This window comes from Hibiscus syriacus, unplaced genomic scaffold, assembly GCF_006381635.1.
Source record: "Hibiscus syriacus cultivar Baekdansim isolate YM2019G1 unplaced genomic scaffold, ASM638163v2 tig00112226_pilon, whole genome shotgun sequence".
Lineage (NCBI taxonomy): Eukaryota > Viridiplantae > Streptophyta > Magnoliopsida > Malvales > Malvaceae > Hibiscus > Hibiscus syriacus.
Window position 1 is genome coordinate 354,811 of NW_024063274.1, and position 114,367 is coordinate 469,177.

The 114,367-nt window shown below is 33.2% G+C and overlaps 4 protein-coding genes and 3 pseudogenes across 5 annotated transcripts; 2 read left to right on the forward strand and 5 right to left on the reverse strand.

The window, feature by feature from the left end:
• Positions 1-7,965: 7,965 nt before the first annotated feature.
• On the reverse strand, positions 7,966-13,045 carry LOC120176119 (annotated as a pseudogene).
• Positions 13,046-16,536: 3,491 nt separating this feature from the next.
• On the reverse strand, positions 16,537-20,561 carry LOC120176122 (cold-responsive protein kinase 1-like). 2 transcript variants are annotated; one of them, XM_039182621.1, is made up of 7 exons: positions 20,412-20,561; positions 19,148-19,296; positions 18,945-19,057; positions 18,628-18,838; positions 18,084-18,321; positions 17,237-17,387; positions 16,537-17,061 (listed from the first exon to the last, which is right to left on the reverse strand). In XM_039182621.1, exons 2-7 carry the CDS (start codon positions 19,218-19,220, stop codon positions 16,630-16,632), a joined length of 1,218 nt encoding a protein of 405 aa, XP_039038552.1. In that variant the 5' UTR covers positions 19,221-19,296; positions 20,412-20,561; the 3' UTR covers positions 16,537-16,629. The 2 variants fall into 2 exon arrangements, with proteins under 2 accessions (XP_039038552.1, XP_039038553.1); XM_039182622.1 differs by having other exon boundaries at positions 19,148-19,293; positions 20,407-20,561.
• A 2,101-nt stretch (positions 20,562-22,662) lies between these two features.
• Positions 22,663-47,656, reverse strand: LOC120176125 (annotated as a pseudogene).
• Positions 47,657-48,142: 486 nt separating this feature from the next.
• LOC120176124 (NAC domain-containing protein 21/22-like) lies at positions 48,143-52,706 on the reverse strand. Its single transcript, XM_039182623.1, has 3 exons — positions 52,382-52,706; positions 49,626-49,900; positions 48,143-48,668 (listed from the first exon to the last, which is right to left on the reverse strand). The coding sequence occupies exons 1-3, from the start codon at positions 52,548-52,550 to the stop codon at positions 48,150-48,152; spliced, it is 963 nt and encodes a 320-aa protein (XP_039038554.1). The 5' UTR covers positions 52,551-52,706; the 3' UTR covers positions 48,143-48,149.
• Positions 52,707-60,457: 7,751 nt separating this feature from the next.
• LOC120176056 lies at positions 60,458-61,870 on the forward strand. The gene has a single exon (XM_039182568.1). It carries the CDS (start codon positions 60,638-60,640, stop codon positions 61,856-61,858), a length of 1,221 nt encoding a protein of 406 aa, XP_039038499.1. The 5' UTR covers positions 60,458-60,637; the 3' UTR covers positions 61,859-61,870.
• Positions 61,871-67,945: 6,075 nt separating this feature from the next.
• On the reverse strand, positions 67,946-69,073 carry LOC120176084 (annotated as a pseudogene).
• A 15,523-nt stretch (positions 69,074-84,596) lies between these two features.
• On the forward strand, positions 84,597-104,665 carry LOC120176051 (EG45-like domain containing protein). The gene is made up of 3 exons (XM_039182562.1): positions 84,597-84,783; positions 84,983-85,262; positions 104,487-104,665. The coding sequence occupies exons 1-3, from the start codon at positions 84,666-84,668 to the stop codon at positions 104,491-104,493; spliced, it is 405 nt and encodes a 134-aa protein (XP_039038493.1). The 5' UTR covers positions 84,597-84,665; the 3' UTR covers positions 104,494-104,665.
• Positions 104,666-114,367: the final 9,702 nt, after the last annotated feature.

The following is a 114,367-nucleotide window of genomic DNA, read 5'->3' on the forward strand; positions in this document are numbered from 1 at the left end:
CCATTCCCACCTGAAGATTTTGCACCTTCTTTCTTTTACTCAAAAAGTAGCTCAGCTTTATCAAATTCCTATTTTGGTGCCTAGCGTTTTCAAAATCTTAGCAATGTTAAGATAGATGCGTCGAATAAACAATTTATATTGTTTTTCTTGATTAATCTAGGGTGCTTACGAATGGTAGCGTATGTTCTAAAGACTTTCGATTGTTTGACAATGAACGCTCAAATATCCTACACTCTCTAGCGCTGAAACTTGTGACCTAGGGTTATAAACGAGCCGAGTCGAGCTCGAGTATTACTGAGCTCGACTCGAAAACTCACGAGCCTAAAACTTTTAAACTCGACTCAAACTCGAAATCATGAATTGAAGCTCATAAATGCTCGATAAAGCTCAAGATGAGGAAAAAATTAACTTGATTGGAGCTCAAAACTCAAACTTGAATCTGGACCTTAAATACATGAAAACCTTATACTTTATTTATAAAAAAAAATCAAAAACAAATGTTAATACTATTAATAATTTATTTTTTTTAAAAAAATAATATATTATGTTTTTGAGTTGCTCGCGAGTTTTTTGAGTCAAGTATCAACTCATTTCGGCTCGTTAAGAACTTGAGTCCTGCTCGAGCTCAAGTCAAGTCCATTCAAGTCAAATATTATCGAGCTTTGACCTAGTCGATCTCGAGAAACTCACGATCTGTTTCATCTCATTTACAACCCTATTGTGACTTCTAATAATAACAACAATTCCTTTAACCATTGAGGTAGCTTGATTTGTGCTTATAATCAGAAAAAAGACGCAAAATTTATGTTAACGACGCAACTTAGAGGGAGTGAATTTGAATTATAAAATTTCAGAGGACAAAAACAAATTTTAATACAAAATACATAAAAAAAATTAAAATACATAATAATTTTAAATTCCCAAAGGAGTGATTGTTCCCACCCATCCTATTCGGTCGATTCCTGCCTATAATGTTAATTAATGGGTGTCATTGTGAGGTTATAATATTGTACATAAAGGGTTTGTATTTAACATGTATAATTAGATTGTGAATTTATTTTTTTCATGTTACAAAATTTTATTATAAATTTCATTTTAGATAAAATTTTATATAGGGAATATCGATGTTTAACCTGCATAAACAACTCTCTTATATTTTTATTGAAGTTAATTGTTCAATAGTTTTCCCAGTGATAACTGATTCCATGTTGGTCCTCGAGTTTTGAAATATTTTAATTGAATCCTCAAACTATTAATATTATTTTAATTAGACCATTTTATCAATTTAGACATTAAATATTGATTAGATTTGACACGAAACATATCTGAAGTCTGTTAATCAAATTTTAAGCACTATTCCCATATTGCATGAATAAATTGGATCTTTATGTCTTAAAGAAATAACCCATCTACTTTTAACATATCAAATTTAAATTGGGTAAAGGACATAAATGCCCCCGACTATAAGATATTATTTTATTAAGTCCTTCATACAAAATGGTCCTCTGACTATAGAGTGTTGCTTTGTTGAGTCATTTGATTATTAAAAGTTACAAAATGGCCACCCGATTATTCATATGTTCCAAACTCGTCCTTTTCCACTAAAAAAATGATGATATTCTGAGTTAAATGTTAATCTACTAACTGTGATTTGATAAAACATAATCCCAGAATCTCAAATGACTATCATATCTCAGTCATTATGTTAACATCTAGCTTAGACAATTGTCATTTTTAATGGAAAATGATGAATTTAGAATATAATGAATAGTGGGGTGACCAATTTGTAACTTTTAATAGTCAAAAGACTTAACAAAGCAACATTTTATAATCGAATGATCATTTTCTGACTTTTAATAATTAAGGAACTTAATAAAATAATATTTTATAATCAAAAGACCATTTGTGTACTTTACCCATCCAATCGCTCATTTAGCATGCATATTTATATTTAAAATACACTATATGTATTTTTAAATATATTTTATTTCAAACCCTAATCGATATAAAACACTCGATCAAATAATTAAATTGATAAACATAATTAAAATGATACTTATACTTAAAAATTTCAATTAAAATATTTGAATATTTATAACATTTAATATATATACAAGGATGGACTGAGTGAACGAGTGGGGTCTGAAATTTTAAAATTATTATATATTTTATATTTTTTCTATTTATTTTCTATTGAGAATATATTTTCGTCCCCTTAAAATTTTATAAGTTCAAACTCGCACCTTAAAATTTTAAAAGTTTCAAGTTCGTCCTCCTAACAAAAACCCTACCTCCGTTCTTATATATATATATATATATATATGATGGTTTGATTTATTAACTATAATCATATGAATTTAAGCGACTGTAGGTGAGAAGCAAAAGACAACCCTAAACCAACCTTAATGGCTTGCAATACAATGTATCTAAAACTATAGTATTTCTTAATTATTAAATCAGCTCTGTTGAGTGTCACATGCAATGCAATGAACTTCTCATCGTTAACTCACATTTCATTGTCTACCCCCCAATAACAAATTCACATCCTATTAATTATATATAAATGATTATTGGGAAGAATTATTGTGCAAATACTAGGGGTGTGCAAATTCGGGTACCCGATTTCTGGGTACCCGAAACTTCCGGGTCGACGATTTCTCGGTCAGTGTCTCGACCCGGATGTTACGGGTACCCGGTAATCGGGTATCCGATACCCGGTTTTTAATTTTTTATTTTTAAATTATTAATTTAAAAAAATATATACACAAATTTAAATGTTCGAAACTTCGAATTACATACTCTAATATCCGAACATAAAATTTAAAAGTTCAAAATACAAAATATAATAATCCATAATATAAATAATTCATTATATTTTATATAATTATATATATATATATAAAAACTAACCGGGTACTCGGGTAACCGGAAAAACTAGATTTTGTGACCCGGTCCCGACCTGGCCCGGTAATTTTTTTAGATAATTACCCGGTTTTTTTAGATCCGGGTCGGCGGGTCGGGTCAACCGGGTCGGGTAATTTTGCACACCCCTAGCAAATACACAGAATCACCGACATCGTTTCTATATAATAATCAACAACTTTCGAAATTTCAACTATTTTTTTCCCTCCATTTCAAGGTTTCGCCTGATTAATCTGGACAGACCCGAGTCACACACCTGATTTTGGTGGGTGAGTCTATCAATGGAGATTTTTTGCATACACAATGACTCAAACCTGAGATCTTACTTCAGCGATATCAAACTGTTTACAACTTAAACTAAATTCATTTGGTCTAAATTCAACTATTAAATATGGGATAATTTTTTTAGTTCGTCAGAACTTGTACGAATTGCTTGATATCAAAAGTTTAGAATATTAAATAAAAAAATAGTTGTTAAATATTCAAGTTTAACTCTTATCTATTAAAAAAAAGTCTAACTCTTATCCAATATAAATTATCTATGAATTGTTATTATAATTAACATTGATCACTTTGTACATTGACAAGCATTTTATTTATATGGTTTTGTCTGGCCACTAAGGAATGTTTATCAACGATTTCTGTTTAATGAAATGATGATTTTAATTTAAAATGAAATGTTAATGATTAAAGTTTATAAAAGTTATAGGGTAAACTATGTCAGTAGTTCAATTTGTTTTCGGTCTGGCCAACTTTGATCATTAGTTTTTTAATTAAGTGCGTTTGGTCCCTTACGTTTAGGGATGACAAACGGGCAGGTCGGGTACGGATACCCCCTCCCCCATCCCCATACCCACCTAATATTTTTCAATCCACCACCCGCCCACCACCCATGATGGGTACAAATTTTTAAATCCACACCCACCCACGTGGGTACATTCTCAAATCCATCCCACACCCAGTACCCACTAGTGACGTACACGTCTAGACCCGCCTGAAAGCAAACATAAGTTATATATAAGCAACAAACATAAAAAAAAATATGTCCATTAAGAAACATAATAAAATAATCTAAGGATTATTTGAGTTAAGTGTTAATATAGATCTTAAAGTACATAAAACACCATAATAAAAGACATAATTAAAGTTTAGAAACATAAATGACAAACACATAATGTTTTTGTTCTTTGGCACAACATTATAAAATTTCAAGCAATACTTGAGACATCTGATACTCCAGTATTACAATCATCATTCTCTATTTCCTCCAATTGAGAGCGCTCTAATTTAAATTCACTACTACATACATATATAATAGAAAGTGGGCGGGCGGACAGATATTTAGCTGGGCGGGCGGATGTAGGGCGGGCAGATGGGGGGTGGGCGGATACGTGGCGGGTAATATCTCAAACCCATTACCCGTCCACTACCCACGACGGGTATCATTTTTTAAATCCACACCCGCTAAAATTATACCCATCTCCGCCCCAATTGGAGAGGGTGTGGTACAGAATCCACGAAACTGTACCCGTTTACCATCCCTACTTACGTTATCGATCTGTCTGATTTAAGCCCTTCGGCCGTTAAATTTCGTTAACCCTATACGAAAATTTAAGTTGACAATTAAAATATAAAAAAATAAAAAAAATCACGTGTTGCAAGTAAAAAAAAATTCTTCTGGGAAATAAATTTTGGGGTTTTGTTTTGGTGTAGGTGAGAGAATTGGAAAGCGATCCTTTGTTTAACTCTGGCGGTGGGTCGGCCCTTACAGATTAATGCAGCATAAGGAATCATTGATCTTGCAAATATCCAGCCACGAGTGGTAATAACTTAAAGCTAAAGGCAATTCAACAAGGCACTTATAAAAACAACATTTTATAAATTCCACATGTTTTCATGGCTCTTTCGGGCAAAGATAGTGTTCAACCTTGATGCGGTCATATATCTATGGATAATGCCAAGTATATTAAGCAACTGTTGCTTATATCCGCTTTGTGTGCACATCAAACATTGCATTCAAGCTGACCTGAACATTACCGATAATGCACGCCAACATTAGGTCGTTGCAGAGCTCCTTGAAGACATGAAAAGGAAACTTAGTGAGAAAAACTATAGCATTCTTCACAACCTTCAAACCACTCATTGCTTCAATGTACTAAGCAAGCCTTATTTTGTTGACCTACTTAACCTATGAGATAATAATTAACACTAAACGAGTGGTTTAGCCAATGATATGTTTTGTTTCCAAAGCTGACGCGTGCTAACTAAGAAAGTACCATCTTCCATTCCTGATGCAATTCAGCATTAGTTGCATGATCTCTCAAGCTTATTAAAAGGTTAATATCACTGATCCAAGCTTCGGTTCCAAGCCATTTTGAGATAAGAGCACATAAACTAGGATTGCTGACAACAATCCAGCGACGCTGAGATATCAAATGTTAACTGATCAAAATCACTACACAGCTATTTTAGTTATCAGGGCTAGATGCAATACAGCATCAAATCAACAATTCTAGAATTTATTTGTGGGTAGGCAAGCAACTTAACCTATCAATAACCTAAATGCAAAAAAAGACTGAACTTATTTTAAACCTGGGTCACTCCATTTGTCTTGTAGTGAAACTTGTGCGGCCACAGCTCATAAAAGTCCTGCAAAGATTTAACAGACAACAACTAAGATCAACTAATTAAAGATGTTCTTCGAAGTTGAGTTCTATTTCAAACTTACTATAGTTGTGCGGCCACAGCATTTATAAACCTACTATAGTTGAAAACCAGTACAAATTTAACTTTTTAAAACTTATCAAATTTAATTCTTCCAATAGAATAATATAACCACGTAAAATCATATTATAATGTTTAATAAATAAATATCTTTTAACTTGCAGTAAAATAATATCTTTTTTTATCAATAGGGTTTTGTTCAAGTGGTAAGTAGCTTGGTATTGCTTAAGTAAAGTCTCAAGTTTGAATCTTAGTGTATGCAGAAAATCTATGCTGGGAGACTCACCTACCAAAGCCATGTGTGTGACGTAGGTTGGTCTAGATTAGTTAAGGCGAAGCCTTGGAACCGGGAGGGTAAAAAAATCTCTTTTTACCCCATCCCCAAATCTTAAACGTCAAACACTAAAATTTCAAACCTTAAAACCATTATCTTGAACCTTAAACCCTAATTTTATTATAAGTTAAAAAAATATTTATTTATGAGTTATAACTTTTAATTAAATCTAATTTATTTATTTATTTATTTAAATCTAATGGTTATAAATTAATGTAAAACTTATTAGTTTTACATAGTATAAGTAGGAATGAAAAAACGACCTAAGCCCGATGGGGAAACCCGAAACCCGACTAAGTTCGGGTCAGTTCGAGTTTGAATAATATCAGGTCGGGTATCGGGGTAAAATTCGAAGATTTTTTTGGGTTCAGGTTGGGGGCAAGGTATCCCCGCCCCGATTATATATATATATATATATAATATTTTATATTAATTATATATAATACAAACAAAATATTTAATCTAGGTTTTGAGGTTATATAAGATTCGGTTATATATAATATGTGTGCGCAAAGTTGGTTGTTGAATGAGATTCGAGGTAAATCAGTAACACTATATTCTATATTAACTTATATGTCATTTCTTTTTGAATAATATTTGTGTTAAAGGATAATTTATGTTATTTTGTTTATAAAAACTTGTTCGGAAGAGACCGAGGCATATTGTCGCTCTGTTGAATATGATTATGACGTGGATGAGGTAAATAATGTTTATAAAAACATTATTATTTTGGTAACATGCTTTTATAATTATTAAAGTAAAATTTGATTGATTTATTGATAAATTTCTCAATGTAGGGAGTTACCAAAGAAAGTGACAAAAGTGGCACGACGATTTTGTATGATTTTATTTGACTTAATATTACGTATGCATCTTCATTGTATGATTTGAATATCGGAACAAGTTTGTATTTAATCATGTATGTGTTTTATTTTGGAGTTTAGACAATTATTTGGAATTGAGTTTAAATTTGTGACTGTAGTTTGAATTGTAAACCGTGTAGACTAATTTTCCAGTTTTTTGTGATCGTTTTTTCTATTTTTTATGAAAACTACAGCTGCTCGATTTTTCTCGGGATCGGGTTCGGGTATAACATTTCGGGTCGGGTTCGGGGACGGGGCAAAAAAAATCCCCGACGGGGAACGGGGCGAGGATGGGGATTCATTTTGGGGACGGGGACAGGGGGAGCAAAACTCGCCCTGAACCCGCCCCATTGTCATTCCTAAGTATAAGTAGATATTCAGTGGCGGATCTAGAAATTTTTTTTAGGGTGAACACATATATATGTATAATATACAATTTTTGTATATGGATAAATACAATACAAATTCAGGGTGGGCATGATAAAAATTCAAGGTGGATACAATCAATAAAATGAATAATTTAACGGAATTTTTTTAAATTCATATAAGAATATTTATGTTTTAGAAAATTTTAGGGTGGCCATTTACCCACTTTAGAGGCCATGTACATCTGTAAGTGTGGATATTAACCTTTTAATTATTTGTAATATTTTTAAATTTAAAAATATTTAGATGTATAATAATCTATGATTTAAAATATTATTTTTTTATTTTTTTTATATTTTTTTATTAAACTAAGATGATTATAAAGTAGTATCTATTTTAAATAATTTTAATTATTTGACGATGAACATTCAATCATTCTATTGCAATCACTTGTGTTTGATCCCGTGATCTGTGGGAACAACAATGATTCTTTTAATTACTGAGGTAAATTGGTTATGTTAGTTTTCGATTATATTAACTTTGAGCTTCGGCTGTTAACTAATATAACAAGTTGAGATGCAACTGAGAATATAAAAAAAATGTTCTTTTAACATCACTCTATTGCAATCACTTGTGTTTGATCCCGTGATCTGTGTGAATTCTATATAGGTTTTAGCATCATACCAACATAGTCGTAGATTAATATACATTGAATATAAATAAACACGAATAATTAAAGAAAATACATGAAAAGAAAAATTCAGATAAATAACATAGCTAGTAGTGATAGTCGTAGACGAATGTTTCATGCATTGTGATAAATATACAAGTAGATCGATTTTGATGATTTTCGCAAGCAAAAGCTTCAATCTTTGGCTAGAAATGACCAACCCCAGTTTTCCCCCCTGGATTTCATCTCGAAATTTGCTGATCAACCCATGTTTTCTTTTTTGCTTCCACCTTCAAACACCATAATCGTCCATTGCTGGTGGAAGGATGGTAAATGTTCTCTTTGGTCGGAAAGCGAAGGGAAATTCTTCGTAAAATACCTTTTTGGATTTTCAGGTCGAAGTTCTTCGCCATTGCTTTTTACTTTTATTCTGAGGCAATTTAAACGGACTCCAGCTCTTTCTGCGTTTAGAGGTTTCGCAGAAGAGGCCGGATGCCAAGGCCTGCTGAAGCCATAACTCGAATTCTTCTTCGTCTTCGTCGATCATTTCAGCATCCAAGCCCCAAGGATATCGGCTTGACTTTGATCTTTGGGTCTTCTCTAAACCAACCATGTTTACGTGGAAGCTAGGCCGATGCGTGTTCGGTCTACACGCCATTCCCTGCAACCACCATTCAGTAAGTTCTAAAACTGTTAGGTACATGAAAGGAGGCCGAGCATTCTCTTTTCAAATGATTGGATTTGAATCATTTAACTAGCAAGCCAGCTGCTCATACATACACACACAAACTGACGCAATCATGCACATGCATGTAACATGATGAACAACTGACCTGACAGATAGCCCATTCCGAAACGTCGAAGATCTTGCTCTCGGCGCAGACAAAAGCACGTGGTATTTCCACCTATAGAACAGGAAGAAAACATAGTAAACAGCCAAGTTTGGTGAAAGACAGACCGAAATTCCGCCATTCTGAGAAGCGCGATGTTTACTTGAATGGCAAAAATACTGTTCTCTGGGGTCTTCCTCTTATTAAGTAGCCGTTTTAACTAAAACTTCAATGAAAATTAATGGTAAAAATTATCAACAGTGACGCAGAAACATCCACAACTTGATGGTCATACCAAACTCAGTTGAAACGAACAATGTAGTAAATCAAAAGAATCGAACATTTTGCACCGACAAAAATGGACACTTACCTTCTGAGGCCTATCAAATACCAAGGAACCTTTATACTCAACCCATCCATCTCCATCCTTGGCTTGATGATATTGACAACAATCCTGTAGCCAAAACTAATCTCAGAAATTTTTGAAATTCATGCATTTAAGGCTAATGATATATATATTCCGGACGTGTTTGTGTACGTGCTTGTCTTTTTGTGCTTCCATGCAAGCCTATTTTTGTGTGCAAGAGCACATTAAAATACCATATTAATGATGCAATATATATATATATATATACATATATGCAATACCTTTAGCATTATTAATATGGTATTATAATAGTGATTACAGTTTCGATTAAAATTTTCATTCTCAAGAGGCTTATGTCTGAAAGCTTCATGGTTAAAACTTATTCTGTTCCAAGTATAAGAAGTTCACACATTTCAAAAGATCGGATCTGACAAATAAAGAATAGGGAAGTCTGACCTGACACCACCTAGCCTTGGCCTTGTTCCTATTCGTGCACACCCATATATGTGAATTACCACACTTGGTGCATTGTATACGCCTCGATTCTTCAGAGCGATGATCTGAAGTAGATTGCTGAAGGGAGAGATTGTTGAAAGATATTAGTTTACATGACGACCAGCATTCATTAAACTTTAAGGAATCACGTCGATTTGCCTAAAAATCCAGAGCTTTGTACAAATATAGAATGTAAGAAACAGCAAGAGAGCAGAACACAGAAAAAAGTTTACACGGCGACCAGCATTTGTTAAACTGATAAGGAATCACATCGATTTGCCTAAAAATCCAGAGCTTTGTACAAATATAGAATGTAAGAAACAGCAAGAGAGCAGAACACAGAAAAACTAATGCAAAAAAAAACGAAAATGAGCGATAGAAATCAGAACCACCTGATGTGAAGAGCTATGGGACTTTTGACAGACACTCCTCGCTTTGGATTCTTCCTTCCTCAATTGCTCATCATAGTCCCTCTTCTTCATGGAATCAGAAAGAACCTACAAATCCACACCAAGTCCAGCTGTGTAAAGAAGCAATAACTTCTCTAGTCGTTGACAGTGTTCAACTTTCATTTGAGATAATCGGAAGTCAAAATGAAAAATCATGCAAAGACTATTATAACAACAACGATGAGAACATAGTTATTCACCTCATAAGCACACTGAAGTTTCTTAAATGATTCACTTGCTAAAGGACTTCCCATGTTTTTGTCGGGATGTACAAGCATGGCCTGTCAAAATAGAATTCCCAGAAAAGAAATCGAGAAAATTAGTATATACTTAAAAATGGAAAACAGAAGAAGGATAAATGATGCTTCCTTTTGAGAAGGAAAATAGAAGTATTTCCTCCCTAGACAACTTGCTACCCTAAAATGGTTCTCGCCTAATCTTAATAACGGATTGCAGAAATAAATTATAAGAAGCAAATGTTTTTACTGAAATAATTGCAGGTGCCCGAGTTAGATATTTAGACAAATCAAACATGTAAGGCTTCTTGCAGGATAGCATCTACCTTTTTTCGGTATTCCTTCTTGAGGATTCCAGCGTCAACTTTTATGTGACGAGGGAACCCCAATGCTTCATAATGATTCATGCTATTCAATATTCTTTTCATTTCATCAGTCGAACTCGTTTCTTCCTTGACAACCCTTTTTGCAGTGAACTCCTTTTGGTTTATAACTGATGTAGTAGCAGATTTGCTCGATGACTTGCATGATGCACCTTCTTAGGTTCATCGGTGGGAATAGAGTATTCACACTGTCCAGGAAAATCATCTTCCATAACCGATTTGGGCTCCTTTTGTTCTTCAAAATGTGTATTTTCACTCACATTATCAAAACATTGGAGCAAATAATTCACCACGTCGTTCGACAAAAAAGCAAGGTTTATTGATAGAAAAACACCATGCCACCCAACTCGAACTTTGACACAATAAACAGAGTATGTGGTCGCTATTAAAACTATTAATCGCGCATGACTTAAGGAGAACAAATAACCTGCGCAGAAATATATCAGCTTCAAAGATCACAAAACAACAGAGGCAGCAAATGAAAGACAAATACAATTAAGCCCATCAAACAAGTTATATGCTTTCCTTATGTCTTCCGAAGATTCCTCTAGTTTATTTTTCTCGATACAAAAAGACACTTATGTAGGTTCATACATGTATAAGCTCGAAGAAACAAAAACTGTAATCCATTTTTATAAGGATATGAAAATGAAATAAGAAAAAAGTATGAATAATATACTGACAGGAAAAATTCATCCAATAGGGTAAGAAACAGGTCATACCTCCAACTATAAAAAGTGTTCCGGTTATCCAAAAGTTAGCATACATCCATAATACCAATATGCCGAACAGTCCTACGATAAAGAGGCCAGGCGTGTAACCTAAGTACTGAACAGCAGCTCCGGCAGCTCCCTGAAACAAATGAGACCAGATTCTAAGCATCACCCTTAAATTTCTAATTGTAAATTATATGTCGATAAGATTGATGCCTCAAAGTAAACTAAGTTGGAATGAAAAAGTGCAAATCCATCATAACTCTCGCAACAACCTAAACATCACTAAGTTTAGCTGAACTTCATAGAAAATATCCACCATTAACAACCTTCTAGCAACCTTTGCCCCTCAATTTCATGTCCGGTTATCACTAGAAAGAAAACGCTATCGCCTATCAGACAGAATAACATAACTTTCTAGGGTGGAGAAAAGAATTTTTAACTTCTAAATGTTCGACGAAAACTTCAATCGCACTCTACACATTAAGTATGCAGACAGTTTTATGCATCAGGATAATGTCCAAGGATCTAGAAATCAAGAGAATTATTACAAAAATGCGAGACGTATCTTGCAAGAACTTCAGGGTATGATTTCCAATCAACAGTTCAGCAATCAGAACAACCATAAGATTCTAAAATCGAAATTTATAAGCTAAATCCAAGCATCTTTGCTGATAATCTAACCTCTAAAACATCAATTCAAACATCGAAAAACAAAACTGTCGAAACTAGCCCAATTCTTTGACCTTAATCAAAGACATTCCAAAGATAAATCAAGGTTGACAAACATAAAATCAACAATCAACTTGAAAAATGTCCAAAGATAATAAAGATGCAATAAAAGCACAAGATTTGAAAAGAATGAAACCGATACATTACCATACTGAGAAGCACGTAAAGCAAGCAAGACATGGAAGTCACGCTGAGGAAACAGCTCCACATTATGACAAGTAACGAAGCAGGACCCAATTGGATACAGGAATGAAACCCTCTCACCAAACAATTTTTCCAATAGATCAAAACCAACCTCGAAAACTTGCAGAGACCAACACATCCACTACAAACCATAGGCCAATGCCTCTCCATTAACAACCCCACTTTATCCCTACACCAAGCAGCAGCTGTTTTCGCCTTTGAATAAACATGTTTCTGAGATTCCAACCATTTCAATCCCTGCTCAAAAAGCCCTATATCCTCCATCGCATAAATTTTAAATCTCTGGATCCACCCTCGAGAAAGATCAAATTTTTACTATGAAAATGGAGAGAGGAAAAATATCCATTTCAGGGATTGAAGTTTAGCGGAACTAAAACATACCCATTTCCCCATTTCATTAGCTTAAATTTAAGAAAATAAAAAGAAATACCCATCAAAGGGATTGCAGTTGAGAGAGTAAATTCGATCACGATGGGTTCATCCAACCCCACAAAATTTTAGCTTCACATGTAAGCTAGGAGGAAAAAAATTTAAAAAGAAAAAGGACAAAAGAATGAAGCAAATCACGCCCCCTTTTTCTAACTCTGAAAATCTGGGACTAAATACAAAGACTAAACAAAGAAGACACAGTAAATCAAATGATAAGGTCAGTTTAGTTGGTGGCCTGGTGGGGGTAAATAAAAGCTTAATTATTTTTTAAAAAAAATTGAGGTTTTTTTTTTGGTTATGGTAAGACAAAACCTAATAATATAAATCTATTTTCTTATATTAATTTGTTTTTTCAGTGAGTGCTCAGGAGAGGAAAAAAAAGGGGGGGTATGCTCTGAGTTGAAAAGAAAAGTTGGAAAGCAGCTGCAAGTAAAAAGACAGAGAGCTGAAAAAGAGCGAGCTAACTCTGTCTCTGAGTCAGCTAAACTTCAACTCGGACGAGTAGGAAAGGAAGGATCATTCATTAAACATTGGACATTTTCGTTAGTTCATAATTAGACATTAGACAAAGACCAGAGAGGTTGAGGACCCACTTTTGTTTTTACATTATGAATTACCAACATTAGACGTATCATGTTTTTGTTCCCTTCATAATATTTTTGGTAAATTATATATTTAATATTTAAACTATAAGTTTTAATATATTTTAATACTTAAATTTTTAATTCTTTCAAAAATATATATATATTATTTAGTTAAAAACTTAAAACGTTTAGTATCTATTAAAATAGAACAAAACTTACAGTTCAGGTACTAAACATATAATTTACCTTATTTGTTTGTTTGAAAAATTATTTTTTATTAATGAGAATGAGATGAGATGAGATGCTTATATAATTGGGATAAAATCATTTTCAGTTGATAATCTTTTAAATTTAGTTCTTTATTTTTTTTTCATGTTGATCTTTTTTACTCATTTTTAAGATATGGTACACTAAGCGTATGTTATATGATATAATTTTAAAATATCACATTATTGAAAAGATAAATAGATGGATTAAAAATAAGTTTATGGATTAAACTAAAAATAAATATTAAGTTTAAGTATTAAAGTTGATTTATCCTTTTTATGTGTGTGTATATATAGGAATAATAACAAAATTATCTTAACGTTTGCACAAATGATCATTTTGTGCTTTATCTTCTTTTTTTTTAGCATCTTATCCTCAAATGTTTCATTTTGGAGTAAAATATCTGCTGATTAGATGAAAATTGTTAACTGACTAACTGTCTATGTTTCATATGGACGTGGCAAGTCTATGTGTGATGTCACTTCAACAAAAAATATTTTTATAATTATAATTAATTACATATACACTTATAAAATATATTTTAAAATAGTTTAAAAATAGTTGTGAAAACATGGCATTACACGTGGACTTACCACTTCAATAGGAAGCGTTGATCATTAGTAAACTAACGATTTTCATCCGTCAAAGAGATATTTTACTCCAAATAAAACGTTTAAGGCTAAAATACTCTAAAAAAAATAGGAGATAAAGCGACTCCTCGTACAAACATTGAGGGTAATTTTGTTATTATGCTTATATATATTATAAATTATTTTCTTTTTTTATTATTGAGAATGAGATGTCATGGAATGAACTAGTTTTCTTTTATGTTTAGTAGCATGTTGTTGTAGGAAATAAATTTCTGAATTTATTATTATTTCCATTGTAGTTGTACATTAATCATTTGATATTTATTATTTGTTGTAGGAGATAAAGTCGAACATTTTCCCATCGCTTTTCTCCTCTGTTTTAAAAATTAACAATTTCTTCTGAATATACGCGCATGATTAGTGTACGTAAAGAACCTCCTTCCGGTATTATTATTCATCCAAATTATGCATAAGATAGCTCACATTCTATAAAAACACGTGGGGATTGTGTTGGATTAAAATCTATAGTTACGGACACATATTTATAATGTATGTTGTTATCATAAAAAATGAAATAAATTAAGTGACCAGTTATGTTATAAGTTCATATGGTATGAAAAGTGCATGAAAATAAAAGTGTAGATACTATTAAAGTTGTATTTATAATTTGATGAGGGGCAGAGTCATAAGTGCAGACAATAATTGATTCTTAAATCAGCTATATAAAGGGATTATGGTCCCCAAGAAATAGACAATCTCGTATTTACTCTTATCACCGTCAGAGAGTTGATACTTAAGGGAACTCTATCTTCTTGGAAGATCACAACCAAAGAAAGAGTCGAGGATTTGAACATATCAATTAATTCAGGTACACTTCCACATTTAGTATTTTTATTCTTGATGATTTAGCATGATTAGATCATGGTTGTTTTTCATTTTTATTATGATTTAGTCCTAACAGATTGCAGTTGGTGTCTCCATTGCCATCTTCGATTGTTGATCAAACAAAGAGAATAAGAGAAGGGAAATTTGATTTTTAGGGTGTTCAAACAATTTTGGGTGAGAAATTTTTTTATTAAGCTGAAATGAGTTAAAACGATTATTTTATTAAGCTAAAAAAATAATATTAACATGTCACGTTAGATATGACTAACAGGAGGTAACGTCAGAGACCTGACTAAAACCGAACTAAAAATAGGTGATTGTATTGTAAGTTTTCAAAGTTGGGTGACCAAAATGCAAGTCTAATAATATTTTTGGCCCTCAAAATTTTTACAAAAATCATTTTGTCTTTAATTTTTTTTCTCATCTCTTTTAATATTGAAATTTTTAATCAAATTGAACCAATTGATGGAAAAATTTTAATCTAATGTTAACTGTGTCGATTTGTATAAACTTTATAAATTTCAAATTTTTAAATATATTTATTTATCTGTTTTTTTTTTACATTTTTAAATGTTTTAAATATTGTTCCTTTATGTTTGGATCAACATGATCAAAAAAAAGTTTAAGGGCAAAAAGAATGAAATAAAAGTTTAAGAGGTAAAATGATTAAACTGATAAAATTAAGGAGCCAAAAGGGTTATTTTACCTTTTCAATTCATAATACAAGAAATGTAAGATGATTGCAGCCAACCAAAAAGTTCGTTGCAATTTATGGTATAAGGATAGAGTTTCATTTAATAATTTTTTTTCTTTAATGTAGTTTTGGCTGTCATAAGAATTTAATGCTTTTTCAATGTTCTAAATATCAATCAGTGTCACAGTAAATAGGATTTAATAAATAATCGGTTAATTTAAATTAATTTTTAATTTAATTTTTTTTAATTTATTCGATATCAAATAAATTGGAGAAAAATTTATCAACTTAAACCCAGTTCAAAGATCTGAAAGATAAACCCGGTTTGGTTCGAATTTAGGGTAAAAGAGAAGGATAACCGAGCATTGATAGCTCTGCAAAAAAATTGGATAAATTATGTATTTAATACTTAAACTATCAATTTTAATCTATTTTAGTACCTAAACTTTTATATTTTTTTTCAAAATCATACCTAAAATTTAATTTTTTTTTGTTTCATATTAATACACGCAGTTAAAAACTTTAGTTTTTGTTTGATTTTAGTACTCCGTTTAAAATTTAACGTTAAGTTTTGAAAACATTGAAAGTTTAGATACTAAAACAGATCAAAACTGATAGTTTATGTATTAAATGCGTTAAGGTTTTAACGGCGGGTACTAAAATGAAATGAAAATTAAATGTTATGTATGATTTTGAAAAAATTAAAAGTTTAAATATTAAAACAAATCAAAATTGATAGTTTAAGTACAAAATGCATCATTTACGCGTAAAATTTTGTTTAATCAACCCAACGGTAACATTTACAAAAGCTTGGTTTCGGCTATTTCCACCAAATACAAGAAAGGACACACTGTTGTACAATTTACAAAATGGCAAAGCTTGAAAAAAAAACTCAAAAATAGAATAAAACTGAATAAATTTTGAGATTTGGCCGCTCGATGTTTAAGCACTCCCGGTCGGTATTGAAGGTCACAGTTGCAGAAGCTGAGGTTCCTGGTGACATGGTTGAATTGTCGTTGTCTGAGCCAGAGAAGGCACTATAAGATGTGTTCTTCGGTTCCGGTTTCACTTTATCAGAACTTCGAACTTTGAGGTCCATAAAATCAGAAATTAAGCCCGGTTTTGTTATCTTCCTTTTGTTGACGTCTTTCTCGCCGGTTAGCATCTTGACGACCGATGACATAGACGGCCGTAGTTTAGGAGCATCTTGGGTGCAAAGAAGACCAATCTTGAGGTACCTACAAGCCTCCTCCACGTCGAAATCACCATTCAGCAAATCGTCTATCAATGCAACCAGCTCATTTCGCTCGTAAAGTTCCCATGTCTGGAACAAGAGATCAGCGTGTCACAAGGAGACACAACATTAACATATATCTCACTGGATGATCTCCAAGCAAAACCGAAAGGAACTCTCATCACTCATGGATCAAGCTCCACCATTGATACAATTGCAAATAAACTAAACTTAAAACTATAACAGAAAAGACTCGAACCCATACCCTTTCTAGGAGATATTGTTCTCCTACAGGTAACTGCGTTTTTGTGTTACATCTCCCGGTGACGATTTCTATGAGGAGAACGCCAAAACCGTAGATATCTGCTCTTCGCGTCAGCTGCCCCCTTATTGCATACTCCGGTGCCAGATAACCTCTGAAACCAAGAATGAATGCATCAATGACATTTAATACTCGATGAAAGCATAAAAGTTTGGTCGATGAGCAAATACGAACTAAATTTAAGCCCAATGCCGCATGCTTAATTTGGTAAATTTTAAGCAATGCCTTGAAATAGAACCTAATTTAAAGAGATAACCAACTTCAATTCGAGATTCAAAAGTGAAAACATAGTAGACACTAGTTCTTCGCGGTGGCCTCACTTTCTCCTTTCTCCATCTGCTTTCTTGCAGATTTCAAAAACCTTTAAAGTGAAGAAAAATGATGTTTGTAGAGGTTTATTAAAAAGGAGAAAATATGATACGTGAATTACTATATACAGAGAAAGGAATTGTCTCCAGGATTATTAAAGCTCAACTCCAATCAGAATGTTTCAATCCGACTCATCGTTTATATTTGGACATGGGTTGTGTGCATATGAATATGACCCTCCAACGACCTTCCAAATACATATAAATTCTTAGGATTTTTTTTAATAGAACCATGTTGGAGCACTTATCCAACACTTGCATCCGAATCTGAGTAACAAGTAAATTTTTTGCTACTATAGTTTTTAACACGAAAACTTTGTAACTTGGACGGTAATATGGTATTAACTGCTAATTCAAAACTAAAAAAATAAATTTGAAGTATGGTTAAACTTGAAGGAATAAAAGGAATACTGGAGCCTTACAGTGTTCCAGCCACACGAGTGCTAACATGTGTCATGTTTGCTGGGATAAGTTTCGCCAATCCGAAATCTGATATTTTGGGTGTTAGGTCTCTGTCGAGAAGAATATTGCTTGCTTTGATATCTCTATGAACAATGTACGGTTTTAGTTCCTCATGAAGAAAAGCAAGCCCGCGTGCAATCCCGATACATATTTTGGTCCGTGTTTTCCAATTAAACTGGACATTACTGTGACCACTACCTGTAAAAGAAAAGGGTTAAACTGTTCTTAGTTTCCATGTGATTAAAACTCTATTAGGCAAGCACTGCATGAATCGTTAAAAAGAAGATTCATTTTATACAACACGGCGTATTCTATTATTGACATGATAATTATGCAGTTCATTTAATGGAAGGCAGCGTAAAATATATAGCAAAACACCTCTCTCTCTTTTATAAATATATATATGTATGTATGTATGTATGTATGTATGTATGTATTATGATATAAAGAATAGCCTCAACAATAAATTGAACTTAAAAGTGTAGAACAATATTGAAAAATTACCAAGAAGAGTTTGGGAAAGGCTGTTATTCTCGAGGTAATTATAAACCAAGATTCTTTGATTATCTTCCACACAACAGCCATAGAGCTTGACTAAATTTTCATGCCCTATTTCAGAGATCACCTTAATCTCTGTTACGAATTCTTTCAGTCCCTGTCTTGATTCAACCGAAAGAACTTTTATTGCAGCAAGATTTCCGTTTTTGAGCTGCCCCTGAAAATCAATAATGATAATTAAGGAGGTTCCTTTCACAGAATGATGACAAGAAATAAAAGGGGAAAGCTAGCAATGCTCATATATTTAAACAACATATATATACCTTATAGACAGAACCAAAACCTCCTTCACCAATCTTATTGACTGGGCTAAAATCTTCAGTGGCATTTCTTAATTCTTTGTATGTGTAAAATTTTACATTGTGAACGTCAAACTCTGTTCGGAACAGATTAGGAGGTTTCATTCGTTAAATTACATGCGGAGGCATAAAAAGATATTCTAATTATTAGAAGGGTTCTGACTTACCTTCATCAACCTCAAAAGAATGGTTTTTTGATGAATCATTATGTCCACGAAATAAGAAAGAAAAGCAAGTCATAACTTAATGATGCACCAGAGACAAGCTTTCCTATATATTTGATCAATGCTTTGAATCAGAGCGCTTTCTGGACCTGTCAAGAAGAACCAATGAGAAAAACTTTAATTCCATACCGTAAAACCGTGGAATCAAATAACAAAATCACAAAGGTAGGCAAGGAGCAGTCATCCGTTAACTGTCTGAGCTAAAATTAGAACTCATAAACCAAATTTCGTGGTGTATGTCGGAAACTGATGCAGACAACTTGAACACAGAAAAAAGCAATATCAAGCAGCCAATGGTTTCAGAAATATCTTCCAAATAACAAAAGGATGCATTATCTATGAATTTAATGTCACAACTTTAGATTTCTTTACAATGATTATATTTTAATCACTTCATCACTAGTAAGTTTTGCAGTAGAAGTTTTCAGCAGGCAGCAATTAGCGTTGTCGTCTATAGTGCAGAATGTAGGGTAGCTTTGCTGCACTAAACAAGCCATTGGTAACAAAATACAAATATTGTACCTTTTGATACATCGATTAGTTAAAGTTCCTAGTTGGAGAAATCATACACTAGACACTATATATCATCATATGTATAAACAAGTTCATTAACAAGAAATGAATCCATTAGCCCATGACGGACTTGACAATTCACATATCAAATTCCCAAGAAAAAAATGTTGAATTCTGAAAATTCAGCTAAAATTATGAGGTCATCACTCATCAGCTCATGGAATCAATGCAACTTTGAAAGCTTTGCTTCTAACAGATACTACTAAAAGCGATGACTCAAATCCCTAGTAAGCAATTACCCGCTCTGTAAACCTACAAAGAGACTGAAAGTAAAAAAAAAAAAAAAGATGCCACCTGAATTCTGATTCAACCTCAATTCGGTCTTAAATGCATAACTTAAGTTTGTTTCACCACCAAACATAAAAGATGAAGGAAATTATAGCAGAAAATTTCATAAAATAGTTAAAAAAAGTACCCACCAATTATAACTAAGTTCAAGCAAAATACCAACATGCTTCAAGCAAGAAACAAAACCCAGACCAGCAAATCAGCTAAGAATGAAGATAAACAAGTAAAAAGAAAAACCCAGAGAGGAAAACAATTGATCATCAATAAGGGGGGGGGGGAACCCAGAAACAAAACTGAATGATAATCAGAAAATGAATAGATATTGGGGAAGTTTACTTGACCTGCAAAGGCTAGACAGATGCAGAAGGAATTGTCGTAGAGAACAATTAAGAAGAGAGGGAGAGAGCTCAAAGTCCATGGAAGAAGGTGAGAGTATTATGCTTCTTTATTTATGTGTTGGTGTAGGTTGTTGCCCAAAACTGACTCGTCAAATTATGAGTTTCTTTTGGTTAATTCATTTCTGTTTTCATTAATGGAACGAGTTTCAACGAGTACCTTTTTCCTTCAAATTTCCAGGTATGAAACCGAGAAGAAACATCATCGTCCTACGCGTATCAATCAACTGATTCAACTCATAGCATTCCAAGCTATTTGGTCAATTATTTCCTTCGTCTTCCTTTCCAATCCTAACAAAAATTTGTACTCGTTTTTCATTTCGTTCGCATGGGTAATTGACGATTTTATAGAAATTCTAATTGTTTTACCATCAATTGTTGACTTTTTTAGGGAAAATAATAGCGATCTAGTAACAAATAAACAAGATCATCTTTTAAGATTAATTAACAGTCAATGACAAATCATTATTATTCCATTTGGTTCATTGATAGTATTCTTTTAAAATAATTATAACCGAATATATGTGTTATCTAATATAATTTATGACCAAACTTTAAAATTTTATACCAACATCATTAGTTTAAATAATAAGTAGTTTGATATCGTTTAAACAATATCTCAGGTTTAAGTACTCGTGTATGTAGAAAATTTCCGCTGTGAAACTCACTCACCAAAATTAGGTGTATGACCCGAATCGATCCAGATTAGTCAAAACGAAACCTTAGAACCGAAAGATAACAAAAAAAAAAGTTTATATTTGTTTTTTTAAATGTGTGAAAAAAAGGAATGGTCAAAACATTTTCAATTTGTAAAATAACTCCAATTTGAGTTTTTTATACTCCAAGGGCATGGAATCATTATCTTTAATTTTATATTTTTAAAGAAATTTTTTCTAATTTCAGTTTCACTTTCGATATTATTATTTATTGGTTTGTTTTCAGGTTTTTTGTTTGTATATTTTAAGGGATGCTTAACTTTTAACCCTTGAATTTGGTAAAAGAATTTGATTTAATCATCAAATTCGATATTTCTTCTGTTTAATCGTTAATTTTTAGTCTTTTTTATGATTTAACACATTGAGATTGTGACACATAGTACAATCTAAATTGTTACGTCATTCAACCAAAATCCAAGTTCATGGGCTAATACGAGGCAAAAAAATTAATGGACCAAATTGAAAAAAACTATCAAATTCAGATACTAAAAGTGATTTTATCCCTTTCCTGATTAACAAAAGAATAACAAATAAGTTAATTTGCGTGAAGTCAAATAAATTTTTTATTGACATAATTAAAACAAAACATGTCATGTAGTTGCCACTATAAAATTCCACCTTTAACTAATCTCCAACGGCTCTATTCACACACCGTTGTCTTATCTTCACAAAAAACTGTAGAGCTAACTGCACCTAGTACTTAAATTATCAATTTGAGTATCTAAACTTTTAATTTTTTTAAAAACATACCTAATATTTAATTTTTATTTCATTTTAATTCTCGCCGTTAAAAACTTAACGCATTTAATACATAAACTATCAATTTTAGTCCATTTTAAACTTTCATTTTTTTCTTCAAAAACTTAATATTAAGTTTTTAACGGATCCTAAAATGAAATAAAAACTAAACATTAGATATGATTTTAAAAAAAATTAAAAATTTAGATACTAAAACATATCAAAATTGATAATTTAAGTACTAAACATGTAGTTTGCACAAAACTTTATTCAACTATTTAAGGCGTACCGTTGCCTTTATAAAGTAAAGGGCTAATATCACGTTTAGTCCTTGAGTTTAATGATAATGCAGTATGATATCTATACAAAGAAAGCTTATAATTTAATACTTGTACTATAGTTGTGTTATAATATGTTTCGTTATCATATAGTAAATCAACGCATGTGCACATGGCATACTACATTTGAGATAATTGATCGCTGAACTTAATAATCACAACTAATGAAGTTATATAAAAACGATGTCACGGGGAAAACCGGATTAGCGATATGGGCGGTCACCCTAGCCGGAATTCTCTCCGGTGGAGCACATCTGGCTTACAACACAAGTGCTTAAGCACGGTAGATCTCGATCTCGATTTGCAATACTACTCGTATTCTGTCCCTAAGAAGTAATTATGCACTAATCAAAATAACTTCTTCAACAAGAAGTTAACTTTTGCGTGTTTATGATGTTTTGGCTTTGGCTAGCTAAAATTACTGAGATAATATTGATTAGGTTGAAACATTAGGTAAAACAACATGTTAAAACTCAATCAAAATGTTACTGTCCATCAACAAATCATGGTTAATGTTCCTTTGCAAATTCGAAAACAGAATACGTACATACCTCCTTCTGAAGACATGAAAACTCTCCGCCTCGGATCTGATACGCAAAGGCAAAATGCGAAACTGAAATTCGGGTACCTCTACATACGATTTCCGCTGCTGTAGAATATTTAACCTTGTGGTAGAAACTAATTAGTACGATCCCATCATATCTCTTCATACATTTCTTCATCTTGAGGAGGCAGTGACAAGCTCTTGACATGAGTTGAGCTAAAATGTTCGGTTACATCGACAATCTTGGATCGAACTATCTGCAGTATGCGAATAAAATCTATGGTTACTTGGCTAACAACTGGGAGAGTTGTTTTTCTAACTCGGTAGTGGATCATGAATGTCGACCAAAAGATCAACACTACAAGATCAATGGATAACCAAATCGATCTCCATTCCATAATATGGACAGAATCAAAGTGACGAACATGAGTATGTATCTGACATGCATATGTATAGAATTTTCATATTTGGGTATGCATTGGAAGAGGGGTTATTATACTCTAGTCCACTAGGTTTCAATTAATAGCATGACAGAAAATTGGAGGGATGAAGTACCGAACCTTCTCAATTTCATCACAAAGAATGGAGTTGTCTCTCAAGTACTGTAATGCTTTATCTCGGCCTTGTCCCAACCTTTACAAAAATATAGAAAACAGGAACGAATTTATTGCAAACTTACAAACACCAGTTCAAATTATTTAACACGATTAACACATAAGAAAGCTCGAAAGCAAACCTATGGTCCCCATAGCTGTACCAATAGCCCTTCTTTGCTACCACATCCATCATGTCGGCACAATCCAAAATGCATCCCTGTAGGCTCTTTCAATGTCAAGACAGAGAGAAAAGTCTGTAAATCCGGATGATAGTAAATATCACATTGCATTACTAACCAATTTGCTTACTCCCTCTCCAAATATGATTTCAAATTCTGCTTGCTTGTATGGTCTCGAGACCTGCAATAGCAGTCAATTTCGGGACTCTAAGTTCACCGGATATATTAACAATTTCTAATGGTTTTTTTAGCAGGCATAATAAACTTTAATGTAAAGCCTAACAAGAATCAAGTGAAGTACAGCTTTTCTCTATCTTTAAAGTCGCTGATATGATTCTTGTTTACCTTACTCTTCTGCACTCTTACACGAACACGAAGCCCAATATCCTCATCGCCTTTAACCTAATATGAATTATGTGGTAGTAATTATTACATATTGGGTGATGAAAAGGAAAATGAAGATACTATTTTTTTTATCCATTTTATTATTATTATTATTATTATTATTAGTATTATTATTATTAGCATTATTATTATTATTATTATTATTATTATTATTATTAGTATTTATTATTATTATTAATATTATATATTATTATTATTATTATTATTATTTAATAAATAATTACAACTGGACCGGCCCAGTTACAAGCCAACTAGAACCGGTCCAGCCAACCAGAAACCCTAAACAATTAGTAAGGTTTCAGCTAGGGTTTCTAAACCCTAGCCACACCCAGCCGCCTCTGATGCTTCCAGATCCCAGCCGCCGCCTCACTGCCAAGTGGTCCAATGGCCCACTGCCGACGCCTCCGCCGCTGTCACGTCCCGAATGAAGGCTCCAGAAGATCAACGCCGACCGTCCACGCCAAGGCTACGGGGTGAGTCACCACTGGTAGTCCGGTGACTCACCAAAGCCCTCTCTTCGGACCGGTCCGATGACCGCACCGGTGGTGGCTATAAAAGCCACCACCCACCTGCAAAAAAAAAAGGAGAGACAGAACGAGACACAGAAAAAAAAAAAAAGAGACAGAGAGACCGCAGGAGAGACAGAAACCAAAAAAAAAAAAAAAAAAAAAAAAAAAAAAAGAGAAAGGAAAAATAAGCTATACCAACGATCCCAGTCTACAACCACAGCAGTAAACCAAAGGAAAAGAGAAGAAGAAGACTTACCCTTGAAGCCTTTGTAGCCCTCGGAAGCCAAACGTTGCCAAACCGCCGTTTAAGAAGGTAGAACCCTTCGGTTTTGTTTAGATTTACTCCGATTAGGAGTCTTTTAGAGAAAACAAAGACCGGAATCGGTCTTAGGGCATTTAGATCTACAATTTGGGGGTGTTTTTGGTGAATTCCGACCACCGTTACGGTGGCCGGCGGCGGTGGCCGGCGGCGGAATACGGTGGCCTATGGCTGCCGGTTTCCCTCCGGTGAGGGAAACCTAGAGAGAAGGCAGAGAGTTTGAAACTCTCTCGGTTTAGAGAGAGAGAAGGAAATGAGGAATGAAATGGTTGGCCCTTCGGGCCAGCCGATATTGGACATTTATAGTCCTTCCCGAACGACGTCGTTTCGGGAAGGACTATGCGCGTAATTACAAAATAGTTAAATCCCTTCCGCAGTCCTTAGTACTTGTAAACTTTACATTTTAGTCACTAAATTGAATTTTTAATTTTTTTTAGTTCAGTCTTCGAATTTTAAATTTATTCATTTTAGTCCTTTTTATTAAAATAATATATTTAGGATAAATAACAGATTTAATCCTTTAATTTTAATAAATAAAGTTTTCATCCCTAGTTCATATTTTTAATTAATTTTATTTTAAAATTTGATTTTTAAATAAATTCATTTTAGTCACTAAGTTATTAAAATTAGAAAATAAAATATTTAATCCCTATAATTTCAATTAATTAGGAATTAGATTTAATTTTATTCATAATTTAATTATTTTATATGTTTTCATTTATTGTTTAAAATATATTATTTTAGTGATATTTTTATTTTATTATACTGTTAAATATTTTTTATTTTTGATATCGAAGAAAAGGACAGTCTTAATACAACTGGATGTCCTATTCTGATATTTTATAATTAAAAATTAAATAATATTATTTAAAAACTAATATTTATCAATATCAAAGAAAAGAGCTGTCTTAAGGCACCTAGAAGTTCTTTTCGGATATTTTTAAATAAATAAATATTTTTTTTACAATTTTAAAATTATAAGATTATAAATTAAATATTTTTGAATTTTTAAATTTTTAATAGAGACAATTTATAATTAAAAAGTACCAATTTTGGGCGTTGTAGGGGTGCTAATCCTTCCCTAAACGTAACCGACCACGAATCCCTTTTTATTATTAAAAAGAACGAATTTTTGGTTATAAAACGCAGATCAGTTCATCTTTTAAATATGGTTTTCTTAAAAACTATTTTAAAAGAAAATTTTTAGGTATTCGACCTACCTGATTCAAAAGGTCGATGGCGACTCACCAATTATTTTCAAAATTATTTATTAACATCAATTTCCCTTCCAAATTATAATATTTCATGCCCGGACGAAAACCGGTTACGACAGCTTGGCGACTCTGCTGGGGACTGGTCAAACTTTTAAAAATTAATTATAAATTGTCTCTATTAGCTAAAAATTAAAAATTTATATATTTAATTTTTAATTCTTTCTTTTCAAATTTTTTATTTATTTATTATTTTTATAATATTTATATGTTTTATTTGCAAGTACTTTATTTCAGTATTTATTTTTCTGTCAAAGGTTTGAACATTTCTCCTCACACACAACACTTGCATTGCATAACATAAAGCTCTATAATTGAGTTGTCCCTTTTAAGTGGAAGTGAAAGCGACGTCTTCGTGAGAATTTATTCTCCGTGTCAGACCTAGCAAGTAACTTTCGGGGTTCATATGCTCTATGTCTTCGTGAGAATTTATTCTCCGTGTCAGGCATAGAGAAATGTATCCCCTCGAATTGAACTCAATCCACTTTAGTCTGTAATGGACTAGGATTGAGGGTTAGCAACCCAAGGGGGCACTAACAAGGACAATTCGGGTACCTTTACTCCTAGATCTGAAACCCTGCATATAAAAAAACTTTAGAAACTCTTCCAATCCGAAGTCATGCCGAAATTTTGTCCAAAATAGGTGTACACACAGGAGAAATGAATTCTGTCCTTCCTGTTAATCTATTTATTGTTTAAATTACATGTTTATTAAATTATTTAAATTTAGAAAAGCATGTTTAAATTAAATAAATGTTATTATTGAATTTTTTATGTAAACTAATTTATTTTCTTTTTTGTGTTCTTTATTTTTCTGTTTGCATAGCATCATACAGGATAAAAGACATTGATCCTTGTGTTAATAGTCTCATTGGAAAACCTTCATCCATGGATAAAAAGGGTTCAAATCAAGTAATTCTAAACTCAGAAGTAAGACAGTGGGCTGAAGATTTACAAAGACAAGAAGGAGACAGTCTGCAGGATGATTATGTATCTGACTTGGCCAGTTATGCTTCAGTTTCACTAAAAAGAAATGATCTGCAAGATTTGCGAGGTATTTGGGAAAGTTGGGATTCAAACAAAAAATTGCAGTTTTATCAGACTTATGGAGACATCCCATATTTGCTCTATGTTGAAGTTGATGATGAATTACTCAGAGCCCTAGTTCAATTCTGGAATCCAGGGTACAATTGCTTCACTTTCAATAAGGAGGACTTGGTCCCTACTATTGAAGAATATACAACTTTGTTACATCTTGAAGGTGCTTTGGAGAGTCGAATATATTCAAAGTCAATTAAAACTCAGCCCTTTCGAGTTAAATTAGCAAAGATTGCTGGGGTACGAGAAGAATGGGTAGCATCCCGTACAAAACAAAAAGGCGAAAGCGAAGGCATTGCTTGGACCAACATCAGGGAGCTTATTCAGAGTCATCCAGACGCTAAAGTACGATTCGATCTATTTGCTCTGGGTATATATGGTATGGTCATCTTCCCAAAAGTATTGGGATATATTGAAGCTGCAGTAATAGACTTGTTTGAACAACTACCAAAGAAGATTAATCCTGTTTCTGCCATCCTAGCAGAGACCTTCAGATCATTAAATGCTTGCAGAAGGTTAGGAGGTGGACGATTCTCAGGGTGTACTCAGTTGTTATATGTTTGGATCCGTAGTCATTTCTGGAGAACGGAAAAGGTTTCATACCGACGCTTCAATACGGATTATTCACCATTAAAGGAATTTCTGGAGCAAGAATGGCCGAAAGAAATTAAGAAAGATATGTGGATTAATGCCTTTCGAAATCTGCAAAGCAATGATGTTGTTTGGCGCGCCCCGTGGCAAATACAAAGGGAGTTCTGTTACAGATGTGGTGATTACAACTGGATAATGCTGCTCGGATTATGGGGAGGAATTGGATATGCTCCACTTCTGGTTATAAGACAATATGAAGGTCGTCAATTTGTACCTGTCACTGTTGGATTACAGTCATCTGAGTTCGCATTCCACAGCAAAAATTATAAAAGAAGCATCATGGAAGCCGTTACAGCTTGGAAAACAACTTTTTGTATTCGAGCTAAAGCAGCAAAGGAAATGCTAACTCCTGATTATGAAGAATGGAGATCCGTCAGAAAAAACGAAAATATTCCTCTACCAGATCAAAATGAGGATATTTCTATGAAAGATCGCATTAAGGTGGTTCCATCTGAGATTGAAATCTTGAGAGCTGAGTTTGAAGCAGAAAGAGATGGCTGGTCGAAAGAGTTAGAGCAAATGAGACAAGATAAAGCTATGTTGGGGGTTGACATTGACTTTCATTCTTCACAATGTGCAATGTTGAGAAAAGATAAAGAAAAAGGTGAAGATGAGTACAGAGCCTTACAGAAAGATTACCAGGAGTTATATAAATCTCGAAAAGCATCAGGACCCGGCCAATCGACGGTACAGATGACCAGAGAATTGAACATTGAGAAAAGACGAGTTGAAGATCTGAAAGGAAAGAATAGCCGTCTACTTAAAAGCCTGGAAAAAGGAAAGCAAAAAATGGAAGATTTCGAGGTCGACAGAAGAGAGCGAATTATAAAACACAAGGCTGAACACCGCGAGATCATGAATGAAATGCAAAGAGAAAGAGATCGAGCCAAAGATTTAGAAGAGGTGAAGAATGACATCTCTGTTAAATTTGAAGGCGAGAAAAATAGCATGTTCAAGGGATTTGAATCTGAAATGAACCAGTTGATTGCTGAACTTGAAGTCAGAGGCCAAAAGATGGAAGAATCCAATGTTGAAAAAGAAAAATGGGAGCTAGAAAGAAAAAATTTCAACACCAGACTTGAGGTAGAGCAGGAGGTGGCTAGCAATTGGATGCAAAGATGCAGAAATAAAGATATTCAAATCCAGAAGCTTAATCAAAGAACGCAAGAAGCACGAACAAAACTTGAAGAGGATCTGGATCAGTCTAGAAATAAAAACTCAGAGTTTAATGCTTACATTTTACAACTTGAAGAATCATTATTTCAAGAAAAGGTTCGTCTAGGGCCTAATGATCTCAAGGAAAGTAATGAGGAAAATGCTTCACTGCGAAGACGCATTAGAGATCTTGAAAAAATTTTGCACAGTTGCCAAGTCAGAATCACTGAGTTAGAGCAAACTCTTGAAGGAACAACTGAACAATGGCAAAAGTCAACAGAGTTCTATGTCGAAAGAAGTGAAGAAAGAAGCAATATGGTGTTCGAGGCCATGGTACAAATGAGCGAGGTTGCCAGATATGTTGGGGAACTAGCTGTTGAAGCCGAAATAATTGAGCATCAAGTTGATCCAGTTTCTAAGTTTGGAAAGAAGGTGTCATGGTTAATGAAAGAAATTATAGAGCTTAATAGGAAAGCTATGCCTTATCTGTAGTTATGAAATATTATAAAGAAACTTTTGTATGCCGATGGAAGTTGTTCTATGACAGTTAACTTTTTGGGATCAATGTTTTTTTCATACATGCATTTTGCATACATTCATCATTCATTTCATAATTTTCGCTATGAATTATCATTTTATTTATTAAGTTAAAATTCATTAATTAAAATTTGAAAAAAATAATATTAAAAGATTTTTCAATCGCAGTTACTCTGGCCAAAAGAGAAATACTACATCACTACGGTACTAGGCAAGCTACTAAGAGAATTATGGAGGATAAAATACAGCGTATTGAGGAACAGCATCATAAAGAACAAGAAGAAATGAGAATGAAGCTGGAAAAAATTGAAGCCAGTATTGCAAATTCACAGGACAGTATGATGAAGAAGATAGAGGACATGTTCAAAAGGCAGGCTATCAGTGGAAAAATGCATGAAAATCCTGTATCTTTTGACCAAGAACCCATATATCCTCTAGGTTTCCCACCAGAATCAATTTATCACTCTGGTACTACCCCTATACAAATCAATGCTCGTACATCTGCATTACAAGAAGTCAAATTACATGAAGATCAACAAGTGGATCCTGCATCTTCAAGCAAAAATCCACTTATATCAGATGTGAAAATAGGGGATCTTAATACTGATCAGTTGATCCCAGATTTAAATGAGCTGAATGAGAAACAAAAAATAAATGAAGAGCTGACCAGACAGATCAAGAGCTTAGAAGAACGAATGAAATCCGTGGAAATAACTGAATCATTCTATGGGTTTGATGCTAGTGAGTTGAGTTTAGTTCCAGACCTAATCCTCCCTATCAAGTTCAAAGCTCCCGAATTTGATAAATACAACGGTACTACATGCCCTTCATCCCACATCACTATGTTTTGTCGAAGAATGGCAGGATATGTGAAGGACGAAAAATTGTTAATTCATTGCTTCCAGGATAGTTTGACAGGACCGGCTTTGAAATGGTATACTCAATTGACCAAAGCCAACATTAGATCTTGGAAAGATTTGGCTAAAGCATTTCTAGAGCAGTACCGCCATGTGACAGACATGGTCCCTGATAGATGGACTCTTCAAAACTTGGAGAAAAAGAATAATGAAACATTCAGACAGTATGCCCAGAGATGGCGTGACACTGCAGCCCAAGTTCAACCACCTTTGTCAGAAAAAGAGGCCACAGTGATGTTTGTACATACATTGAAGGCTCCTTATTTAAACCATCTAATGGGGAATGCAACCAGAAATTTTGCAGATTTGGTCATTTCTGGAGAATTAATTGAAAATGTCTTGAAAAGTGGCAAGATTGAATCGAATGATGGGTCTAGTTCTAAAAGACCTACATACCGGAAAAAGGAGAATGAGGTCAACAATGCCAATTCTTACAGCAAGGATTCATCGAAAAGTGTTACAATAACCCAGCCAAGGGTTAAGAAAGAGGAAACAAACACTAGTCGAGCAGAGTCCAGAGGATCTCGAAAAGAAAATGAAAGGTTTTCTTTTACACCTTTACCAGTATCATATGCAGAGATCTATGATTCGCTGTTAAAAGCAGATGTTATACGGCCCTACCCTTTGGTTCCCATGCAACCACCATTCCCTCCTTGGTATGATACAAAGGCACAATGTGTTTACCATGAAGGAATTACAGGACATTCTATTGAAAACTGTCTAGCATTCAAAAGGGTGGTTCAAAATTTGATCAACACTGGGAAGTTGGAATTTAATACACCATCCGCATCAAGTCATCCATTGCCAAATCATGGAGATAAAAACGTGAATGCAATTCAGGAAGAAAACAGAAAGAAAGCAAAGACTGACATTTCTGAAATTAAATCTCCGTTCGTTTGGATATTCCAACAACTTTCTTTAGCCGGTATAATTCCACAACAATTCATGCCAAAGCAGATTGAAGGCAAGAATTATTGTGAATATCATCAGGAGCAAGGGCATAAAATTCAACTATGTCCTGAGTTCAGAAATTTGGTGCAAAAATTGATGAACAACAGAGAAATAGAATTCTTTGAAGAAGAACCAAGGAAAAAAGAAAATGATGTTTGCTCATCAGAGGATTCTAAACCAAATCAAAGAACAAATGATCCTGTGATCATTAATGTGAAATCATCCACGGTGATTCCGGCACCAATAAGGCCAAAAGTAGTTATTACCACTCCTCTACCATTTCCATACAAAGATACCCGCAGGGTACCTTGGAATTATACTACCAATGTTTCAATGGTAGGAGGATCTGTTTCTCTAGAAAAAACAGAAGAGAAAAAACAGAGTTTGGGTACCACATCGAAGTCTGAAGCAGTGGGCGAGGTCGGTTTCTTTACAAGAAGGGGGAGATGTTACTCTTCCGAAACATCCAATGCTTCAGAACAAGTGAAAGCAAAAGGAAAAGCCATGGCAGTATCTCAGAAGGTATTTGAGGATGAATCCCTTCCAGCATTCAATGAACCTGTGACAGAAAAGCAAGCTCAAGAATTTTTGAAGTTCTTGAAACATAGTGAGTATAGTGTGGTTGAACAACTACACAAACAACAGGCGAGAATTTCTATTCTTGATCTTTTGATGAATTCAGAAGCGCATAGGAATGCTTTGATGAAAATCCTCAATCAGACATTTATCCCCGAAGATATATCCCTCAATAAACTTGACAGAATTGTGGGACATATAGCCGCCGACAATTACATAACCTTCACAGATGATGAAATACCGGAAGGCGGAATGGGGTCAGTAAAAGCTTTGAACATCACGACACATTGTCATGGTCATGTGTTGCCAGGAGTATTGATTGACAACGGATCTGCTCTCAACTTAATGCCCCTAGTTACACTTCAAAGAATGCCTTTGGATCAATCACACATGAAGAGTTATCAGAATGTGGTACGAGCATTTGATGGTACTAAAAAAGAAGTACTTGGGAAAATGGAAATACCGTTGTTAATTGGCCCAGTTGTGTACAATATTGACTTTGTGGTAATGGACATCCACCCCACATATAATTGTCTATTAGGGAGGCCATGGATTCATTCAGCAGGAGCCGTTCCTTCTTCATTACATCAGAAATTGAAATTTGTTGTTGATGGACAACTAATATGCGTCAATGCTGAAGAAGAAATCATTGCGTCAGTAACAAGCGATGTTCCATATATCGACACCAATGATGAGGCTCTTGAATGCTCTTTTCGAGCTCTTGAATTTGTTAATACAACCTTTGTTGCAGAAGGAAGGAAAATTCCATATCCCAGATTGTCTGATTGCACCAAGATGACAGTACAACAAACTTTAGGCATCGGAGCTAAAGCTGGGAGAGGTCTAGGAAAGAATCTTCAAGGGATTTCAGTTCCTGTCAGTATAAAGATGAAAAAAGACCGTTTTGGGCTAGGGTTTAAGCCCAACCTTCAGCAAAGGAACAAAGAGATGAAAAGAAGATGTGAAGACAGAAAGGCGAAATTGAAAGGAGGAGAAATCCTGTGGAAACACATGTCTTTCCCACAGTTGAGGACAACATTCAGATCAGGGGGAACAATTAATGTGGAACAGCAGCTTGTTGAAGCCTTTAAAGAAGAAAAGTTGACGAACGATCAAAACATAGTTGAAGAAGCTATGAATGGATTATTTATCAACATGATCACGAAGGACAACAAAAATGGCAAATACTTGGATATGATTCGACCATGTCTTCCTGGAGAAACACTCACCAATTGGACCACTGAAGATCTTCCTATAGTTTTTAATATTAATGCAGAGTAATATTCAGAACTAATTTTTATGTTTAGCTCAAAAATATGAAAACTTTTTGTTATCTTGTAAAAGAAATTATGTTAAATATAAAGAACTTTCTTTAAAATTTTTAGATGGAAATCATTCTTTACATTTTCTTACATTTTTACATTTATTTATTTTCATAAATTTACTATATTCTTTCGGAAATGTTCCGACTTAAATTTGCAGGTGTCACCGTGTTAATAGCATGTTTATTCCTAGATTTAATCCAGTGATAAATTTAGAGCAGCCTATATGTCTGGAAGAAATCAATGGTTGTGAAGATGAACTAGAATGTGATGTTCCTACTGAATTATTAAGATTGGTAGAAAAAGAAGACAAACAAATTCTACCCCACAAAGAAGAGGTTGAGACTGTGAATTTGGGAACAGATGAAGAAAGAAAAGAGGTGAAAATTGGTACCACTCTGACAGTCCAGATAAAACAAGAATTGATAAATCTCCTTCAAGAGTTCAAAGATATCTTTGCCTGGTCTTATCAAGATATGCCTGGTTTGAGCACAGATATAGTGATACACAAGCTTCCAATCAATCCAGAATATAAACCGATTCAACAAAAGCTCAGAAGAATGAGGCCAGAAATGTTGTTGCAAATCAAAGAAGAAGTGATGAAACAAATCAATGCAGGTTTCCTACAGGCAGCTAAATACCCAGAATGGGTAGCCAACATTGTTCCCGTACCAAAGAAAAATGGAAAAGTTCGAATGTGTGTGGATTACAGAGATCTCAACAAAGCTAGTCCGAAAGATAGCTTTCCATTACCCCACATAGACACATTGGTGGACAATACTGCAGGGCATGCATGGTTTTCATTTATGGATGGCTTTTCAGGATATAATCAGATAAAAATGAATCCTGAAGACATGGAAAAGACGACATTTATAACCATGTGGGGCACATTCTGTTATAAAGTGATGCCATTTGGATTGAAAAATGCAGGGGCAACGTATCAAAGAGCCATGGTAACTTTGTTTCATGACATGATGCACAAAGAGATTGAAGTATATGTAGATGACATGATTGCTAAATCCAGAACGGAAGAAGAACATATTCAAAATTTGAGGAAGCTTTTCCAGAGATTGAGGAAGTATCAATTAAAGCTTAACCCCGCAAAATGCACTTTTGGGTAACTTCCGGAAAACTTTTGGGATTTGTGGTCAGCAAAAAAGGAATCGAGATTGATCCAGATAAAGTCAAAGCAATTCAAGATCTTCCACCACCCAATACAAAAAAAGAAGTTCGAGGCTTTTTGGGGAGATTAAATTATATATCTCGGTTCATTTCTCAATTGACTGACAAATGTGATCCAGTGTTCAAATTACTTAGAAAGAACAATCCTGAAGTCTGGAATGAAGAATGTCAGGAAACTTTGGATATTATTAAGAAATATTTATCCAATGCCCCCATTTTAGTATCACCGATGCCTGATAGACCATTAATTCTCTATTTGACGGTCTTCGAAAACTCGATGGGATGTGTACTAGGACAGCATGATGAATCAGGAAGGAAAGAAAAAGCTATTTATTATCTGAGCAAGAAATTTACCGATTGTGAAGTTCGATATCCACCGATACAAAATTATGTTGTGCTTTGGTATGGACTACTCGAAGACTCAGACAATATATGTTATACCATACTACTTGGTTGATATCAAACTTGATCCTTTAAAGTTCTTAATGGAATCACCAGCCTTGACAGGCAGAATGGCTAGATGGCAGATGTTATTATCTGAGTTTGATATTGTATATGTCAACCAAAAAGCGATAAAAGGAAGTGTCATAGCTGATTTCCTGGCCAGTCGTGTATCAAATGATTATCAGCCTTTGAACTTCAATTTTCCCGATGAAGATTTGTTGTGCATATCCATGAATGAAGAAGTCAGAACAAATGATGAATTTGCAACTTGGAAGCTTTACTTTGACGGAGCATCTAATGCTTTGGGACGAGGAATTGGGGCAGTGTTAATTTCTCCAGAAAATGTTTATTATCCCTTTACAAGTAGACTGGAGTTCTTTTGCACCAATAACATGGCAGAATATGAAGCTTGTGTCATGGGTTGAAAGCAGCTATAAAAAGAAAAATCAAATTTCTCAAGATATATGGAGATTCATCATTAGTGGTGTATCAATTGCGAGGAGAATGGGAAACAAAAGATCCCAAATTATTGGAATACCGAAATTTTACACTCGAATTAGTGAAAGAATTTGAGAAAGTTACCTTCAATTATCTCCCTCGAGAAGAAAATCAAATGGCAGATGCTTTGGCTACATTAGCTGCTATGTTTCAGGCAACTAAGAAGGTTGATATGATGCCAATCAAAATGCAAGTATATGAAATTCCTGCACATTGTTATAGTGTGGAAGAAGAGGTAGATGGTAAACCGTGGTATCATGATATTCTGCAATATATCAAAAATCAAAGTTATCCACCAAATGCATCGGAAATTGACAAAAGAACCTTGAGAAGAATGGCTGCTGGATATTTTCTTGATGGAGAGATTATGTATAGAAGAAGCAATGATCAAATGTTATTGAGATGTTTAAACACCAGTGAAGCTCGAAACGTCATTGAAGAAGTACACAGTGGAATATGTGGAACACATGCAAATGGTCTTTCTATGGCCAGAAAAATAATGAGATATGGATACTATTGGGCTACCATGTACACAGATTGCATTGATTACGCAAGGAAATGTCATAAATGCCAGATATATGCAGACAAGATTCATGTACCCCCATCTCCTTTACATGTAATGACAGCACCCTGGCCATTTTCTATGTGGGGAATAGATGTCATTGGGGCAATCACACCAAAAGCATCGAATGGACATTGCTTCATCCTTGTGGCAATTGATTATTTTACCAAATGGGTTGAAGCTGCTTCATACACTAATATTAAGAGGTCCACAGTTTGCAAGTTCATAAAGAAAGAGATAGTTTGCCGATATGGCCTACCAGAGAGGATCATTACAGATAATGCTCTGAACCTGAACAACAAAATGATGACCGAACTTTGTACACAATTTAAGATCAAACATGCAAATTCAGTGGCATATCGTCCAAAGATGAACGGGGCAGTTGAAGCAGCAAATAAGAACATCAAGAGAATCATTACGAAGACTACCGAAACTTACAAAGATTGGCACGAGAAGTTACCTTTTGCTCTATATGCATACCGAACTACTGTTCGAACATCTACTGGGGCAACACCGTTTTCTTTAGTCTACGGGATGGAAGCAGTCTTACCAATTGAAGTTGAGATTCCATCGCTTCGAATATTGAGAGAAACAAAATTGGATGAATCTGAATGGATCCAAGCTAGAGTTGATCAATTGAACCTTATTGAGGAGAAAAGATTGAAAGCTATTTGCCATGGACAGATGTATCAAAAACGGATGATGAAGTCTCATGATAAGAAAGTACATCCAAGAGAATTCCAAAAGGGGGATCTAGTACTAAAAAAGATCTTGCCTATACATAAAGATTTCCGTGGGAAATGGATGCCTAATTGGGAAGGGCCATACGTTGTAAAAAAGGCCTTTTCCGGAGGAGCGTTGATCTTGGCAGAAATGGATGGAAAAATTCTGAGAAATCCAATGAACTCGGATTCTGTCAAGAAATATTATGCTTGAAGAAAAAAGAAAAGAAAAAGAAAAGAAAGAAGAAAAAGAAAAAGAAAAGAAAAAAAAAATAAATATAGAAAAGGAAAAAAGAAAAAGGAGGGTCAAGGTGAAAACCCGCAAAGGGCATCTTGTAACCAAAGGAAGGATTTGAGTTGAAAACCTGAAAAGGCGGCTCAAATACAGGTTGATATTAGGCATCTGGCAATTGAACTCTCTTAAGATTTTAATAGTTTGGAAGAAGCTTCACATCTACAAGCATTTTGACAACGTTTGAGATCTTCCAGACAAAGGCTTACATCATCTCTAAATTGTGTCAACTTGATTAATTTAGAAATACTTATGCTTGTAATTTGTTGAGACATTTGAATTTTTATCATTCTTATGATTGCCAGAACTTTGAATACAATTCTATCTATTTTAAGTTCAATTTATTTGAGATTCAATTTATTTTTGGAAATTCAATTTATTCTTTTTTATTGAATTAACATAATTTTGAAATAATTTAAAGATTTCTGAATATCACTTTATGTTAATACTTTTAAATACATGGAATACAAAGTAGGCAAATCATCACTAGCTTAAAGTCATGAACATCAAGATTGTTACAAGTGGTGATACCGACAACGAGGTCGAATCCACCAAATCTACTCATCAATTGTTTCAACCGATCACCATTCAGTTCTTGCACATCTGTTTAAAAAATATACTAAGACAATAAAAGTCAACCTTTGAAGCATTGATTCCAACAAAAAGAAACAAGACATTGATATCACTGGGAAACATGTTTCTATACAGATCCTTGTATATGGTTTTTAAGGAAACCTAGAAGCATTTCCACCTCATCAGGTTCAAGTGGAGTAACTTTATTCCTTCCAACCCATACTAGATTCCATTTTCAGCACTCATCAAGAACATACTTCTGGACACTCGAAGGTGGCTCATTGTTATAAGCTTCAAAAGCCTTACAGATCCTTTCTGTCAATTCGGCACTTCCTGAACATGTTTATAAACAATTCAACCTTTTATATGTGCTCAATAGCATCTTCTGGAAGTGTTCTTTGAGTTATCTGATCTGGTTGGACAGAACATAGCATCTTCTGGAAGTGTTCTTTGAGTTATCTGATCTGGTTAGAAAAACATAGCATCTTCTGGAAGTGTTCTTTGAGTTATCTGATCTGGTTAGAAAAACATAGCATCTTCTGGAAGTGTTCTTTGAGTTATCTAATCTGGTTGGACAGAACATAGCATCTTCTGGAAGTGTTCTTTGAGTTATCTGATCTGGTTAGAAAAACATAGCATCTTCTGGAAGTGTTCTTTGAGTTATCTGATCTGGTTGAACAGAACATAGCATCTTCTGGAAGTGTTCTTTGAGTTATCTGATCTGGTTGAAAAAAACATAGCATCTTCTGGAAGTGTTCTTTGAGTTATTTGATCCGAAGAAGTGCATCAGCAGCCTTAGTCATTTGAGCAGCACAAATAAAATTTATCAATTTTTCAATTGATGAATCTGGACCACATTTCTACATGGATATTGAAGTTTCAGCCTTTGAGAATCCCATTTTGTCAAGTATAACAGTTTATTCTCCTCATCAGAATCAGAAGTCAAGATTTTGGTATTAGAAGAACTATCGATATCTGTGAAATCATCTTGAAAGGCCACTTCATAATCAGATGAGCTGTTATCAGAATCAACATGTTGCCTGAATGCAAGCTTTTCAAGAGCCTATACAATTGAGTTTTATTCTCAAGAAATTTTTGGTGACATTATATCTACCTCTACATTTGTCAAAGAGGATAGATTTTATGATTTGAAGAAGAAAGATTTATTGGGTTTCTACAACCGAAGAAATACTCAGTTCACCAATCTGAAATCAAATAACTTAACATTCATGCATCATATTTTAGGTGTTTACAAAAATAGATGCATTTTCATTCATTTTATTCTTGTTGAATTTTTAACAGGAATTTCAAAGATTTTAGCAAAGATTCAAATTCATCACTTGATGGATCATCATTACCAGAGAAGGTCCATAATGAGAAGAACTCATCTGAAGAAGGAAGAAGAAGTTCATAATGAGAAGAACTTGTTCAACCTTTTGCTTGAATTCATCACTTGATGGATCAACATTTCCAGAGGAAGAGTTCATAATGAGAAGAACTCGTCATCTGAAGAAGGAAGAAGAAGTTCATAATGAGAAGAACTTGTTCAACCTTTTGCTTGAATTCATCACTTGATGGATCAACATTTCCAGAGGAAGAGTTCATAATGAGAGGAACTCGTCATCTGAAGAAGGAAGAAGAAGTTCATAATGAGAAGAACTTGTTCAACCTTTTGCCTGAATCCATCATTTGGTGGATCATCTTTTCCAGAGAAAGTTCATAATGAGAAGAACTCATCTGAAGAAGGAAGAAGAAGTTCATAATGAGAAGAATTTGTTCAACCTTTTACCTGAATCCATCATTTGGTGGATCATCTTTTCCAGAGAAAGTTCATAATGAGAAGAACTCATCTGAAGAAGGAAGAAGAAGTTCATAATGAGAAGAACTTGTTCAACTTTTTGTTTAAATTCATCATTTGATGAATCAACATGGCCAAAGAAAGTTCATGAATGAGAAGAACTCATCTGAAGAAGGAAGAAGAAGTTCATAATGAGAAGAGCTTGTTCAACCTTTGTTTGATATCATCTGAAGAAAGAAGAGAAAGTTCATAATGAGAAGAACTCATCAAGAGTTTATTCAACCTTTTGAATGACTCTATCACAGAAAGGAGGTCATCATCATCCCCAGCAGAGAGTTCATAATAAGAAGAACTTATTTGGAGAGAGAGAAGAATTTACTCAATATCTCCATTATAATCAAAGTAAAGTCAAATGGATAAAAAATTTTATTATCTTTTCATCTTTGCCCTATTCTTGTTAACACAAGAATGAGCAAAGAGGGGCAGCTGAAGATACTATTTTTTTTATCCATTTTATTATTATTATTATTATTATTAGTATTATTATTATTAGCATTATTATTATTATTATTATTATTATTATTAGTATTTATTATTATTATTAATATTATATATTATTATTATTATTATTTAATAAATAATTACAACTGGACCGGCCCAGTTACAAGCCAACTAGAACCGGTCCAGCCAACCAGAAACCCTAAACAATTAGTAAGGTTTCAGCTAGGGTTTCTAAACCCTAGCCACACCCAGCCGCCTCTGATGCTTCCAGATCCCAGCCGCCGCCTCACTGCCAAGTGGTCCAATGGCCCACTGCCGACGCCTCCGCCGCTGTCACGTCCCGAATGAAGGCTCCAGAAGATCAACGCCGACCGTCCACGCCAAGGCTACGGGGTGAGTCACCACTGGTAGTCCGGTGACTCACCAAAGCCCTCTCTTCGGACCGGTCCGATGACCGCACCGGTGGTGGCTATAAAAGCCCACCCACCTGCAAAAAAAAAAAAGGAGAGACAGAACGAGACACAGAAAAAAAAAAAAAGAGACAGAGAGACCGCAGGAGAGACAGAAACCAAAAAAAAAAAAAAAAAAAAAAAAACAGAGAAAGGAAAAAATAAGCTATACCAACGATCCCAGTCTACAACCACAGCAGTAAACCAAAGGAAAAGAGAAGAAGAAGACTTACCCTTGAAGCCTTTGTAGCCCTCGGAAGCCAAACGTTGCCAAACCGCCGTTTAAGAAGGTAGAACCCTTCGGTTTTGTTTAGATTTACTCCGATTAGGAGTCTTTTAGAGAAAACAAGACCGGAATCGGTCTTAGGGCATTTAGATCTACAATTTGGGGGTGTTTTGGTGAATTCCGACCACCGTTACGGTGGCCGGCGGCGGTGGCCGGCGGCGGAATACGGTGGCCTATGGCTGCCGGTTTCCCTCCGGTGAGGGAAACCTAGAGAGAAGGCAGAGAGTTTGAAACTCTCTCGGTTTAGAGAGAGAGAAGGAAATGAGGAATGAAATGGTTGGCCCTTCGGGCCAGCCGATATTGGACATTTATAGTCCTTCCCGAACGACGTCGTTTCGGGAAGGACTATGCGCGTAATTACAAAATAGTTAAATCCCTTCCGCAGTCCTTAGTACTTGTAAACTTTACATTTTAGTCACTAAATTGAATTTTAATTTTTTTTAGTTCAGTCTTCGAATTTTAAATTTATTCATTTTAGTCCTTTTTATTAAAATAATATATTTAGGATAAATAACAGATTTAATCCTTTAATTTTAATAAATAAGTTTTCATCCCTAGTTCATATTTTTAATTAATTTTATTTTAAAATTTGATTTTTAAATAAATTCATTTTAGTCACTAAGTTATTAAAATTAGAAAATAAAATATTTAATCCCTATAATTTCAATTAATTAGGAATTAGATTTAATTTTATTCATAATTTAATTATTTTATATGTTTTCATTTATTGTTTAAAATATATTATTTTAGTGATATTTTATTTTATTATACTGTTAAATTTTTTATTTTTGATATCGAAGAAAAGGACAGTCTTAATACAACTGGATGTCCTATTCTGATATTTTATAATTAAAAATTAAATAATATTATTTAAAAACTAATATTTATCAATATCAAAGAAAAGAGCTGTCTTAAGGCACCTAGAAGTTCTTTTCGGATATTTTTAAATAAATAAATATTTTTTTTACAATTTTAAAATTATAAGATTATAAATTAAATATATTTTTGAATTTTTAAATTTTTTAATAATAGAGACAATTTATAATTAAAAAGTACCAATTTTGGGCGTTGTAGGGGTGCTAATCCTTCCCTAAACGTAACCGACCACGAATCCCTTTTTATTATTAAAAAGAACGAATTTTTGGTTATAAAACGCAGATCAGTTCATCTTTTAAATATGGTTTTCTTAAAAACTATTTTAAAAGAAAATTTTTAGGTATTCGACCTACCTGATTCAAAAGGTCGATGGCGACTCACCAATTATTTTCAAAATTATTTATTAACATCAATTTCCCTTCCAAATTATAATATTTCATGCCCGGACGAAAACCGGTTACGACAGAAAACTCTCGTGGAAAATCAAGTTCCTATTGTGCTTACAGACTTTATCTTCCCAGTAGGACGTATTTCAAGACGAACTGAGGCAAAGAACTTCAATGCAATTCCTCCACTGGTCACTTCCGGGTTTCCATAATATATACTCCAATCTTTCAAAATCAGAAGAAATGCACTAAAATCACGTTAATATAGTCTAGAAACATAGAGAGATGCAAGAAAATCAACATGCATATAAGGATCTTCCTAAAATGTAGTTTGAGTTAAACACGTCGACCCCCTCTATATCACAACTGCAATTGCTTTTACTTCATCTATGAATAAGAAAACCTATAATCAATCCAAAGTACCTTGTATCTTATTTGATTAAGAAAAATTAGAGTACAACCAGCTTTAGAAGCATTTCCTGACATCTTACGTAAAGCCTGACTCATAAGACGTGCTTCCCATTTGCTGCATCCCGATCTCACCCTATATAAAAAATGCAACAAGAAAGAGCTTAGACATGGCATGGCTCATAGAATTGTTCAAAAGCATACAAGAAGGAAAAACAAAAAAGGAGTGCAAAAAGAGGAGAGAAGAGAGGGATAGGTCATATCAGAAACTAGTTCTTGAAGTTTTCACTGAAATTACAGTTGAGGATAAAACACCTCAAAAAATAAAAGTGGCATTTGTTCTTGAGTTCCTTGTAAAGATGCTCTGTTGCTATCAAGGTGTTAGTCTCACATCGGGTCTATATTTTCCATTCATTATATTACTTAATCTGTATGTCCCCTTATCTTCAATCAAATCATTGATTTAGAGAAGAGACAACAATTTTAAATAATGGCATGTCCTGCCTTAGATGCCATTTGACTTTAAAACCGATGGACTAAAAAGATTGGGCGGGTGGACAATTATTGTAGCTTTTTGGAAACGAAATGTAATTTACTTTCAAGAGTAAAGAAAGGGGAAAGGAAAAAGCAAAAGAGTGAGCATACTTCAATTTCTGCTCGTGGAGTGAGAGCTGACACTGAATCAATGCAAATTAAATCTACGGCACCAGATCTGCACATACGATCTGCAACTGAAACATAAAAACTTCAGTAGTCGTATTTGTTGAGCTTATAAACACAGCAAAATTTTCAAAAGCATCATGCGTGCTGCATCAGTTATTGCCTTCCTTAACCATGACCACTTTCACAGCTGAATAAAAAAGGACTGGGTATATTACTTTCTAATGCCATTTCCCCATTATCCGGTTGGCACACAATCAAAATTTTCAACATCTACTCCCAATGCTTTTGAATATGCTGGATCAAAAGCATGTTCTGCATCAACAAGCATAGCGTTGCCACCAAGCTTCTGCATAATTAACATAAAAACAATGAAAATAGTGTTTCACTTCATTGAACTTTGTGTAACATAATAAATCAGAAACCAAACCCACTAAGAAAGGGAAGAAAACTATCAACCTGCATTTCAGCAATGGCATGTAGTGCTAGGGTAGTTTTTCCACTACTTTCTGGCCCATATACCTGCCAAGTTAAACATCGGATGTTGTGATGCCATTCAAATCAGGTTTTGAGTATAATGTTGAAATTAGTCAATCTAGCACAAAGGCACATGCTAAACAAAATTAGTCAGGGGAGCGAAAAAGAACACGTTTCAATATATGTTTCCATGTCAATACATGTGCACTATGGATTCATTAGGAAAATTAAAAAGTTGCAGTAAGATACTCATGGCCTAAGAGCCTTTGCCAACCGGAAATAAGATGATTATCAAAAGCTTTTAGGAGTAAGGTCTAAACACATTTCATCAGTTATCATTCTATCTATTACTTTCTTAACAAAGATGTGTGTTAACGATTCTTTCACTGCATATTGTTCTTTCTTTCAATTCAAGTAATAACACCATTAATGGTACTTTAGGTTCAGTTTTTTTGACACAGGGAGTCGGAGAAGCAGACATTGAACATACAAGGACGTAGCTAACTAAAATCTCTGAAGTGTGCTTAAGACAACTATGTAGGCAATATCTTGCTATTTACATTTTAAAGTATGTCCGGATTGCTTCCTTTTTCAGTTTTAAGTGTTTTCAAGCCCTAGCTCATAACCTCTGGTCAGATAGATCAAATCTAAGGTCCTTTCAATTACAAAGTTACCGTTTTTTTCCCACTCCACCATCATCAAAAGGAAACTACCAAATAGAAATCCAAAAGTCCAAACAGCAAAGGCAAATAATGTTCATTTAAATAATTATTTTAGATCAAATTCATGGAGAAAAACAATGATATAGAATGAGAAAATCAATACCTCCACGATTCCTCCCTTGGGAAGGCCACCACCTAAGGCTAAATCTAGCGTCAAACAACCACTTGGAAAAGTTTCGCTGTAATGGATTAAGTTTAACCAAATGAGGTCGGGCCAAAAACGATTCCAGTTCAAACTCCATAACTAAGTGCCTCATAGAACCTCAACATAATACTTAAAACCATATCAAGCAGAAATACTTTTCCATTTTAACGAGGTACAAAATTTGAACTCTACACATTGAAGTAAACCATAACGTTATGGTAAGTTAAAAAACATACACGGTAAAGGTTTTGTTTTGTGGGGAAGGATTGTATTTAAGTTGGTTTTTACCCTGGATGTATTTTCTGTTTAGTAATAAAATTTGGGCACTCTTTTTCTCCTTCCAATGTGAAGACACCAAATTTTGACCAATTAATATTGTTACATTATATAATTACAAATTATATTATGTAATAATGTTTACATTTTGTTTTTTTACAGATTAGTAGCCCAACAGTGACCAGTAACACGTGGCCCAGCAATGGCCCAAAGTGAAGCACTTGGATCGGTCTGCTTGTATCTCCGCCTAAACCGGGTCCAAATTGAACCGGTGCTCTTGGCTGAGCGCCGCAACCCCAACCTTCCAAGAGTCCTACGGCCGAGTTCTTCGGTCAACAGCCCTCACGATTCTTCGCCATACACGCTTCTATCCCATGCTTCTCGGCAACAAACCACCATCGTGGATGTTCAGGACACCAAAATAACAAATAACAAGTGTTTTAGTCCAAACAAATCTCTGAAAATTCGGAACTAGAGATAGCATTATTATGTATATAAATACCCATGTAATCAACGCTATAGGGGGGACAAGCAGAGATTACACGCAAAAAAAAAATCAAGAAAAAGCAAACAAACGTTCGAAGTAATTTGTATCGAATCGGAGTGAAATAATAGGTAAATCTTTACCTTGCTTTTGGTTTTCTTGGCTTGCATGACACATTTGTTTGCTCTTGGTTCGAGCGGGAACCATTCGGCCGAGGAACGAAAGGGAGGCCCTTTGTTTTTTTAAAAAAATTATTTTTTTAGATCTACGTTTTTCAAATCGATTTTTGAAAAAATAAATTTGGTTTTTAGAAAGGAGGTTCAGAAAGCATTCGAAAAAGTGATTTTTTTTATTTGTCGCCGATGAACGGTGGCTGGCGCCGTTCAACGGCGGCCGGCGAGTCGGCGCTACGGCCAGATTCTGGAAAGCACGTCGGCATGTTCATCTGCTTGATGAACACACATGAACACTTCAGAGGTTTTAAAACCTTTCTTTTTTATTCAAGTTGGCAAATTGGGAAATAATAGAAAGTGTTTGTGGGAAATGGGTTATATACTCGACCCGAGGACCCCATTCGAATCCCCAGGATCCGCGTGTTTCTGAAACGAGGGGGGTAATCTCAGTTTCGGTCCCCTTCCCTTTGGTGTGCCTCAATTTGCCCCAAGAATCGACCTTTGTCCCGAAATGTCTTTAATTTTGGCCACCTAATTTGTTTTCTTTTCAATTTAGCCCCCTGTTAACCTCAATTCGTCTATTCAATTTTAATTTTCTTTAATTATTTGCTTTTTTCCTCTTATTATTTTTGTTATATATATATACATATTACGTTTTATTAGTTATATATATATATATATATATATATATCCTATTTTTATTTCTTATATGTATATACATATATTTTACTTATGATTTCCTATTATATATTTTTTCTATTTTTTATTATTACTTTACTTATATATATATATATATATATATTTGTACCTTTTTTATTTATCTATCTTCTTTTATTGTTATTCTCTATTTTTATCTTTTTATCTTCCTTTTGTTTGTTTTATTTATTTATTTGCATTATCATTTTATTTTTATTTAGTTGTCTACTATGTATATATGTGCGCTATTATTTTTCTTCATTTTATGTATTTTATTTTTTAACATTTTCCTTATTTAATTTGTTTTACTTTCTTTATCATTTATTTCTTCTAACACATATTTTGACTTTTAAAAAGTATGCTTTCAAATCAATCAATTGTAAGTAGTTGAGATTGCTATTTTACATTTTAATTTAAAGTTATATTTTTCTTAACCAAAGACAACTGGAAATTACATAGTACCGAAAGGGCAGTTCAATGGTGCTAACCCTTCCTTGATTGTAACCGACTCCCGAATCCGACATATCACTGGTAAAACGCAGATCATGTAAGAAATAAGGTATCCGATCAACCCATTTTCTTTAAAATAAATGATCGGTGACGACTCCAATTCATTTAATCTAAGTCGAAGTCCAATTCCGGTGCCCAACCGAAAAGTAGTTACGACACAATGTCCGTTGAGATATCTCTGTAGTTTGACAGTTAAGAAGGGGGATTTTTAACGAGTCCCTTTTCTTGTCGAAAAAAAAAAAGTTCAAAAACATACACCAATGCTCCACCAGCGCTCCCCAATCTTGTAACACTTCCTTTTCCGAATGAACTATTTATATCATTCATTGCAGCCTCCAATGCTTTTTGCTGAAATGTAAAATGGAATTTTGCATATAACATTAAGCATCCAAAAAAAATAAATCTCAATTAACATATTCAGCCAAAATAATACAAACGGAAGGCAGTAGACACAACCAAATTCATTAAGACCAGCGTTGACGACTACATTTGTTCTTGCATTTTGCACTATAATATTCACTATAAAGCAAAACCAGATGGTATGAAACCGAAATCATAATCCATTAGCAATGAACAAATGACTAAAGCAAAAATACAAATTCCAATAGGGAGGGTAGAATCGAGCTATGTGTCCAACCAAGGTATGCTCATTTTATTTCTAAAATTTATGTTCCATACGCATCCCTGAATATATTTAAGACATGGATACTCATACTAGAAGATGTATAACATAGTACAAGTGTTCCATATGAAAGTAAACTAGAGCTTAGCATACCAAGTAAACAAATTACAGAAATTTTCAATATTTCCCAAAAGAACTCACCTTTTAAAAGCAGAAATGGAACCAAATTAGCAAAAGAGACAAACCCAAGCCGCAGAATTGCAGGAATGTTTCAAATGGGCTAAACCCAAAAAAATGAATTGCTTTAAAGGACCAAACTCTTCGAAATACAATAATAAAAGGGGTTAACCTGTCGAGGAAACGGGAGTCGGAATCCAGGGGAAGTGCGCCATTAACTATGGGTTCGAATTCACAGAGAACTTTTCTGAGTGATTTCTTGGCGGCGGCGGCAGCTAGGTTGAAGGGTGAGGAAGTGAGAGGCGGGCCGCTGGAAATGGCTTTCGATAGGCAAAGAGTGGTGGTGGAGCTTAAGTTGCAAGCAAAGAACTAAAGAAGAAGAATCCATGTAATTAAAATTACTCGCAAAAATTACAGTTCAAAGCTTGAAGAAGCAGGGGGGCAGCTTCTTCTTTTCTTCTTTAGCTTTTGTGTTCAATAAAATATAAAATCAGGGTAAACTGCTTTTTGATCACTCAATTTTGACTGTGTTTCTGATTTGCTTATCAACTTTAATAACTTCTCAAATTCACCGTTAAACTTCTAAGTTACTTCTGTTTTGGTCACTCAATTGTTAAGAGTCTAATCTCGTTTAAATTTCTTTGGTAAAATTATGAGAGACTCCTTTGGAATTTAATTAGACATCAACCTTTTAGACCCTCAAACTATACCACCAAGATCTGCCACGAAATGCAATATGCAAACAATCAGTCTCTTTCACGAATTACAATCCTATATTCAATCCAAACAAACTTTAATTACAATTTTCACATTAAGATTAACATATATATTAAATAATGTTTAAATTGGGGATCTTGACGATACCCTAAATTAGTTTACTTTTATTTACAAACAGTCATAAACCCTAAACCCTAATCATATAAACCCTAATCATCAAATCATTAATATTCAATTAATTCCAAATGTTGGACAATCCCACATTCCAGACAAGTAGCTCTGATCTGAATGACTAACTTCATCGAAACTCGTCGATCCCTTGACGTTCAGATAAGTGTCTAACTGACTAAGATTGCTCAACGCATCTTTAATGACCGTCTTATCATTAGGGAACGAGTCTAGACAAGAAATAATGTTGTTGTCAATGGTTGTCGGGATCATTTGTTGTTGTTGTTGTTGATGATGATGATGTTCGATCGATGAAGAAGACAACGACGTTTGGGTTTTTGCATGCACGCTCAGTGCTTGCATGTCATTGAAGCTTGGTTTTTGGGTGGACAACATGGTGGAGAAGCAGGGCACTTGCTCGTCGGAGCTCGGTCGGATTTGGTAGGAGATTGTGTAAGGATCCATCAACGGTGGTAGAGATGATGAGCTTGTGTCGTCCGAACAGATTCCCATGCTTCTAGGGTTGGTGGTTGTGGTTGTTTCTCTGGTTTTGTGGAGCACTCGACATAAGACCCAATCTTCCTACATAGGTTCCGAAACATTGGGAAAAATAATATATATAATATCATCAAATGTAAACAACAATTTGATGTAAATGTAAGAACAAAAATTAAACAAATACATTTTAAAATTAAATAACTTAATTCAATCTAATCCTAATTCCATCCATATTATGTCTATATATTTTACTAATAATTGATTAAATTGATTTTCTATTAGGGTGACAAATAACAAGTAGGCTATAGACTATAGCCCATAGATAAAAGCAATTCACGTAGAGATTTGACTTTGTAATCATATTTTTATGCTCAATAGATTTTATATTGCAACATATCCCAAGATTCGTGCGAAAATTCAAGGACCTTTTAGGGGAAAAATGATAAATACATATATTATTTAAAGATAATGGATTAGAATAGCACCATCTAAAAAATATTTCATTTTCTTCATAAAATTATAATTTTATAGGTTTGATTCTTTTAATATATTCAAAATTATAATTCAATTCATATATAGTAATTTAATATAATTTAATATCATCATTTCAAAAATATTATCAGTTAATTTAAATAACTAATATTTTTAATCATTTCGATTAAAAATACTTACATGGATTTTTTTCTTAACGCTCACAGCCCTGATATTCATGATGCTCGAATTCGAGACATCAAAGAATAATTACAATATTTTTTTACCACTAAAATTGTTTGATTTGTACAAAATAATCATTTTGCTTCATTGTTCTAACATATATGTATAAAATCCTTTTAAGATTATTAGATGAGAAGAAATCAGATATTAAAACTAACAGTAGAAAATGAAAATATATTCACTAGAAAAAAAATAATAAAGTAATCTCAATCTTTAATTTATCCTCATCCAACTATCATAAAAGAATGTAAAACTAAAATATTTACACTATGTATAAGTGGATTATATATATATATATATAGAGAGAGAGAGAGAGAGAGAGATTACCCTGAGAGTGGAAATGTTGGGAGGTGAAAAGGGATCTTCAAGCCTGAATTCATGCATAACCCAATCAGTTTTAGTGCCATTGGGAGCCCTGCCCTTGTAGAACACCAACGTTTTCCTCATCCCAGCAAGCTTGCCCTTGCTAAGGACTGCCCTATCTTTCCCCGTTGCCTTCCAATACCCACTGCACGTTGCCCTATTTGTCCTCACCCCCGTTGCATATTTCCTATCTCTTTTGCTGTAAAAATACCACTCCTTCCCTCCCACTGCTGCCCTTTCTGCCATAGATTTTTTAACGAATAAGACCCGAGTCCGGATCGACAAAAATCGAATATATTAAAATTTTAATCTTATCTTTATTAAACTATACTTTTAAGAATGCTTACATGAATCAACTTAACTGAAATTACCTACAAATACCTCATAAACAATACCCCCATTGGTCAAAGTGGAAAAACAATACCCAAAACATATCTTTAATTCTTTATCCTTTTTTATCCTTTTTTTTAATTGTTGAAAATTAAATATTCTTTTTAGATAAGTATGCTGATGGGGGTGTTGAAATAATTGGGAAGACTGATTAGGGTTTATGAACACGTGGCAGTCCAGATTTAGAAGCATCAAAGAGTTTGTTCACTGACCACCAGCCGTGACATAAAAACAGGTGACCCAATCAAAATAATTTGCGGTCAATTCCTGTCCCTTAATGTTGAATTATTGGAGATGATAATTGTAATTTGCCTAAAAGACAAACGGGTTGCTTTGCTTACACGTGTGGTATATGTGAAAATGTAGGAATTATTGAATATTTATAAATATTTAAAAAAAAATTAATCCCCACCACTGTCTTTTTATATTCGTATAAAATTTTAAATAAATAAATATATATATATATAAATTGTTTATTTTTATTAATTATCTCAGTCACTTTCACAGCTTTTAGGTTTTAGCAATGCCAAGGCTGTCAATTTCAATAAAAAGATGTAGAATATGAAAATTTGTTGATTATATTATTAAATATATATATATATATATATATATGTGTGTGTGTATACATATTTATAATAATTTGTGTATATCAAAATTTTCAGGTGACATACATAGCAACCACCCCAGTTGATTTAGTTATATATATAAGATTTTGTAGAATTTAGTAAAGAGTAATTTAAAAAAATATATAATTTTAAATACACGGTCTAATTTAAATATATTTTTTAAAATTTTGAATTGAATGAATTATATTTTCATATATTATAATCTATGATCGTTGGAATATATCGACAAAAATATAAGGTGCATTTGAAGGCTAAGTATCTTATATCAGCATCAAGTTCAATATCGAAATCCTAACTATTTTTTTTCTGTGAGGAAAAATGAAAAATTATTCAAAATTAGATATAAAATCCAATATCAATAAGTTAAGTGATGTCATTTGTTATTATACTACGTGTTTAATAGTCAAATATTATTAATTTTACTTGATAATTGTAAGTCATTAATATACTTTCACGATATGATATCTTTAATAAGAAAACAATGTAGAAAATGCGTAAAAACGAAACAAATGTCTTTCAACAAATGTATTTCAAACTATCGTTTTTCACGAATATATTTCTAAATTATTTTTTGAATTGTCTTTGTGCCTGACATTACAAACGTTATCACTTTAGGTTCTTGGGCCGTCAATGACGTTAATTTTCTCTGTTAAGTGAGACGTATCACAATCTAGTAATTTTAAAAATTTAATATAAAATATATATATATATAAAAAAAAAACACATAAATTTTGAAATAATCCCAAAACTTTGAAAACATTCGTTTCAACCCCTAAACTCACGCTGACCGCCTCCCTTTGCTGTCGACGAAGCTCCACCATATCTGACCTCCCCCATTGACCAAAACCTCTATGAAATCGTGATCGGTTGACGATCGATCAACGAAAAATCGATGTTTCATTCCCCGTGAACCCTATGATGAAAATTATGATCCCATGCGATTCCAACATCCAATCGACGACAACTACGACATATGACTAGGAGGATGGCAGGGACTACATCGATGACAGTGGTCGTGACTAGAAAGAGTTGCGGTGGTGGGTTAGGGTTAGGATTTGGGGGTTTACGATTTTTAGACCTTTTATAATTTAAGAGAAATTATGGTTTTTTATTAATATTATAATATTTTTAATAATTTAAAAAAAAAATCCAAATTTTCAAATTGTGACAAATGTCACTAACGTAGGAAATTAACATTGTTTACGACATAAATACCTAAAGTGATAACATTTGTAATGTTAGACATCGAGATCATTCAAAAAATAATTCAAGTAACTATTCATAAAAAAAACTATATAATTGGACATTTATTTTATATTTAAGCCTATCTAATTCAACATAAACAAAATCCTAAAAATTATAAAAATATTTTTTTTCTCAAAAGAATTAAACACTTTCCCACCACAAAATGGGAAAGATTCACATCATAAATATCTTAAATATATTTATCCATTTGACTCGGTCTAGTTGCTATTACCTTTTCCACAAGCAAATTATGCAAACAAAAACAATCTTTCATCTCTCTCCTTAAGGACGAAGCAAAGATTTAGAACCCAGAAACCGAAAACACAAGAACACGAAGGTTAACCGATCAACTGATCCATACAATCATTTTTAAAAGATAATATTTAATGAATCTGAAATTCGAATCCAAAAAACTCACGAGTTCAATAGAAAAATCATATACATATGTAGAATACATACCGGGAATATCCCATGGCTCGCACTTGTTGAGGTCGACTTCGATCATGAGCTGCAAGGTATCGATCGAAGCTACCTTCTTCATCAAGTAATCGCAGACGAGTTCTTCGTCTCGAGGGTGGAACCTGAACCCCGGTGGCAACTTGGCCTCCACCAAGCTTATGTTGCTCATTCTTTTAGGGTTTGATATAATTCAACAGAAGAAACTCGGAAACAAGAGTGTTTACTGCATCGAAAATCGAAGGTTTCTTCGGGAGGAAAACAATGGCTCTTGCAGCTATGGAAAAGGCAAAGAGAAGAAAGGAAGAGGGGATAAATAGAGAAGGGAAGAGAACGTTAAGGTGGAGGATTATTAAAATCGACTTGGTAAAACTAAAATGGACCCTAATGCATAGCATATATGTAGGTTTTATTATATATGTATTAACATACTTTTTTTTTTAATATTTATATTTATATTCATTTAAAATATTCGTATTATATTTATGTTAATTTTTATATCATGTTTTAATTATTTGTGATATTACACAATCTTAAGTAAATGTGTTGAAGATAGACTTAGTAATTAGTTTATTAGTATTTTGTATAAATTATTATATCATATAATCGTATTTAAATTATTTATGTTAGTTTCATATTATATTTTAATTATGTCGTTTAATATGTCATGTATAATATTATTGGATGAAGTCAAAGTTTTTAATTTTATAATTTCAAAGAGCTACTCACAAAAAAGGGTAAAGTATGCATTTAGTACTTAAACTATCAGTTTTGGTCCATTTTAGTACCTAAACTTTCATTTTTTCAATATCATGCCAAACATTTAGTTTTTGTTTCAATTTAGTATCCACCGTCAAAAACTTAACGTGTTTAGTAAATAAACTATCAGTTTTGGTCTGTTTTAGTACCTAAGTTTTCAATTTGTTTCAAAAATTAACGTTAAATTTTGAACATGGGTACTAAAATGAAACAAAAAATAAAATTTAGGTATGATTTTAAAAAAATTGAAAATTTAGGTACTAAAATAGACTCAAATTGATAGTTCGTGTACTAAACAAGTAATTTACCCAAAACCTTCAAAGATTCTCCCCAACACTTGCTAACTCGTAAGGACCTATTCCCCCCCCCCCCTTATAACTCAATTTTTGTATCAATAACAGTAGATTCATTTGACTCTAATTAATCCTGTTTATTTAAGTATTTCAAATCTATCAAACTCAATAATTCATTTATCAATGAGCAAGTCGATCGGTTGATAAAATTGTCCATCTCTGTTCTATTATATTCACTTAGGCCATTAATTTTAGACCAATTAAGAACACTCCATTTCCTTTCTCTTATGGACGAAGTCAGGATTCTAGTTCGAGGGGGATAAAAGTATAATTAACAATAGAAAATAGTGGACAAAATCAAAATAAACTAAAATTTAAAGATGTACATAAGTATTTTGTTCCTATATTTTTCAATGATAAAAAATTCGGGATAGCCCCGAGCTCTGTGTAGTTTCGTCACCGCTTCTTTTAGAATCTCACTTTTCACTCTCCGGTCTCTTTTAAGTAAGATTATAATTAAATATAGAATTTATAAAAAAAATCATTTATCTATATTATTTTAACATATATTACCGATAATAATCATATTTATATAAACTTTGGTAAATTAATTTGTATCATACAATTAATTTGTATCATACAATTAATTTCCAACATGAATTAACCTTCGCATGAAATAATTGACCCAAAACAGTTCACCCAATACCCAAATTTCCATATCCAAGTGGAGGAATATGAACGGTCCACGTGAGCAAATGATAAGTTAATTAGTAGTAGTTAATGGTGAAAACAACTGCTCCAACTCCAAGGATAAGTTAAGCAGGCGCCGACACTTCGCAACAAAACTCGGTCAGAATTCAAGTCCTTAACGAACTCTTCCACCAATAATTGTCTGATTTGTCGCACTAAAACAACCGAAAGTGAATGCTCCATTTCACTTCATTAAGGAAACAAAGTAAATTAAGTTCAAAGAATGTCTTTATGATATATCATTACAATACGTAATTTAAATTAAGGTTATCTACGTGATTACTTTCGTTTATGTTTGGTCTATTTTTTTTATTGAATTAAAAAAACATAATATTTAATCACTTTCGTTTTTATTTAATTAAGAAGTGGTCATTAAATGTTATCTGTCGTTAGATTTTTAACGGAATACATACGTGTCACAATGAAAATATAAATTTTAAAGGGTAAACTACACAAGTTGTCAATAATATTTCAATAAACTTTTTTTTTCTTCACTGAAATTTAAAATTAATAATTTGGTCACTAAATCTTTAAATAGTTCTATATGATTCTTCTATTATCTCTCTCACTCACTCATCTATCAAAAGTGGGCTGCAGAAATTTGATGAAGTATTTCATACCGATGAAGATGAGAATTCAAGGATGAGAAAGTTCGAAAAAATTTCAATTCGAAGGTTTATTTTCTTTATTTCCTTTTCATGGCTTTTTATTTTTCTGTGCATTCTTCGACTCTTAATGCGCGGTGTGGAGTAAGAGGAGTGAAGAAACAGCTTAAGGGGACACATATCACAAAACGGTATCGGCCGATTTGTTGTTTTAAAAGCTTCATTTGAAAAATAAAAATTTATTAAATTATTAGCAACCATTCGTGTGATTCACCCTTTTTTTAATTTTATATATTTACTATGTCGCATCAACAATCCGTTAAAACAATTAACCCTCAATACTACATCTTAATTAAATAAAAACGAAAGCAACCACGTGTTATATTTTTTGAAATCGACGAAAAAAAATGGATAAAGCATAAATGATGAACATAATCAATCATGTACGTAATCCTTTTAAATTAATTAATTAAGTACATGTTAGTAATGTATATAGTAAGAGATTTGGCCCAACTGAAGTCTAAATCTAATTGAAATCTAATTGACCCATGCAAAGTGAACATTGTCGAAACTGTTGAATGGTGGAAGGAACAAGATAACAACTAGAAAGACAGGTGTTTAAGTAGACAAACAGATTGGGCAAACCAGATGACGTGTTGGGGTCCTTAATTTTAAAGCAATTGCAAAAATATGCCCACTTGCTTATTTCATAACCAAATGACTCCAATCTTATCTTGTATTATTTGTAGAGATTGTCAACTAACCCACCAATCGAAGTTTATCTCAAATATATATTACGTCAAAATATTAGGATGTGACTGATAATTGTACCACGACATTCTACCGTGGCCTGGCCCAAAATTAGAAAAATTTGTTATTACTCTTTTTTAATAAAAGGGTAAAGTACATAAATGGTCCCCCAACTATAGAATACTACTTTCTTAAGTCCATCGACTATTAAAAGTTATAAAATGATCATTCGACTATATAATGTTGCTTTGTCAAATCCCTCGACTATTAAAAGTTACAAAATGGTCACCCGACTATTCATTATGTTCCAAACTCGTCAATTCCCGTTAAAAATTAACGGTTGCTTAAGCTGGACGTTAAAATGATTACTAAGATATGATAGTCGTTTGAGATTCTATAATCAGGTTTTATCATATCAAGGTCAACAAATTAACATTCAGCTCATAATATCATCCATTTTTTAATGGAAAATGACGAGTTTAGAACATAATGAATTATCGGGTTACTATTTGTAACTTTTAATAGTCGAGGGACTTAACAAAACAACACTCTATAGTTAGAGGATGAATTTGTAATTTTTAATAATTGAGAGACTTAATAAAGCAACATCCTAGAGTCGGGTGACCATTTCTCTTCTTTACCCTTAATAAAATGATAATATTATTATTATTTGGATAAGTAAAGAGCTTTATCTATCCAAGTAAGCAATATGTTGATAGTTATATCCAACAAAATTTAGGCTCAGCCCATTTTTTTCATTTTTAAGTATCGAACAGAGAACATATTATATCCCTTAATTTATAATAAATAATTAATAACTTTACATTATAAAAAAGGCTTAATTCCCAAACTATCCCTTTGTGCCAAATAAGTGTCTACGGTTTTTTTGTCCATCCGGGTGCCTAACGTTATAAACGTTACCCTTTTAGGTGTCCAGGTCGCCAACGTCGTTAGTTTTCCCTGTTAAGTGACACGTGTCAACACCTGGTAATTTAAAAAAAATTATATAAAATTAAAAAACATAAAACTTGAAATAACCCTTAAACTTTGAAAACTTTCATTTCAACCCCTAAACCCACGTCGATTGCCGCCCTTTACCGACCACCCAGCCTCCCCTCCCCCAGTGACCATAACCCCTATGAAATCTTGACTGGTTGACGATTAATCGACCACAGATCGACGTTTTAAATCTCACGAACCCTATGATGAAAATCGTGATCCCATGCGATTTCAACGGTGAATCGACGACAATTAAGACGGCATATAACTAGGGTGATGTCAAAAACTACGTTGGTGATGACGGTGGTGGCCAGAGAAGGCGCCGCCGGCGGATTAAGGTTAGGATTTAGTATTTTGGGATGTTTTATAATATAAGAAATGTTAGGTTTTTTTATAAACATAATAATATTTTTTATAAAAAATAAATTTTAAAATTACCAGATGTTGACACGTGACACTTAACGGGAAAAACTAACGGCGTTGACGACCTGGACACTTAAAAGGGTAACGTTTGTAACGTTAGGCACCAGGATGGATAAAAAAAACCATAGACACTTATTTGGCAAAAAAGACAGAGTTTGGGCACTTATTTGGGCATTAAGCCTATAAAAAAAATAAAACCAGAAAGACAAAACTCAAATAGATTAATTATGTAGGTCACTTTCGCTGTTTATCTTAATATTTTTTAGGGTAAACTACATGTTTGGTACTTGAACTATCACTTTTATTCCGTTTTAGTACCTAACTTTCAATTTTTTTTAATAAACTATGCCTAACGTTTACTTTTTATTTCATTTTAGTACCTATTTTTTTATTAAGTTAAGGTGGATTATACAATAGTATCTCTTCTGATTACGTTCAATCACCTTTGCAGTCGATTGTGCTCGAACACGTGACTTCTAAAAACAACAACAATTCCTTTAAACATCGAGATAAATTGGTTCGTGTTTATGCGTAAAATACCCTCTAAAAGTATTAAAACTAACTGACTGGGACAGGATTATTATTAAAATAGTAATATAATTCAAAATTTAAAATTCATAATAGAACAAAAGGAAGATAGGGACATAACAAGGCAACAATGAAACAGTGATAAATTTGGAAACATCCACCTCCTTCCCTCCAATTTTCCATCTTCAACGAGACAATGATTTTGAGGTGAACGATCTTTCTATGAATTGCACCACCAAATGGCTTTCATTACTTTTCTAGTAATGTTCAGAATGAAAAGGAAAAAAAAGGTCAGATAAATTTCACACTTGACTTTATTGCAACTGCATTCACAATAAATGCTTATTCATTTTTCACTTATTAATTGATTGCTTAAAATCAAGGGTAAATTATGAGTTTAGTACCTAAACTGTTAATTTTATCCGTTTTAGTATCTAAACTTTCAAAATTTTCAAATTCATATTTAAAGTTTAGTTTTTGTTTCATTTTAGAACCCCATTCAAAATTTAACGTTGAGTTTTGAATTTTTTTGAAAGTTTAGGTACTAAAACGGACTCAAACTAATAGTTTAGGTGTTAAACGCGTTAAGTTTTTAATGATGGGGTACGAAAATGAAAAAAAAAAACTAAACGTTAGGTATGGTTTTGAAAAAATTGGAAATTTAGATAGTAAAACGGACCAAAATTGATAATTTAGATACTAAATGCATAGTTTACCATATTTTTTATTTATTATATTAATATCTAAATTTTTAACTTTTTTTTAACAGAAGTCACTAATTTTATTAAAAGAAAAATACTTAGAATTACAGACTATTTACAACTAGGAATGGAAAACGGACGAGTCGGGTGCGGATATCCCCTCCCCTATCTTCATACCCACCTAATATTTTCAAATCCACCACCCGCCCACCACCCATGATGGGTTACATTTTTCAAATCCACACCCACCCACGAGGGTACATTCTCAAATACATCCTCACACTCACTACCCAACTGAAGACGTACCCAGCTAGACCCGCCTGACAACAACCTTAAGTTATACATAAGCAACAAACATAAAACAAATACGTCTATTAAGAAGCATAATATTAGTCTCTAAAATTATACCTAATATTTGGTTAAATTATAAGTTATATGTTATACAATATTAAGATTTATAAATTAGTCTCTAAAATTATACCTAAATTCATAATGATCCAAAGTTTAATGGATATTTAGTGGGCAGGCGGATGCGGGGTGGGTAAGGTCTCAAACCCATCACCCGCCCACTACCCACGACAGATATCATTTTCTAAATCCACACCCGTCCACTACCCACTAGAATTATATACATCCCCGCCCCAATTGGATCGGGTAAGGTGTGGAATCCATAAAATTGTTCCCGTTTGTCATCCCTATTTACAACTATAAAAGTAAACTAAACACATAATTAGAATATTTTTTATAACCCATTAACAAGATAAATTTTTCATTTAAGATCATACATTACCATATAAAGAAAAGGTTAAAAGCTCAACCAAGATATTCCAACAAAAATTATAAAAGATTTAATATTTCATTGTATGTGCTAATTTATAATAATGTATACAATAAGGTGATTTAAAATTTTGTTTTAATGTAATTTTTACTTTTATTTACCAGAGAAAATGGTTGAATTCTTTTAAAAAGTGTGGCAGATAATTTTACTTCAAACGGTTTTAAGTTTTCCCAAACAATAATCATAAAAAATGAAGGAAACGAAGCACAATGTCACGAGAAGAAGAAAGGGTGTGAAATATATTTAGGGAAAAGAAGCAGCATTGCTTATCTAAACAAGAAAACGTTCAAAAGGGCAAAATTCAAGAGAAGATAACAACTTTCACGTGTAAGCAAACTTTTCGAATTTTGCGTCATATTCTTATTAGAAAAAGTTCAAAAGTATACGAACGTGTATTTTACTATTAAAAGTTATGAAATGGTCAATTGATTGTAGAATATTATTTTGTTGAGACACTCGACTATTAAAAGTTATCAAATGATCATCTGACTACTCATATGTTCCAAACTTGTCATTTTTGTTGAAAATTGACGACAATCTGAGATGAATGTTAACCTGTTGACTGTGATATGATAAAATTTGATCCTAAAATCTCAAATGACTATGATATCTCAGTTAACAAGTTAACATTCAGCTCAAATGTAATCACTTTTTAATGAAAAGTGACGAGTTTGGAACATATAAATAGTTAGATGACTATTAGTCAAGGGGCTCAATAAAGCAATGCTTTTATTGATCATTTTGTAACTTTTAATAGTAATGAGACTCAATAAAATAACATCCTATAATTAAGGATCATTTGTCAACTTTACCCTTATAATTATTGGATTATAATCATATTTTTTAACCGATGACAATACACAAATTATAAAAATAATTATTTGAATGAAAATCTTTTAAAGAAAATAACATTTTCTTCGACATAACTAATTTTTTTAAATATATATAATTATGACCACAATAGATGTGTGGATTTATAAATATAATAAAATTTGACTTTTATTTTTAAAAAATTTCCAAAACCTTATTATTAAATTAAGCTTTCAAACATTACTTAGAGTAATTCTAGGATAAAATATATAGATGTCTTCAATTATTTTAATATAGTTAAACGAATAAAATTATATAAAAATGATAGTTAAAACGATGATTATTATCCTAAGAGGTATTAGGTTTGAGTATATCGTTTGTTTGAGTGTTTAAGTGTTTATTAACAAATAATTAAGAGTCTTTTGAACAAATATTATATTATAAAAAAAGTTCCATCATTTAGATACAATATACTTTATTTGACATTTTATATATATATATATATGAGAAAAATAAGACCACGTGGCCTACCCCTAAAATACTTGCAAAGATGAGCCAATTTTCCACTATGCTTTATAAACAGACTATAAATTAATGGCTGATTCACGCAATTTCACAGTTGTTTCACTCACATGCCTAATTCCTCCAAACCCTAAACAAACAAAGCCAAAAATCCGAAGATCAAAGCAGCTGTCAATAAGTTAAAACCCAGATCTCAAATCCCACATCTTATAGTTATCAACCCCAAATGTAAATGTAATTTCCCTTATTTAACAGCGTTTTTCATTTTTTGGTATATTTTCATGGCTTCAGCTTGTGTTAACAACATCGGCGTTCCGCCGGAGAGTTTCCAGTTCGGTTGGTTGAGTCCAAGGATTTCGTTCAGCCGAGAAGAAGAGTCGTCGTCGAAGTCGAAGGATGATCCTGAATCGACGGAAATCCGAGATGTTCCGGCGGGAGAGTTTGAGTTCAGGCTTGTTGATCCCGCCTCCATGCTCCCGGCTGACGAGCTTTTTTCAGACGGCAAACTCATGCCTCTGCATTTATCCGCCGTTAAACAACAAGAACACGAACAAGAACGTCGGCATCAGCATCCGTCTCTGAACGCCATCAGATCCCGCGAAACTTCAAGTTCTTGCCCCGGAATAGAAATGGAGGTTTCCGGGTCGGATCATTACTTGTTTTCTCCCAAAGCTCCGAGTTGTTCGAGCCGGTGGAGGGAACTATTGGGGCTTAAAAAGTGTTCAACAACAAACACTAACAATAATCAGCAGCAACAACTTTCCTCAAAATCAGACTCTCATAGCAGCAAAATCTCGTCATTATCTAATAATAACCCAAAATCTCTCAAATATTTCCTCCATAGAAGCTCGAAATCTTCTTCTTCCTTGGAGTCTTCATCGAGTCTTCCACTGCTAAAAATCTCAGATTCTAAATCAGTTTCCATATCTGCATCGAGATTATCCCTTTCTTCTTCATCATCTTCCGGTCATGAACACGACGATTTCCCCCGACTGTCACTTGATGCCGATAAGCCAAGTCCCAACCCTTTTGCTCCCTCTAGAACCCTAAACCCAAACCCACCGAGAATGAGGATGGTTAAACCCAGACCAGGGTCCGGTTCAGACAGTAATCAAACGGTAGCCAGTGGGGCTCGGAAGGGTCGGAGTCCGATCCAGAGGGAACCAACGGCGAGCCGGGGAATTTCAGTGGATAGTCCGAGGATGAATTCTTGCGGGAAAATCGTATTTGAAAGCCTGGAAAGAAGCTCAAGCAGTCCAAGCAGCTTCAATGGCGGTCCGAGGTTCAAACAAAGGGGAGTAGAGAGATCGTATTCAGCAAACGTTAGGATCACTCCGGTCCTCAACGTCCCCGTTTGTTCGTTGCGGGGATCCTCGAAATCGGGTTCGGTTTTCGGGTTCGGCCAGCTGTTTTCGTCTTCCCCGCAAAAAAATCCATCGGGAACCAACAAGGGCCATCAAATTAACAGCAACAGAAGCAAAACAACGGATCGGAATCATTGAAAACAACACGAAAAGACAAGATTCGGTAACAAAAAAAAATCTCTTCTTTCAAGTATTTAAATTAGTAAGTAGCTGTAGTATTTAATTCATGTGCTGTTTATGAGATCTTATGTAATGAGGGTTCTTTGACATTGCTCTCCATCACTTCTCAATTTTAAGTTAACAAAAAATCGTAGAATTTAGCTGTAAATATCCTTTCCCCCCCCCTTTCCAGTTCATCATTGTTCAAAGTTTTTTTTTTCGATTTCTTTGTTGAATTTGATCTGAAAAATATAGAATCTATGTACTTCACTGTTGTTTTTAGTTTTTTTTGGGAATCCACGCGCAGGAAAAGGCGCGTCTGTCAGGATTTAATTTCAGTCCCTTTGATAATAATCATGTTGAGCTTATCTAATCTGTCTCTTTCAATAAATATTTTATTTCTTTGTTTTCAGAAAAATAAATAAAAAAATATTTGAGATTTGTTGTTTTATTATGGAAATTGGGAAATGATGCCACAGTTTTGCTGGACTGTATCAGACTTTCCTGTCCACTCTGCTACAAATATTTTAGCCGTTGTACCACTAATCTATTGTCTTTTGTATTTAATTATACATGTTTTGTACTTTTAGGACCTTCATGCCCTAATTGGTTAGGGTTCAGGGTGACATTTGGACCACACATATATAAGATTAACCATTATAGTATTTGATTTTAATTTTTAAAATACAGAGAGTAACATCTTCATAATTTTATAAGAATTTTAAAATTACTTTTGTAGTTAATCACTTTAGTTTGATTTATTGATTCAGATTAAGTGTAAGTCTAATATAATATAATTTTTTTCAATTTTTTCATTTATAATGTTAAGATTCGGATCCTAATTTTGTTTAAAAATATTCAATATCTCGTCTTATTAGACTAATTGATTATTGATAAAAATAAAAAAAGTAATTTAATAGAGTGTTATGTTAACATATTAATATAAAATATTATTATTGCTTATTAATTTATCACGTTTGAATAATTAAATTGTTAGTTTTTATTAATTCTTACATATGAACTATTAATTATTAATTTAATCATTTAACAAGACTTTATCATCAAATTATACTAATTTGTCTACTTTTAACATAATGATCAAGTTTAGGCAAAATAAAATAGAATGATCAGATTTTGTAAAGGACTTATTTTATAATTAATTTTTTGTTTAATTTTCAAACACCATTTACTGATTTGTTTCTATCCTAGTGTCCAGTTAGGGTTTTTTAAATCAATTATCTTTTTTTATTTTATTAGAAAAATGACTCCCAACTAACATTATTTAAAAAATTATCCTTAAATGATCTACGTGAAAATACCTCACGTTCTACAAAAACACGAAATTAAACTTCACATTTTACGAAAAACGAGTTTCATGCATTTCTCACGTCTAAATTCTTCCATGTCAATGAAACCCGCTTCTAAATTTAGAAAAGGAGCTTTTCAAAATTCATAATTAGACCTTAGATTATTGAATTCAACCTCAAACTTTCCTCCTTTTGATGATAAGATTTTTCATTCTTTCATTATCATGATAATACTTTTTTGGGGGGGGGGGTGGCCTTATCATGATAAGATTTAGAGAACAAATTTTTAGGTAAAGGTGGGTTTTGCTACTGTTTCTACACTGAAAACAATGAAACCATTATAGTAATGATGTCATTTTGAGATATTTTTGAATAAATAGCAAAGAGGGTTGATTTGAATATTTGAAGATCAGGTCCTAGATTTATGGGTACATTATATGAGAGAATCAATCATTAGTAATATTATAAGCATGTCACCGAATTTCAAAACATTACAAACACGTCATTACTGAAAAAACGACGAGTTTATAACTATTGATTAATTGAACGATTTGTTTGTAACTTTTTAAAATTCAACGACTCATTTGTATTATTACGAATAGTAGAGTGACTCGGGATGACTTACCCTAGATTTATCACTGTTTTGGTTTAATTACATTTTATGTTCGTGTTAAATATGAAATATAATAAATCAAGGTCCAATCTCCCCTCTCCTATACTTTTAGTGACAGATATATACACTTGAACCCATATAAAAAAATGAATTATTTTTCTTGATATAAAATTTGAGAAAAACATTAATATAGGTTTATTGAACTAAATTTGCCTTTGGATTTGGAGGACATAGGCAATAGCATGGAATCTACTTTTATTAGGTTTAGGAGTGGTCTCGCATCTATGGCTATTGCCCACTATTCATTTTATTCCCACCCTACTTATGCCCTTTGGACCGATCCTTATATTTTATGACATGGATGACAAAAATAGCATCGTTTTGAGCTGTAAATTATTATTAAAGTTCGTTATTCTTGCATGGATCATCAGCGGCGAAATTTGGTGATAGAATTCGAGAGCAACTTGAAATTTTAAAAAATTTAAAGGTTTAAATTAAGACTTTTAAAATTTTGAAGGGTTTAGTTTATTTTCCCCAAAAATGGGGTCTAATTAATTTTTTTGAAATTTTATAAGCTTAATGAGAAAATTTTAAAATCATGGGAGGGGCCTAACTAAAACAGTAAAAAAAAAATTAATTTGAATTTCTAAAAGTTATGGGATACCATATTATTTTTTTTGAAAATTTTAAGGGTCTAAATTATAATTTTTAAAATTTTGGGGGACCATAACCCACTCTAGTCTAATTTGTGTTATGCCACTGCAAACGACCTCAATGATAAAAAATTATTGATATTCTAGGTTTGAGTATCATGAATATCAAAGATATAAGTGTTTAACATCAAATAATTTGAGAGTTATCTTTAAGTATGTATTACCTTATAATTACCTCATATTAATTAAAAAAAGTTTATTATTCTTAATATTCCTGGTAAATAAATATTTTAATATTTGAACTAAATTTAAAATATATATTATACTTTAAAATTAAAATTAAATATTAAAATATATATTTATTCTAAAATTATTACACAACTTAATGCAAAAGATTGCGTGCACGTTTATTCTATTGAAATATTAATCTATTATAAGCTTATTATATATTTTTCAAAATTTAAATAAAATATCTATATATTAATTATTTAATTTGTGAATAAATCAATGGTTACCACATGTTATCATCGAATTGTTGACATATCAATCGTTACTGTTATTGTTGGTTATAACAGGTGATGACTGAAAGTTTTTGGAAGATTACAACTGAATTATAAAATTTCTTGAGGGGTCAAAGTATGATTTCATTATTGTATTTTTATAAATTTAAAATTTATAAAGGGATTAAACAATAATTTTACCATTTATGGGAGCCAAGTTCCCTGTCCGTCCTTAGTGCGCACTTGCCGTATACGACAATGACAAACGGTTTTGATAGTATTAGGGTAGGCATCCTCATTAACAGATTTAATCAATTTTAAGGGCCATTTATGAAATTATACCATAAACAACTTATACTTCAATTTACATGGGAAATAATAGTGGCAGGCAAGCTATAGTTTTAAGTCTAATTTGGTTGCCTATTCAACTTGATAATTAATTAATACATATAGGCATTTAATTTCATTTTTTATTAATCAACGTTTAGATATTATATAATTTTTATAAATTTTAATACAAAGTGTAAATATATTATATTTAACACGAATCAACTTACCTAAATGGTTAAAGGAATCGTTTTTGTTCCTAGGGGTTATGAGTTCGAGCACCAACGAACGCAACAGAGTGATTGAGCGTTAATTATTGAAAGGTTTAGAGTATTTAGAACATATACTACTTTGTAATCACATTAACTTAATAATAAAAATTATATTATATCTAGTTTGACGTATTTTGGAGTTTATATCATGTGTTGTTATTTTCGTATCATAATTTAATTATTTTAATATATTATTATAATAATATATAATCAATAATTTATATTAAAGTATTGCATAGGTCCAATACTATAACACGGAGTGCATTTTGGTCCTTACTTTTAAAATGGGAGGAAATATATCAAATAAAATGGAGTAATTTTTTAACAGCTGAGAAAAATACTTTTACTCCGATTAAAATATAATAAATAAATAAATTAAACCGTTGGAGGGTTAGCAGTAAAGAAATAAGAGCGGTGGGTTGGGCTGCATGCAAAGGAGAATCAATGAATGAAACAACGTGCTTTTCTGCATCTAATAGATTCCTCCGACTTTTGTCTCTCTTCCTTCTCATTTATTCTACTTTTTAACACAGTCAAGATGCCTTTGCTTTAAGTTTCTCATATTTTTTAGGGTAAAGTATACAAATGGTTACCCGACTACATGATGTTGCTCTTTTAATCCTCCAACTATCAAAAGTTACAAAATGGTCTTCTGGCTATATGCTGTTGCTTTATTGAGTCATTGGCTATTAAAAGTTACAAAATGGTCACTCAACTATTGATTATGTTTCGAATTTGTCTTTTTCTGTTAAAAAATTGACGACCATATGAGTTGAATATTAATATGATCTTGGAGATATGATAAAATCTGATCTTAGAATCTCAAGTGATTATCATATCTCAAAAAATGTATTAACATCTAGCTCAGACTATCGTAAATTTTTTAACGAAAAAGGACGAGTTTGGAACATGATGATCAGTCCAGTGACCATTTGATAACTTTTAATAGTTGATGGACTCAACAAAACAACATCCTATAGTTAGGAGGATCATTATGTAACTTTCAACAGTCATGAGACTTAAAAAAGCAATGTAATATAGTCAGGAGACCATTTGTATACTTTACCCATTTTTTTATTCAACTCTAATAAAAAATATTAGTGACAATTTGGTAAGAAATAAAGAACCGAATTGATTGAATTGAAATGAGTAGTTTGTTTGGTTCACATCGTTCATATGAACTTAATGAACGATGAAAAGAAGATCGAGGATTAAAATTTATACTAATTAAAATAATTTAAACTGAATTATTAATTTTTATATATAGAGGTGAAAGGTAATTTCAAGGCTTATGTCTTTGAATTTTTTTAAAGTGATATTCATAAAAAAGAATATTTAATTGATAATTAATTTCCTTAAATTAAGTAAAATTAACACACAGTATTCTTTTAAAAACAATATTTAACCAATGCAATAATGTCTGTAGTTAATAGTTTAAAACAACCTTTATTATCAACAATCAATTGGTCTAATGGTACGAACCAATTTAACTTAGTGGTTAAAAGAATCATTGTTATTCTTAGAGGTCACAGGTTCGAGCACCAACAACTGCAGCAGGGTAATTGAACGTTCGTTGTCAAATGGTTGAGAATATTTAGAACATATACTACTTTGTAACCACCTTAACTTAATAAAAAAATTTGGTCTAATGGGATGAGACACTAGAATCTTTAAGTAAGGTTAGACGTTTGAATTCTGACGTTTGCATATGAAGAAAACTGAATTTAGAGGATTGCTCCCATAATAGACATCTACGGAACTCGATCTTCATTAGTCGATCAATATATCATTAAATTTCTTTGAATTCCAAAGGACTTTTAGCCCATCCTCTTCTTTTCTATTCTATTCTAATGATACAGTACTTGCATTCATTGTCCTCAGAGTTTGTGATTGTTTGGTATGAAATTGAATTAAAAGTACTATATTTTTTGTTCTCACTTATCTTAAATACCATTTTATATAGGGATTATGTTGAGATTTTTCCCTTTTTATTCATTTATTCTCATGATTCATCTTATAACATTAAAATGAAATAAAAGATTATTATGGTTTATTTTGTTCACTACTCATGCTTCTCGTTTCCTACCAGTTAAAAACAAATCGTTCAATACTTACGTAACTCGTTTCTTACCAGTTAAGAATGCAAATAATATTTAGATTATACATGTTATAAAATAATTATATGTTATCAATCTCCATTATTTTTGTTATTAAACTATTAATTTATGTTAATTTGATAGCATTACACGTTTAGTTTATTCAAGGTGGAAAGTTAATATCAGTATCAAATTTGTTCAATATTTAGTTCTAAGTATGTGTAGGCGTACATATGCGCTCCACATATAACAAAATACAAGTACATATAGAGCTGCGAAGTAATGAAATGCTTCCGATTCAAACCAAGTTTGATCTGCTGCTTATAGTAATAGCATCCATTGATGTAGTTCGCTCATCAATATTAGGGCTCTCACCACTGTGAACCTGTGATGATGTGTCAAGAGGAAGTTGATGAAATGGCTTTGGAGGCATTTCAAGTAGCTCATCCTTGTTTTCAAGCACCCCCAACATTTTACTCATTGATGGACGATCAGCAGGCAGTAATTGTATACACCAAAAGGGTGTTATTACCATCTTCCTCACCATCAGTTTGTCATCTTCAGAAGCATCTCCAAGCTCCATGTCCTCACCTTGATCCAATCGGTCATAAATCCAAGTTGAAAAATAGATTTGACTGGTGTGGTCAGCAAATGCATTCACATTCTTTTTCCTTCCCACCATTTCCATTAGTAATATCCCGAAGCTAAACATTGGCTTTGTATGAGATGCCTCCGAGGGTTTTGAATACCAATTCGGGAGCAATGTATTCTATTGTTCCCCGTACAGCTGTGAGAGACACAATGCTATCATCTATTGAATACAGTTTAGCAAGACCAAAATCTGAAACTTTTGGATTGAAGTTGTCATCTAGAAGAATATTGTGTGGTTTGATATCAAAATGCAGAATTTGCATGTCACACCCTCGATGCAAGTAGTCGATTCCTCGAGCCACCCCAAGCACAATCTCAAACATCTTTTTTCAACCCAGAGTGTTCTTATTTTTTCCGTGAATATCATTTTATCCAATGATCAATTTGACATGAAGTCGTATACAAGAACTTGCTTTGATCCCTCCACACAAAATCCAACAAGTTTTGCCACATTAGCATGATGGATTCCCCCAATAGAGGCAACTTCATTTATGAAATCTTGGCCATTACCCTTTGTCTTGACAAGCAATTTTACGGCCACATCATGCCCACTACGAAGCTTTCTTTTAAATACCGAGCCGTTACAACCGTAGCCACCTTCACCTAATTTTTCTTTGAAACCTCTGGTCATTTTTCTGATTTGTTTAAAAGAATACCTGATGGGAACTAGATTGTTTTGTCTTTGAAGGAACTCTTCGATCTTATCATCAATTGATAGATGTATCATTCTCCATTTATACACAACAAGCGCAAGCAAAGGAAGTATCCCTACCATCTTGCACAAAAAAAAGCTTGGTCAGGTGTTATTATCAGAGACCATCTTGGAGATATTTTGGAAGCGTCGAGACAGGAAATCCAGCGGGTTACCTCTGTGTTTGCTGCTGAGGCTTTTGCTTCTGTTCACGCGATCCAATTTGCTAGAGACCTGGGTTTCTCACAAATCATTGTATAAGGAGACTCCAAAACTATTATTCAGAAGCTTGAATCGGTGGAACCTGACCTTTCGGTAGTTGGAGCGTTGATTTGGACCGGAAAGCAACTTGCGACCTCCTTGCATGCGGTGTCCTTTCGATTTACACCCTTACACGGTGTTGCTGTTTTTTAGGCTCTATTTTCTTGTTCTTTTTTCTCTCTTGGCCGTGCATATTGTTTGATCGAAAATAGAGATATTGCTGGTTGGTTTCGCCTTTACATATGTTTTGGATGTCCCTTATTTCCATATGTATTACGGTAAGGGGAGTTAAGATAGTAGGTTGTTCCTAACACCAGTTTGAGAGTAACTTCTATAGAAGATCTCCGAATCATAAAATACCCTCCGTGAGACTCGATCCCACCACCTTGATCTATCAACTTAGCTGGATGATATCTCCCTTTCCATATCCTTTTGTTTGGTTTTACTTTTCTTCGAGCTGTCCAACACTTAGTCTTGGATCTGTTGGTTTTGTCCTGTAACTGTTGGCTTTGTTTTTCTATTTTTTCATGTTGTGGTTGACAGCTAGACTTTATTTTATTAATAAAACCCAACCGGCACTTCAGTAAAAAAAAAAAAACTTAAAAGGCTTTGGTTTAATAGTAAAATTCAAAGTTTTTAAAAAATAAAAAAAAACCCAAATATAGTTCTCGTCCTATATATATATATAAATATTAAGTATAATATTTAGTGATAATATTATCGTAACAAAATACTACTACATATAAAAGACAACATAATATGTAGCTACATAGGAATGTAATATCTCCAGCTTGAAATTACATTTGAACTGGTTATAGTAACAGAATCCATTGATGTAGTTGGCTCATTATTAGAGCTCTCACCACTATTAGCCTCCATTGGTGTGTCAAGGGGAGGTTGATGAAATGGCTTTGGAGGCATTTCATGTCGCTCATCTTCGTTTTCAAGCATCCTCAACACTTTACTCATCAATGGACGAAAAGCAGGCTGCAACATGTATACACCCAAAGGCTGTTATTAGCATATTCTTCAATATTATTTTGTCATCATCAGAAGCATCTCCAAGCTTCATGTCCTCACCTTGATCTATTAATCGATCATAAATCCAAGACAGAAAATAGATCTGACTGGTGCGGTCAATAAGTACATTAACATTCTTTCTCCTTCCCACTATTTCCATTAGTAACATCCCAAAACTATAAACATCGGCTTTGCATGAGATGCCTCCTAAATTTTTGTTTACCGTTTCGGAAGCAATATATGCCATTGTTCACCATAATCAGATACCATACTTTATTACTTCCTTAAAACACATATTTTCACTGATTCACGCGAAAAGTTTTGGAATAGTGTGTGTTTTTCTATGACAGACAATATAAAATTAGGAAAGATTTTTTAACTTTAAAATCAAAATAAATACATATAAAGCATTTTTAAAAATATACCAATATCAATATTACTAAGGATTAAAAAGGAAAAATATCAGTTAAACAAATAAATCCTGCAATTCATACAGTAATCAGTTTCGCCTTGATCATAGTAGTAGTAAATGAAGCGGAAAACTCTTGGGAACCATATCGTACATGGTACAATCTGCAGTATATTTAGAATCAATGAGTCAAACAAAAGACCATATTGAAAACAACAGTGTATTAGCAATGATTCTTAATGTTTTATTGTTGATGAGAATAGATGAGTTTTTGTAGGTAGTTGATGGTTTAATTATTTTGATTTGGACAAAAATTCATCGTTGGTGTAGAGGAGACATTGGCGGATCTAGAAATATTTTTCAAGGTAGTCATATATGTATTAATAACAAAAATTTATATGAGGCAGACACATAAAATTCCAAAATGAACAATATTAATAAAATATACAACTAACCTAAATAATTTTGGATTTCACATTCCACCCTAGAGATCACATACATACGCCACTAAAGAGTGACAACTGACCAATATTTCTTTGTCGAGGAGGAGAAGAAAGTATTAAGGATCCCTTCTTTCAGTTGTGGTTCAGAGATATTTATTGTGATATTAACTTATAGATAGGTTAACTACTGAGTATATGTCAGTAGGCTAAATAAATTTTGTAATAACCTGAATCCCAGGTCAGTAGTTCGTGTTAACCCGAGACCCATGAGTCCATCCCATTAGATTTTCTAAACCAATTTAGACTAGTTTTTGAGAATATTTGACTTAAGTTGGCCCAAAGATTAGTGGTGGTTTTAAGTTGGGTTAAAAAGAGAGGACCAAATTAGCAATTTACCCCATAGCCGATTTTAAAGGATAAAACCCCCTTAACCTTAAGTGTTTTTCAAGTGAACCTTAACCACCAAAAATATCTTCCTTTCTCTCTCCTTCTTCCTTCCCATGAGTAAGATAAAGGTAGAAGCTTCTTGAATTCCAAGCCTAGTTTAAAGAAGCCAAGGTAAGAATCTTAATCTATATCCCTTAAGCTTCAATTCAAGCCCTAAATCTTAGGTTTTGGTCATGGTTTTCAAAATGGGGTTTTAAGAGATTAAAGGAGATTAATAGATTTAAGCCTGTTCTAGTAAGTTTGAGCTATTTAGAGTGTCCTTAACATTGTTTTAAGCCTTAGATAAGTTAGTAATTCCTTTACTTATCTTTGATTAGCTAAGGAGGTGAGAGAAAGTTCAAGGGTTAGAGGTAAAGAGAGAGTGAAACCTAGTTCATTCGAGAGGAATTCTAGCAGCCCAGAAAGCCAGGTAACACACTCACAACTTCCTCATACCAGTTTTGGATCATTAGAAATAAGTTTTAGCTAGAAAGTTGAGTTTGAAGCATGTTAAGTAAGCTTTCATGGTAGATTTCTTATTAAATTTATTTAAGCATGTTTTAAGCCTTATCTATGACCCCTCTAAGATCACATAAGACTTAATAATCATTAGGAACCTCAAGGTAAAGAATTTGGGGAGTTTGAGTGGGTTTTCGAGTCTAAAGAGAGCATTTACGAGCAAGAGTATAGGTAATGTATGAGTTAGTAATGATACTATTCTTCAGAAGCATGAAATTTTGATTAGGTTGAAGAGAGTATCGATACTCTCAGAAGGAATATCGATACTACAGAGTTGGTATCGATACTCATGGGTGGTATCGATACCAGGAAAACATTTCAAATTCCAGAATGTCATTTTGGTATCAATACCCTAATCAATATTGATATTATAGCATGGGAGTATCGATACTGGTATGGGAGTATTGATACTACCCTCCAGTTCTTAGTAAAGTTTTGCCTTGAGTATCGATACCAAAGAAGGAGTATCGATACTCTAGAGTCAGTATGGATACCAATATGCTTGGTATCGATACCAACAGTCATGTTTTTAGGGTTTTAATTATAGGGGAGTTAAGATGAGATAAGGATTTTCCAAAAACTTTAATTACTCTCAAATAAGACTATAAGTGAGAGCATTAATTATGATTAATCCAAACGTAGCAACGAGATAAAGTAGGGTGAAATAAGACTAGCCTTGTTTGAATACCCGAGAAACGATCAGGATACCCAAGTTCCTTTAGAAATCTAGCAGCGTCGAAAGTATATAGATTCAGTCTGGATATCCTTAGGAAGTGCGCAAGACACTTTAAACTGACTAACTAAGGCCAAGGCCTAACACTCGCAAGGAATGGGTTAGTCGAGGGTGTGGTGTCTGATGCAGAGATTCCGTGGTCCTGTCCTCGGAAGACTAAAGGGGATGTATGAGCTCCGAGATGCAAAACCCTCAGCCGCACCATGATGCCAACTATAGGTAGAGAGTGAGTATACAAATATACTCACTGAAGCAAAGCAATATACTTGATAGCTTGAGCCTTTAAGTGATACACTTTTAGTATGATCTAATTGTTAGTGTGGCACTGAGCTAGTTAGGTCAGTGTTTGAAATTTGTTTCCTTATGCAGATTAGGTGGAGTAGTTGAGGTGCTTAGAGCGTCCAAGGTCCATACCCAGAGCAGATTATGGTACGTCTTAGCATTTTGAAGGACATATATATTATTAATCTCTGTTGTAAAGTTGAGTCGTAAATGTATTTCAATGTCGGTATGTATTATTATTTTTGAATGTAAATATTTATTTTGGGAGATCCCCAGTATGTAGTTTTAATTATATATTTATAGTTGAATTTATAATGAAAATAGTCGTTTTAAAGCAAGAGAAATAAGAAAATGGTTGGTCAACCACTCCGATGGTTCCGTGTAGCACCTTAATTGATCGATTGTTTGTTGTACTGGTCTAAGGTGTTACAAATTTAATTATTAAATCTTGGATTTTACTTGGATAGATCATATATGTACCCGTCAAAAGGCTTATATACAAAACTATAGCTTGTTCAAAACTCAAAAACTACGATAGTCATCTAGAGGACATAAGATTTTATGGAGGCTTTTGTAAGCGATTTCTTCTATCTGAAATTTTCTCGGGGAAGTGACCTCTGGAATTGAAGATACAAATTTTATTTGGGTAAAGTTTACTAGACACTATCAAACTATAGGTGTTGTATTGTTTATATCACTTGATTTTTAATTTTTTCAATTATAGTATTAAACTTTGATTTTCGTTTCAACTATACTACTCAACCATTAAATTCTTAACAACAAGATCAAAACGTAATGACATCGTTTTGGGAAGAAATCCCGTCTTGATACCCATAATAATTATGATTTTCACATGTGGGGAAGAAATATAGGTAATCAGGACGTATTGAACTGAGAGGAAGCGAGTTACAATCATCCATGTTGAGGCCTGCATCAACCGCTCTCATTGAACCATTTTCGTAAAAGATTTCCAGTACAGAGAATTTCCCTTCTTCCAAAACAACAGCGGTGCGGTTGTTTTTATCACACTAAAGTTCAAACCTATGGTCACAACATTGGCGAGGTTGATCTTTTAATATTAATGGATAACTGATATTCAACCTTCCACAGAAACAGGCCCAAAATCCTGATTTAGCTGCCTAGCGAGGCAAGCACCAGGAAATACAAGTAGAAATAAAGCAGAAGCGGCCACCAGGTGACTGAACAATGGCTGTTTTGGCATGCTGCAATAATGTCCGGTACGGAAGAAGAACAATAATGGGGGATCAACGATGAAGTTTGTAATGAAATTCAGACAAACAAATAGCAAACCTTCAGCCTTATTGGGGACAGAGAAGACTTTGACGAGTGATGTGGCCCGCCAGAAGTACGGTCCAACAGGGCAGCAGTTCTCCAAAATATATCATCTTCCAACAAAAAATGGGCAAATTACACGTTTAATACCTCAACTATAATTATTAATGAAAATTTCTTTAAGCACAAAAAGTTAATTTTGGGTATAGTTTAGACACTTATTTTTATTTTAAGTCATTTTCTAACCGTGGGAACCAAAATAAAACCAAACCACAACGTAGTGTATAATTTAAAAAAGTAGTTGAGTGACTAAAACAGAATAAAAGTGATAGTTAAAGTAATAAAAGTATAGTTTAGCCTTAAAAAATATGTTTCCACGATATCATCATCATTCGAGGAGGAGACCTCTTCAACCTCATCCTTGTTTCCATGTTTTGACTCATTCAATAGCCCAACGTATACGTCGTAAGCTACACCTCAGTCTAAAATATGCATGGGGTTAGAAGAGATTCAACCGTTAATTTTTTATATTTATTTATTCATTAAGTGTTTAATGTGAAATTCATTTAAGATTGCCATTCACAAAACTTATAAAATTCAATTTGATTTGGTAATCACAATTTTTTAAATTTATAAATAATTTTAAGAATACTATGATTAGCATATCTGATTAGTTTAGCAGCAAAAATGCATAAAAAATGTTAATATAATTTTGAATGTTTATCCATCATCGAATCTCCTATAGAAAAAAAAACGTGTTTACTCTTCCAGGCTTCATCCGGTTTCCTCAAGAACTTCACCGTCCAAAACCATTTTGTCCGAAGCAACAAAACCATCGTCCTTCATCAGCTCGGTCAGACCATCCAGCTCTTGGTAAATCTCCAGTGCGTAAGGATTCGATGTGTCCCCCACGATGAATGGGGTGAATACAGATCCGACGTCCACCCAAGTACAACCAGGAGACTTCGTTATGCCCGAATCCCTCATCAGAGTCCTGACTTTCGCTAGTTCGTTCTAATAACCGGTGGCGGCATACATGTTGGCAATCAACACAGTATCCTGAATTATCGGGCCTAAGCTCCAAGAGTTTTTCGGCTGCCCATTCCCCTATATCTGTGTTTCCATGGATCCTACAGGCTCCCAAGAGAGTCGCACACATGGCGGTGGTCGACTTATACGGCATCCGTGTGATGGTTTCCTTTGCTTTATTCAGCAATCTGGCCCTCCCGTAGAGGTCAACCATGCAATAAAAGTGCTCCAAACGGGGAACTATACCGTACAAACTTTGCATCTTTTTAAACCAAAGTTGGCCTTCGACTACTAGACCACAATGACTGCAAGCTGATAGGACAGCCACCATCGTTACATGATCCGGTTTGATCTGGAGATTAACCATCTCTTCAAATAGATTCATAGCAGTGTGTCCCTCGCCCTGCATCCCGTATCCCGTATCCGGCAATCAAAGAAGTATAGGTAACTTCATCCTTCTGCATCAAATCGATTACATGGCAAGGAGTTTTCCCGACCTTGCATACATTGCGACAAGAGCATTCCACAACAACAAATAATCGTCGAAAACTTTACGTCGGATAGTGTAGCAGTGAAATTCTTTGCCATGTTGCAGATTTGCCACTCTAGCACAAAGAGGCAGTATGTTGGCAATCGTTACATAATTGGGTTCATCAAAAATTTTTGTTCGGGAGTCGGTTACACGTGGGGAAGGAATAACACACCCACAACTCACTAAATCGGTACCTAGTTGATTAATTAGTTATATTTGCAATGAAATTTACTAATTCGAGTTTAATTTAATTTAAGATCTCATACAAAATAATATTCTTTGAATTTTAGGATTAAACAAAATAATATTTAATTATTTCCTATCGAGAAAAATCAACCTCTCATGCCTTAAAACAGTCGATTCTAATTCCAATAGAAATAAATAAATATCAAAATAAAAAATATTATTATTTCCTTCTAAAATTTATTTTTAATTCTAGTGCTATTTTTTTTTTGAAATCCCATTAAAAATACATACAAAAATAAAACAAAAATTACAAACATATATCAAGCAAATACGATTAATTAATTATTTTACCGACCATTAATGAGAATAAAGATGTTCAATTATTTAAATAAATCAAAACGGGGTCTTAGATTCGATCTAACAATATTTTTTCGGTGAATTTATTTAAAGAACATCATATTTTTCTCAGTCCCAAATTTTAATATAATCGATTTTATTAGTGGTTTCACTTAATGAGATACACTTTCGTTTTAAAATTATCGAGAATAACTTTTCTCATATGTTAAGATAGCCACTTCACAATAATCCTAAAATGAACGAATATTATCCTTAGTCAAATTATTTCGATTCGAGTCAAGTAATACTTATGAGGTTTCATATATTTTGTTTAAAATAAATCCTAGAGTTATATGTACAAATAAAATATGTTTACATACATATTATTTGAAAGCATATAAAAATCACACAATTAATATCAACAAATGAAATAATATTTATTATATTATATTATACTTAGCATGCAAAGGTTAATAATATAATATATATGTACGATTACTTCCATGAAACGACATACAAAGTATATTTACTATATACATATATATACACTTAGACATTAATTAAAAAAAATAAAAAAATGTGCATATATGAAACGATGGACTACAACATCATAAGCGTGAAAATGGCAAGTTAGAATGCATAAAACAAAAATGAAACATGTTTAGAAAAATAGGGACTAAATAATAAAAACAGTAACTTAAGAGGAAAAATATCAAACATAGTAAAAGTAATATAAAAAATGCAAACACCAGACAACACAAGCACCGAAAAGGAAAATAAACCATAAATCATATTCGGGACTAAAATGAAACTTCTTAAAACATGATACTAGAATTAAAAGAAACACAAAATAGTAAACAAAAAGTAAACATGGATTAAAATGAAAAGCAGTAAAAATAAAAGATAGAAACCTGAAATTCATTAATAAAAGGTGACCAAAATAGAACGCTCAAAAAAAAAAGACAAAAATGTAATACATACAAATATGGCGGGTCATTAAACTAATAACAGAAACTAAAAATGCTTAATAAATAAATGGTTAAAAAGTAAAAATAATAGGCGCAAATATAAATATGGAAAAGCTAAGGTCAAAATGCATGATGGACAAAGAAATCAATATGAAAATAAATATAAAAATGAAATAAACAAAAGTATACGGCTCACAAAATATATACACATATTATGCTTTAATCCAAAACACAAAACAATGTATACATATGCGTATATAATACTATATAAATAGAAAGAAGGAAAGTTAAACAAAGTTGTACATATGCATGTGAAATCAAGAAAGCATTAATATGTATAAATATATATGCTATAAATGTGCTAAACATGTTACCATATATATATATATATATGTATGTATATATGTACACATGAACCTATATTCAAAGCAAATTACCAAACATACGAAATGGAACTTACTGTATGCGCGTATACTTTTACATTTAAAAAAACGACATATGATAATACATAAAGGACATTAATGCAAATATGTACATACGGAAAATCAAAGTTGCAAATTATGGCAACTAAATAGGCATAAATGTAAATTTAGCTCTTAATAAAAATAAAACGTAAACAATAGGAAGTATAGATACTGAAATAACAAATAATCCATAAATACTAGAGAGGACTAAAATGAAATCATTCAAAATTATATATCAAATGTAAAACAAAAACAAAAACAATAAATAAGTACATAGGACTAAAATATAATGCGGAAAAAAGAAATGCTCGAAATAAAATGAATAAAAGCTTCATTCGGTGGCTAAAGTGAGAACCTTACAATTAATGAAGGAACTCTTGCGCAATTAACGCATACTCTAAAACATGGAATCCAACCCCAGCTTTGTTTTCATTCACACGCATAAAACGAAATAGGTTAAAAACCCTTACCCCGCCGCTTCACTCTCTTCTTCACTCTTTCTTTATTTTCTCTTTTAACCCAAATCTATTGCCCCTTTTACTTAAAAAAATAATCGAACCTAGATCTAGAAGTTACCTCTGACGAGGCTCGAAATTTTCGACGACTAACGACAAAGGTGAGTTATCATCTTTCTTCTTCTTTTTTTCATTCTTTTTCTTTCATTTTTTTGCTCTGGTTTTGATGGTTTTTATGTGATCTTAACCAACCCCAATTTTCTTTTCGATTTGATCACATCATTGAAGTTCACCAAGGCTGATTCAAAGGGAGTTCTACCTTACTTAATCCTATACTTAACCAGCCCCAATTATCATATGTTTGTATTTACCTCTTAGGATATGCTTATCATATGATATCATTCATTCATTGCATGAATTTGCATGAGTTTTATTAGTTGCTTGACATTCATTGCATTTAATAAGTATGTTGTTCATTAAAGCATGCATTGCATTTAAGCTTGTATTTCATTTAGGGAAGTAGTTCATTTATGCATCTAGTTATTTAATAAACTACTTCATCCATGCATTTAGTTCATCGAATAAAATTAGTTCATTAATTAAACTAGTTCATTCATCAAACTAGTTCATTTATTGAACTAACTTTTAATTGTTTCATGCATGTTTTCAATTAAAGATTGAATAAAGTTCACCTTTGTGTCTAGGTGCATGAGAGAAGTTGAACAGCTTCATCATATGCAAGAATATCATTCAGAATATCTTCAAATTGTGGATGCGATATAGACGTGTTTTGTTCGAGAAATCAATTGGACATTATTCCTCAATCTCTTAGCTTTTCAATGTCTTTTGAATCACCTCAATCCAATATCGGGAGCTTGAGATATGATCAATTTATTGAAGATAGTGCATGTTGGAATTTTGTTACGGGAATTTTATGCATGGATGATTTGGATGAGTTTGAGCCAAGGGGGAGTCTTTTCAACTTCAGCCAAGTGACAAGCCGTTGAAGGATTCTTAATTCACCCATTCAAGGCATTCAAATTGACTGTTATCATCTAAATTCAAGGGATATTCATATTCTTCAAGGGAGCATGCAATGAAGGGTAATTTAATTCACTTATTAAGACAATTTTCAGCATGGAATAACAAGAGTCTTCCACCCCTAGAATAAAATTAAGGCCAAATTCATCTTCAAATTGTCTAGATTTATCCCTAAAATGATCTAGAATATTCAAGCAACCTTGAAGATAAGAAGACAAAGCATTCAAGTGCATTTTATTGCTAAATTGATGAGAATGCTTTCATCTTTTGAGTCCTTTCAGATGCTGCTTAGAAATACTATAAATAGACACCTTTAAGATCATTTGTACACACATTTTGAATATATAAAACATCTTTGAGAGGTTGCTTTCATTCTTGTTCTCTTGTAGAACTTTATCAACTTCAAGATTGTCTTGTAGTCTTCATCCATTCCCTTTTGTTATAGCGTTGGTTCCTAGCTCATCTATAGCTAGTGGGTCGCATTCCATATCCTACCACTTCGTCTCCACCTTTATTATATCATTGGTTCCTAACTCATATATAGTTAGAGGATCACAATCCATCCTTTTAATTACTATCATTTTCCATGCCAACCATAAACATCATTCACCATTTTCGTTACATCCATTCAACCATTATCACCACCACACTTCTTTCATTTACAATCCACTTCAACTTCATCATATAATTTCCATTACTTTCATATACATACTTCTATTACTTTCATATACATACTTCTATTACTTTCATATACATAGATATATATATTTCCCTTCTTGTAACGTTGTTTGTACATTTTTAATCTTCAATTAAAGCACTGCGAAGTTTTGACTAGAATCACGAACGGGCACACTCATATATGACGCAGAACACATAATCGATATCATATCATTTGGTATCAGAGCGAGCCAATTTAGTAAACATATCATTTTCTCTCCCGGGTTAGTAAAAAAATTAAAAAAAATTAAAAAAAGAAAGGAAAAGTTTAAAGAGGGATGGAGTAATTCTTTTCATTTTTAAAGAAAAATAACATTTACTTCATCTTTATATTCCATTATTCAATTTCGTTACCTTTACTTACCATCTCTTTTCCTGGTAGCCAATTTCTTTTCACTATCATTGCTACCAAGCCACAATTGTTTCAGCCGAAGTCCACTAAACACTTGTAAGCCTTGAGCAAGTTCTCAAAGAACTTGAAAAGAAAAGCAAGAGTGAAAAAAGGCACGAGAACACATTAAGGGTAAAAGTCATTCCGAGTGAAACTCGAGTGGAGTGACTTTCCTTGGAGTGTATTGGTGAGTTTTGTTAGTGAGGATTTAAATCTTGTTATTTATTAACTATGTCTCAACAATCGAGAGACAATTCTCATGTTTCAGGAAAATGTGATAGCAAAAGTAACGGTGTTGCACCTAAATTACAAACGCAAACAATGGTTCGTGAGTTGTCAAGATTGTGGAGGGAAGAATTGAGAACCATTTCAAGAGAAAGAAATGTTGTAAAGCGTCTTCCGAGTTTCATCTCTAGCTCGAGTCAAAGACCAAGAAAAGATGATGTAGTTTCTCAATCGAGGAAGTACATGTTAAAAGAGAAGACTACTCCAACTAAATGCAACATTACATCCAGATTTTAGATGCTATCATTTCTTTGGAAAAGGACACACCTAGTCAATGTCCTAATCGGAGTGCTACAAAGTCTAAAGTTGTCGCCAATCATCAACCAAAAGAAGAAATCAAAGTAGAGGCGAAAGAAAAAGTTGATCCGAGACAAGATGAGAGAAAAGATGCAATAAACAAGAGAGAAATAATATTCGAGGATGTTTCAGAACACAACAACAAGAATATCACTTTGGATAATAACACTCATATATGACTCGGAACATATAATCGAGATCATAACATTTTTTTCGTTTTTTCCTCATTCCCCTTTTATTTTAGTTTGAGTGCTCCTTTATTTTTTTAAACTGAACCCCTCTCCCCTCAATCCTCTTCTTTTCTCTTTTTCTTTGTTTTCTCCCCCACCGAATCCTCCTCCCATCTATTTTTGAATCCCATGTTGCTTCTTAAAAATAGTTGTTGGTAGCTTGATTTGGTGAAGATAGGGACAGAGAGTGGTTGGCGGAGGCATGGGGGCATTAATCATCCTGGATTTTCGGAATTTAATCCCCTTTTTTATGGTTTTGGTTGGATATTTATTTTTATTGATTTGCCTTATTTGATTTACTGTAGATGACAGTGTGTAGTTGAAATTGCGACTGGATCATCAGGAACGGGTGTCCGAAACAGTGGTGGCGACATTGGCTTTTTCTCGTCGACTGGAAACCCTAGGTGTTTAGCTCAACTGGGCTAGAGCTTGGGCTTCACTATTGGGCTTCAATTTGGGCCCACTGGGTCACTTGGGCCAGTTAATGTAATTTGGGCCCGATTGGACTTGTAAAGTCTGTAACCTGAAAAACAAAATAATAATAACAAAATAAATAATACTAATATTAATATTAAAATTAATATACCGGATAAAACGGATGTCTACACAGGGTTTTAGAGGCACTAAAAAGACAGGAAGTGCAAGAGACAACTGACAATATGGTGATAATGAAATCTAAATAAGCAGTCGCTAACTAATATCAGTAACTTGTACGCTGAAATGTTGCTTAAAATCTAAATAAGAATCCAGGATATATGAATATTCTTCTATGCTAAACCAGACTATATTTTGTTACAATTTACGAGTATAATTATAATAGCAAGTATATATATATATTGGTTAAGCTAAGGTGACTACAAAGTAGTATATGTTCTAAACACTCAACAATTTACCTATAAACGTTCAATCACCCTATTATAACTGTTAGTGTTCAAACCCATGACCTCTAGGAACAACAACGAATCATTAAACCACTGAGATAAATTGATTTGTGTGTATATTATATATTTAGATTTAATATAAGTCTGTTATAATATTCTTAATCAGATTTCAAATTCTAAATTAGATAAGTAAAAGGGTTAAATTGATCGTAGAATTTAAAATAATAAGATTAAATTTTAGAAGTCTTTGACTATTCAAGTTGTTCAAATATTGATATAATTAAAAAGGATAAAAAATTAAAATCAATAAATAATTTATACTACATTATATAAAAAAATCTCAATGAATTGTCACGTTAGAAGCTTGAAAATTATTTAAGTGTAAGACTGAAGGTCAATTTTAAAAACGATGGATTTTTTTGCTAGTTAAAATCTCTTGATATATATATTTGTTATTAGTTACGATCACCATAAATATCTCTTAACCACGATTAAGAAAAATGACCAAGCTCTATATGATCTCTAATATTAACTTTCGCCTCCCTTTTATGAATCAGTTTCTTTCACGTAGAAACACTGTTCAACTATTGTTATAACATTATTCGTGACTCTTAACCTAAATTAAAAAGTATGAAACGTTAACGATTGATTTAAAAAAATAATTAAATTAAAATACTTAAAGCAAAAGTTTTAAATTTGTTTGGAATTTAAATTATTCTTAAAAAATTAAATAAAAAAATATTTTATAAATTTTTATTATATTAAAATATTATAATTCAAACTTCAACAATGTTAAAATCTTAGAATCAGCCTATAAATAGTGCCAGACAGAGAAGACTTTGACGAGTGATGTGGCTGGTCGGAAGTAAGCGGGTCCAACGGGGCAGCATTTTTCCAAAATTTATTATATCAACTATCACTTTTTGGTTTGTTTTAGCAATTCAATTATTTTTTTTAAATTATACTTATCGTTTAATTTTGATTTTATTTTGATCAGCTGTAGTTATAAAATTAACGTTGATACTGACATATCACCATAAAATAATGACATATCACCTTTGAGAAAAATAAAAGATGTGCGTCAACAATTATGTTGATTTCTTTAAGAGTGAGAACCAAAATATAATGTAAGATATAATTAAAAGAAATAGTTAGATGACTAAAACAGAACAAAAATAATAGTTGAAATACTAAAAGTGTAGTTTAGCCTAAAAATTTGCGGTTCCACTTGATATCATTATCATTCAATTGCCTAACATATGCCGTGTAAACTACGTTCGATGGAAGCCAATAGAAGCCATTTCTTCTTTAAAAGACAAAATATTTAAGTGGTTGAGATGATCTCTTCAATTTCATCCTCTTTCCCATGGTTTGACTCCTTCAATAACTCATATAGGGATGACAAGAAGTCGGATTGGGTCTTGTTTTTTTATTAATTATACCCGACCTAAAATTATATATATATAAACTCAAACTTAACTTGATTAGAAAAATATATATTCTTCACTTAACCCAATTAAAAAATATATAATCTCCACCTGAATCTGACCTGAGATTTTAGAATATAAATTCGATTTGACCCAATCCGACCTAATATAAATAAGTGTTTAATTAAAAAAGCAATAGATAGAGAAGTATTATAATAATTATCCATAAATTTATTTGAAGAAATTATATTATTACCCCCGGTCGGGTCGGGTTGAAGTTTTTTTACTCTCCACCCGAACCTGATCCGACCTCCTTACAAAAATCCGACCTAATCTCATTGTATCATGTCGAAATCCATCAATTTTGGATTAAATTGTCGTCCCTAAGACTAACATATACGTCGCAAGCTACACCTCAGTCTAACGTATGCATGGGGTTAGAAGAGATGCAACCGTTAATTTAGTAGGGTTTTTTTATTCATTACGTGTTTAATGTGAAATTCATTTAAGATTACCCTTCACAAAACTTATAAAATTCAATTCGATTTGGTAATCACAATTTTTAAATTTTTAAATAATTGTAAAAATACTATAATTAGCATATCTGATTAGTTTAGCAGCAAAAATGCATAAAAAAATGTTGATATTATCTTGAAGAGCCTGCTTTAATGTTTAATCTATCCATCATAGAATCTCCTATAGAAAAAATAATATGTTTACTCTTCCAGTCTTCATCCGGTTCAGTCCATCCAGCGCTTGGTAAATCCACAACTGCTAAAAATTTAAAAAAAAATAACTAGGGGACTTTATTCGACTCAACTCATTAAAGTCTTGAATCGAGTTCGAATCGAGTCAAACTTTGACCGAGTTAAATTTGAACTACTCACGAGTTCCTCAACTCATTAAACACCTTTAATCGGTATTTATCATTATTAAATGGTTCATTGACTGTCAAGGTTTCCTTCTATAAATAAACGGCATAGCAGCTTTAATTCCTCTGTACAAAAAATAAAAATATAGACTTCATCATCTTCAGGAAAAAAAAAAATCGATGGCCAAGGTAAAGAGTGCTATAATGATGATGATGATCATGGCTATGGCCATGGCCATGGCCATGGTTGCATCTGCCGCTCCAGGAACTGCTACGTTCTATACTCCACCTTATGTCCGTAAGCATCCATCCATACCGAATGCCTGCAGTTTCTTTTTCTCCATCCTATTGAAAGTTGTCAAAGGATTCATAAAGTCGGGAATATTTTATCTGCTACTCCCGACTTTATAAATCCTTCGATGACTTTCGATAGAGATACAAAATTAACAATATGTGATAATTAACGGGAGTTTATTCGATCTTTGTTTCGTTGACAGCTTCTTCGTGCAATGGATTTCAAAACGACGGGGTTATGATCGCCGCAGCGAGTGACGCTATTTGGAACAACAGGGCGGCCTGCAATACAAATTACCGTGTAAGGTGTACCGGACCCACCAATGCCGGAGTGCCGCAGCCTTGCCGGGGTGACTCGGTTGTCGTGAAAGTTGTGGATTATTGTCCTCCTCCGGGGTGTCGAGGAACCATTGACCTTTCTCAAGAGGCATTTTCCGTAATTGCTGACCCTAACGCTGGCAAAATCAATATCGAGTATGAGCGGTAAGTTTGTAAAGAGAAAAAAAACCTATCATAAGTATGAAGAGAAAATCAAACTTCTGAAGTATGAAGAGAAAATAAAAAACAATGAAATAAAATGAAAATCAAACAAAAGAAATGTAGAATAAAAGAGAAGGAAAGAAACAACAGTGGAGAGGCAAAAAGGAAGGTAAGAAAATGAAATGAAAGTTGAAACTAAAACCTTAAATAATATATATATGATGACATTTTCGTAAGTATTTTAAACTTTATTTTATAATTATACCGGGTCGGGTCAAAATTTTTTTTTTACTCTAAATCAGACTCCGACACTATCTCCTACATAATTCGACTGGACTCGAACTCGATTTTTTTAAAAAAGAGACCTTGTAGGGTCGGGTCAGAACTCGTCAGACTCAGCTCAATTGCCCGTCCCTATGTGTAAGACAATATATGAAGATACTAATTTTTTACCCATATTGATTTATTATTATTATTATTATTATAATTATTATTATTATTATTATTATTATCATTATTATTATTATTATTATTATTAAATATATTAAATACATATAAATAATAATAAAAAATACAAGCCCAATCAACCGGCCCAATTACAAATGGCCCATCACAAACCCTAACAGATTAGGGTTTCTATCTTCCCAGCCGCCTCAGCTTGCTGCCGTTGGATCTGGCAAGATCCAACGGTCCATATGGTTCCAGCAGCAAACCCTAGGGTATAATACCCTAGGGCCACGCGGCCGCCGCATCTGCTCTCGCCGTCTCCACCGCTGCCACGTCCCAACCGAAGGCTCCAGAAGCTCCAACGCCAGCCGTCCACGCCATGGCTATGGGGTGAGTCACCACTGGGAGTCCGGTGACTCACTGAGCCCCGCTCTTCGGACCGGTCCGATGGCCACACCGGTGATGGCTATAAGCCATCACCCCATCTGCGAAAAAAAAGGAAGACAGAGAGAATACAGACCACAACAGAGACAGAGAGATAGAAAACAGAGAGCAAACGTCCCACAACCAGCAACAAACCAAAACAGAGACCAAAAGAAAGGAAAGAAGCTTACCGAGGAAGCCATCGGAACGCTTCAAACTTCACCAAAACCTTCGAAAAACCGAAGGTATTTCTTTAGATTTGCTCCGATCGGGGGCTATTTAGGAAAAAGTAACACCGGAACCGTCCTTAGGACGGTCAGATCTACCCATTAATGTAAAAATAAAATTTTCCGGCCACCGGATGCGGTGGCCGGCGGTGAGGGTCACGGCGGCAGACGGTTGCCGTCCGGTGACCGACTTCCCTCCGGTGAGAGAAGCTAGAGAGAAGAGAGAGCTTTGTTCATTCTCTCTCAGTTAGAGAGAGAATGAAATTTGAAAAATGAAATAGATGGCCCGAAGGGCCGGCTGTCTTGGGCATTAAATAGCCCTTCCCAAACGACGTCGTTTTGGGGAGGGCTATTAGTTTAATTAAAGAATAGTTAAATCATTTCCGCAGCCATCTATATTTGTAAACTTTACATTTTAGTCACTAAATCGAATTTATAATCCTTTTAATTTGATCTCTAAATTTTAATTTTATTTATTTTAGTCCTTTATATTAAAATAATATATTTAGGGTAAATAACAGATTTAGTCCCTTAAATTTAATAAATAATATTTTAATCCATAGTTTATATTTTTAATTTATTTTAATCTTATATTCGAATTTTAGATAAGTTTATTTTAGTCACTAAATTATTAAATAAGAAAATAGCATGTTTAATCCCCGTAATTTTGATTAATTATGAATTAGGTTTTTTAATTTTAATTTTACTATAATTTAGTCATTTATTTTAAACATTTTTAGTATTTTATTGCTTTTAAATATATAGCTCTAATGGTATTTTTATTTTACTTGTTTTATTTTTAAATATTTTTATTAGTATTTATAAATATAATAAATAAATATTTATTTTAAATAAATATCGAAGAAAAGGACAGTCTTAATACAACTGGATGTCCTATTCTGATATTTTAAAATTAAAAATTATAAAAATATTATTTATTTAAATTAATATTTATCAATATCAAAGAAAAGAGCTGTCTTAAGGCACCTAGAAGTCCTTTTCCGATATTTTTAAATATTTTTATATATTTTGAAATAATAGGATTATAAATTAAATATATTTTGAATTTTTAATTTTAATAGAGAGACAATTTATAATTAAAAAGTACCAATTTTGGGCGTTGTAGGGTGTTAATCATTCCCTAAACGTAACCGACCACGAATCCCTCTTATTATTAAAAAGAACGAATTTTTGGTTATAAACGCAGATCAGTTATTTTTTATTGGTGTTTTCTTAAAACTCTTTTAAAAAATAATTTTTAGGTATTCGACCTACCTAACCCAAAAGGTCGATGGCGACTCCCAAATTATTTTCAAAACCATTTATTCACATAAATTTTCCCGCCAAAAATAAATATTTCGTGCCCGGACAAAAACCGGTTACGACAGCTTGGCGACTCCGCTGGGGACCGGTCAAACTTTAAAATCAATTATAAATTGTCTCTATTAATTAAAAATTAAAGTTCATATTTAATTTTTAATTCTTTTTCAAAATTTTATATTTACTTTTATTTTCATAATATTTATATGTTTTATTTTATTTGCAAGTATTTTATTTCATTATTTATTTTCTGTCAAAGGTTTGAGCATTTCTCCTCACACAACAGTTGCATTGCATAACATAAAGCTCTATAATTGAGTTGTCCCTTTTAAGTGGGAGTGAAAGCGACGTCTTCGTGAGAATTTATTCTCCGTGTCAGACCTAGCAAGTAACTTTCGGGGTTCATATACTCTATGTTTTCGTGAGAATTTATTCTCCGTGTCAGGCATAGAGAATGTATCCCCTCGAATTGAACTCGATCCATTTTAGTCTGTGATGGACTAGGATTGAGGGTTAGCAACCCAAGGGGGAACTAACACAGGACAATTCGGGTACCTTTATTCTTAGATCTGAAACCCTGCATAAAAAAACCCTAGAAACTCTTCCGATCTGAAGTCATGCCGAAATTTTGTCCAAATAGGTGTACACACAGGAGAAATGAATTCTACTTTCCTGTTAATTTATTTATTTTCTTTACTGATTAAATTACATGTTTATTTAAATTATTTAAATTTAGAAAAGTATGTTTAAATAAAAATATTTATGTAAATGTTATTATTAAATTCCTTTATTATGTAAACTAATTTATTTTCTTTTTGTGTGTTCTTTATTTTTCTGTTTGCATAGCATCATACAGGATAAAAGGCATTGATCATTGTGTTAATTGTCTCATTGGAAAGCCTTCATCATGGATAAAAAAGGTTCAAATCAAGTAATTCTAAACTCAGAAGTAAGACAGTGGGCTGAGGATTTACAAAGACAAGAAGGAGACAGTCTGCAGGATGATTATGTATCTGACTTAGCCAGTTATGCTCCAGTTTCGCTAAAAAGAAATGATATGCAAGATTTGCGAAGTATTTGGAAAGTTGGATTCAAACAAAAAATTGCAGTTTTATCAGACTTACGGAGACATCCCATATTGCTATATGTTGAAGTTGATGATGAATTACTCAGAGCCCTAATCAATTCTGGAATCCAGGGTACAATTGCTTTACTCTCAATAAAGAGGACTTGGTCCCTACTATTGAAGAGTACACAACTTTGCTACATATCGAAGGGGCTTTGGAGAATCGAATCTATTCAAAGTCAATTAAAACTCAACCATTTCGAGTTAAATTAGCAAAGATTGCCGGGGTACGAGAAGAATGGGTGGCATCCCGTACAAAACAAAAAGGCGAAAGCGAAGGCATTGCTTGGACCAACATTAAAGAACTTATTCAGAGTCATCCAGATATTAAAGTACGATTTGATTTATTTGCTCTGGGTATGTATGGTATGGTCATCTTCCCAAAAGTATTGGGATATGTGTTGAAGCTGCAATGGTAGATTTGTTTGAACAGCTACCGAAAAAGATTAATCCTGTTTCTGCAATCCTAGCAGAGACCTTCAGATCGTTAAATGATTGTAGAAAGCTAGGAGGTGGACGATTCTCAGGGTGTACCCAGTTGTTATATGTTTGGATCCGTAGTCATTTCTGGAGGACAGAAAAGGTTTCATACCGACGTTTTAATACGGATTACTCACCATTAAAAGAATTTCTGGAGCAAGAATGGCCGAAAGAAATTAAGAAAGATATGTGGATTAATGCCTTTCGAAATCTGCAAAGCAATGACATTGTTTGGCGAACCCCATGGCAAATCCAAAGAGAATTCTGTTACAAATGTGGAGATTACAACTGGATAATGCTGCTCGGATTATGGGGAGGAATTGGATATGCACCACTTCTGGTCATAAGACAATATGAAGGTCGTTAATTTGTACCTGTCACTGCTGGATTACATTCGTCTGAGTTCGCATTCCACAACAAAAATTATAAAAGAAATATCATCGAAGCCGTTACAGCTTGGAAAACAACTTTTTGTATCCGAGCTAAAGCAGCAAAAGAAATGCTAACTCCTGATTATGAAGAATGAAGATCAGCCAGAAAAAATGAAAATATTCCTCTACCAGATCAAAATGAGGACATTTCTATGGAATATATCGCATTAAGGTGGTTCCATCAGAGATTGAAATCCTTAGAGCTGAGTTTGAAGCAGAAAGAGAAGGCTGGTCGAAAGAATTAGAGCAAATGAGACAAGATAAAGCTATGTTGGGTGTTGACATTGACTTTCATTCATCACAATGTGTAATGTTGAGAAAAGATAAAGAAAAAGTTGATGATGAATTCAGAGCATTGCAGAAAAATTATCAGGAGTTATATAAATCCCGGAAAGCATCAGGACCAAGCCAGGCAACAATACAAATGACCAGAGAATTGAACATCGAGAAAAGACGAGTTATAGATCTGAAAGGAAAGAATAGCCGTCTACTCAAAAGCCTTGAGAAAGGAAAGCAAAAAATGAAAGATTTTGAGGTTGACAGAAGAGAGCGAATTATAAAAAGCAAGGCTGAACACCGCGAGATCATGAATGAAATGCAAAGAGAAAGGGATCGAGCCAAAGATTTAGAAGAGATGAAGAATGACATCTTTGATAAATTTGAAGGTGAGAAAAATATCATGTTCAAGGGATTTGAATCTGAAATGAACCAGCTGATTGCTGAACTTGAAGTCAGAGGCCAAAAGATGGAAGAATACAATATTGAAAAAGAAAAATGGGAGATGGAAAGAAAAAACTTCAACACCAGACTTGAGGTAGAGCATGAAGTGGCTAGCAATTGGATGCAAAGATGCAGAAATAAGAATGTTCAAATCCAGAAGCTTAATCAAAGAACGCAAGAAGCACGAACAAAACTTGAAGAAGATCTGGATCAGTCTAGAAACAAAAACTCAGAGTTTAATGCTTACATTTTGCAACTTGAAGAATCGTTGTTTCAAGAAAAGGTTCGTCTAGGACCTAATGATCTCAAAGAAAGTAATGAAGAAAGTGCTTCACTGCGAAGACGCATTAGAGATCTTGAAAAATTCTGCACAATTGTCAAGTCAGAATCACTGAGTTAGAGCAAACTCTTGAAGGAACGAATGAACAATGGCAAAAGTCAACTGATTCTATGTTGAAAGAAGTGAAGAAAGAAGTAATATGGTGTTCGAGGCCATGGTACAAATGAGCGAAGTTGCTAGATATGTTGGGGAACTAGCTGTTGAAGCCAAAATAATTGAGCATCACGTTGATCCAGTTTCTAAGTGCGGAAAGAAGGTGTCATGGTTAATTAAAGAAATTATAGAGCTTAATAGGAAAGCTACGCCTTATCTTTAGTTATGAATTATTAAAAGAAACTTTTGTATGCCGATGAAAGTTGTTCTATGACAGTTAACTTTTTGGGATCAATACCTTTTTGCATACATACATTTTGCATACATTCATCATTCATTTCATAATTTTCTTTATGAATAATTTATTTTTTATTTTATTATTAAGATAAAATTCATTAATTAAAATTTGGAAAAAAATAATATTAAAAGATTTTTCAATCGCAGTTATTCTGGCCAAAAGAGAAATACAACATCACTACGGTACTAGACAAGCTACTAAGAGAATTATGGAGATAAAATACAGCGTATTGAGGAACATAATAAAGAACAAGCAGAAATGAGAATGAAGCTGGAGAAAATTGAAGCCAATATTGCAAATTCACAAGACAGTATGATGCAGAAAATAGAGGTCATGTTTAAAAGGCAGGCAATCATTGGAAAAATGCATGAAAATCTTGTATCTTTCGATCAAGAACCTATGTATCCTTTAGGTTTTCCACCAGAACCAATTTATCATTCTGGTACTACACCTATACAAATCAATGCTCGTACATCTGCATTACAAGAAGCCAAACCACATGAAAATCAACAAGTGGATCCTGCATCTTCAAGCAAAAATCCGCTTATATCAGATGTGAAAATAGGGGATCTTAATACTGAGCATTTAATTCCAGATTTGAATGAGCTGAATGAGAAACAAAAAGTAAATGAAGAATTGACCAGACAGATCAAGAGCTTAGAAGAACGAATGAAATCCGTGGAAATAACTGAATCATTCTATGGGTTTGATGCTAGTGAGTTGAGTTTGGTTCCAGACTTAATCCTCCCCATCAAGTTCAAAGCTCCTGAATTTGATAAATATGACGGTACTACATGCCCTTCATCCCACATTACTATGTTTTGTCGCAGAATGACAGGATATGTGAAGGACGAGAAATTGTTAATTCACTGCTTTCAGGATAATTTGACAGGACCGGCTTTAAAATGGTATACTCAATTAACCAAAGCCAACATTAGATCCTGGAAAGATTTGGCTAAAGCATTTTTAGAGCAGTACCGCCACGTAACAGACATGGTCCCTGATAGATGGACTCTCCAAAATTTGGAGAAAAAGAATAATGAAACATTTAGATAGTATGCCCAGAGATGGCGTGACACGGCAACCCAAGTTCAACCACCTTTATCAGAAAAAGAGGCCACAGTAATATTTGTCCATACATTGAAGGCTCCTTATTTAAATCATTTAATGGGGAATGCAACCAGAAATTTTGCAGATTTGGTTATTTCTGGAGAACTCATCGAAAATGTCTTGAAAAGTGGCAAAATTGAATCAAATGAGGGGTCTAGTTCCAAAAGACCTATGTACCGGAAAAAAGAGAATGAAGTCAACAATGCAAATTCTTACAACAATGATTCATCGAAAAGTGTTACAATAACCCAACCAAGGGTTAAGAAAGAGGAAACAAACACTAATCGAGCAGATTCCAGAGGATCTCGAAAGGAAAATGAAAGGTTGTCTTTTACACCTCTACCAGTACCATATGTTGAGATCTATGATTCACTGTTAAAAGCAGATGTCATACGGCCCTATCCTTTGGTTCCCATGCAACCACCATTCCCTCCTTGGTATGATACAAAGGCACACTGTGTTTACCATGAAGGAATCACGGGTCATTCTATTGAAAACTGTTTGGCATTCAAAAGGGTGGTTCAAAATTTGATCAACACTGGAAAGTTAGAATTCAATACACCATCTGCATCAAATCATCCATTGCCAAATCATGGAGATAAAAACGTGAATGCAATTCAGGAAGAGAACAGAAAGAAAGTAAAAACTGATATTTCTGAAATTAAATCTCCTTTTGTTTGGGTATTCCAACAACTCTCTTTAGCCGATATAATTCCACAACAATTCAGGCCAAAGCAGAATGAAGGCAAGAATTATTGTGAATATCATCAGGAGAAAGGGCATAAAATTCAACTATGTCCTGAGTTTAGGGATTTGGTGCAAAAATTGATGAACAACAGAGAAATAGAATTCTTTGAAGAAGAACCATGAAAAAAAGAAGATGATGTTTGCTCATCAGAGGATTCTAAACCTAATCAAAGAATAAATGATCATGTGATCATTAATGTGAAATCATCTACGGCGATTCCTGCACCAATAAAGCCGAAGGTAGTCATTACCACTCCTCTACCATTTCCATACAAAGATACCCGCAGGGTACCTTGGAATTATACTACCAATGTTTCAATGGTAGGAGGATATGTTTCTCTAGAAAAAACAGAAGAGAAAAACAGAGTTTAGGTACAACATCGAAGTCTGAAGCAGTGAGCGAAGTCGGTTTCTTTACAAGAAGTGGGAGATGTTACTCTCCCGAAACATCCAATGCTTCAGAACAAGTGAAAGCAAAAGGAAAAGCCATGTCAATACCTCAGAAAGTATTTGATGATGAATCCCCTCCAGCATTCAATGAGCCTATGACAGAAAAACAAGCTCAAGAATTTTTGAAATTCTTGAAACTTAGTGAGTATAGTGTGGTTGAACAACTACACAAACAACAAGCGAGAATTTCTATTCTTGATCTATTGATGAATTCAGAATCACATAGAAATGCTTTGATGAAAATTCTCAATCAAACATTCATCCCTGAAGATATATCCCTCAATAAACTTGACAGAATTGTGGGACATATAGCCGCTGACAATTACATAACATTCACAGATGATGAAATACCGGAAGGCGGAATGGGGTCAGTAAAAGCTTTGACCATCACGCCACATTGTCATGGTCATGTGTTTCCAGGAGTATTGATTGACAATGGATCCGCTCTCAACTTGATGCCTCTAGTCACACTTCAAAGAATGCATGTGGATCAATCACACATGAAGAGTTATCAGAATGTAGTGCGAGCATTTGATGGTACTCAAAAAGAAGTACTTGGGAAAATGGAAATACCGTTGTTAATTGGACCAGTCGTGTACAGTATTGACTTTGTGGTAATGGACATCCACCCTACATATAATTGTCTATTAGGGAGGCCATGGATTCATTCAGCAGGAGCCGTTCTTTCTTCATTACATCAGAAATTGAAATTTGTTGTTGATGGACAACTAATATGCGTAGGAGCTGAAGAAGAAATCATTGCGTCGGTAACAAGTGATGTTCCATATATCGAAACCAATGATGATGCTCTTGAATGCTCTTTCCGAGCTCTTGAATTTGTAAATGCAACCTTATTGCAGAAGGAAGCAAAATTCATATCCCAGATTGTCTGATTGCACAAAGATGACGGTACAACAAACTTTAGGCATCGGAGCTAAAGCTGGGAAAGGTTTAGGAAAGAATCTTCAAGGGATTTCAGTTCCTGTCTGTATAAAGATGAAGAAAGATCATTTTGGGCTTGGGTTTAAGCCCAATTTTCAGCAAAAGAACAAAGAGATGAAAAGAAGATGTGAAGACAGAAAGGCAAAATTGAAAGGGGGAGAAATCCTTTGGAAACACATGTCATTCCCACAGTTGAAGACCATATTCAGATCAGGGGGAACAATTAATGTAGAACAGCAGCTTGTTGAAGCCTTTAAAGAAGAAAAGTTGACAAAAGATCAAAACATAGTTGAAGAAGCTATGAATGGATTATTTATCAACATGATCATGAATAACAACAAGACTGGCAAATACTTGGATAGGATTCGCCCATGTTTTCCTGGAGAAACACTCAACAATTGGACCACTGAAGATCTTCCTATAGTTTTTAATATTAACGCAGAGTAATATTCAAAACTAATCTTTATGTTTAGCTCAAAAATATGAAAACTTTTTGTTATCTTGTAAAAGAAATTATGTTAAATATAAGGAACTTTCTTTAAAATTTTCAGATGGCAATCATTCTTTACATTTTCTTACTTTTTTACATTTATTTATTTCATAAATTTACTATATTCTTTCGGAAATATGTCCGACTTAAACTTGCAGGTGTCACCATGTTAATAGCATGTTTATTCCTAAATTTAATCAAGAGATAAATTTAGAGCAACCTATATGTCTGGAAGAAATCAATGGGTGTGAGGATGAACCGGAATGTGATGGTCCTACTGAACTATTAAGATTGGTAGAAAAAGAAGACAAACAAATTCTACCTCACAAAGAAGAGATTGAGACTGTGAATTTGGGAACAGATGAAGAAATAAAAGAGGTGAAAATTGGTACTACTCTGACAGTCCAGATAAAACAAGAATTGACAAATCTCCTTCAAGAGTTCAAAGATATCTTTGCCTGGTTTTATCAAGATATGCCTGGTTTAAGCACAGATATAGTGATACACAAGCTTCCAATCAATCCAGAATATAAACCGGTCCAACAAAAGCTCAGACGAATGAGGCCAGAAATGTTGTTGCAGATCAAAGAGGAAGTGATGAAACAGATCAATGCAGGTTTCCTACAGGCATCTAAATACCCAGAATGGATAGCCAACATTGTTCCCGTACCAAAGAAAAATGGAAAAGTTCGAATGTGTGTGGATTACAGAGATCTCAACAAAGCTAGTCCAAAAGATAGCTTTCCATTACCCCACATAGACACATTGGTGGACAATACTGCAGGACATGCATGGTTTTCATTCATGGATGGTTTTTCAGGATATAATCAGATAAAAATGAATCCTGAAGACATGGAAAAAACAACATTTATAACCATGTGGGGCACATTCTGTTATAAAGTGATGCCATTTGGATTGAAAAATGCAGGGGCAACGTATCAAAGAGCCACGGTAACTTTGTTTCATGACATGATGCACAAAGAGATTGAAGTATACGTGGATGACATGATTGCCAAATCCCGAACTGAAGAAGAACATATTCAAAATCTGAGAAAGCTTTTCCAAAGATTGAGGAAATATCAATTAAAGCTCAACCTCGCTAAATGCACTTTCGAGGTAACTTCTGGAAAACTTTTGGGATTTGTGGTCAGCAAAAAAGGAATCGAGATTGATCCAGATAAAGTAAAAGCAATTCAAGATCTTCCACCACCCAATACAAAAAAAGAAGTTCGAGGCTTTTTGGAAGATTAATTATATATCTCGGTTCATTTCTCAATTAACTGACAAATGTGATCCAGTGTTCAAATTACTTCGAAAGAACAATCCTGAAGTCTGGAATGAAGAATGTCAAGAAACTTTGGATATTATTAAGAAATATTTATCCAATGCCCCAATTTTAGTATCACCAATGCCTGATAGACCATTAATTCTCTACTTGACGGTCTTCGAAAATTCGATGGGATGTGTACTAGGACAGCATGATGAATATGGAAGAAAAGAAAAAGCTATTTATTATCTGAGCGAGAAATTTACCGATTGTGAAATTCGATATCCACCAATACAAAAATTATGTTGTGCCTTGGTGTGGGCTACTCGAAGACTCAGACAATATATGTTATACCATACTACTTGGCTGATATCAAAACTTGATCCTTTGAAATTCTAATGGAATCACCAGCTTTGACAGGCAGAATGGCTAGATGGCAGATGTTATTATCTGAGTTTGATATTGTATATGTCAACCAAAAGCAATAAAAGGAAGTGTAATAGCTGATTTTCTGGCCAGTCGTGTATCAAATGATTATCAGCCTTTGAGTTTCAATTTTCCCGATGAAGATTTGTTGTGCATATCCATGAATGAAGAAGTCAGAACAAATGATACATCTGCATTTTGGAAGCTTTACTTTGACGGAGCATCCAATGCTTTGGGACGAGGAATCGGGGCAGTGTTAATTTCTCCAGAAAATGTTTATTATCCCTTTACAAGTAGACTGGAGTTCTTTGCACCAATAACATGGCGGAATACGAAGCTTGTCATGGGATTGAAAGCAGCTATAGAAAGAAAAATCAAATGTCTCAAAATATATGGATTCATCGTTAGTGGTGTATCAATTGCGAGGAGAATGGGAAACAAAAGATCCCAATTGTTGGAATATCGAAATTTTACCCTCAAATTAGTGAAAGAATTTGAGAGAGTTACCTTCAATTATCTCTCTCGAGAAGAAAATCAAATGGCAGATGCTTTGGCTACATTAGCTGCTATGTTTCAGGCAACTAAGAAAATTGATATGATGCCAATCAAAATGCAAGTATATGAAATTCCTGCACATTGTTATAGTGTAGAAGAAGAAATAGATGGTAAACCATGGTATCATGATATTCTGCAATATATCAAAAATCAAAGTTATCCACCAAATGCATCAGAAATTGATAAAAGAACCTTGAGAAGAATGGCTGCTGGATATTTTCTTGATGGCGAGATTATGTATAGAAGAAGCAATGATCAAATGCTATTGAGATGTTTAAATACCAGCGAAGCTCGAAATGTCATTGAAGAAGTACACAGTGGAATATGTGGAACACATGCAAATGGTCTTTCCATGGCAAGAAAAATAATGAGATATGGATACTATTGGGCTACCATGCACACAGATTGCATTGATTATGCAAGGAAATGTCATAAATGCCAGATATATGCATACAAGATTCATGTACCCCCATCTTCTTTACATGTAATGACAGCACCCTGGCCATTTTCTATGTGGGGAATAGATGTCATTGGTGCAATCACACTAAAAGCATCGAATGGACATTGTTTCATTCTTGTGGTAATTGATTATTTTACCAAATGGGTTGAAGCTGCTTCATATGCCAATATTAAGAAGTCCACAGTCTGTAAATTCATAAAGAAAGAGATAGTTTGCCGGTATGGCCTACCAGAAAGGATCATTACAGATAATGCTCTGAACTTGAACAACAAAATGATGACCGAACTTTGTGCACAGTTTAAGATCAAACATGCAAACTCAGTGGCATATCGTCCAAAGATGAATGGGGCAGTTGAAGCAGCAAATAAGAACATCAAGAGAATCATTACAAAGACCACTGAAACTTATAAAGATTGGCACGAGAAGTTACCTTTTGCTCTATACGCATACCGAACTACTGTTCGAACATCTACTGGGGCAACACCGTTTTCTTTAGTCTACGGGATGGAAGCAGTCTTACCAATTGAAGTTGAGATTCCATCGCTTCGAATATTGAGAGAAATAAAATTGGATGAATCTGAATGGATCCAAGCTAGATTTGATCAATTGAACCTTATTGAGGAGAAAAGATTGAAAGCTATTTGCCATGGACAGATGTATCAGAAACGGATGATGAAGTCTCATGACAAAAAAGTACATCCTAGAGAATTCCAAGAGGGTGATCTAGTACTAAAAAAGATCTTGCCTATACATAAAGATTTCCGTGGGAAATGGATGCCTAATTGGGAAGGGCCATACGTTGTAAAAAATGCTTTTTCCGGAGGAGCATTGATCTTGACAGAAATGGGTGGAAAAATTCTGAGAAATCCAATAAACTCGGATTCTGTCAAGAAATATTATGCTTGAAAAAAAAAGAGAAAAAGAAAAAAAATAGAAAAAGAAAAAAAAAGAGAAAAAAGAAAAAAGGAAAAAGAAAAAGGGGGGTCAAGGTGAAAACTCGCAAAGAGCATCTTGTAACCAAAGGAAGGATTTGAGTTGAAAACCTGAAAAGGTGGCTCAAATGCAGGTTGATATTAGGCATCTGGCAATTGAATCCTCTTAAGATTTTGACAGTTTGGGAGAAACTTCACATCTACAAGCATCTTGACAACGTTTGAGATCTTCCAGACAAAAGCTTACATCATTTCTCTAAATTGTGTCAATTTGATTAATTTAGAAATACTTATGCTAATAATTTGTTGAGACATTTGAATTTTTATCAATCTTATGCTTGCTATAACTTTGAATACAATTCTATTTATTTCAAGTTCAATTTATTTGAGATTCAATTTATTTTCGAAAATTCAATTTATTCTTTTATTGAATTAACATAATTTTGAAATGAGTTAAAGATTTCTGAATATCACTTTATGTTAATACCTTTTAAAAGCATAGATAAAAGTAAGCAATCATCACCATCTTAAAGCCATGAACAACAAGATTGTTACACGGGATGCTACCGACAACAAGGTCGAATCCGCCAAATCTACTCATCAATTGTTACAACCGATCACCATTCAGTTCTTGCACATCTGTTTTCAAAGATATACTAAGACAGTCGAAGGCGACCTCTGCATTACTGATTCCAGCAAAAAGAAACAAGACATTGATATCACTGGGAAACATGTCTCTATACAGATCCTTGTGTATGGTTTTTAAGGAAACATAGAAGCATTTCCACCTCATCAGGTTCAAGTGGAGCAACTTTATTCCTTCCCACCCATATTAGATTCCATTTTCAGCACTCATTAAGAACATACTTCTGGACACTCGAAGGTGGCTCATTGTCATAAGCTTCAAGAACCTTACAGATCCTTTCTGTCAATTTGGCACTTCCTGTACATGTTTATAAACAGTTCAACTTTGTTTTTGGATTCCAAGAAGGCCATCATTTCTTTGTCAATGAAAAAGCATCAGCACATGGAGGAAACATAATAAGAGAAAATCTGTTCTTAATTGACAGAATTATGAATATAACCCTTGTCAGTGTAGTAGCATGAAAATGTTTCGAATCTACAAAATATGGCTTTACATCTAATAAGTACTGTGATATCCCAGTCCAAACCTTAACTGGAATAAATGCAATGTGCTCATAGCATCTTCTGGAAGTGTTCTTTGAATTATCTGATCTGGTTTGGCAGAACCAATCATTGAATTTGGAAGATGAATTTGCTAATAGCATCTTCTGGAAGTGTTCTTTGAGTTATCTGATCTGGTTTGGCAGAACCAATCATTGAATTTGGAAGATGAATGTGCTCATAGCTCTTCTGGAAGTGTTCTTTGAGTTATCTGATCTGGTTTGGCAGAACCAATCATTGAATTGGAAGATGAATGTGCTCATAGCATCTGGAAGTGTTCTTTGAGTTATCTGATCTGGTTTGGCAGAACCAATCATTGAATTTGGAAGATGAATTTGCTAATAGCATCTTCTGGAAGTGTTCTTTGAGTTATCTGATCTGGTTTGGCAGAACCAATCATTGAATTTAGAAGATGAATTTGCTAATAGCATCTTCTGGAAGTGTTCTTTGAGTTATCTGATCTGGTTTGGCAGAACCAATCATTGAATTTGGAAGATGAATGTTCATAGCATCTTCTGGAAGTGTTCTTTGAATTATCTGATCTGGTTGGCAGAACCAATCATGAATTTGGAAGATGAATGTGCTCATAGCATCTTCTGGAAGTGTTCTTTGAGTTATCTGATCTGGTTTGGCAAAACCAATCATTGAATTTGGAAGATGAATTTGTTAATAGCATCTTCTGGAAGTGTTCTTTGAGTTATCTGATCTGGTTTGGCAGAACCAATCATTGAATTTGGAAGATGAATGTGCTCATAGCATCTTCTGGAAGTGTTCTTTGAGTTATCTGATCTGGTTTGGCAGAACCAATCATTGAATTTGGAAGATGAATGTGCTCATAGCATCTTCTGGAAGTGTTCTTTGAGTTATCTGATCTGGTTTGGCAAAACCAATCATTGAATTTGGAAGATGAATTTGCTAATAGCATCTTCTGGAAGTGTTCTTTGAGTTATCTGATCTGGTTTGGCAGAACCAATCATTGAATTTGGAAGATGAATGTGCTCATAGCATCTTCTGGAAGTGTTCTTTGAGTTATTTAATCTGGTTTGGTAGGAACTACAGAACCAATCATTGGAATTAAAAGATGAACTGCATGATCGTCTTCATTAAGAAGCTTCTTTTCAAGCTTCTTTTGCTTATTGTGCAGCATCATTGAGTGCAGCATCTTTCATTTGCACATATAAAATCTATCAATTTTGCAATTGATGAATCTGGACCACATTTCTCCAGGGCTATTGAAGTTTCAGCCTCTGAGAATCCCATTTTTGTCAAGTATAACAGTTTATTCTCCTCATCAGAATCAGAATTCAGATTTCTCGATATTAAAAGAACTATCGATATCTGTGAAATCATCTGAAAAGGTCACTTCATAATCGATGATTGTTATCAGAATCAACATGTTGCCTGAATGCAAGCTTTTCAAGAGCCTATACTATTGAGTTTTATTCTCAAGAGGTTTTGTGACATTATATCTACATCTACATTTGTCAAAGATGATAGATTCTCTGATTTGAAGAAGAAATATCTATTGGGTTTTTATAATTGAAGAAATACTCAATTCACCAATCTGAAATCAAATAACTTAACATTCATGCATCATATTTAGGTGTTTGCAAAAATAGGTGCATTTTCATTCATTTTCATCTATGTTGAATTTTTAACAGGAATTTCAAAGATTTTAGCAAAGATTCAAATCTATCATTTGATGGATTGACATTTCCAGAGAAAGTTCATAATGAGAAGAACTCATCTGAAGAAGGAAGAAGAAGTTCATAATGAGAAGAATTTGTTCAACCTTTTGCCTGAATTCATCACTTGATGGATCAGCTTTTCCAGAGAAAGTTCATAATGAGAAGAACTCATCTGAAGAAGGAAGAAGAAGTTCATAATGAGAAGAACTTGTTCAACCTTTTACCTGAATTCATCAATTGATAGATCAGCCTTTCCAGAGAAAGTTCATAATGAGAAGAACTCATCTGAAAAAGGAAGAAGAAGTTCATAATGAGAAGAACTTGTTCAACCTTTTACCTGAATTCATCAATTGATGGATCAGCCTTTCTAGAGAAAGTTCATAATGAGAAGAACTCATCTGAAGAAGGAAGAAGAAGTTCATAATGAGAAGAACTTGTTCAACTTTTTACCTGAATTCATCAATTGATGGATCAACCTTTTGCTCAAATCTATCACTTGATAGATTAGCTTTTCCAGTTCAAGTTCATAATAAGAACTCATCTGAAGAAGGATGAAGAAGTTCATAATGAGAAGAACTCATCAAGAGCTTATTCAACCTTTTGAATGACTCTATCACAAAAAGAAAGAGGTCAACATCATCCCCAGCGGAAAGTTCATAATGAGAAGAACTCATTTGAAAGAAAGAGAAGAAGTTATTCAACATCTCCATGCATAATCAAGTGAAGCCAAATGGATAAAAAATTTTATTATCTTTTCATCTTTGCCCTATTCCTGTTAACACAAGAATGAGCAAAGAGGGGCAGCTGAAGATACTAATTTTTTACCCATATTGATTTATTATTATTATTATTATTATTATTATTATTATTATTATTATTATCATTATTATTATTATTATTATTATTATTAAATATATTAAATACATATATAAATAATAATAAAAAATATACAAGCCCAATCAACCGGCCCAATTACAAATGGCCCATCACAAACCCTAACAGATTAGGGTTTCCATCTTCCCAGCCGCCTCAGCTTGTTGCCGTTGGATCTGGCAAGATCCAACGGTCCAGATGGTTCCAGCAGCAAACCCTAGGGTATAATACCCTAGGGCCACGCGGCCGTCGCATCTGCTCTCGCTATCTCCACCGCTGCCACGTCCCAACCGAAGGCTCCAGAAGCTCCAACGCCAGCCGTCCACGCCATGGCTATGAGGTGAGTCACCACTGGGAGTCCGGTGACTCACTGAGCCCCGCTCTTCGGACCGGTCCGATGGCCACACCGGTGATGGCTATAAAGCCATCACCCCATCTGCGAAAAAAAAAGGAAGACAGAGAGAAATACAGACCACAACAGAGACAGAGAGATAGAAAACAGAGAGCAAATGTCCCACAACCAGCAACAAACCAAAACAGAGACAAAAAGAAAGGAAAGAAGCTTACCGAGGAAGCCACCGGAACGCTTCAAACTTCACCAAAACCTTCGAAAAACCGAAGGTATTTCTTTAGATTTGCTCCGATCGGGGGCTATTTAGGAAAAAGTAACACCGAAACCGTCTTTAGGACGGTCAGATCTACCCATTAATGTAAAAATAAAATTTTCCGGCCACCGGATACGGTGGCCGGCGGTGAGGGTCACGGCGGCAGACGGTTGCCGTCCGGTGACCGGCTTCCCTCCGGTGAGAGAAGCTAGAGAGAAGAGAGAGCTTTGTTCATTCTCTCTCAGTTAGAGAGAGAATGAAATTTGAAAAATGAAATAGATGACCCGAAGGGCCGGCTGTCTTGGGCATTAAATAGCCCTTCCCAAACGACGTCGTTTTGGGGAGGGCTATTCGTGTAATTAAAGAATAGTTAAATCATTTCCGCAGCCATCTATATTTGTAAACTTTACATTTTAGTCACTAAATCGAATTTATAATCCTTTTAATTTGATCTCTAAATTTTAATTTTATTTATTTTAGTCCTTTATATTAAAATAATATATTTAGGGTAAATAACAGATTTTGTCCCTTAAATTTAATAAATAATATTTTAATCCCTAGTTTATATTTTTAATTTATTTTAATCTTATATTCGAATTTTAGATAAGTTTATTTTAGTCACTAAATTATTAAATAAGAAAATAGCATGTTTAATCCCCGTAATTTTGATTAATTATGAATTAGGTTTTTTAATTTTAATTTTACTATAATTTAGTCATTTATTTTAAATATTTTTAGTATTTTATTGCTTTTAAATATATAGCTCTAATGGTATTTTTATTTTACTTGTTTATATTTTTAAATATTTTTATTATGTAGTCATTTATAAATATATAATAAATAAATATTTATTTTAAATAAATATCGAAGAAAATGACAGTCTTAATACAACTGGATGTCCTATTCTGATATTTTAAAATTAAAAATTATAAAAAATATTATTTAATTTAAATTAATATTTATCAATATCAAAGAAAAGAGCTGTCTTAAGGCACCTAGAAGTCATTTTCCGATATTTTTAAATATTTTTTATATAATTTTGAAATAATAGGATTATAAATTAAATATATTTTGAATTTTTAATATTTTTAATAAGAGAGACAATTCATAATTAAAAAGTACCAATTTTGGGCGTTGTAGGGGTGTTAATCCTTCCCTAAACGTAACCGACCACGAATCCCTCTTTATTATTAAAAAGAACGAATTTTTGGTTATAAACGCAGATCAGTTTAGTTTTTTATTGGTGTTTTCTTAAAACTCTTTTAAAAAATAATTTTTAGGTATTCGACCTACCTAACCCAAAAGGCCGATGGCGACTCCCAAATTATTTTCAAAACCATTTATTCACATAAATTTTCCCGCCAAAAATAAATATTTCGTGCCCGGACAAAAACCGGTTACGACAATATATATTCAAAGACAACTCTTAACCATTTGACATTGAACACTCACACCCCCTTGCATTCCTGGCGCTTGTACCTGAGACCTCAAGAAATACCAACAATTCTTTTACTGCTACGGTTGCTTGGTTCATGCATAATGATACTCTATAGATGAGAAAATTAATATTTTTATATTCCTTTTATTTGCAGGGTTTAATAGGCACTAAAAAACTGGAAGTGCAAGAGACAACCTACAATCCGGTGATAATGATATCTAAATAAGCAGTCGTTAACTAATGTCAGTAACTTGTATGCTGAAATGTTGCTTAAAATCTAAATAAGAATCCAGGATGAATATTCTTCTATGCTAAACCAGACCTTATTTTGTTACAATTTACGAGTATAATTATAATAGTAAGTATATTATATATTTAGATTTAACAGAAGTCAGTTATAATATTCTTAATCAGATTTCAATTTTTAAATTAGATAAGTAAAAGGGCTAAATTGATCATAGAATTTAAAGTAATAAGATTAAATTTTAGAAGTCTTTGACTATTCTAGTTGTTCAAATATTGATCTAATTAAAAAGGATAAAAAATTAAAATCAATAAATAATTTTTACTACATTATTTAAAAAAATCTCAATGAATGGTCACGATAGAAGCTTGAAAATTATTTGAGTGTAAGTTTGAAGGTTAACTTTAAAAACGATCGATTTTTTGCTAGTTAAAATTTCTGGATATATATATATATATATATATTGTATTAGTTACCGTCACCATAAATATCTCTTAACGACGATTGAGAAAGATAACCAAACTCTATATGATCTCTAATATTAACTTTCCCTCCTTTTTATGAATCAATTTCTTTTACGTAGAAACACTGACCAACTATTATTATAACATCATCCGTGACTCTTAATTTAAATTAAAAAAAGATGAAATGTTAACGGTTGATTTAAAAAAATCAATTAAATTAAAATCATTTAAAGAAAAAAATTTAAATTTGTTTGGAATTTAAATTATTCTTAAAAATTAATTAAATCAAAAACTATTTTATAAATATTTATTATATTAAAAATATTATAATTCAAAATTCAACAATGTTGAAGTCTTAGGCTTAGTTTGTTTTCACTGTGCAACCTCTTCAAACCTCTTATGTCTGCGTCGCGCAGACTTTAAGCTTCGCAGATTGTTTGTTTTTTTAGAAGACAGAAGCTCTTCTAACATCTGCTCGAGCTCTTCTTGGTGCAGACATGGTTTTATGTCTTCAAAGGTCTTCAAACCTCTTCAAGAACAATTATAAAATATAGTTATTTATTAAAATAATTTTAAATAATTTAATAAGGTTATTTATTTTAAAATAATTTATTTTAAAATAATTTATTATAAAATAATTTATTTTAAAATAATTTATTATAAAATAATTTATTTTAAAATAATTTATTATAAAATAATTTATTTTAAAATAAATTAGTATAAAATATGGATTTATTTATTTTAAAATAATTTATTTAAAATAATTTACTAGTATGGATTGATTTATTTTAAAATATGGATTGATTTATTTTAAATAATATATTAGTATGGATTGATTTATTTTAAAATATGGATTGATTTATTTTAAATAATTTATTAGTATGGATTGATTTATTTTAAAATATGGATTGATTTATTATTGTAGTTGTATGGTTTGATTTATTTTAAATAATTTATTAGTATGGATTGATTTATTTTAAAATATGGATTGATTTATTTTTAAATAATTTATTAGTATGGATTGATTTATTTTAAAATATTGATTGATTTATTTTAAATAATTTATTAGTATGAATTGATTTATTTTAAAATATGGATTGATTTATTTTAAATAATTTATTAGTATGGATTGATTTATTTTAAATAATTTATTAGTATAGATTGATTTATTTTAAAATATGGATTGATTTATTATTGGAGTTGTATGGATTGATTTATTTTAAATAATTTATTAGTATGAATTGATTTATTTTAAATAATTTATTAGTATGAATTGATTTATTTTAAAATATGGATTGATTTATTTTAAATAATTTATTAGTATGGATTGATTTATTTTAAAATATGGATTGATTTATTTTAAATAATTTATTAGTATGGATTGATTTATTTTAAAATATAGATTGATTTATTATTGTAGTTGTATGAATTGATTTATTTTAAATAATTTATTATGGATTGATTTATTTTAAAATATGGATTAATTTATTTTAAATAATTTATTATTGTAGTTGTATGGATTATTTAAATTTCAGTATTGTAAAACTAAAATTATTTAAATTTCAGTATTACAAAACTCTTTTAAGTTTAAAAAATCAGTTTATTTATATTTCAGTTCATTTTAACAGTCTGCAGACATTAAAAAACAAACAGTCTTCTTCTTGCAGACTGCAGACTTTTGTTCTACCTCTTCTGCTGCATATGTGGTCCGTAGACTGCAGACCTTTTACCTCTGCAAAAACAAATACCACCTTAGAATCTGCCTATAAATAGTGCTAAGACAGAGAAGACTTTGACGAGTGATGTGGCATGCCAGAAGTAAGCCGGTCCAACGGGGCAACATTTTTTCAAAATTTATTATCTATGTTAGAGTCAAACTATAATAAATATAAAATTAATCACGATCAAATCATGTCAAACCATTAAGAATAAAAATATTATAATTGCAAAAGCGTACCTTAATTAATTGATAGGTTGAAATCTGAGTCTTTCTTTGGTTGTGATATTCTAAAAAGATATGTTTGCTCTTGCCGTAAAATCTCTCTGACGGGATAAGAGTAATATAAATTAACCTATTTCTTGAGGACCACTACCTCTTTATATAGATTGAATATTAGGTCAATCTTTTAAGTATTTATAATTTTGACACTCATCAAATTATAAATACAACTTGTGGTATCTACACTTTGATTCCATAATACTTTAAGACATATAACACATGTAACATAATTGGTCACTTAATTTTGTGTCATACTTTATGATAACTTTGTACATTATGTATATGTGCCTACAAATATGAATTTTACTCTAACAATCTCCCACTAGGGCAACATATGTTTCCTGACAAATGTACAACCTTAAGAGCTCAAAATTTGCTATAATATAATAAGCATTTTATAACAATCTCGTTCATCAACTATATCCATATAGGATCAAAGCGTTCTTTGTCATATTAATCATGACTAGACCCATAAATGGTCACGTATACAAACACAATCAAATGACATAGATCAATCATGGAGTGTAGTATGGAAATTACATGCAATGTGAACCACACATGTCTATTTCTAACTAGTCCTCTTTAAACATTAGTGAGATCAAATTTTACCAAAATCAGAGTTCGGTTAAACCAAAATAAACTTTATTTTTTGCAAAAAATAATTTTAAAATAAATATCCTTAAACCGAAGTAACTAAAATTGTGTTTATAATAAACGAGAATTAAATACAAACTCCCACTAAAACCAAATATCCTTGAATGATATTACACACACATGAGAAGTGTGCTCATGAAAGACCTTGGGTGACAATTCCTTAGTAAACGTGCAATTATGAGTTTGTATCAATATGCTCTACAAACACATAACCACTTTGAATTTTCTTTAACAACTAGAAACATAATGTCTAAATGCTTAGACTTTAAGGTGTTTATTTATATATATGAAATAAATGATTACAACTTAATTGTCACAAAATAACTCAAGTGGTCTTTCTTATCAATCTATAATTTGCAGTTCATGTGATAAAATTTTTGCATCCATATTCCAATAAATTGGAGTCCATAAACCTAATAATCTCTTACTTATTAGACCTCCAATATGTGATCATGTAGCATTTTGTTCTTAAATGCATCGTATGAATCAATTTGGTTTATATACAATGATACATACCCAAATTGCTTAAATATATGCTTAATATCCTAAAATCATATGTAATGTCATGCGTATAAACTTGAGTATATATTAAATTCTTATTTATTTTGAAGCGGAAGGAGCCTTTCTGAATTTCCTTAGTTTCAAAATCATCCTTAAGGCATTGATAAAGACTAAACTTATTTCATTTAGCAATAACGGATATTATTTAGTTTACTCCCACCAAGCTTATAGTATATACAATTGTCAACCAAATTCATCTCAAAACCAAACGAGATAATCGCTCGGTGAAATTTAGTATACAATTAACATGAGTCATACTTAAACTCATAAATGGATTTTCCTAATTAATGCTTTAGAATTGATGGGCATTAAAAATTAAATTGTTGTATAACACTAAAAAAAAAACTAAAGTTATCTCCAAACCCCAATTGTATTAGTAAACACAGTTGTTATTATGCAAACAAATCTTGAATCCATCTATCGAACAATAATAAAAGAAATACTTTAAATCAATTAACATAAATTAACGCATAGGGAAACAACAAACATGATAGCGCACGATGTCCAAAAGGAAAAACAATTACTTAATGTGCAGTCGCATAGAATTATATTGAGAATTTGTAATCCCAAAATCAATACTAAATTAAATAGTATTCAAGAATTTTAATCTCTAAATTATAAATCCTAAAATAAATGTTTAACGTATACAATGATAAATACAATGTATTTATTTTGTAGATTGTCGTCCATCAGTTCGACCCAATCTCATTGTATTAGGTTGAAATCCATAAGTTTCAGATTAAATTGTCGTCCCTAAGCCTAACATATACGTCGTAAGCTACACCTCAGTCTAACGTATGCATGGGGTTAGAAGAGATTCAACCGTTAATTTTGTAGATTTTTTAATTTATTCATTAAGTGTTTAATGTGAAATTCATTTAAGATTACCATTCAGAAAACTTATAAAATTCAATTGGATTGGTAATTACAATTTATAAATTTATAAATAATTGTAAAAATACTATAATTAGCATATCTGATTAGTTTAGCAGCAAAAATGCATAAAAAAATGTTGATATTATCTTGAAGAGCCTGCTTTAATGTTTAATCTATCCATCATCGAATCTCCTATAGAAAAACAAATATGTTTACTCTTCCAGGCTTCATCCGGTTTCCTCAAGAACTTCACCGTCCAAAACCATCGTGTTCGAAGAAACATAGCATTCATCCTTCATCAGTTCGGTCAGTCCATCCAGCGCTTGGTAAATCCACAACTTCTAATTTTTTTTAAAAAAATAACTAGCTGAACTTTATTCGACTCAACTCATTAAGGTATTGAATAGAGTTCGAATCGAGACAAACTTTAACCAAATTCTGACCGAGCTAAATTTGAACTACTCATGAGTTCCTCAACTCTTTAAACACCTTTAATCGGTATTTATCATTATTAAATGGTTCATTGACTGTCAAGGTTTCCTTCTATAAATAAACGGAATAGCAGCTTTAATTCCTCTGTACAAAAAATAAAAATATAGACTTCATCATCTTCAGGAAAAAAAATTGATGGCCAAGGTAAAGAGTGCTATAATGACCCGATCCATTACAAATTTAATGTCTAACACAGTCGACCGATTTAAGGTTCTACACAGAACTACCGAAGTGGCTGACCAACTTTATCTTACGTTCTTTAAATATAAAACAATTGTAAAATAAACTGAATAATAAATAAAATCTTTACACAGAGGAGCTCCAAATTAAAATATTTATTCTTTACAAAAATAATACAAATCACTCTATTGAAACTACGACTCAACTAGACAATAAAGTTTACAAATATACATGCGCTTTCAAAAATGTTGAGACGTAGTCTGAATCTGCACTGGTCAGAATTGGGTTTTGGTCTATCTACTACTCCTCACCTGCTGGATCTACTGACCTGCCCACGAAAACAATCCGAAGGCTGAGCTAACTAGGTCAGTGACACGCTAATAGCTAAAACATACTAAGTGCATATCATTGAAAGGCTAGCTATCAAACCTACTGATCTGATCTGCTTAGTGAATATCCTTGTAATATTCACTCTCTACGCTACTATAGATATCATGGTGCAGCTAAGGGATTACTGCATCTCGGAGCTCACAAACCCCTCTAGTCTACTGAGATATGGCCCCCGAAATTTTACATCGGACACCATATCTCTGACTATCCCACCCCTTGCGAGTGTTAGGCCTTGGCATTAGTTATTGGTTTTAAGGGCCTTGCGCCCTACCTAAGGATATATTCGGACTTCATCTATACTTTCGACTCCACTAACTTTTCTAAAGGAACTTGGATGTTCGAATATTTTCTCGAGCATCAAACAAGGCTAGTCTTATTTGTCCCTAATTATTTTATTTCTAAGTTTGAATTAACATTAATATTGTTTCACTTATAGTCTTATTTGATGATATAATGTAGTGTTGGGGTACCTCGTGTGTAAATCCCTCAAAAACTAACCTTTTTTCTCAAAACATACTGAAAGTATCGATACTAGCCAAGAGTATCGATACTCCTATAAAAGTTTCGATACTTTATATAAGTACCGATACTTTTAAACATTCTGATTTGCCTAGTTTCGATACTTTTTGGGAGCTTCGAAATTATGACCCCAAGTTTCGATACTCTTAAAAGATTATCGATACTCCAGCCCAGAAAACATGATTTTACCAAGAAACGAAGAACAAATATCGATACTAATCGTATAATATCGATACTCTACCTTCATAAGTCATAAAACAAGCACGAAAAACTCTATTTTTCAATCCCAAAGACCCTAGTGAGGTCCCCAAACATTCTTAAAGTCTTATGTGATATTAAGGGAACATAAATAAGGCTTTGAAACATGCTGAAAACATTGAACATAAAATCTACCTTGGAAAGCTACTAAATATTATTTATCTCAACTTTCTAGCTAAAACTCTTTTCTAATGATTCTACAACTTGTATGGAAAAGCTAATAGTATGTTACTTGGATTCTTTGGATGCTAGAATACTTATTGAATCAACTAGGGATCCACTCTTTATTTTCCCTTGGCTTAAATTCTCTCTTCAACTATTTAACTAATCAAGATAAAAAAGATGGATTGTTTACTTAACTAGGTGTTGGATAAAGCTTAGATACACTCCCTACAACTCAAACACTTTACTAAAATGACTTAAAACACTTGATTTCTAAAAACCCGTAAAATTCCATTTTTGAAAAACTAAGGGCTCTAATAGAAACTTAGAAGATGCATAATAGATTTCTTACCTTGATTGCTTTAATCTAGGTTTAGGTTTCCTTAGAGCTTTATCTTGGCTAAGTAGAAGAAATGAAGAAGAAGAGTCTAGAGAAGAATAAAACGGGGGAGATATTTTTAGGGAACGACTTACGTGAAAATAAAGGAGATAATGGGCTTTTTAACCTTTAAAATAAGCTACGGGTAAACTAAACTTTAAGTCTTTCTCCCTTTAACTCATTTTTAAAAACACCGCTATCTTTAACTATTGGGTTAATTTAAGCCCAATACCCTTTTTGAACTGGTCCAACTATCTTAAGAGGTCTAATTAGCTTGACTTACGGGTTTTTGGTTGACCGAAACTACTGACCTGGGTTCCGGGGCATTATAACTCTCCCATCGTAATAGGAAATTTCGTCCTTGAAATTTCGATAGACATCTACTACTAGTATCAACTTCTAGGACATCTAACTCTAAGGGTTGGTCACTAAATCAACTATGGTTGTTACTGGAATAAGAAATATGGTAAGGTTACGTGAGATCTCATCAGTTGCACCTTCCTCCTCCTACATATCCTCCTGAGCTCTAATCGCATACTGATAGGCTACAACTCTAGGATCCCCATTAACTCTTAACTGAACTATACCCCTACCAACCTGAACAGATGAACTTCCTCCTCACTAAAATCTTTCGCCCCTTTGGACTGTCGAAGCTGACTGCTGGGTTGAAGCTGGAACTACACTCTGAGCTTATGGGCAATCTCGAAGAAAATGATCTAAAGAACCATAGTGGTAACAACCCTGATACCTAAACCTACAAACTCATGGGTGCTTCCTACCACAACGTGAGCAAGTAGGATGAGAATGCACTATTGGCGATCCTTCAGCACTAATTACTCGTGCAGTAAACAATAGTTTCATGTGCTGACTGGTCCTACTCCCTCCTCTTCTAGAACTCTGTGTTGATCAGTTAGACTGGCCTACCATGGCTCTCTCAGGCTCCTGAGATTCTCTCGACCTCTTAGATGGTTGGACTGGTTCTACTGACTTTGTCATTTCTCTGCCCTGACCTGAGGTAGAGTATTCTTCTGCTGCTCTCGTTGCCACAACTCTCCCTACAACTTTTGTCTGGGGAATTAACTCAGCAAAGACTCTCAATTGATTGGAAGCTAAATGAGTCAAGATATCTAACCGGAGACCTTCTCTGAACTTCCGACAATGATGGTACTTTGACGAAACCAACTATGGGGTCTATCTACTCAAACTGAGGAACTCCATGTCATACTCGAATACTAATATGTCCCCTTAGATCAATTGAGTGAACCATCTCTCATTGCATCCATGTGGGCTTCTCCTATATACTTTTAGCAAAAATCCTTTAAAAATTGATCCCAAGTAGGTCACTCGGGATCTAACGACATCTCCACTGTCTCCCACCAATCTATAGTGTCATATTTCAATAGCGAGATAACTCACTCTAACATTCTATCGAGAGTAAGATGTAGCTGACAGAGGGTTCTAAGGTTTTCCCTTAACCACTGGTCAGCTACGATTGAATCATCATCCATTGACCCAAAGAATTCAATAGTTCGATATGTCCGGAGCCTCTCTACTAGTGTTTTCTGAGGTGCTACAACTAGAGGAAAAAGGGTGGACTATATGGACAGATGGGGTAGCATGTACCTGAGGAATTGCTCTAAAAATCTACTTTAAGATAGAGGTTAGATTCCTAAAGAAGATAACCTCATCAACTCCAGAGTCTTTGGGCTCTCTATGCTCGGAGTCTGGGACAAACTCATCGCCTGAATCACTGACTAAAGGAGTTATACTTTCATCTCTACCCTCTCTACTATGATCTTGGCTTCTGTCCATCTCTAAAACTCTAAAATTAATAAAAAATAAAGAATTACTATCACTATTGTAAATACAGAAGTATGACTTAACTCTTTAGGGGCATATATACCTATAAACTCTTTACTAACTGACTTTGGGCAAAATTGACCCGAGGGTCATAGGAATGTCAATCCTAACGCTCTGATACTACTAAATGTAACACTTAGACGAGTACGACACATAGTCGACCAATTTAAGGTACTACACGAATCCACCAAAGTGACTGACCAACTTTTTCTTACTTTCTTTATATAATAAAATAATTGTAAAATAAATTGAAGAATAAATAAAATTTTACATTGAGGAGGTCCAAATTAAAATATTTGCTTTTACAAAAATAATACAAACCGCTCTACTAAAACTACGACTCAACTGGATAATAAAGTTTACAAATATGCATGCCCTTTCAAAAATGCTAAGACGTACTTTGAATATGCACTGGTCTGAACTAGCTTTTGGTTTATTTACTACTCCTCATATGTTGGATCTACTGACCTACCCATGGAAACAATCTTAAGGCTGAGCTAAATAGCTCAGCGATACACTAATGACTAAAACATACTAAGTGCATATCACTTAAAGGCTAGCTATTAAGTCTACTGATATTATCTGCTTAGTGAATATCCTTGTGATATTCACTCTCTACGCTACTGTAGATATCATGGTGCAGATAAGGGATTACTGCATCTAGAAGCTCATGCACCCTTTTAGTCTATTGAGATATGGCCCCCAAAATTCTACATCAGACACCATACCATGGCTAACCCACCCCTTGCGAGTGTCAGATCTTTGCCTTAGTCGGTTTTAAGGGCCTTACGCCCTACCTAAAGATATATCAGGACTGCATGTAACACCCCCAATCTGTATCTGACCCGGATACAAATCCGAGATGTCACATTGACTTTTCAAAACATGTACTTTTAAAAGATAATTGAAAATTTAAACCTTCATTTATATAAAAATTGTGGAACCTTTAATAAAAAATAAATAAACAGAATTCAACTTTTTTTAAAATAGAAACTCA

What these genes read in the sequence shown, in the direction of transcription:
- LOC120176051 (XM_039182562.1), top strand. Translation starts at nt 84,666, where the DNA reads ATGGCCAAGGTAAAGAGTGCTATAATGATGATGATGATCATGGCTATG. An exon ending in CTATACTCCACCTTATGTCC is followed by an intron (nt 84,784 to 84,982) that starts GTAAGCATCCAT and finishes TTTCGTTGACAG; the next exon opens with CTTCTTCGTGCAATGGATTT.
- LOC120176122 (XM_039182621.1), bottom strand. Translation starts at nt 19,220, where the DNA reads ATGACTTGCTTTTCTTTCTTATTTCGTGGACATAATGATTCATCAAAA. An exon ending in GTTTTGGTTCTGTCTATAAG is followed by an intron (nt 18,839 to 18,944) that starts GTATATATATGT and finishes ATTGATTTTCAG; the next exon opens with GGGCAGCTCAAAAACGGAAA. An exon ending in AACAATATCTCCTAGAAAGG is followed by an intron (nt 17,062 to 17,236) that starts GTATGGGTTCGA and finishes CTCTTGTTCCAG; the next exon opens with ACATGGGAACTTTACGAGCG.
- LOC120176124 (XM_039182623.1), bottom strand. Translation starts at nt 52,550, where the DNA reads ATGAGCAACATAAGCTTGGTGGAGGCCAAGTTGCCACCGGGGTTCAGG. An exon ending in CGAGCCATGGGATATTCCCG is followed by an intron (nt 49,901 to 52,381) that starts GTATGTATTCTA and finishes AATCTATGGCAG; the next exon opens with AAAGGGCAGCAGTGGGAGGG. An exon ending in CCAACATTTCCACTCTCAGG is followed by an intron (nt 48,669 to 49,625) that starts GTAATCTCTCTC and finishes GAACCTATGTAG; the next exon opens with GAAGATTGGGTCTTATGTCG.
- LOC120176056 (XM_039182568.1), top strand. Translation starts at nt 60,638, where the DNA reads ATGGCTTCAGCTTGTGTTAACAACATCGGCGTTCCGCCGGAGAGTTTC.